Genomic DNA, 143,012 nt, shown 5'->3' on the forward strand with positions numbered 1-143,012 from the left:
CTTCCCCATGTTGTACTTTACATCCCCATGACTAGTTTGTAACTACCAATCTGTACTTCTTAATCCCTTTACCTTTTTCACCCACCCCCCCAACCTCAGATAACTTTTTAAAATCAGAAAAGCATATAATTAAGGCAATTTAAGTTACTAAAATGACTCAATATTGTCTTCAAAATTAAAAATAAAAATTGTATCATTCTTTACACTAAAATCACAAGTGCAAATAACTCAAAACACACTTTAAACTGTAATCACAAGACTCGTTATTTAGATTCTTCTCCAGGGCAAATTATCTTTATCCCTACAAGTATAGTAAATTCCAAGTAAACACAGATTATCCTGAAATGCAATATGATAGTATTAATAATGAGTTTGATTTACATATGAATTCAAACCTCCTGGTCTTAAAAAAACATGTACCCTATAAACTGTTAATGTCAACCCAGCCCAAGCCCATCTCTATATTGATGCTTGAGGGTAGTCATCAGCCCACGGGGACCACAGTACTGATCCTTGCAATGACATTGGCGGGACACAGGGGGCTAACCTAGAGCCACCATTCCAGAACTCCAGGGCCTCCGCACGGTCTGGCGAGGAGTCCACACCTCGGGGTTGGAGATATTTGGGACTTTTTCCTCCTTGGTCCCCATGAAGCTGGTAGCCTACTTCCTTCGGCTGCAGCTAGATTTTCATTTCTTGGGCTCCTTGTGCACCATTGCCGACTAGAGTAGTGGTTCTCAACCTGTGGGTCGCGACCCCTTTGGGGGGTCGAACAACCCTTTCACAGGGGTCGCCTAAGACCATCGGAAAACACAGATATTCACATTACGATTCATAACAGTAGCAAAATCACAGTTATGAAGTAGCAACGAAAATAATTTTATGGTTGGGGGTCACCACAACATGAGGAACTGTATTATTAGAGGTTCATGGCATTAGGAAGGTTGAGAACCACTGGAATAGAGGATGATCCTGTCACTTAGGGTTTTTATTTAAATGGACTGAAGGTTCTCTCTTGCACTTAATTATATTTTTAACATTAATCACCTTTTGCAGGACCTAAAAACAAAGTAAGTCGGCGAAGGCCTTTCCAAAACGCCTTCACACTCCGAGTCTAACTCGTTTCAATCATGTTTCCACTCAGTCATTAACGTGTAAGCTTTTCAAAAAGCCTAACACGATTCACGTGCGGGTGTAGAATGAACACATGTCCCAGCCTCAGGCGGGACCAGCGGAGGCTGCAGGAGCGGGTGTGCGCACTGAGAGGAGACGGTGGAGGCGGATTGCGAGGTCAGAAACAAACCGGTTTATAAGCGGCTTATGCCCTACAGGGCAACGGAACACTGTGGTTGCTTTTCTGATAGACAGAGATCATTTGCATTTCAACCGGACAAACATCTCCAAGTTAACATGTGACTTCACACACCGTGACCCTCTCCCCAGTCCCACGTCACACATGAAACAGAAGTACATTCCACTATCCAAGTGCGTGATGGCGTGACACACTGAAACGTATGCCACTCCCCCTTATTTCCAAGTTTTGGGTAGTTTTTTTTTTTATTATCTCTCCCAAAACACATTGGTGATGCCACCTTTCTTGAAACGATCCATTGAGGAACCACCACCGCTGGCCTGGCTCTCGGCTGGACGGACAATTGTGCAGCATCAGCCACCGTCCGCCGCCTCCTCCTGCAGAAATGTCGCTGAGCACATCTGCTCACCACTCCTCCTCCCAGTCCGCGGAGCCTGTGCTTGAAAGCGTGTTACACTGTTATTTCTAGAACTTCCCTTCCAGCCACGCTACGCTCTGCTGCTGGCGCTTTTGTGTCCAGCATTTTTAAGCGATGATGCCTGCTTCACGGCTGCTGCTTGGCAAACACTGACTGGGAGAGGCTGGGATTCGAAGGGGCTCTCCGCTCCAGAGATGTGCACGTGTCGGGGGAACGCACATGCATAGAATTGAGGAAATGCAGCAAGTCACGGGGAGCGGAAAGGTTCGACTGGAAGCCTAGTCTTGTGTGTGGCATGTATGGCGCACGCTGTGTGTTTTGGGGTCTCCATCACTCCGTGACAGAGGTCTCCCTGTCCCTGAGACCTAAGTGGTTTATCCTCGCTACCTCTCTCCCCTGCCATGAGCGCAGTGCCCGAGGAGAGTGTCTATCTGCAGGGGTTCCCCAGCCGCCACCTTCTGCAGCCCTTGGCTCCCCCTTTAGGGCCTTCGACGGCAGGAGGAGGGTCCCGGCTCTGCCTGCTGCCCTGGGATCCTGAACATGTGCTCGCAGGCCCACGCGGAGGGCGGCGTCTGTCACAATGCGCTGGACGCTGGGGCGATGGCGGTTTCTCCTGACACCACAACCCGTCACGAGGTCTCATGTGCTGTGACATAGTGGCCGGGATGCTCCCCAGTCTGTCATGTCCTGGCACACGGAGAGGTGCGAGCCTTTACCCAGCCACTGGGTCCACGGGGAGGCTTCTCCGGACTGGGAGGGATTGCCCCGGGGCTGCCGCTGACCCTGCCGGACCTCCCCAGGCTGCGGGGACCCGGGCCGTACCTGGAACCCATGTGAGCGCAGGGGGTCCCTGTCTGTACCCTGGAACCCACGTGAGCGCAGGGGGCCCTGTCTGTACCCTGGAACCCATGTGAGCACAGGGAGAACCTGTCTGTACCCTGGAACCCACGTGAGCGCAGGGGGGCCCTGTGTGTACCCTGGAACCCACGTGAGCGCAGGGGGGCCCTGTCTGTGACCCCCTGGAACCACGTGAGCGCAGGGGGGCCCTGTCTGTACCCTGGAACCACGTGAGCGCAGGGGGCCCGGCAGTGGTTGTGGGCCCAAAGGAACCTTCAATGAGAGAGAAAGCAGGTCCCCCTCTCACAGAAGAGTGGCATCCTCCTGCCTGTTGGAGGAAGTGAGTGACCAAACTTTCAAACCAGGAGTCAGATTTCGGCTGTGGCCACAGGAGTCCTCCCTGTACCGGCCGGACAAGGAGGGAGCGCCATGAATAATTGCGCCAGGACGCGGGCGGGCGGGGCTCGTGCAACCTCGTGGCCCGGGAGACGCCTGGTCCCTTTGTGTCCCTTTGTGTCCGCTAGTAGCAGCTAGCTGGCCGGGGCAGCTGCTTCCTGCCCCGGTCCCTCTGAGGGCCGCCGGCTGCCTGGCCTGCGCGGGGTCCGGGGACCCGGCCGTGTCCCCTGGTCTTGGTGTCTGCATTCACCAAGGCTCTGCCGAAGCCGTCCGTGATCTTGGCCGGCTGAGGCCTTCTCAGCACGGCTGTGTCCCCGGGGCACCTGGGATGCTGGGACCCAGTCCCACCTGCAGGCCCCGGGCCCCCAGAAGCGTGTCCCCCATTTTAGATGCTGCGCTGAGATGCAGGCAGGCATTCTCTGAGGACCCAACACTTCCGTCCTGGGGCTCCAGCTCCCTCGTGGATGGGGAGTTCCTAAAGCTCCTCTCTTCCTGCTCAAGAGTTGGTCCTGAGAGGGGGTAACCAGAGCCCCAGAGTTTCTCCTAAGCCGACCCCTCCCCTTCCTCCTGTGGCCCCTTCTCTACAGGGCCCGGCTCTCAGCCTTCACTCCCTCCGTGTCTCGTCCTCTGTGTGAGGCTTTCAGCCGGACCAGCTTAGTGGCCGCTGCAGGCCTGGGGGGTGGGGGGGGGGTGGGGGGGGTGGGGGAGGGGAGAGTGTGTGTGTGTGTGTTGTGGGGGTGGGGGGCGGGGGATGGCGGATTTTCTTTATCTATGTGGACAGTGACCTGGGAAAAGATGGAGGAAAATCTCTCTCCCGGCAGAAATCTGCTTCACACTGACCACCTCACTGCAGACCCAACAAAACCCCAGCGTGGTGGTCGGTGCTGAGCAAAGATGCGCTGGTTACGGCAGAGGCCCGCCTTCCCCCCAGGCACCAGCCGTGTGAGGACGGGCAGGAAGCCTGGCGGACTGGCTGCGTGGACGCGGCCGCACAGCCTGGGTGCCGCCCACACCTGCTATACGCGTGGGCCGTTTCACGGGTGACTTGTGGCCCCCGGGGTGAGGACAGGAAAGAAGGAAGCAAAGGTGAGAAAGGGGGCTCCCGCCACCCACACAAGCGCTACTGTTCCAGCTCATCAAAACAGGAGGCCAGAGCAGCTGCTGGAAAGTACCTCGAACGATCCCTTCCTAGAAACAGGCGCAGAGAGGAAGCACTGTGCCCTGCGTGTGGGCCCGGGCAAACCATCTCCCAGGGAGGTCCTGCTTTGTCCTCCCGGGTCCTTGGTTCTCCGGCGAGCCGAGCTTCTGGGCCCACGTCCCTGCACTCTCTTCCTCCTCCCCGGGTTTTAGGAAAAGCGGTCCTGTTCCCAGAGCCCCTGGACAGTGCTCCGGGCACACTCAAGGGTGAGGGACAGGCAGGGGTGGGGAGAAGCACAGGATCCGGGAGAAGGCAGGCCCGGGGCCGGATCCCAGGCCAGCAGGTCTCTGACCCACAGTGATTGACCCAATCTCAGACTTTGTCTCCCCATCTGTGAAATGGGAATGATGCCCTCCCCTGACTGTGGGAGTGAAATATGCTCATGGGGCTGACAGTCCAAGCATGCCTCTAACAGGTGCCACAGCGGAGCCGGGGGCCTTGGTGATGCCCTTTCTGCCGGGTGTTCTCCTGGTCACAGGACAGTTGCAGAAACATGCTTTAAATGAATTCCTGGGAACCATTTTTATTTGTGATTTCGTGTGTCAGCGCTAACGCATGTGAGGAACAGCATGGTCAACAGCGAAGCGCTCAGGACCATGAGCTCAGAGCCGGCTCCAAGCCCCAGCTCATATTAAGACCTTGAGCAAGTCATCCGACTTCCTGGCTGTTAGCTTCTCTGCCTGCACAGGGAGGGTAAGGTCAGGTGGTCTCTGAGGGCTCTTCCCGAGTGACCTCCCCTGATTTGATAGCGTTAAGAAAGCAGCTGGCCCATGTTTCCCCTTTGTAAGGCCAGCAGTCCAATCACCAACTCGTGTTCTTCATGGGACATCAGACTCCTAGTCCTCAGCCTTCAGCCCCCAGGTCCCATAATCTCTCCCACAGGCCGAATTCGCCAAGCTCCCTTTCCAGTTCACAGCTCTAAGGAGGATGGGGAAGGGCATGCTAACGAGGGCTGGGCAGGTTCAGAGGAAAGAGCAGCTCAGTGGGTCCCTATTAGTTCAAGGCTCTTGCCTTTTCTCTTTTTACTGAAAAAAGTCATCCAGGCTGCCCCTGCCTCATGTTACAAGGACATCTGACCACTGTCCTAAACGGATGCTCCTTCTCTCCCCATAAACCCACGCAAGACGTTGTTTCCCACAGCAGTCAGCTCCTTGGCTCATTAAAGATCCCCACAGACATGCCCGCAACTCCCTGTCAGCGTGCCCCTGTCTGTCTCAGGGCCTCACGTGGCACCGTCTCCCGCAGACCGTCCCTGGGTCAGAGAACCCCAGCTCTGGCTCAGAGCTGTGAAGAGGTGTGGTCACAGGCCAAGCCAATACTTTGGTGGCCTCGTTGCAAAATGAGAAACGCAGCACGGGGATCGTTCCAGGTGACGTGCAGGGGTAGCCATGGGTTAGTCTAAACCCCGTCACACAAAGCGAGGTCTCAGGACTGGCCATCACCTGGGAGCTTATTAGAAATGCAGAATCCGCCCTGACCAGTGTGGCTCAGTGGATAGAGCGTCGGCCTGCGGACTGAAGGGTCCCAGGTTCGATTCCGGTCAAGGGCATGTACCTTGGTTGCGGGCACATCCCCAGTAGGGAGTGTGCAGGAGGCAGCTGATCGATGTTTCTCTCATCGATGTTTCTAACTCTCTATCCCTCTCGCTTCCTCTCTGTAAAAAAAAAACTCCCAATAAAATATTTTAAAAAAGATAAAAAGAAAGAAATGCAGAATCCCAGGCCGACCCCAGAACTACTGAACCAGAGCCTGCATGTTAGCAGGACCCACGGGTTTCCAATGCTCATTATCGCTTGGAAAGCACTGCTCTAATGCCTCGAGAAGGTAGAGGAACTGTGTTGAAAGGTCAAGGACTTACGCTGCTATTTTTTTTTTTTTTTTTAAGTAAAACAGTATCTTCTGGGAAGATATGGTTACACGTGCATTCGGACTCACATATGACAGACACAAGAGCATGGAGACTTCCCCTCGCCCTCCTCCCCTCTCGTGGCAACGTGTAGAGCTGCAGAAACGTACGCTTGGTGCAGGCAAAGGGACGCACCGGCGGCGCCCTTGGGTGGAAAAGAAAGCTCACAAACTTGGGAAGTGGGGAGGGAGCGAGTAAGAGGAGACATTCAAGCAGAGCAGCTTCTGGGATTAGTGGAACTTCATGAAGTTTCACTGCTTTTGGAAATGAGTTTATATTTCTTTTGGACGCAATTCTACATGAAGACGGGTCAGGAGGGGTACCAGAACTCTCCAGGACTCATATGTCACCTGCCCATAATTCAACGTCGTATTCTACGACTGTTTGCCCAGCATGGTACTAAGAAAACTTAAGAATGTGACACGTTCAAGTATTGTTTTAAAGTTTAAAGATACTTTGGTTGTCGTAACTCAAACAACCTCACATCACAGAGGAACCTCCTCTGGTCTAGAGACTGAGAGCGCGTGCCCGAATTCACAAGGGAGAGCCTGGCTCAGGTGTTGGGCTCTGCCCTCAACACTCACCGCAAAACTAATGCCGCGGCAACACCTAGGGTGCCCGCCTCTTCTTCTGAAAACGTGAGAGCGTGGATGTCTCAGGCCTTGTGCACGGCTGGGAGGAAACCCTGAGCCATCTGGAAATCACCCCACTCCATGGAAACTCCCAGCTGACACCCCACCTGCAGATTCATGAAGTGGCTCTGAAGATCAGGCCCTACGTCTGACTTGAAGAAGCCAGCCTTGAACTCCTCCCCCGCAAGGTGGCCAGGAGCCCAGGACCCCTGCGTCCCTGCCCACGGAGTCCTCTCCCCCCCCCCAGTGGGGGGGGTGCTGGCCCTGCAGAGGCGGCTCTGGCCGCATGAGGCAGGGTGGCCAGAGCGCCCAGCAGCTTCTTTCTCTGCAGCTCCCCGTTCTTGGGCTCTGAGCAGGGTGCTGCTTTCTCCCAATGCCCTGGACAAACTCTGTAAGATTTGAAAGAGGAAGGCAGGGTGGCGGGGGTAGGGGGGTGAGGCGGGGGCTGGGGGAGAGGGCTGTTTCAGCGACTGGAACAAACATCCAACCCAAACACTTGACTATGTCATGCCACAGCCTAGCTCAGGCGACTTCTACTTTTCTTCCCAGAAAGGAGAAGTGGAAGCCCAGGAAGGGGTGAGGAAGAGGCAGGAGGCAGGAGGACGGGGGAGTGCAGGCAGGTGATGGTTGCTAGGACTGGTGTTGGGGTTGGGCAGTGGGGGCAGCAGCCAGGGCGGGGTCCGTGGAGCATTGAGCGACAGGCAATGGGGCGGGGGACAGTTCTGTCTGCCCCAGCTGGCTGGTGTCAAAGGCAAACGAAGCTGGACGCTGAGGTGGTCAGGATGAGTTTTCATGAGTAAGACGCCATTGTAATAGGGAAAAGAACCAGCGTGAATGGACTCCACTTTGTACAAAAGTAACTGAGTGTGTTAAAGGGAGAATGAGGGGCTAGGGAGGAGGCTCATGTGAGACCATCTGGGCTGGTTAAGTGGCAGCTATCAGCAAGGCTCCCACCCCCCTCAGAGGCTGGGAGGCAAAGGGCCTGCTCCAGGTGTCGGCTGGAACTAACAGGCAGATCCTTTGGCCTTGAGTTCTCGGACCTTTTAAGGAGGACGTACAGTCACCCTAGGAATGCGGCCTTGAGCTCTTAGACACAACATTGATGTTTTGTTCAAGTCTTTAGAGGCCAAGCTGGAGGCTTAGCTGAGAAGAGGGCTCAGAGGGGCCTGGCTGGAGTTGAGGCAAGTTGAGGATCTTTTTACAAAATATATATATTTGCATTGATGTAATAGAGGAAGGAAGAGGGAGAGAGATAGAAACATCAGTGATGAGAGAGAATCATTGATGGGCTGCCTCCTGCATGCCCCACACCGGGGATCCAGCCCACAACCCAGGCATGTGGCCTGATAGGGAATCGAACCGTGACCTCCTGGTTCATAGGTCGATGCTTAACCACCGAGCCACGCCTGCCGGGCGCGACGAGAATCTTTGTCACTGGCCAGCGGTGGTCCCTTCATGCTGAAGGTCGTCAGCGGTGGTCTCTTAAGCCGCCTCAGGCTTCTGTGGGCAGCCTCACTGAACACGCAACAGCCGCTACCAGGGATGTGCTGGGCACCCTGACCACACGGTCACTCCTCGCCTGGGGAGGGTTTGGGGTGGTGCCCACTCTCAGCCCTGCCCCAGGGTGCTCAGGGGGGCCATCGCCAGCTGTGTGAGCGGAGCCACGGAGACAGTCAGGCTGTGGTGATGGGACTTGGTCCAGATCCCGGTTCTGCCACTCATTGTGCCTAAACTTCCATTTCTCACCGAGAGAATGGGGGAAGGGCCTCTCCCCGTGGCCTAGTGGGCCAGATGGGATTGTTCTGTAGGGTCGGTGGCATCTAATGAACATTATGTACATGTTCATTCCTTCTCTCCTCTCTTAGCAGAAAGTCCAGAAAGTGCCTGATTTAACAAACAGGCAAAAGACCAAAATTCTCCTTGTAAGATGGTTGTTTGTAACTTAGAAACAAGATGAATTCTATTTAGATTCCCAAGACCACGCACAAACACTCAGCTATGCTAAATATAGACGGTTCCTACATGCGTACAACAGAAAGCACAGGAGCAAAAATCACATGTGGGCAGCAGTGTCAACACGCAAGATGTTTACAAGTAAGGCGTCTGTTCTCGGAAGGGCAACCATGGTGTAGACTCTGACAGAACCCAAGCGCCCGTGCTTAATTCTTGTCCCCTCGCCTGGAACTTTCTCTGAAAGTTAAGAGAGCAAGCTTCAGTGCCAGGCTTGAACTCATGCCCTGACTCCTCTACTTAATAATTCTGTGGGGCGGGGCAAGTCATTTAACCTGGCCAGGCCTCCGTTCCCTCGTCTGTGAAATGGGCTAAGGACAGTGCGTGTCTCAGAGGATTCGGATGTGGTTCAAATGAGAAATCACACAGAAAGTGCTTGGTGGAGTGTCTGGATTAGACCAAGCTCCCCTCGGGTGTTCAGCCTGTGCTGCAGCAGCCTGTACACAGCCGCGTGGAGGGAATGTTCTCCAACTGGTCTACGGTTTGAGGGAGAGAGGAGGGACTCACCTTGCCCTTGGAGGACAGCTGCACTTGATACAGCTGCAGTTTATGACACCTGCACTTTACGGCAGCCACAGGTAAGCGCAGATTGCGGGCTCTCGCATATGGCCCCAAGGTCTCCAAGCTGAGACCCGGGAGTCAAAGCTCTAAGATCCTGGCAGTGACTGAGAAGTGAACGGAACCCGGAAATATAGATTCACAAGGAAATTTTTAAAAAATATATATTTTATTGATTTTTTACAGAGAGGAAGGGAGAGAGATAGAGAGTTAGAAACATCGATGAGAGAGAAACATAGATCAGTTGCCTCCTGCACACCTCTTACTGGGGATGTGCCCGCAACCAAGGTACATGCCCTTGACCGAAATCAAACCTGGGACCCCTCAGTCCTCAGGCCAATGCTCTATCCACTGAGCAAAACGGGGTTCGGCCACAAGGAAATTTTTATTTCATATCAATGAATGCTCACTAGATGGGTGATGATGGTGACAATATTCCAGGCTGTTAGCTTCCCCATCCATCCATCCATCCATCCACCCACCCACCAAGCAATGCTCCTACTGTGTGCACGGTACTGTTCTAGGTACCGCAGGCACAGCAGGGAACAAAGCAAAGAAACCCCTACCTGCCCTCATGGGGCCGACATTCCAGCACGTGGCGGGCAGGAAGGAATAGAGAAAAAGAGGCAAGAGTAGAGAAAAGAAGGAGGGAGAGCAAGAGAAGAAGTCCCTGTGAGGGCTGGGAGGAACCCACCACACTTGTTCAGGGCACCTCTGGTTGTTACCGTGGCTCCTGGTTCCCGATGGCCTCCTGAGGTTGAAAGTGCATGTCTGTTATTTTGGTGACATTCCTGTGTGACAGCCACAAAGCTTCTCTGTGGGGTGACTACAACCCACAAGTGAACATCTAATATGGAGGAAATGACCCAGAAGTTCTCAGCATTTAATTTTCTCCTCAAGACCAGGCGTATCTACAAAGAACTCAAATATTTTATACAAAAGGTGGTAGGGACTTCGTTGGACCCTGTTGTGAAAATCTCAGAATATGGTTGCAAATCTAGAGAGCAGGCCCTGTATACATGGAAAACAGGGAACTGAAGGTGGAGGGAGGGCTGGGGGTCTAGGAGAATCAGAAACACGGGATGACTAGGGCAGGCCTAGGCAGGGTGCCACAAGAAGATACCCTTGAGTCTGTGGGCATGGCATGCTCCAAGTTCTGGGCATGGCATGGCTACCTGCGACAGTGGTTAACTTGCCCACTTTGCTGATTCCCAGGGGCCAGCTGTAGCCAGCTGACATCCCAGAGGACTCATGCCCTGCTCAGGGCATCCAGTGACCTCTCACCTCCTCTCCCCCAACCTGTAAATCCACTCCTGGTATTCTGGGGGAGGATGGAGAGGCCCTCCCCCTCCGAGTGGGGGAGAGCCAAGCCAGTGGGAAGGAGCTCAACCCCAGCTTCTGCCCTTCCCTCCCCCTTCTCCTGCCCCACCTGCGTGTCTACCCCACTCCCGATGCTCTCCCAGATCCTGCCGCCTCCACACCTGGTCCCTCTGAGCCCGGCATCTGAGCTGTCACGGGGCAAATGCTGGAAAAGTATCCTTTTCCACTGATCTCAGTCAAGACAATTGAGAAATTCCTATAAAGACTGTTCAACAGGACAAGAAGGAAAAGGGCGGCGATGGAAAGCTTGGAAGCGAGTGACCAGCACCTACAATGTCTGCACAGGCTCAGGGCACAGGCCAGGCTGCTGGAAACCCGGCAAATCCTTTCTTCGCCTTTCCCGTTAAATGTAGCTGCACCCAGTGGAGCTCTCCCTTCAGAACCTGCCTGAAAAATTGGAGGCATGGGGGTGGGGCAGTCTTGGGGCCATACTCTGCCCTGGTTTTGCCCACTGGATGAGAGCAGCCTTACTCGACCTGACCAGCTAGCTCTTCCTCCTCCAGGCAGGGGCTCCCGCCACACCCTCACCTGGCCTGACCCAGATGATTGGGAGATGGATAGAGACAGATGGGTGGTAGGAGAAAGAGCAGCTGTTTGAATGCTCTCAGTAATGATTCAGGAGAGATCCTGGATGGAGCGGGGAGGGGATTGCTGAGTGGTGTCCCTGAGTGGGTAAGATCATGGGATCTAACGCACAGGTGTGGCGGCTGCCTTGGGTACAGGGAAGAAGGAAGGGCGAGGCTGGTCCGCATGTGTTTACAGAACTTTTATCAGCTCCTGGAGGTGAGCTTTGTCCTGGGCTGGGAGTGATGGTGGTGGAGTGAGCGTAGAACCTTGTGCCCCTTACCTCTTCTCCTAGCCCATCAACAGGAACACTTGTTTCCAGCTCCAAAGTATTTCTTTGGACTGTCAGTTCGTCTCCAACTTCACTGCCATCTCTTCCGCTCAAGGCACCATCATCTACACTAAGATCGTCTGTCTTTTTCTTCCTCTATTTTTCTTCTAGTCCATTCTCTATACAGTAGCATCTAATGTATGTGTATATAGTCAAATATGTATGTATATAGGCATACATCTACACAAATAGCTGCGTATAAATGCATGCTACATACTAGTCTAGTCACACTCAATCACTTCCTTTTGCACTTAAAACCCACAGGCTGTGCAGTCCTGCGTGAGCTGGCGTGCTTGTGTTTCCGAACTCGCCTGCACCGCTCGCCAGGCGCGCTGGTCTTTCTTCGGTTCCTCAAGCTGCAGACCGTTTGCCCTGAAGGCACCGTGGCCACTGATGCTCCCAGCTGCCCTGTCAGCTGGCGCAGGTGAAATGCCACCCCTTTACACACGCTTCCCTGACGCCTCTGTCGCAGTCGGTCCCCCCTCTGCTCCCCGAGTCAGCACCCTCTGCCTTTTCTGAATAGCCATGGCCACATGCCAAGCATTTGGTTTGTGCTTTTATCGACTCTGAGCCCACCCAAGTATAAGTGGCATCAAAATGGCATTGTGTCCATCTCACTCCCCTCTGCGTGCTCGCCTCTAGCACAGGGCTCGGCTCATGGAGGGTTCCGAATGAATATTGGTTGAACGCATTAGTTTTATCTCTATTTCTCAGTTTCCATCTCTACTTATTCTTTCTATATGTGGGTTTTTTGTTGTTGGTTTTTTTTTTGCTTTTGTTTTTAAAGGCTATATCTTCTTATATCCTACAGAGCATGCCTGTTTATTGAATCTTCTGGATCCTGCTGGAGAATGTTTTTGAAGATACAATTCTTCTGGGTCATCAAGATGACATTCCTTCCCTGTTTTCTGTAGCTGTTAAAAAATATGGTTGACACTATTACAGATGTCCCCCATCCCCTCTCTCTTTTGCCACAAAAGGAGCTCCCCCTACAAGGCTTTCCCCTGACTTACTCATCCTTGAATGAAGTGACATCTGTATGGAGCTAGTCTTCGATGAGAGGTAGGATGAGCTGCTTGTCCGTGGTCATGTCCTCCGTGTGGAGTCCTATTCTCAGAACAATAGTGAGAGAGCGCCTGGGAAGGCACATGGGCATTTCTTTAGTTATTGTCAGCTGAATCCAGTGGCGTTGGCAAAGCCACGTCCTGGAAACACACTTTGCCAGAGGCAGGAGTGTTGTCAGCTTGCCCTTCAGCCCAGGTGCCAGGGCGTGGGTTTTGTTATTTAAATCCAGCCAAGCACCAGGAATGAATACAACTCGGGCCCACCCAAGAATGTGCATAATCTCCTTTGTCTTGACTTTTAGTAAAACTTCCTGGTTTTTGCTGTATAAAATAAACACCTTGTATTGGCTCTGAGTCCCTGTCCCTGTCCCTGTCCCTGTCTCTCTATCAGAGGACAGTGGTCCCACCGTGCGGGGGCCTGAAGCGGCGGGGGCCAGACATGGCGGGGATCTCCCTTTTCCGCGTCCCGCACGGAAAGAGAGATGAACGAACCGGTTCTAAGTGGAGGCGGCCAGGGATTGAGAAATAATAGAAATAAAGAAAACAAGACGCAAAAATAGATTCATGAAGCTGGGAGCTGGGTGGGACGCCATCTTTCCTCTCTGATGAAGAGGCTGCATGACGACGACCCTGAGCCACGCAGCAGGTTTATTTTATATCCCCTAAATCCAGGAAGTAACACCAAAACTTAGGATCAAAGGAGCTTATTTGCATTCTTAACTAGGCCCCAGCATTACTGGATTTACATATCTAGACCCGCCCCTGCGGACACCTGGGCTGCTATGAAGTCAGAACTGATTAACATGTCCAGCCTCATTGGGGAAGCATGTTCCCAGGGCGTGACTCGGCCTACACCCTGAGTTCAGCTGACGATAATTAAAGAAATGCCCAGGTGCCTCCCAGGCGGCCCTCTACACCACCGGGCCCCAGCTTTTTCCTTCTATCTCTGTGTCTGTCTCTTTCTTTCATTTTCTCAATCCCCAACCACCCCTACTCAGGAATCGGATCGCTCTCTAAACACGGTGGATGGGGGAAAGAGAGAAATATTTACACAATAGCGTGGGCAGGTGGACAATCCAAGTTCCTGTCCCCAGTTCTTGGCCGACATTCACCTATAGGATCTCTATCTTACCAACGGCCAACGTCTCCTACCTTGTCTCTTGGTTCTCTGACACTGTGCCCTGAGTCCAGGGAGTACACAAAACACTTAGGCTCTAACACACCGCCCAACAGGTTTCTTTCCTGCTCTCCTGTTACTCAGAGACCTGTCCTTGTAGGCGCTGTTGTTCCTAAAATGCAATGAGCTACCGCCAGTTCCTTCTATTTCCGGCACATATTTTTTGAAAAGCTCCTGTCTCTGAATGAACATAGATCGAAACGGGAGTTGAATGAGTGGGTATCACAAGGGTGCTGTTCTCAGAACATCCACAAAGGGGCACTATTGCCACGAACCCCTTTCTAGGGTGCTGTTCTCAGAACGTCCCAAAGAGAAGAGAGACCGTATCACAGGGAGGAACTGTGGGGTCACTTTACGGTTGTTTTAGTGTTTGGATCCCAGTCCTGAGATGAGGGGCATGCAGGGATGTACGGAATATCTTCCAAGCTTCTCGAGGTCTCAGTTTCCCGAGTGAAAGCCGGGGATGTGGAGGAGAAGTCTGCTGGCAGGTGCGCCTCCCCCCAGCTCTGTGGGGAGGTCGTTGATGGAGTCTGTGCCTATTTTCCGTTAGGTTAGGCACTGAGCCCCGTTCTGGTCATGGGGCACATTCCTGCTTTTTCCTGGAAGGCTGAGAAAAGTTGCATTTTAGGGTTAATGATCGGATCTCACTAAAAACCAAAAATGTATTTTTCTATGTTTGACACTAACTTGATTTTCCTCAAAGCAGCGTAAATATTGACTATTGAATATGCGCTCTCCCCACTCAGCTGTCTGTTAGGGACTAGCGCGAAGGGAGCTCAGAGGAGGACGTCTGTGTGTTCATGTTTGTGGCGACGTGTAAACCCTCCTCCTCTGAGCGACAGCAGCCTCTCTTCTCCTCCGAGCTGTCTCTTTTAGTCAAGTGAGGAACAATCGTGAATGCCCATTCTCTTTAATTTTACTCATTCTCATTTTTTTCTATTTTCAACTGTATATGAACAGATATGGACTAGAGAAACATAGAGTTAAATACTTGAATGGGTCAATAAAAATGCTATTCTGGCCCTAGCCAGCTTGGCTCAGTGGATAGAGTGTCGACCTGCGGACCAAAGGGTTCCGGGTTCGATTCCAGTCAAGGGTACGTACTTCAGTTGTAGACTCCTCCCCAGCCCGTGCACGTGCAGGAGGCAACCCATCGATGTGTTTCTCTCTGTCTTTTTTTCTCTTTTCCACTCTTTCTAAAAGATCAACAGAAAAATATCCTCAGGTGAGGATAAACAAAATAAACAAATAAAAGTTTCTTTAAAACAAAACACATAAAAAAAACCACTATTCTGTTCTTTCAGGGGTTTTGGTGATTATTATGGGAAAACAGAACCAGAAGAGTTAGAAAACACACATTTATCACTCAGCAATGGAGATAATTTTAAATACCGGTATATGTTATTAATATTTTACATATAAAATATATTACATGTAAACGTAACAGAATATTTAATATATAATGGGAGTTACAAAGCATGTATTTATCACTCAATAGCAGAAAGAATTTTAAATATCCTCCTATATAATAAAGAGGTAATATGCAAATTGACCGTCATGCCCTCACAAGATGGCTGCCTATGACCAGGCCAGCTGGGGGGTTAGTGAGGGACAACCAAACGACTGAACAGCAAGCTGTGTGGGGCAACCAGGCTGGTGGGGGGGCAGTGAGGGGCGACCAGGCCAGCAGGGGGGGGGGAGTTGGGGGCAACCAGGCCAGCAGGGGGCGCAGTTGGGAGCAGTTAGGCTGGCAGGGGGGCAGTGAGGGGTGACTAGGCCAGCAGGGGGACAGTTGGGGGTAATTAAGGCTGGCAGGGGGGGCAGTTAGGGGTGACCAGGCTGGCAGGGGGGGCAGTTAGGGGTGACCAGGCTGGCAGGGGGGGGAGGGGGGCAGTTAAGGGTGACCAGGCAGGCAGGCAGGTGAGTGATTAGGAGCCACCGGTCCAGGATTGTGAGAGGGATATCCGACTGCCAGTTTAGGCCTGACTCCCGGGATTGGGCCTAAACCGGCAGTTAGATATCCCCCGAGGGGTCCTGGATTGGAGAGGGTGCAGGCTGGGCTGAGGGGACCCCCCACCCCCACCCACCCCACCCCCGTGCACAAATTTTGTGCACTGGGCCTCTAGTATAGTATATACAATTGTATATAAAATATAGCAAATCTATATTTTACATGTTAAAACATATTTTAAAATATACTATGTGTAATTGTACATACTATATCAAGTATATTTTACATCTTACTATAGAATATATATTAAATATGTAGTTTATAAGTTGGAATATATCTTAAACATATACTATAAATACTCTGTTGCTGAGATAAATACATATTTTGCAACTTCTTTGGTTTAGTTTTGTTTGTTTTTTAAATCCTCACCTGAGGATATTTTCCCATTGATTTTTAGAGAGAAAGAGAGAGGGAAAGACAGAGAAATATCGATATGAGAGAAACACATCGATTGATTGCCTCCTGCACGAGCCCTGACTAGGGTCCGGGCTGGGGAGGAGCCTGCAACTGAGGTACGTGTCCTTGACTGGAATGGAACCCAGGACGCTTCAGTCCACAGGCTGACGCTCTGCCCACCGAGCCACACCGGCTAGGGCTTGGTTTAGTTTTAAATGCACACACACATTCACACCTGCGTTGTATTTACTTTGAACACAGTAATCTAGGGACCGAAGTGGAAACATTGAGCTCATAGACTGTAGACTGTAGGTTGGCATACAATGTGAATGGGAGCCAGCGGGTTTGCTGAGCAAGTCCTGGCAATAAGCCTTTGATGTTGCCAAGATGAAGCCATTTGAGCTGAGCCGCCTAAGCCCGGTCAGAGCTGAGGGATGGACTCTATTTTGAACATAGGGCTCCGCCTAGCGGCCGCTCACGGGCTGCCTTCTGCAGTTGAGTTCTCAGAGCTCGCCAGTTTCTGGGAGCATCTCTCCCAGCTCGCTTTCTTCCTGCTTCTCTTTGCTGCTCCTGGGCGTGAGCTGGATTTCAGCGTCCGCTCGCCCCCTGTCAGGAACCTGTGTGTTGTTCTTAGGACTGGACGATGATGACGGGCCCTCCCTGGCGTGTGATCAGACAGAAGGCGGAAGGGCCGGGCCCACCTGGGCCGCTGTTCCATGGTCCTCAGAGGCAGCTGGAGGCCGGTGGAGGGAAAAACACCGGGCTAAGACTCTTGGGACCCCCAGGCCTTGCTCCTGGCTGTGCCTAAACGAATTCAAAGCCGGCTTCCTTCACTTGCAGCAGCAACAACATCCTAATGAATCCTCCTGGAGCCCCAGGTCCAGGAAGGGGAAATCGGATGCTCTCTGCCCTGCTCCGTGCAGGGCAGTCCCCCAGGTAAGGGCAGGGCTGACTCCTAATGCTGTGCATCACGTGCTCAGGACAGACACGGAGCTTGACCGGATAAAAGCAACGGGCCGCCAGTGCCCAGGCCCCGAGGAACCCGAGTCTGGAAGGCTGGCGCGCCCCAGGTGGGCCCGAGTTGACTCCTGTGACCTTCTGGCTTGACCTCTGACTCTGCGCTCCTAGGAGCCCCTGGGACTTCAGACTGGAGAGGCTGCTTTGCCCTGAAGTGAGCACACCGTGTTCCATTCAGGGAGGATCCGTGCCGCCATGGCCTCCCCAAGGCCGTGGCAGGAGTCACCCCTCCATCGCAGCACCTCACGGCGGAGCCTGACGGCAGTCTCCGACTCCTCCGGCCGCAGGTGTGCTGGAGCCTTCTTGGAGGAATCACCAGGTTCGTCTTCACGGCTGGGCGGGCCCCCGTGTTGAGAACACACATAACATACATGGCTATTTGGGATTTGGTTCTCCGTGGAGTTCTTTGCCTGTGGACAGTCTGCACTCCACAAAGCGACTCCAGCCTCTAAAAGGCAAAGGGCAGCTTACGCTCAGGGAAGGTGAAAATGCCGAGTTGCTAGTGGAAGGCTGGCCGGGCCGGGGGACTACGGGATGGCGCTTATGGAGCAGGCTGGGTTTCCATAGAAACAAGATGTGGTCCGATCAAAGCCGGGCTTCAACTTCTCCACGCTGGTTCCAAGGCTGGAATGAGGTGGGAAGGGGGCTTGACAGGCAGAGTGAGAATTTCAGCTGCAGAGCCGTCCAAAGACTCAGCCAAGGCCAACGGAGCGGCTCCCCACACACACTGGGCTGGGACCCCGGCCACGGTCACGTCCCACCAGCCTGGCACGCCGGGGAGCCCAGCTGGGGGGGATGAAATTCCTGGGACTCCTTCTGGGAACGTACCGCCTTCAGAACCCTTGGCCAGCACCACGGGAGCGACTTGGGGTCTTGGGGTTTAATGAACGACAGCACCCACTTCTCAGGCCCCAGTCCCCTGGTTTATCGAAGGCTTAGTCAAGAGAGCCGAAGGCGTGACGCCCCACCGTGGAGCTGTGGGCTCTGTGCCGGCCGCCTCCCGCTGGGGCAGAAGGAGCTGAGGGAAAGGGTGGCCCTGTGGGCAGCCGGGTGCGACGCGGCTGGAAACGCCTTCTAGAAGCCGGCAGCCCTGGGTCTTGCTGTGATGGAACCCGTCGGGGAACAGAGAGAATTGCAGAAGCAAAAGGATCGTTGTTACTTTATCAACTGCTTGAAAGGCTGAAGGACTCACAGATTCATAGAATTTGTGGAGCTGGAGGGGACCAGCGAGGTTGTTAAAGAAGCCTACGTGACCGTGACCGTGACCGGCTACTGTGCTGACTGACAGCCGGGCTTCAGGAGGAAGGCGGGCCCTCCCCTCTCAGGGTGGGAAGGAGCACAAAACAGCTACGCCGCGGGGCGCCTGGTCTTCTGTCCGAGCCTCTCGCGCTCAGATCGGAGCCTCCTGAGCCCTCAGCCCCAGGCTTATGGCAGGTCACTTCTGGGTAGGAAGTAACTTCAGGGTCTCACAGTGTCTCGCATTGCCCCCCGGAGAGCAATGAGGGCCGGAGCAGTTTCCTATCCCCGCTGTCACAGGGGCTTACAACAACACAAATGCTTCACCTCATGGTCCTGGGTATCAGAAATGCGAAGCAGGTCTCCAGGGGCGGACACCAAGGTGCTGGCTGGGCTGCTTCCATTTGGGAGACTCTGGGGAAAGAGAACCTGTTTCCTGGACCCTTCCAGCTTCCAGAGGCTGCCCACACCCCTGGCTCCTGCTCTCGCCCTCCCTCCTCACACCTCGCCACCTCGTCCTCATAGCACACCCCTCTGACCTCCTCTCCCGCCTTTAAGGACCCCTGTGATTCCATTGGATGCTCCCTGGTCATCCAGGATAACCTCCCTTCCGACTGTACGTCCATCTGCTACGTTCTCTTCCCGTTGGGAGAGCCATGGTGCTGCCTCCCACAGGGCATGCCCGGGGACAGTCCGCACAGCATGCCTTTGCCACCCATAGTCTTGACCTTTGAAGATTTGAATGCTCTTGGTTTCAACAATTTGGAGGTGACAATCCATGACGAACAATTGTTTGCCTTTTTACATCGTTGCTGCTGTGCATAGCCAGTACCTTAGCAGGGAGGGAGCCTGGCCGACCTCCCAGCTTTGATGTCCCAACCCAGCTTGGTTGCTCTCATTTAAGGATGCTCAGAACAGATCTCACAAAATCCTTTGAAACTGGTATTATCATTCCAGGATTTATGGTGAGGAAACTTATAAAATCGTATGCTAGCCCTAGCTGGTTTGGCTCAGTGGATAGAGCGTTGGCCTGTGGACCAACGGGTCCCAGGTTTGATTCCGGCCCAGGGCACATGCTGGGGTTGCAGGCTCGATCCCCCCAGTAGGGGGTGTGCAGGAGGCAGCCGGTCAATGACTCTCTCTCATCGATGTCTCTGTCACTCTATCTCTCTCTCTTCCTCTCTGAAATCAATAAAAATATATTTTAAAAAATCATATGCTATAATTATATTGTCAAGTTCAAGGATTATGCACATATTCCCCACAAAAATATGAAGGTTTTCTCAGTGACTCATGCTTTCTTGCAGGCTTAAATCTTTTTTTTTTTTAATATGTTTTATTGATTTCTTTACAGAGAGGAAGGGAGAGGATAGAGAGTTAGAAACATCAATGAGAGAGAAACATCGATCAGCTGCCTCCTGCACACCTCCCACTGGGGATGTGCCCGCAACCAAGGTACAGGGCCTTGACCGGAATCGAACCTGGGACCTTTCAGTCTGCAGGCCGATGCTCTATCCACTGAGCCACACCGGTCAGGGCCAGGCTTGAATCTTAAAAAATAAAATAAAATAAAAAATAATCTTTGACCACTAGAGGGAGACAACTCTTTGAGGAACTGAGGCCCTTTCTCCTGTCTGTGGGTACAGACAGAGGAAAACGCTGTTACTGTTTATGAATGGTATCCAGGGCTGACCTAACAGGTGGACAATGAAGGGACAATTCCCACACTCACCCTCAATGCTGACCTCAGTGAACCTCTTTCCCCACCTCCCCACGCTCCCTCTTCCATAGTCACCTAGGCCATTCAAAGCAAGAGCCTCTTAACCTAGCCATCGGCAGCTTAACGTTCAACCAGAATTCTTTGTGGAAAGAAAGCCCACTAAACCGTCAGAACTGATGCCATGTAAAAACACAGAATCACATTGATTTCAAGTCTGCAAGTGCTGTTGCGTGGGGTCTGACCAGTGGCCACTGGCTGTCCAGACAAGACCTGTTGTGGCACGTGTCCTCTGACAACATTGCTCTGAAGTAGAAGTCAGGGTGCATGTTCTCCCTTAGAAGGCTCTGGGCTCCCTGACACAGATTTGCTGCTGACATCTCACAGTTTAAAAATAGAGCTCAGCCATATTTTTGGCTGAGTGGTTGAGCATGGCTGAGCGGTTGAGTGTCAACACCCATGAACCAGGAGATCACGGTTTGATTCCTGGTCAGGGCACATGCCCGGGTTGTGGGCTCGATCCCCAATGTGGGGTGTGCAGGAAGCAGCCAATCAATGATTCTCTCTCATCATTGATGTTTCTCCTTCTCTCCATCTCCTTTCCTCTCTGAAATCAAAATATATATATATATATATATATATATATATATATATATATTTTTTTTTTTTAAACAAAAGCCAAGTTTATTTGTTCATTTCTTGCATTTGAAGTACTCCTCGATGACATCCTTTGCCTGAGACTCTTTGCCATAGTCCTTAACCACCACGCAACTGCAGCCAACCACTTTACGGGGTTTTCCCTCTCTGTCGATTTTACAGAGGCCTACCCATTCCCCTAGTTTCTTGTTGTCGTCAACCTTAATTAGGTTGATTTGGTGTTCAGCACAAAGAGCCTCCACCAACTTGACGTACATAGGCTCATCACAGTTGGATGCAAGTACACAAAGGTGGGCTTGGCGCTTGTCTAAGGCTTTGGCAGCTTCGCGAATTCCGCGCGCGAGGCCGTCGTGGATGAGGGCGGTCTTCAGCACCTCTTGCAAAGCAGTATTAACGTCCATTACACCTCCAGCAGCAATGCCTTCCTCGGCCATGGCGGTGGGTTATGGGTAGAGCCGAATCTTGAACGCACCCAAGCCTCCGCCTCCACGCAACTCCGCGGCGGCAGGGAAAGAGAATAAATAAAAAATATATATTAAAAAAATATGCAACTTCCGCAGTAGAGGTTGCTTCCCGTGGGGGAGGGCATCCAATATGGTAATCACCTGTGCCCACTGGAGGTGCCATGGAGAAAACCCACCACAGGTGCCAAATAGCCCATCAGGAAGACAGTGACTGCGGTCAGGGCCCCATAGGCGTGATGCCCAGTGACGGTAGCCTGATGCTCTATGTGATGCGTCTCAGACGCTGGGGCTTCGCTAGGTAACAACACACACCCTCCCCTTCTCCCCCTCACACTTATGCAGAGATTCTGACTCACCCCTGGGGCTCATCACCACACACGGACAGCGGGTGAGTGGAGTGGAGGAGCTGCTGTGTTGCTTATGTATTTTGAGGAGGTAAAGGGGTCTAACTCTGATTTATCATGCACCTTGGAAAAACCAGCCAGCTTATTTTTCAGCCATGACTTAGGAAAAGAAAATAAGATCACTAAGTGTAAAAATATGTGGGGATCAAAGCCATTGCCAATCCTCTCTAATAAAAGAGTAATATGCAAATTAACCATCACTCTGCTACATAAGACACGGCCACCAGCCAAGCCATGCCCACCAGCCAATCAGGGTGAGTATGCAAATTAATCCCAACCAAGATGGCTACCAGAAGGGAGGCTTGGGTTTCCCTAGCAACAGAGGAAGCCAAGCTTTCCACACACTCTGGCAGGCCCAGGCCTCCACTCAGGGATACAAAGTTTCAATTATAGAAGGTAAACAAATCCAAACAGAAATGGCGGCAGCCACGGATCGAGCAGGAGGCTTGGCTCCGCTCCAGGCTACAAAGTTTCAATTGTAGAACGTAAATAAATTCCAGATACCAGGGCCTCTGCTTGGGTCACCAGGGGCGTGGCTGGCCTGAAAACCACCACAGGCCCCTCGCCCAGGCCTCTCCACGCCCCAAGGGATCCCCACCCTGATCCAGGACACCCTTCAGGGCAAACCAGCTGGCCCCCACCCCTGTACCAGGCCTCTATCCTATCTAATAAAAGAGTAATATGCAGATTGACCATCACTCCAACACAAAAGATCAAGATAGCTGCCCCTATGTGGTCAAAGATCCTGCCCCCATGTGGACACAAGATGGCCATCACAAGATGGCCAGTAGGGGAGGGCAGTTGGGAAGGACCAGGCCTGCAAGGGAGGGCAGTTGGAGGCGATCAACCCTGTAGAGGAGGGCAGTTAGGGGCAATCAGGCCGGCAGGGAGGGAAGTTGGGGGCAAACAGGCTGGCAGGGGAGAAGTTAAACATCAATCAGGCTGGCATGGGAGTGGTTAGGGGGTGATCAGGCTGGCAGGCAGAAGCGGATAGGGGAAATCAGGAAGGCAGGCAGGCGAGCAGTTGGGAGCCAGCAGTCCTGGATTGTCAGAAGGATGTCCGGTGGGATCGGGCCTAAACGGGCAGTCGGACAATCCCTCAAGGGGTCCCAGATTGGAGAAGGTGCAAGCTGGGCTGAGGACCCCCCCCCCCGCCCCCGTGCATGATTTCGTGCACTGGGCCTCTAGTAAAACATATATGCTCTTAAAACATAGATGGATCTGTGGAGGCAGTCCCTAAGGGCTAGGCACATCTCTTCGCTGTAACAAAAGGATGCCATCATGGAATGGCTTAACTGAAATAGAAATTTATTTGTCTTTTTCTCATGTAAGCTTTCAAAAGCCGGGAGGTGGTTTGGGATGGCAGGCCCGCCTTGCTCCCCGAGATCATTTGGGAGCTCAGGCTGGTGGGACCCTTTGCTGTCGAGCTCCTGTCTCCGACCCACGGTGGCTGTCCTGTCACCCCCTTTCCCCACGACCCGGGCGTGGGAAAGAGGAGTGCGGTGCGGAGTGAACAGCTTTGCCTTTAAGCAGATGTAACTTCCACTTGTGAAGTCCCACGTCCCGCGTGGTTCAGGGTTCGGGCTCTGGAAGAGGGGCCGCACGCAAATGAAAGAGACGAGACAAGAAATAATTTGGAAATATTGGGGGACCAGTCGGAGCCCAGCTCAAGAGGAAGGACTCCTGCCTTGTGATCCTTTTATTCAATTTGGGATCCACCTATAGCCCTTAGGCAGGCAATTTCCAGGAACAGGCAGACTATCTTATCAGTAAGGATTTACATGACTGTCTGGTCGGGAAGTTGCTTCAGCTGCCATTGTCTGGACTAAACAGTGGGTGTACAGCCCTGACCTTTGCCAGAGCTCAAGGGTCACCAGCCTTCCGGGATCCCTGTCCACACTTCTCCGATAGTGAAGACAATGGGTGGCTTTCTGCATCCACTCACATCCCAAATCTAGTCACATGGCCTCTCTTGCCTGCATGGGAGACTGGGAAATAGGGTCTCTAGTTAGGAGGCTCTACGCCAGCTAAACCTCAGAAGGAGAGGAGATAACAGGGGACAGTTCAGTAGCTCCGGCCACAGTCAGCCTTCCTGCACTAGCTCCCTCATGCACAGCCTCTTCGTGGAGAATGCGTGCGCCTGTCCCGAGGGAAACAAGGCAGAGCCCCATCCGGTTCGTTGCCCAGGAACTCTGGGCAGTGGAGAGTCCTTTAAGCAGGTCCAGTGGGGTCTCTGGGGTCCAACAAGCTACACCAGGGAAGAAGAGTTGCCCATCCCACCATCCCGCCTCCCTCCACGACCCCACGGAGGAGTGGAAACAAGATCTCCGCGTCACAAACTCCCGATCAGGGAAAGGCAGGAGGGGAGCTCCTGCAGCCACTGTCCAGGCACGGCGTCCCCTCCCCATGGTGGTGTGCGTGCGGCGAGTTCCGTGGGCACCCACCCGGCATCCCCAGCTACCCTCTGGCAGGGCCCTCGTGGCCCTTGCCCTCCCTGGCCCGATTCTTCCTCTTGTCCGGTTTCCCCTTTGGCCCCCTGGGAAGCAGGTGCGACGCCTGCCCTTCACCAGGCTGTGCGGGGGGGTCGGGGCGGGGGCCTGGGGTATGACTTATGGGTTTGCACCATCACAGGGTCTTGCAGACCAGGGTTGTGGTTTCTCTGGAAATTTAATTCTCTTAAAAACATAAAAAGATGTTGCTCTATTTTATTCTGTCAATTTCATGACCAAGTAACGACAGTCAGACATCTTGACTGACATGTAATTATTTTACTTGCAGACTGTGGTCTTCTAATTATTGCCCTTAGAGCTCAGCTCTTTTTTATTGTTGTTGTTAATCATCACCCAAGGATATTTTTCCATTGATTTTTAGGGAGGGTGGAAGAGAGAGGGAAAGACAGAGGGAAGCATCGATGTGAGAGAAACACACCGATTGGTTGCCTCCTACACAGGCCCTGACCAGGGCCTGGCCAGGGAGGCACCAGGTATGTGCCCTTGACTGGAATCGAACCCGGGACCCTTTGGTCTGCAGGCTGGTGCTCTATCCACTGAGCCACACTGGCTAGTGCAGAGCTCAGCTCATTTATCTCTCCAGCTCCCAAAGGCACTTACCTTGTGACCATCGGAAACAATGAGCTTGAGTGGGGACAAGCCTCTTGGTTGTCTCTCCCACAGCGAGCCCATTTCTACTAAGATGTCATTGCTTCTAGGCCTGTGTGGTGAGCAGAGCTATTTTTAAAAATTATATATAAGGATTCTATTGGCATTTTCTTTTCCATTTTTATATGGCATGCTTTTGTCTTTTTTTTTTTTTTTTTTCCGGCTTCACCTGGTTTTATTTATTTATTTATTTTTTATTTTTTTAAAATTTCTTTATTGATTAAGGTGTCACATATTTGTTCTCATCCCCCCATTCCCATCCCACCCCCTCCCCACGCATGCCCCAACCCCCTGTTGAACTTAACCGTTGGATAGGCTCATATGCATGCACACAAGTCCTTTGGTTGAACTCTCCCCCTCCCCTCACCCTCCCCTATCCTCCCTCTGAGGCCCGACAGTCTGATCGATGCCTCCTTGTTTCTGGTTCTGTTCTTGTTCATCAGTCTATGTTGTTCATCATTTCCCCTAGATGAGCGAGATCATATGTCACTAGATATATACTTATAAGAACTGAATGTGAGACGAGCAATAATAGTTATGCTGACAGGCAAATTAATCAGTCTGTAGTGAGTTTCTTTCTGGACCAACAGTTCTTTTGAGACCCAATTTCAATGTCCACCAGTTCCTTATGTGTACATGTCAGCACTGACCCCTCAGCTCTGGATGGTGGACAAATGGTGGCAACGGAGGTCCGACTCCCTCTGGTTTGGTCTCGGCCGGACCCAGGGGCACGGCTTCACCTGACTCATACCCAAGGGGCACGTGGCCTCACCCGGGTTCGGGACCCAGCCTCACCCGGATGGATCCAGGGGCACACGGCCTCACCCGGACCCAGGATCCGACTTCACCCATACCCAGGGGCGCAAGACCTCACCCGGACCCAGGGGCACATGGCCTCACCCGGTCCCAGGGGCACATGGCCTCACCCGGTCCCAGGGACCCAGCCTCACCCGGACCCAGGGGCGCGTGGCCTCACCTGGATCCAGGGACACATGGCCTCACCCGGACCCAGGGGCGCATGGCCTCTCCCAAACCCAGGGGCACGTGGCCTCACCCGGACCTAGGCGCGCGAGGCCTCACCCGGATCCAGGGACACATGGCCTCACCCGGACCCGGGGGCGCGTGGCCTCTCCCAGACCCAGGGGCACGTGGCCTCAACCGGGCCTAGGTGCGCGAGGCCTCACCCGGATCCAGGGACACACGGCCTCACCCAGACCCAGGGGCGCGCGGCCTCTCCCAGACCCAGGGGCACGTGGCCTCACCCGGACTTAGGTGTGCGAGGCCTCACCCGGATCCAGGGACATATGGCCTCACCCGGCCCTGGCGGCGCGTGGCCTCTCCCAGACCCAGGGGCATGTGGCCTCACCCGGACCTAGGTGCGCGAGGCCTCACCCGGATCCAGGGACACATGGCCTCACCCGGACGCGGGGGCGCGTGGCCTCTCCCAGACCCAGGGGCACGTGGCCTCACCGGGACCTAGGCGCGCGAGGCCTCACCCGGATCCAGGGACACATGGCCTCACCCGGACCCAGGGGCGCGTGGCCTCTCCCAGACCCAGGGGCACGCGGCCTCACCCGGGACTAGGCGCGCGAGGCCTCAACTGCCTCTAGGGACACATGGCCTCACACGGACCCAGGGGCGCGCGGCCTCCCCTAGACCCAGGGGCGCGTGGCCTCACCCGGGCATGGGACCCAGCGTCATCCGGGTCCAGGGGCACATGGCCTCACCCGGACCTGGAATCCGGCCTCATCCGGACCCAGGGGCACGCGGCCTCACCCAGACCCAGGGACGTGAGGCCTCACCTAGACCCAGAGGCGTGCGACCACACCCGAGCCCAGAGGCGCGCAACCCCGCCCACACCCGGGTCCCAGCGGGGCCCCGTCCTCCCGATCCCAACCCCCGCCGGTCAACCCCCCCTCAGCAACTCCCTCAGCCATCCTCCCAGAGCTCCAGAACGGCCGCCGCAGAACTCGCTGGGCGGCGGCCCGGTGAAGCTCCGGTGTGCCCGGTGCACGGCGGCGGGCCGGCCCGGCGTCGCTGCACCAGCCCCCGGGTCCGCAGCGGTGGCCGGTCGCCGAGCATGCGCATCCGGCCGCCTCCGGGGCACCGAGACTCCCGAAGGATTCGGCGGTCAGCAAGCGCGGAGTCTCCCACCCCATGTCTCATAGGGGCTCGTCTGTCCGTGCTCGGCAGCCAGTGGAGCTGTCCCCTCAGCCGGAGACCGCCGGGGGAACTGCGCCGAGCACGTTCCAGGCCGCCATTGTGTCGCCTGAGCCGTAGTTCTTAAAGTGTGGTCTTTGGGTCACCGGCATCAGCATCATCCCGCATACCCCTCTTTTATTCTAGTTGTAGAGCATCCACTCAGCCAGCCCTCTGGTGGTCCTGGATGGTGTCTGCTCTGCTCTCCTGTCGCAGTCTCAAAGTTGTTGTGGTAGGCAACAATCAGGCTTCCGCCCTATGCCTCCATCTTGGTCCTCCTTTGTATAGTTAAGTCTTGATTGTTGTTGGTGTCACTGGGAGGGCCCTCTTTGTCTATAAAGGAAGAGTTGCTGTGCAGGAGACACGTTTATGGGCCGGGTCTTGGCGCAGCAAGGCTTTGGCGCTCACTGAATCTGCCTGTTGAATGTGTCCCTTATGCGCGTGGTTGAAATCTGGTGTCATCTCCCACAGACCACTAGATGCCCTCGTTTCTGGGTCTCCAATGGGGTGTAGATCAGCTACTGCCTTAGGCACTCAGCAGGGATTACTGCAAAAACTGTAGTTTCCTCCTCCTGTCTGAGTGGCCCTGGAGCAGTCCGACTAGAACAGCAGTTCATCTGGTTAAGCTGCCAGAGGGCAGGCCACCCACATGCATAAGCCGTTGCTTGGAGCGCAGGTGCGCCTGCAAGACTTGCAGGGCGGGTCTTCAAAATGTGTAGGGCGGGTCCCAGGGCAGGGCGGGGTCTTAGGGCGGGGCGGGGTCTCAGGGCGGGGCGGGGTATCAGGGTGCCAACAGGCCATGGCGCGGCGAACCGCAATGGCTGTGAGTCTGCTCCTTCTGCCTTCCACGTTTCTAAGCCCCCTCATTCCGCACTCCAGCGCAGCAAACACTGATTGCTGGGCGCACCTCCACAAGAGTCCCGCCTCTCCCCGCAGGCGTCTGGGTCTCCCGCGCGTCCCCAGAAGCTGGATTTCAGGGTGATGGGGAGCTAATCTCCCCTAGGTTTGGAACAAAAGTCCCCTTCCCCTGCCACCAGCCCGACCCACGCGCCTCCGCACCTCATCCCCTCCGATTTCGCTGGTTTCCTCTTCCCTCTTAGCTGTAAATCTACCATTCAGCCATCTCTTCTGTAGTTCTGGGTGGCAGACGCTCTGTCTGGCATGCTTTTGTACTTAGCATCGTTGCTTCTATTATAGTATCTCTGTTGTGGCAGAATGCACGGGAGAACCATCAGCCAGCACTCTGAGGGAGGAAAGGTTAACCTTTATTTCGCAGATCTGCTAGTCCAGGGGAATTCCGGATCCAAAGCCTGAACGGAACTCATGGGGAGGCCCTGACCTATATGTCTCCTGCGGTGGCAGCCCCTGAGGGTCCCCACAGCTCTGCCCAAGTCAGCTGGGGCGGGGTCCTGGGTTAGGCTCAGCAGCTCCGCCCAAGTCAGTCAGAGTGGGGAAGTAAGACTACAGTTTTCACCAGATACTGAAGTAGGTTGCAAGCCCCTCCACCCCCACTTTTCCTTTCACCCTAATGATTAGTAACATTGAGCATCTTTTCATATACCTGTTGGCTATTTGTATGTCTTCTTTGGAAAAAAAATATCTATTCAAGTCCTTTCCCCATTTTCAAATGATATTATTCTTTTGTTATTGCATTGTTGAGTTCCTTCTATATTTTGGATATTACCCTCTTATCAGACAGATGATTTACAAATATTTTCTCCCATTCTGTAGGTTGCCTTTTCATTTTGTTGATTGTTTCTCCTGCTGTGCAGAAGCTTCTTAGTTTGATTTAGTTCACTTGTTTATTTTTGTTGTTTGTGCTTTTGGTGTCATATATATAAAAAAAAATCATTGCCAAGGCCAATGTCAAGGAGCTCTGTCTCTATGTGTGTTTTTTTCTTGGAGTTTTATGGTTTTGAGTCCTAAATTTAAGTCTTTAATCCATTTCAAGTTAATTGTTGTGAGCGGTGTAAGATAGGGGTTCAATTTCAGTCTTCTGCATGAGGTTATCCAGTTTTCCAACACCATTAATTAAAGAGACGATCCTTTCTCCATTGAGTATACGTGGCTCTCTTGTTAAATATTAGTTAACTGTATGTGTGTGGGTTTATTTCTGGGCTCCTAATTCAATCCATTGGTGTATGTGTGTGTTTTATGCTAATACTGTTGTGGAGCGGATGCGAGTGAATGACCACTGGAGCTCAGACCAAATTAAAATTTAGGGAGCCTTTATTAGCCGGGTGGCCGGACGACCCAGCGACTGCTCTGCCATTCTCCACGCAGGGAGACCAGAGAGCAGCAGCGACCCTTTGTGTAGGACCACTTTTAAGCACATTAACCACATCTGGTTTTTGCAGAACAAGTAACCCAAGACAAAACAGTTTTTCCCAAGCAACGTCAGGATCATGCCAATGACGACCATGTTATTCACAGGGTCATCCTGTTCTTCAGAAAGCTGACAGTTGTGAAGGAAAGGAGCCACATGCTAACCTGACAAGCTCAGGGGAGGCCTGCGTGGCCGTCTTGCAAACTCAGAGACCTGAAATAACCACAAAGGATGGTTTGAAAATTAAATATTTAACTACAAACAGGTTATAGTGGGCAGTCATGTCCTAGGCCGATATCTTCCCTGACAAAGGTCAACTTAGATCTTCTTTACTGAGCCCATTTGCCTTTTTGCCTCTAAGATAACATATCTGTGAGATGTCTGTGAGATGTCTGGGTAACTTGTAACTTCCTTCTTTTGCTGGAGCCCCTGGGGCACAACCAAATGTGGTGGGAGCCAGGACAGATACTTCAAATTCCTTCATTATCATGTTAATTGTTCCTGTACCCACCTAAGTATGTGTCCATCATTTTACTTTTTATCCAATCCCAGGGGTTTCCCACCATTTGACTTTATCCCACCTCCTTAATCCGTCACCAATGAATTTCATGTAGCTCACCTATGTCCCTCCTCTGATGGCAATGTATAAATACAGATGTAACCCACCATTTCCTCGGAGCATTATCTCAATTCATTGAGGTTCTGCTTCCCGGCATATGTCGACATTTTGGCTCAAATAAACTCACTAAAATTCTTTACAGGTTTCAATGGTTTTTTTTCGTTAACACAGTGTTCTATGAAAGAAGGCTACATGCTGGGAAGGGGCCATGAGACCATATCTCAAGGCCTGGCCTGGTGTCAGCAGTGACATCTCTATCTGGGGCATAGTCCACGGCCTCAGTAGTGCTCAAAAATTCCCACTCTCCAACAATACCATACGGTTTAGATCACTATGCTTTGAAATAAAGTTTGAAATCAAGAACTGTAATGCTTCCAGCTTTGTTCTTTTTTTCTCAGGATTGCTTTGGCCATTCAGAGTCTTTAATACTTCCATATGCATTTTAGGATTTGTTCTATTTCTGTGAAAAATGTCATTGGAATTTCAATAGGGATTGCATTGGATCTATAGATGGCTTTGGCTAGTATGGACCTTTTAACAATATTAATTCTTCTAATCATGAGGGTTGAATACCTTCCCTTGTATTTGTGTTTTCTTCAATTTCTTCCATCAATGTCTTTCAATGTTCATTCTACAGATCTTTCACTTCTTTAGTTAAATTATTCCTAAATAGTTTATTATTTTTGATGAACATAAATGAGATTGCTTTATTTATTTCTTTTTCAGATAATTGATTGCTAATACATATAAATGCAATTGGCTTTTGTATGTTAATTTTTTATCCTGCAACTTTCCTGAATTTATTTGTTATTAATTCTAATAACTTTCTAAAAACTTTTTTTGAGTCTTTAGGATTTTCTATATATAGAATCATATATCTACAAACAAAGGAAATTAAACTTTTCCTTTTGGATTTGGATGCCTCCCCCCCGCCCTTGACTTATTGCTCTGGGCTGGGTAAGAATTACAGTGTTGTGTTGAATAGGAGGATCCTTGACTTGTTCCTGTACTAGAGGGAAAGATTTTGACCTTGCACCATTGAGTATTGTGGACGAAAGGGGCCACATGCTAACCTGACCAGCTCAGGGGAGGCCTGCATGGCCATGGTCTTGCAAACTCAGAGACCTAAAGTAACCACAAAGGATGGTCTGAAATCAAACTTTAACTAAAAGCAGTGATGGTGGGTAGTTATATCCTAGGCCGGTATCTTCACTGACAAGTCAACCTTCACCTTAACTGAGCCTATCTGTCTTTTTGCATCTATAATAACATACCCTTGAAATGTCTGGGTAACTTGTAACTTCCCTTTTTCTGGAGCCCCTGGGGCACAACCTAATGTGCCTGGGTTCCAGGACAGATACCACTAATTCCTTCATTGTCATGTTAATTGTTCCTGCACCACCTAAGTATGTGTCTATCATTTTACTTTTTATACAATCCCAGGGGTTTCCCTGCTTTGCCTTCTCCTGCCTCTCTAGTCTATCACCAATGGATTTCATGTAACCCACCAATGTCCCTTTCCTTTGATTACAATGTATAAATACAGATGTAACCCGCCATTCTCCAGAGCATTATCTCAATTCATTGAGGTTATGCTACTTCCACAGTTTGGCTCAAATAAACTCACAAAAATTCTTTACAGGTTTCAGTGGTTTTTTTCATTAATAGTATGATGTTAGCTGTGGGTTTTTCATGTATGGCCTTTACTATATTGATAAAGTTTAATTCTCCATCTGCTTTTTAGCTATGCCTCTTTGTATTATTGTTAGTGGTTGCTCTTTGCATTAACATATGCATCCTTATTATAATCTACTTAAAATTAATATCTGATCACTTTACATTTTATTCTTTTTTTTTAAGTTGGCATCTCTCTTTTTTTTTTAATTTCTTTATTGATTAAGATGTCGCATATTTGTCCTCATCCCCCCATTCCCATCCCACACCCCTCCCCACGGATGCCCCAACCCCCTGTTGAACTTAACCGTTGGATAGGCTCATATGCATGCACACAAATCCTTTGGTTGATCTCTCCTCCCTCCCCCCAATCTCCTCTATCCTCCCTCTGAGGCCCGATAGTCCGATCGATGCCTCCTTGTTTTTGGTTCTGTTCTTGTTCCTCAGTCTATGTTGTTCATCATTTCCCCTAGATGAGCGAGATCATGTGTCACTAGAGATATACTTATAAGAACTGAATGTGAGACGAGCAATAATAGTTATGCTGACAGGCAGATGAATCAGTCTATAGTGTGTTTCTTTCTGGACCAACAGTTCTTTTGAGACCCAATTTCAATGTCCACCAGTTCCTTATGTGTACATGTCGGCACTGACTTTTCAGCTCTGGATGGTGGACAAATGGTGGTAATGCATGTCCAACTCCCTCTGGTTTGGTCTCGGCTGGACCCAGGGGCACGGCTTCACCCGGACTCAGGTGCACGTGGCCTCACCCGGACCTAGGTGCGTGAGACCTCACCCGGATCCAGGGACACATGGCCTCACCCGGACCTGGGGGCGTGTGTCCTCTCCCAGACCCAGGGGCACGTGGCCTCACCCGGAGCTAGGTGCGCGCGGCCTCACCCGGACCCGGGACCCAGCCTCACCCGGATCCAGGGACACATGGCCCCACCCGGACCCGGGGTCGCGTGGCCTCTCCCAGACCCAGGGGCGCGTGGCCTCACCCGGACCTAGGAGCGTGAGGCCTCACCTGGACCCGGGACCCAGCCTCACCCGGATCCAGGGACACATGGCCGCACCTGGACCCGGGGTCGTGTGGCCTCTCCCAGACCCAGGGGCATGTGGCCTCACCCGGAGCTAGGTGTGCGAGGCCTCACTTGGACCCGGGACCCAGCCGCACCTGGATCGGGGGCGCGTGGCCTCTCCCAGACCCAGGGGTGCGTGGCCTCACTCGGATCCGGGACCCAGCCTCACTCGGACCCGGGGACACATGGCCTCACCTGGACCCTGTGGTGCGTGGCCTCTCCCAGACCCAGGGGCGCGTGGCCTCACCCGGACCTAGGTGCGCGAGGCCTCACCCGGATCCAGGGACACATGGCCTCACCCGGACCCGGGGGCGTGTGGCCTCTCCCAGATCCAGGGGTGCATGGCCTCAACTGGAGCCAGGTGCGCGAGGCCTCACCTGGACCCGGGACCCAGCCTCACCCGGATCCAGGGACACATGGCCTCACCTGGACCCAGGGGTGCGTGGCCTCACCCGGATCCAGGGACACATGGCCTCACCCGGACCCAGGGGTGCGTGGCCTCACCCGGACCCGGGACCCAGCCTCACCCGGACCCAGGGACACATGGCCTCACCGGACCCAGGGGTGCGTGGCCTCTCCCAGACCCAGGGGTGCGTGGCCTCACCCGGACCTAGGTGCGAGAGGCCTTACCTGGATCCAGGGACACGTGGCCTCACCCGGACCCAGGGGCGCGTGGCCTCTCCCAGACCCAGGGGCACGTGGCCTCACCCGGACCTAGGTGCGCGAGGCCTCACCCGGACCCGGGGGCACGTGGCCTCTCCCAGACCCAGGGGCGCGTGGCCTCACCCGGACCTAGGTGCGCGAGGCCTCACCCGGATCCAGGGACACATGACCTCACCTGGACCCAGGGGCGCGAGGCCTCTCCCAGACCCAGGGGCACGTGGCCTCACCTGGACCCAGGGGCGCGAGGCCTCTCCCAGACCCAGGGGCACGTGGCCTCACCCGGAGCCAGGTGCGCGAGGCCTCACCCGGACCTGGGCTCCAGCCTCACCCAGACCCAGGGGCACGTGGCCTCACCCGGACCCAGGGGCGCGAGGCCTCTCCCAGACCCAGGGGCACGTGGCCTCACCCGGACCCAGACCCAGGGGCACGTGGCCTCACCCGGAGCCAGGTGCGCGAGGCCTCCCCCGGGCCCGGGGGGCGCGTGGCCTCACCCGGACCCAGCCTCACCCGGATCCAGGGGCACGTGGCCTCACCCGGACCCAGGGGCGCGTGACCTCTCCCAGACCCCTGGTCGCGTGGTCTCACCCGGATCCAGGGGTGCACGGCCTCACCCGGACCCGGGACTACATTTTATTCTTTATATCTGACTTTCCCCACTTTGTAAATGAAAATGTCACAACAGTTTAATTCCACTTAAACATCCTACCCCTGTATTTTAAGCTACTGTTTTTGTCTTCTAATTCTTCATAAATTATAAATAATAAGTCCCAGCATGGTGTTATTATTTTGACTTTAAACTGTTATTTTTTTGTTTAAAAGCAATTTTTGAAATATATACTTTTTATTGATTTCAGAGAGGAAAAGAGAGGGAGAGATAGAAACATCAATGATGAGAGAGAATCATTGATCAGCTGCCTCCTGCATGCCCCACACTGGGGATCAAGCCCATGTTCCCTTGACCAGAATTGAACCTGGGACTCTTCAGTCTGCAGGCCAATGCTCTATCCACAGAGCCAAACTGGCTAGGGCTAAACTGTTATTTTTAAAGGACATTTAAAAAAGAAAAATATATAGTCATTTATATTTATCCACATATTTACCATTTCTGATAACTTTTTTCTCTTCCTGTAGGACTTAATTTTTTTTTTTATCTTGTATTATTTCCCTTAAACCTGAAGGACATTCTTTCCTATTTTTTATAGTACAAGTGTGTTGGTGACTAATTCTCTTAGCTTTCATTTTTCTGAAAATGTCTTTATTTCATCTTAATTTTAGAAGAATATGTTCATGGCTCTAGAACATATTCTGTAGTGTGTCAGCCCTTTAAAATGTACTAAGATTCTAGTTCCTACGCCTTACCAGAGAGAGGGCCGATGGGACACTTGCCCTGGTCTGGGATTGGGGCAGGCACTTTGAGGAGCTAAGACTGCTGATTTCTAGGAAATGAAAGTGTCGACATGAGCCAAACAAGGGCCAACATGGGTGGGCAAAACAGATGCATTAACAGGACCAGAGAAGGCTGATGTTGGCCAACATGGCTGACTTGGATCACAACTTCTGAATCTCATCGATTCTACAGCTGGAAAGGACCTTTAGCCTTCCTTTGGCCACCTTTCAGAGGTGAAAACCGAGTGTGGGAAGGTGGCTTTCTCAGAATCACACAGTTGTCCAATGCTAGACTCCCAGGCCCTGGGACCCCGTCTTTTCTCTCCTAGGACCCGTTCCTCCCATCTCAGTGCCTCCCGTGGAGACCAGGCGCCACAGAGCTGACGGATCTGATCTGCGCAGCACATTCCCGAGCGCTCATGCGTGTCCCAGGGCAAAGGTGGTCCCACGTTCTACGGAAAGTTCTCCTTCTTCTGCACTATCTAGGTTACACCCCCACGGGCAACGACCTCAGGGCATTGCCAATCCTTGAAAAACAAGTGGCAAGAAGCACTTTTACAGGGTAGGTGCTGATAATTGCCCCCAGCCACGGGCCTCCCCTAACAGACAAACAAGGCCTTGGGCCGCAAGGCTCGGGGCACTTAATATGAACCACGTTTCCTGATGGAGCGCCTTTGCTTATTGCGGCTTAGCTTTTACTTCCCACCTCTTCTGGGTCACACGTACACGGCCAGGAGTCTGACTGGAATCCCATCTCAAACGTTCCTTTCTTCGTATGCTGGCATCTATGATAAAGATGTTTATGGACAATAACTTTGACCCAAAACCTTAGAGAAACGACCTAAACATGATCGTATAACGATACGATCATCATCAAACAATACAGGGCACATCAGCAACGCCGCCACCCAGACCCGGCCCAGCGTGGGGGGGGGGGCGTTGGGGACTTCGGGGCCTGTGGACTCTGAGGAGAGCGAGTCCGTGAAGGGCTGGCCCCCTCACAGCTGGATCAGGCGCTCAGGGGGCTGTATGTTGGGTTGCACCCCCAGCTAGCAGCAGAGGAAAGTGGGTGCCCCCTTTTATAGTCATCTTTAGGGTTTAGAATCCCTCACCTCTCCCCAAGTGAGCCCCAAGGTCATCCAAGGCAGACTACAAGGCCTCCCTCGCACTGTTATCTTCACCCTTCACAGCTGGGAAGCTTCAGAACCCCTCGGGCCTGTCGGCTGCCTCCCGGGACCCTCCCTCCCTCCCTCCCTCCCTCCCTCCCTCCCTCCCTCCCTCCCTCCCTCCCTCCCTCCCTCCCTCCCTCCCTCCCTTCCTCCCTTCAGGAGGAAGTCCTTCTTTAGGGTGTGTGACAATGACAGGCACACCACTCCTCAGCGCCTTCCCCTTCCTTTTCCCTCCCTGCCTCCCCGCCCCCCACCTCTGTCCCTCTTCCACCCCTTTTACTTTTTCTGTTTAGAGTAACAACAGTCTCCCACAACGCACGGAAAGAGAAATAACAGCATGCTCTCCAAGTAACACACGTTACGAATAAGCTCCCCTCTTTTTCTTACTTTTCAATTGTGAAAGGCGTTACTTTCATTGGGAAAATGAAGTCTGGTGTCTAAGTCAGCGGAGAGGGGGATGGGAATTTGGCCGGTGTGTTTTCTTGTTTGTCACACAATTTAGAAAGTGGCCGGTGGTCTCGGGTGAGGGCTAGACCCCCAAGACGGGAGGACAGGAGGAGGGAGGGCAGGGGCAGCGGGCGGGGGTGAGAGAGGCATTCAGAGTTGGTCGGGGTCAGGTGGCTGGTGTCCTCCGGCCTTCGGTCCCCGTGGACGTGGCCCTGAGCCCTGCAGCTCTCACCAGGACCCAAGCAACGCTGTGATGGGAAGCTTAGCCAGCATGTGGGAAGCGCCGGCTGTGGGCCCCCGCATTTTATAAGCCTTTTCCGCTGTCTGCCACCCCGGGCACCCTGAGGATCTGGACTGAGCGCTCAGGCTGTCCCCCTCTGCCTGGCTGTACTTCACTGAGCCCTGGTCAGCCTCCACCTCCCGCCCCCGGCCTGTCCTGGGGTGGAGCCTGCATCCTTCCCAACTCCGCCTTCCCATCCCAAAGGCTCACCCTCCAGCCTCCACCGCTGCCTCCGAGCACTCTGCCAGCAGTGACCCCTGCTGGCCCAGTGGGGAACTTCCTCTCTGGCACTACAGCTCTGCTGAGAACCACTCCTCCCACGGGTGGGTTTGGACCCCAGCAACTTGAAAAATAAAAGCACGAGACAAACAATGGGTTTGCGAGAGCTATGGCCAGGGACTTGCCGAACAATTCACAAACATGCCCACCGAGCTCAGCTTATACACGGAGTGCAGAGGTTTGCATTTCTAAACTGAAAGCGACCAAGTGTAAGAGAGTTTAAGTCGAGCAAAGAGGTGGGATGGCGGCAAATTAAAAGAGGGCCCTTTTCCTGGGCGCCTCCCTTGGGTGAGCCCAAGTGCACAGTCAGTGTGGCCGTCTCTCATCTTCTGCGCTCCCGCCTCTCTGTGGGGCCCGTATTCCTGGAACATGCACCCAACATGATAAGGCTGCACCGTCCCCATTAATGCCGGGTTGTTTGGGGATCCAGCTTCTCCAAAGGAGTCAGCTCCCTGATTTTTCCAGGAAAGGGTGAGCACGGATGTCTTTTGGAAAAAATGGGTGCTGTACCGGGAGGGAGGCCTTGTGCCTTAGGATGCCTGGCCAGCTCGGAGCCCCAGAGACACCACAGGGCCGTCGCACCGACTGCGGTGACAGGCCCACCTGCGGAGCCCTGCCGGAGGCCTTCCTGGGACCATGCTGGGACTGGCAGGCTCCCGTCACGCAGAAGTGACCCAAGGTCAGAGCCCTGGATGCCACCTCCAGGGCCATCCACGGGACACATCAAGAGCGGAGCCAGGTGGGGGAGGCCGGCCTAGAGAACCGGGCAGCCGGGGAGCGTTGGCTGTTTGGGGCCTAACCGTGGCTGGGAGGAATGTAAAGGAATGTGCTGTTTTCATCTCCCTGACAATCCCCCGTTGATGGAAAACATGTCCAGGGTCCTGCATTTGGTGTACGCCATCCCTGGGAGCTGCTTTCGAGGCAGAGGCAGATGCGGTCCAGCAGGATGAGACTTTTCACCTAAAACTAATCTCACAGATATGAGATGATAGAAATGGCAGCGGGGAAATGTTAGGGGCAAAAAAAAAAAAAAATAAAATAAAAATAGAATATTGGGGACTAGCTGTGGTTATGGGAAATATTAATCCTGTTCCGTTAACCATGATCGCCTGGATTAAAGAAAGGGCATTCTGACCTGGCTGGGAGTGGTGTGCCCCGGGGACCTGGGAGGGGGGATCATCCTTGGAATGCGTTCCATTCCATTCAAGAGCTGCCTGTTATCATGGAAAGAGGAACAACTTTGTTGCCCAAACAAATGGGCTCCCACCCGAGCCTCCTCCTTCCCCGCGCCTGTCAGGCCTGTGTAATCCGTGCCCTACCCTATATAAGCAGCTGGCTTCTGGGGGGGGGGGGGGGGGGCTGCAGAGCAGATTTTTGTGGATGACCTGCTGCTTCTTGGAATAAATGCTCATATAGGACTCAAAGAAGAAAAGGGTGCTGTACCTTTAAATTCTGAAAGTGAACTTGGCTCAGGAAGGCCAGCAGTCAAGGTCCAGCCCCTGGAAGAGAGAAGAGCTACAGATTCTCCATCCTCGGTCTTTGCAAGGGGACGACCGTGCCAGCCGGCTCGGCAGGCTCCTGGCAGCATGGCAGTGCCGCTCCGGGCCCTCCTGCTGGTCCTCGCCCTGGGCCTGGCCCAGCCAGCCTCTGCCCCCCGGAAGCTGCTGGTGTTCCTGCTGGATGGTTTCCGCTCAGACTACATCAGCGACGAGGCCCTGGAGTCCCTGCCCGGTTTGAAAGAGATTGTGAGCCGGGGGGTGAAAGCGGACTACCTGACCCCAGACTTCCCCACGCTCTCTTATCCCAACTACTACACCCTGATGACTGGTGAGTACCTGGTCCTCTGCTGGGGGTGGGGGTGGGGGGAGAGGAGGGTGCTGGAGCCCAACAGGGGTCCACTAGCGCCTGGCCTCGGAGTCTCATGTACGTGTTCAGGTACCCCTAGTCCCTTGGGACGCCAGAGACAGACAGAAGGTCTGTGTTCTCGGCCGAGATTGTTGTTTTCATGGTTGTGCTCTCGGGAAGTTATCCCGAGGACCTGCTGTGGATTCTCAGAGAGTGGAGAACGGAGAGAGCTGCATGGATGGGTGATTTAAAAAGGGGGTTATTTGGTTTACAACTCAAAATTCCAGCTAACTCCATCACGTTTTCCAAGTTCAACTTTAAAAGAGTCCATTTGTCCTCCTGAGTCTGTAGCACATTCCTTCCGTCCCCTCGCTCTGCAGTCATCTGTCATCCGGGAGGCATTCGGCGTGTTTTTATCAACGTGCTGGGCTGTGCGAGTTCCACGTGCATTCCTGGGTCGCGCGGAGGGAATGGCTCAGGCAAATCGTGAAGTATCCCTTAGCAACGCCACCTGGCCCTCCTTTGGCCGTTTTGGGGCAGGCGAAACAGCACAGAGAAGAAAAGATGTGCGGTGTGCTTCAGATTCCCACTGTTAACTTGTGGCATCTGTTATGAAAACAAAACAGAACGAGCCTGGCCGGCGTGGCTCAGGGGTTGAGTGTCGACCTATGAACCAGGAGGTCACGGTTCCATTCCCCGTCAGGGCACATGCCTGGGTTGTGGGCTTAATCCCTAATCCCTATCATCCTTGATGTTTCTGTCTCTCTCTTCCTCTCCCTTCTTCTCTGAAATAAAAAAAATAGAGCAAGAATGCCAGCTAACCCAGACTGTGCCAGGGTGCGAGGAAACTGGGCTGGGCCTGAGGGGGAACTTCATTTAGGGTTGCAGAGGGTCAATGTGATTCCACAGCAGGGACTTTCTGGCTTCCAGCTGGCTTTCCAGTAACCTGTGTGAGGGCCAGCGAGGCGCTCCCAGGAAGAATTCAGCCAGCTGCCAGGGCGGCTGTGAAGAATGCACGGTTATTGCTGCGATTGCTGAACTTTGCCACGTGCTCTGAGCACAGGGGACACTCTGTCGGTTATGTGAGTGCGAAGGGGATGAGAACTCCATATCTCATCATGGATCCCCACAGAATAGCACAGCCATAGGCGTCTGCAAAGACAATGGACACACCGACTTCATGCGTGGGTCCTCTATGTGGATGCACATAAAAATGCCATAGAATGAAAGGGGAAAGAGACTTCGGAGAACTAGAAATGAAGGCACAGAGACGGGAGGGGGGGGGGGGGGATCCAGGCTGTGTGCTTAAGCGAACAATGCATTTGTTGATTTTAACACATTTCCCCGGCAGACAAACAGCAGCCTCTCTGAGATGAGGAGTCGGGGACAGAGCCCTCTGGCCACCCCCCGGGCGTGCGGCCCCCCTTGTCGGGAAGCCGTGTGCAGGCCGCGGGTCACACATAGATGCCATTGTGTGTCACAGCCCGACGGCAGCTCCGTCCTGGGAGGTCCACACGCGCAGCCCACCCTCTCCAGCCGTTCTCAGAGCCGCGCGGGGAGACCCCATTCATAGCCGCCACGTGCAGTTCCCCCGGTCTCCGTGGAGAACGAACAAGATCCATTTCAGAAAGCCAGGCTCCAGGGAGTCAAAGGGGCCATTGCCATCTGCACAGAGGCCAGTGACACGGGCTTTTGTTGGTGGGACCCCCGTCCCTGACATTGGCACCAGGAGTGCTTGGCACCGAGCCCCCTGCCACGCAGAGACACGCCTCAGGTTCAGGTTTGGCTCTTGTCACGCGTCCTTTCTATGGTGGACCGGGCAGCACCCCAAAGTGCTTGGCAAAGATCTCACCTTCACTTTCTTCTTCTTTTTTAAAGAAATAATTCTTTATTGTTGAGAGTGTTGCATATGTCCCCCTTCCCCCCATGAACCCCCTCCAGCCAGCCCCATCCCCCCACCCCGGCCCAGGCCTCAGCACCCCATTGTCTGTCCATGGGTTATGCACCTATGCATTCAAGGTCTTTGGTTGATTACCTCCCACCTACCCTCCCCTGCCTTCCCTCTAAGATTCTGCTTTCTGTTCCATGATTCCATGTCTCAGGATCCACCCCGTTCAGCAGTTTATTTGGTTACTTAGATTCTGCATATGAGTGTGATCATGTGATATTTGTCTTCCTCTGACTGACTTATTTCACTGAGCATGATACTCTCCAGGTCCCTCCATGCTGTCTCAAAGGGTAAGAGATTCTTCTTTTTTTACTGCTGCACAGTATTCCATGGTGTAAATGTGCCACAGCTTTTTTATCCACTGGTCTACTGATGGGCACTTGGGCTGTTTCCAGATCTTAGCTATTGTAAATTGTGCTGCTATGAATATAGGGGTGCATACATTCTTTCTGATTGGTGTTTCTAGTTTCTTGGAATCTATTCCTAGAAGTGGGATCATTGAGTCAAATGGCAGTTCCGTATTTAATTTTTTTGAGGAAACTCCATACTGTTCTCCACAGTGGCTGCACCATCTGCATTCCCACCAGCAGTGCACAAGGGTTCCCTTTTCTCCGTATCCTCGCCAGCACTTGTCATTTGTTGATTTGTTGATGGTAGCCATTCTGACAGGTGTGAGATGGTACCTCATTGTCATTTTTATTTGCATCTCTCTGATGATCAGTGACTTTGAGCATTTTTTCATATCTCTTGGCCATCTGTATGTTTTCTTTGGAGAATTGTCTACTTAGGTCCTTTGCTCATTTTTATATTGAATTGTTTATCTTCCTTTTGTTAAGTTGTATGAGTTCCTTATATATTTTGGATATCAACCCTTTATCAGATGTATCATTGCCAAATATGTTCTCCCATGCAGTGGGCTCCCTTTTCGTTTTGTTGATGGTTTCTTTTGCTGTGCAGAAGCTTTTTATTTTGATGTAGTCCCATTTGTTTATTTTCTCCTCAGTTTCCTTTGCTTTAGGACATGTATCTGTAAACATTGCTATGAGAGATGTCTGAGATTTTGCTGCCTATGTTTTCTTCTAGGATTTTTATGGTTTCACGACTTACATTTAAGTCTTTTATCCATTTTGAGTTTATTCTTGTTTATGGTGTAAGTTGGTCTAGTTTCTCTTTTTTTGCATGTATCTGTCCAATTTTCCCAAGCCCATTTATTGAAGAGACTCTCTTGACTCTGTTGTATGCTCTCGCCTTCTTTGTCAAATGTTAATTGAGCTTGGGTTGATTTCTGGGTTTCACCTTCACTTTCAAACTGACGTTAGCCCCAGGAAGCTCCGTGTTATGTCTATATCTCTTTAGATTGTAACATGTATACTCTCATGGGAAAGATTGCTCAATACCTAGGTCAGCTTCCCCCCTTTCCTAGAAGCAGTATTAACACAGGATGTGTCTAGCAAGGCTCGCGTTCATGTGCGGATGGTTCTGGGCAGGGCTTTGTGGTACCTACTGAGGAGGCAAAGGCCGGAGAGGCCAGGCTGTGAAGCTGGTGTCAGCTCTGCTGTCCTGGAACCGACTCAGGGCTAAGTGCAGACTATTTCCCCCAACATTCATGCTTATTTTCCTATCCGATGTTGAAAAATTCCTCTTTTTTTATGTAAGGAAGAATATAACCACGGGGAATTACACTTGAACATATGGTTTGAGCATTTGAGCATTTTATGAACCAACAAAAGAGTCATGCTAGATGCTTTGGGTACTGAAAGGGAGGCTGTTTCAGGGTTCCCCAGGATTCGTAGGCGAGACGACGACCTCACTTCATTAGTGAATGATTGCCCATAAGACACAAGGCCCTGGTGTTCTTCTCTTAGTGGGAGGAGGAAGCCTGGGTTCTTGGAAAGAGCCTTGGCCTTGGAGCTGGAAGACCTTGGATTGAGTCCTCTCAGCATCCAGGTGACGCAGGAAGACTTGGGGCAAAAGGCATTACGCTTCCTCAGTTTCCCCAGATCTCAGGTTGCCACCAGATGCAGACGTGAACACGAGCCATACAGAGGGAACTAGAACAAGTTAGGATGGCACATCTTGGGAGGCCTACATATGAGAAGGAAGCGAATGTCTGAAACTCCTGGGGAAGAGAATTTCACGGGAAGGAAGCCACGTGGCCGGTGATGGGAAACGAACAGTCACAGGATGTGGAAGGAAGCTCGGAAATCGAGCCCAGTCATTGACATGATGCCCCTGCAGCTGATTTTATGTTCTCCTTCAAGTTATATGTGTATCGGGACACATGTGAACAAAACTTCCCATTAGTGATCGGGAAATAGTGATCTGAAAAATCCATCAAACCATTGACTCCTGGGGACACAGGATTCTAAAATAGGGCCTTTTACCCAGGAAGGCTACCCTCAGGTTGAGGATGGGAAACACATCAAGTACCTAGTAATATTCTAATGTGAATGACAAGGACTGATGTGTGAATTCCCAATCCCCGGTACCTCTGAGTGTCACCATATTTAAAGGTAAGGTCTTTAGCCCAGCAGGCACGGCTCAGTGGTTGAATATTGACCTATGAGCCAGAAGGTCATGGTTCAATTCCCCGTAGGGCACATGCCTGGGTTGCAGGCTTGATCCCCAATTTGGGGTGTGCAGGAGGCAGCCAAAGGGGTGGTGAGTAAGTTAAAACGAGGTCCTCAGAGTGGAGCCCTATTAGGAAGAGGAGAGAACAGGCCACCTGAGGACACCGTGAGAGGCTCTCCGTCCGTAAGCCACGGAGTGAGGTCTCGGCAGGAACCAAACCTGCCGACACTTTGGTCTTGGACTTCCAGCCTCCAGAACTGAGAAGTAAATTCCTGTTGTTTTGCCACCCAGTCTGTGGCAACTCTAGCAAACAAATGCATGAAGACCAACGGGTAGTTTCCTAACATGCTACTGAGGACCAGAGGAGAGGGATTTCCTTCCTTTTGGAGGAACAGGTGAGAGCATTTTGAGGGAGGTGGGCTCTGTGCTGGGAGGATCGGCCACAAGCATTGTGTGGATCAGTCTACCTTACTGCACGCATAAGCTCTCTTCGGGAAGAGCTGTGTGTGGCTCAACTTCATTGTGGTTAAAAATGCAACCACGGAGGAACTGCTATTGGGGTGCTGTCTATTTAGTATGACTGTGGATCTTTCTGTAAGGTTATTCTCTTTTTGAATTAAATCCACAATTGATTTAAGTAAAGTTTCACATGAAATCCATGGAAGAAAAACAGTGGTGTGTTCAATCCAGATCATGCGTTAGAGAGAATGTTGAGTATGTTTTCAAGTGGCATAACACGGTTTTGCCGAGGCCAATGGCAACATTTGTTTGTAATTCTTTGAACACTTCTTTTTTTTTTATTAAAATATAGTTGACACACAATATTTTATTAGTTTCAGATGTACACCACAGTGATTCTACCTTTCTATACCTTACAGTGTGATCACTAGGATACGTCTAGTGACCGCATATCACTGTGCAAAGTTATTGTGATATTATTGACTATATTCCTGTGCTGTACACTCTACCCAGTGGCTTAATTATTTTTTAAATAGAAGTTTGTACCTCTTATTCCCCTTTACCTTTTTCACCCATCTCCCACCCCCTCCCCTCTGGCAACCATCAGTTTGTTCTCTGTATGAGTCTGTTTCTATTTTCTTTCATTAGTTCTTTTGTGTTGTTTTTTAGAGTTCACATATAAGTAAGTGATTTTTTAGATATTCCTAAATTAATAAGGAGAAGAAGAAGAAGGTTGGAATTATGCTTTGTTTTATTTAAGCAATTAGCAGTCATTGAGGTGAACTGGTTACCATTTATGTCTAATGATCCTATGTCTCAAACTGTGTCTATCAATTTTGTTTCAAATTTTGATGATAACGTTGGGGGCAGCAAGAGGGTTGAAAGGAGAAGGGAGCTGTGCCAAGTAAGGGATCAAAGCCCCGCTGTTGGGAATTTAACCAGAATGCTTGCCATCGGCATAGCCTGAGAGAGAGCCCAACTCCAGCCAAGGTGGCTGAAGCTATGAAAGCTGAGGGCACAGCAAAGCGTGAGAAAGGCAAGCGGTTCCGAACCTCACACACAACCGTGAGGGGACAGCCAAGGCCAAGTTGTGTGTGGTCCTGGCTGTCGGGCCAGGGCCAGGGCTGGGTCTGGCAGGGCCACCCTGTGTTCTCAGATTGCTCAAGCGGCCAGGCTGTCAACATTGTGAGAGGCTACTTCGATATTTGAAACATGGTGCTATGGACTGAATTGTGTGTGCCCCCTGCCCCCTCAGTTGTCAGTTGAAGTCCCAATCCCCAATGTTTAGATTGTGACTATATTTGGAGATAGGGTCCTTCGAAAGGTAATTAAGTTAAAATGGGGTCTGTAAGCAGGGTGTGTGTGTGTGGGGGGTGACTCAATAGGACTGGTGTCCGTGTAAAAAGGGGAGATCAGGACACAGGTGGGAACAGGGGGAAGACAAGGGAATTCACAGGGAGAAGATGATAAAGCCAAGGAGAGAGGCTTTAGGAAAGACCCACCCTGACGACACCTTGACTTTGGACTTGTAGCCTCCAAAATTGTGAGAAATCTGATGTTTGCTGTGGAAGCCACCAGCTGTGGCACATGGTTATGTTAGCTCTTGGGAACTAGTAAGGTGGGATGGTGACTACGCTGCCAAGAGAAGAATGAATGTTCTCCTAGACAGACTACTGCCATCCCCAAACCTAGGTGCTGCGGCTCTCTGGTGGTTTCTGCCCTGAGACTGAGGTAGTCCTGGTGTGTTGGTGTCCTAGGGATGCTGTAACCAGTTCCCACAAGCTGGGTGGCTTACTTACCACAACAGAAACGATTTCTTCACAGATCTGGAGGCCAGGAACCTAGAATCCAGGTGTAGGCAGGGCCACCCTCTCTCTGAAGGCTCCTGGGAGAACTGTCCCATGCCTCCTCTTAGCTTCTCGTGCTTATCTTCCTTGGTCTGTAGATATATCACTGCATCCCTCCAGTCTCTGCCTCCTCTGTCACATGGAATTCTCCCCGTGTGTCTCTGTATGTGTCTCTTCTCTTTCAAGGACACCAGTCATACTAATGGCTTCATCTTACCTCGATGACACGTGTGAAGACCTTGTTTCTCAATCAGGTCACACTCCTAGACACTGAGGGATAGAACTTAAATTGGGGGACACAATTCGAACCATGGCACCTGATGTCGCGAAAAGAGCTGTGGGTTTGCTGCAGAAGACCTAAGCTCATCTATTATGTGACTTTCTGACTTTTGGAATTGAAGCAGTTCTTTTGCGTTTTGATATTATTTTTCAGTAGAATGGAGAAAATAGACTTGGCCAAATAGGCTTGTGGTGAGGCCAGAATGAGAAACATGTAAAGTCAACATTCTGAAAACTCCACATTACACACACTGTATCAGTAAGATCAGGCTAACCCCTTGCTGCAATCACAAGCTATACCAGAGGCTTACAACAACTCAGGTGTGCTTCTCACTCATGTATATGAGGATGAACGCGGCCCCATTTCCTCTTCGTTTTGAGACCCAGGCTGAAGAAGCAGTTTCTAAATAACACAGGCTGGTCACACGGCCAAGGGAAAACGGAAAATGGCTAAACGATGTGATAATGCTTAAAACTTCTGCCTAGTGAGCGGTGTCACAAGGCACACCCACTAACATTTCACTGGCCACAGCAAATCCTATTGCTCACTCCATACCAGTAAGTCAGGGGTGTACACCACCCCCACCCCCTGGCAATGGGTGCAGGAATCATCTTTAACATCACAGCGCTGTGTCACAGACACGGAATGGGTTGCATTTTGGAAGAACCTTGTGGGTCTTAATGAAAATGAATGGATTAGAGATATACGTATCTGCCGCTCAGGGAGGGTTACCATGGTCTTGACCATTTCCATGAGAAGGTGGAACTAGAACTAGACACTGAAGGATGAGTGGAAAGATTGGTATAAGAGATGAATTTTGAGCCAGGTCTTAAGAAAACATCTATACAGACTGATCTGAGGGACATAACATAAGCCAAGTCAGAGACACATTCACAAGAGGGGAGGTGCTCAAACCATTCACCGCTCAGGTGTGGGATAGAGGGTTAGAGAGGGATGCGTTTGTTTTCCTTAAAGACATTCAGTTGGTGGAAGGCTTTGAAAGCTAAATTGAGCTTGGCCAGTGTGGCTGAGTGTTGAGTGTGACCCATGAACCAAGAGGCCAGGGTTCAATTCCAGGTCAGGGTACATGCCTGGGTTGTGAGCTTGATCCCCAGTAGGGGGCGTGCAGGAAGCAGACGATCTATGATTTTCTCTCATCAGTGATGTTTCTCTCTTTCCCTCTCCCTTCATCTCTGAAATCAATAAAAACATTTTTTTTTAAAAAGAAAGCTGAATGGAAGATAATCCAATGAGCTCATTCTTTTCTCCTTTCCCACTTGAAACATTTGAGCATCTTTCCTTTTTGATGGCTGTGAGTGAGGAGTTGAATTGGAAGAGTGCCCTTGAGGCAGAACTTGCTGGTCGGATAATGAGTGAATATGGAAGAATTAAAAGTAAGGGGTCCTGCATCAGGAGTCTGGGACTCTTATGAGCAGAGATGAGAAAGTTTGGGGGGACTGTTTATTGGGGAAGTAACGTTTCATCAGAATAAATTTCAAGTTGGAGTAGGATATCCACCTGGAGTTGAGACTTGAGGCGATCAGAGACAACCTCTTAAAGGAGAGTCCAGAAAAGTGTAGAATACCCACAGGGGGAAAGAATTTGCTCCTGTGGGTCCCAGGGGACCCCAGGCAATGGGCTTCTTATCTCTCTGCCTGCCACTCGGCTGGTGAGGACACTTCTCCAGAAGCACAGTCAAGTCTGCCGTCTCATCTGCATGATTTCCCCCCTAAATGTTGTCACTTACTTCCTAGGGACACCTAACAACAGGTTTCTACTGAAAACGGAGGTCTTACGGGGTCCTGGTTAAGCTGCCTAAAGAGGCGGGCTGGGTCAGGGAGGCGTCGGCCAACGGCAGCCTCGGAGAGTGCTAACCGGCTCATGCCCTGAGAAAAAATGTGTTCCAAGAATTCGCAAGCTAATTTCTCCCGCACGTCATTATTTCAGCGCCCTTCCGCAGACCTCTTGGCACTGAAGGGCCACTTCTCAGAGGCATGTTTCTCTTGGCTTCCATGGTGACGAGAGGGACCTCTTGCTACATGGCCTTCAGCTGCTGGGAACCCGGGCCCCGAAGAGGGAGTGGTTAGGGTGGTGGGTACAGTTTCCGAATGTGGTGAAAGCTTTTGATTATAAGAAGAGCAAGCCCCTTAAGAAGGCCCACCCACCGGAGCCACCGAGGCTGCGAACCAGGGCTGACCTCCCACCCCATGGTTGAGTGACAGGCCTGTGCCCTACCCACCCAGGCTGCGGGGAGCAGGGTGAGCCCTGCCTCTCTCAGTGCCGGCTTCATCCAGAGTGCCATGTGCCAAAAACAGGAAAAAGGGCATTGAGAGCGCATTCCGAGGGAGCCTGAGTCAGCATGTGAGCGTTTATTCCGGAGACTTGAAGCAGCACCTCCTCAGGTTGCAGAGCCCCCTTCGTGAATGGGGCCATTGTCTCCCGTCTCCCCGGCGGGCGGGCAGCTGGGGGGTTCCTCTGGGTCCCGCCTGGAGCATTTGGCTCTTGGTGGATGTGGTGCTTGATCACAACGATCTCCAGCCCTCAGCCCTTTTCAGAGGGAGGAGAAGGGGCCGGGGAAGGGCTGGCTCTTTGGGACCGAGGGCTGCCAGGCGGACAGCGCACACAGACGTGGCGGGGGCACTGCGGGTACTTTGCACCTGAGGAAGTAGCTCCCCGACCCCAGGCCCATGCCCCTCAGAGGACGCACTCCTGAGGTGGCGGGGTCTGAGGGGGACCAGCGGGTGGTTGTGAGAATGTGTGTGAGCACCTGCATCGGGGCACCCGGCCTGCGTTGCGGGGTGAATGCGCCAGGTGTGTGGGGAGCCCAGGCCCCCTGCCCCGTCCCCTGGGGTCTGCGCAGCCCTGTCTGCTCACCCAGGTTGTCCCACCAGAATGACTGATGGGGAGCAGGTTGGAAAGCCGACGGGGTGAGCACGGGGGAGTCAGTCGGCCCGGTTCCTTCTGGAGTCTGTGCGACTCCCTGGGACTTGGGATGAGCCACACCCTCTTCTGTCCTGAGTTCTCACTGCTCCCCTCAGAGAGGCCTCGGCAGACGGCGCCTCGGGGTTAGCTGTGTGCTCAGTGAGTGCAGAGTGTGGGGTGGTCTAGGCCAGCGGTCCCCAACCAGTGGTCTGTGGCCCACTGGTGGTCTGTGAGGTCCGAAAGGTTGGCGACCGCTGGTCTGGGCACTCTGCTCCAGGACTGGGGGTGCTGGGGAGGGCCCAAGGAGGTTAGGGCGGAGGGAGAGGGTGACTGGAAGGGGTGCTCAGTGACAGCCTGCACCTCTTCCCCGATGGTCACAAGCCCCCCTCCCTGTACCTTTGGAGAGCGGGGTCTGCGGTTGCCGCTGGCAGGGCGGGAGGCAGCAGAGGGAGGTCCCGTGCCTGTGGATAAAGTGGGCAAGACACCCACAGCGCTTTCCTAGGGGGGCCCTGGGCGTGGACTCTGCTTCCAGATTATGCTCACAAATCAAATGAACGAGGCCACCCGCCGTGCAGCGCGTCCCGTTCCCTGAGCAGGCGGGCTTGGCTCTCTCAGGTGGACCCGAGAACACTCTGATTTACTGGTGGAAGGAGAAACCTTAAGCAAACATAGGAATTTGGGGAGGAAACCTCAAATATTGGTCTTTCAGTCCCTCATTAGGAGACCACAGGTCCCGCCTGGAGCATGCTGCCCATCCCACCCCACTCCTTGGCCCAGAACAATGAAAAGCCACGAGAGCCCTCCCCGGCCACGTGGACGCCCTCCAGGGCGCCGCCAGAGCTGTCTCTGGTGAAGGAGGCAGGCCCTCTCGAGGCTACACCCCTGGCCTGCAACACAGCCCACCAGGAGTCCACCAGAGAGGCAAGGGCACCCCAGGACACGCTGGCACCTCAGAGAACTCACCAGGGTCCTCACGCTTGGTTCCAGCAGTCCCTGGAGAATGCCACGAAGCCGCTCAGCTGAGATGTTCCCGGAAGCCAGGCCACAGCCAGTTATTTTAAGGTTTTCACACCCGTCCCCCCAGTCTGTGGTCAGGAATGCTCCGTGCGTGGAGGCAGCAGCCCCTGCCCTTGGTCCAGCCAGACTCCCCAGGGAGGGAAGAGGCAGCGGGCACCCGAGGCACCACCATCTGGGGCCACCAGGAGGGAAAACCTCTCTAAAGGTACAGAGGGACCAGGCACTGGCTTCTTACTGGAGGGACCCCTGGATAGATGAGAAGCAAATGTATGGGACAGCTGTCTCTTTTTGAACAATATGATTTATCTGTTCAAAATATCAAATTGAAAGGGTTATCTGGATCCAGCGGAACTTGCTCATCTTTGGTTGACTAGCAGACGTGTTAACTTAGCATTGGCTAAGCCCCTGTTTGAGTCCAGGCTGCTGTGCGATCGCGGCGCTGGCAGGGCCGGTGCTGGTGCGGCCCTCTTCCAGGCAGCAGATGGCCATCTTCTCATTGAGTTCTCACATGGCCGGAAGACGGCAGGAGCTCTCCGGGGTCCCTTTCATAAGGGCACTAATCCCACTCATGGGGGCACCACCCTCATGACCTAATCCCCTCCCAGAGGCTCAGCCTTAGCCTGATGCCCTCACGTTAGGGATTAGATTTGATCGATGAGGTTTGAGCGGACACACACATTCTGTCCACTGCACTCTCCTTGGGACTTAGGGAAACAGAATCACATTAAAAGGGTTGTTTACATGGGTCCCCAGCCCAGTGGGCCTAAAGCAATGTTTGGTTTGCTCGGTCTGTGTTGCCGGCTTACAAACCACAGCCAGCCAGGGCTCAGGAGGCCCCGGTGTAGGCGCTGTCACTGCCTTTTGAAGACTCTCACCTCCGGAAGCTGCCCCTCTTGAGGAGCAGGACGAGGGCAACCTACCAGGTCCCACCTCCCATTCAGCCCTGAAGCTCCCACTCCCCAGGTGGCTCCCTGAGGCTCCCCCTGCAGGCCAGCCTGCACCCCACCCTGCGTTTGGTCTACACTTGCTCAAGGGCAGGGGAATGTGGGCAGTGTCAGCGTCAGGGCCCCGGGCCCGCTCGGAGGAGACACTTGATGGGTGCTCATTGGACCGCGCTGGGTCAGTGCCAGGCGCTGACTTCTGTCGGACCCCACGGTGGAAGGCTCGTGTCCTCTGTCTGTCTTCTGGCCTCCAGAGTTTTGTTGTTGCGCCTCATCTGCTGAGGGTCCGCTATTTGCTAACGAAGCCCCGGCCATACTCCAGAGCCTCAACGCTCCCTCCTTCCTCTTCACACTGAACATGCTTCTCCTGGCGGGGCCCCGAGCAACGCCACGCCACATTCCTCCTGTCATCACGGCCTCCCAGCACCCAGGGATGTCCCCGGTGTGGCTGGGATCTGTGGTGGATCTCATTCCAGGTTCCGGTTACTCCCCGTCTGGCCCATTCCCCTGCAGCCTGGCCAGCTGGCCTTGTCCCAGACCGGGCCAGCCCTCCCTGTCCGTGTCTGCCTGTGACTTTTCAGAGTTCGTTTCAGCGTGCATTTGTCGGTAAAATATAACACGGAAACCATGCGGAGGAGCTCGGGAATATGTAACCAAACCCACAGTATCCTGATCCAGAATTTTCCCCGAAGGCATTCAGAGTTACAAAATGTAAAAAGCAGAAGACGCCTTGGAAATCTGAATGCGTTTGTTCGTCTCACTGCGCAGCACAGGAGACCGAGCCCTAAGACGCAGGTCCTACAGCCAGGTCAGGGCAGGAGCACCAAGCACAGGTCTCCGAGTCCGGGCAGGTCCGACCTCCCTCAGGTGACCAGGCAGGGAAGCCCAGGTGTCCTTTCCGACCCTGCCTGCCCCGTGACCCAGGTCACCTCCTTGCCCGAGCTCTCAGCTGGGCTCTGAGCTCTCCACTCCACTCTTCCATGGGTGGGCTCCCCGCATGGGTTGCTTTTGGTTCTTCTCTCACCCTCATTAACACCGCCAGGATGGGTGAGCTGCAGTGGAGATGAGACTCAAGGAAGCTTTCTTGTAGATTTTATCAAAGATCTGGTCAGAGAGGAGATAGAACCACCTAGAATGCTGGGGTGGTGCTTGGACTCCGCTCAGCCGTCCTCCCTACTTCCCAGGGCTATGGGTGTCACTGGAAGGCCGGCTGCTATGCTTTAAACTCCGGACAGGATCTCGCCAAGTTCTGATGAAACAGATAAGGGAATCTTGTTCCAAAGAATTCACTCTCAGACTGTGTCAACATGCATTTTTCCACATGAAGCTGAAAGCCAAGATAATCGGATGAAAACAAAAAACGGTGTTGTTTACCCAATTCCCAACCACCTGTTGGACTGTGTGGGGGTCGCCTCGAGATTCCATCAGCAGACATCGGCCTGATTCTTAACCTTCTGACAAAGGGGTCACCAGGGTCCACGTGGCCAGTGGTGACCCCCGTGGTGGCCTGGCGTGTTGGAAGCTGATCTCTCCGCCTCTGCTCGGCCACCTCTGTTTCTGTTGGAGGCCTGTCTGGGAACCTGCAGTCCTCCCCTTTTCTTTGCTGCAGCCCGGGCCCAGCTCCCCTCCACCCAGCTTTCTCTTCCACAAGACGTCCCTCCTCTGAAAGGCCTTGACCTTCGGGGAGTAACATTTCAGAGCTGGGTGCGGCTTGGAGATTGTGTTCTAATCTATCTATTCGTGGACTCCTTTACCACGGACTGTCAGAACTACAGAAACTGGCAATTATCACAACATATAATGTTGGCGTATATTCACACAGTACATTTGTATATGAACAGTCTCCAAGGAGGGATATATTGAACGTTTACTTTGTGGGAGGGGCTGGTCTAAAGACGGCTGGGACATGGCCTCTGTCTGTCTTGAAAGAGCTTGTAATTAAGACGGAGCAACTAAATAAACACATGTTGAAATAAATATAAGCACAGGACGGAATAGAATAGGCACAGGGGATGCATGACCCATTTCTGAGGCTGCGAGGTGAGGAGGGAAGGTTCGCTGAAGTGATGGTGTCTGGGTAAAGCCTGCAGGATTCGGACAGGTGGCAATAATGAGAGTTTGGGGACCAGACCTGTGGTTAGAGACAATTACTCTGACATTTCTTTTTATTTATTTATTCTTTTTACTCTGACATCTCTGAGCATGTGGGTTTAAGGGAGGCCATCCGAGTCTAAGGCGAGAATGTGGGAACCTGGAGTCAAGTCCTTGGGCCCCAGGGCCAGAATGAACCTGGGGTGAAGGATTTGATAGACTCTGTGGAGAGGGCAAGACTGTGTGGAGCAGTGGTCGGCAAACTGCGAGCCGCGGTTTGCCGCTCTGTTGACTAATGAGTTTGCCGACCACTGGTGTGGAGGATCAGAGAGAGAGAAAAAAAAATCTGAGGGTCAGACAAGAATTCAATCGACTCTTAGGGTATAATTCATGAATTAATGACTCAATCTGTGTTCAGAAAGTTGAGTGCATAAGAAATAGTACGTGCTTTGATTTTCTTAATAAAATCTAAACCCATGGGTGAACCTTGAAGACATTCTAAGTCAAACATGCTGCATAGAAGGACACACATTGTGTGAGTCCACTTCCATGAGGTAGGTAGACTAGTCAAGGTCACAGAACCAGGAAGTGGAATGGTGGATACTGTGAGCTGGGGAAATGGAGTGTTTAATGGGACAGGGTTTCAGTTTGGGATAATAATTCTGAGGATGGATGGTGGTGATGGGTGTACAACAATGTGAATGTACTCAATGCCACTGAACTGTACATTTAAAAATGGTTACAATGGTAAATTTTGTATTTATTTTACCACAGTAAAAAAACAAATAAACCCAAATCTGGTCTTGACCCCCATCCCACTGGGCTCAGTAGAAATTCAGTCTCAGGCCCGACCAGTGTGGTTCAGTGGTTGAGTGTCAACTACTCAGCCAAGAGGTCACAGTTCTATTCCAGGTCAGGGCACATGCCTGGGTTGCAGGTTCAATCCCCAGTAGGGGGCATGCAAGGGGCAGCCGATCAATGATTCTCTCTCATCATTGATGTTTCTATCTCTCTCTCCCTCTTCCTTCCTCTCTGAAATCAATAATAATAATAATATATATATGTAATTTAAAGGGTAAAATTTAAAAAAAATCAGTCTCAGACACTACTGGTGGGTAACGGGGTGACTTTTCCTCCTCCAGGGTTACACAAAGGTCCTGGGTCATATATAATCCCAAGGCACTGGGCAGCAGCCTGGTCACTGGTCCATCCTGGTTCCCCCAATGCCCACATGTTGGTCCCTACAGATCCAAGACGGGGCTCTGCTGTTCTGAGCTGGAAACCTCGTGTTTGGATTCCGGCCATCCCTGTTGTGTCTCTCATCTGTCAGTGCTCCCCCCAAGCAGTACTCCCCATTTCCTGCTCTCCCTGGCCCAGCGGACTCCCTCATACCTTTCCATCAGGACCAGCTTCGTGGCGTGTGACCTGGGCACTCCCAGGGAGCCCCATGCTTGCTTTTCTGCTCCGCTGTCAACCTTTTGCAATTCTTAATAGTTTACGGACAAGGGATTCCACATCTCCATTTTGCACCAGGTCCTGCCAATCCTGCGGCCCGTGCCCCTTCCTCTCTTCCTCGCTTCTCCCAAAGGCAGATGTCCTTTCTTGCTCCCCCTCCCCTCCAGAGACACTCACAGTGAGTTCCGACGGGCTCAGTTTGAGATGATAAAACGTGGCGTGTGTCCAGCAGGCAGTATCAGTGGTTGTTTCAGAAACACGGACCTCCCCACAGACAATTCAGTGATTTTCAGCATGTTTACAGAGATATACCACTATCACCAATATACTTTTAGGATATTTCCACCACGCCAAAGAAACCTTGTGTCCTGTAGGTGCTCAACATTCCCACCTTCAGCCCTAATCTAGTTCCTTTTTTTTTTTTTAAATGTTTTTATTGATCTAGGGAGAGGGAGGGAGAGGGAGAGGGAGAGACAGAAACATCAATAATGAGAGAGAAACATCATCCATTGGCTGCCTCCTGCATGCCCCCTACTCAGAATCGAGCCTGCAACCTAGGCATGTGTCCTGATGACCTCCTGGTTCATGGGTCACTGCTCAACCACTGAACCACACTGGCCGGGCAAGCCCTAATCTACTTTATTTGTCTAGAGAGTTGCCTTCACAGTTCCTGTAAATGGAACCCCAGAATCCGTGTCCTTTTGTGTCCGGCTTCTTTCGCTTAGCATGATGCTTTTGAGGTTCATCCGTGTTGTATCAGTACCTCATTCCTTTGATTGGCAAGAAGCATTCCACTGCATGGACAGACCACATCGTGTTGCTGTTGGGTGTTTCCACTTTTCGGCTGTTGTGAAAAATGCTGCTGTGAACATTCACGTACAAGTCTTTGTGTGGAGACATGTTGTCATTTCTCCTGGGCACACACCTGGAAGTGGAATTGCTGGATCATATGCTAATTCTATGTTTAACATTTGAGAAATTGCTAATGCTTTTTGGCTGCAGTGTTTTTTCATTCCCATTAGCAATGCATGATGGTTCTCATCTCTCTATATCCTTGATAACATTTGTCACTTTTTTTTTTATATGATAGCCACTCTATTGGGTGTAAGTGGTATTTTGTTGTGGTTTTCATTTGAATTTCCCTAATGACTGAATGCACTTAACATAATGAGCTTATTAGCTATTTTATAACCTCTTTGCAGAAATGTCTTCCAATTCTATTATCTATTTTTAAAAATTGGGTTATTTGTCTTTTTATTATTAGTTGTAGGAGTTCTTTATATATTTTGGATATATGTCAGGGAATATAATTTGCAAATGTTTTTCTCTGGGTAGTGGTTGTCTTCACTTTCTTGATAGAGTGTCTTAAAGTACAAAACCATTTGATGTTGATGAAATCATATATATATATATATATATTAATTAATGACTGTACTTTTGGTGTCATATCTAGGAAATAATTGCCTAACCCAACATCATGAAGAGTTTTATACTTTTAGTGCTTACATTTAGGTTTGTGATCCATTTTGAGTTAATTTTTTGTGTATAACGAGAGGCAGTTGCCCCAGCACCATTTGTTGAAAAGTCTATTCCTTTCCCACTGCATTTTTTTTTTGAAACTTTTGTTAGAAACCAACTGATCATAGTTTATTCCTGGGCCCTCAATTGTATTCCATCCTTATGCTGGGACCACACTGTCCTGATTACTTGACTTTGTAGGAAATTTGAAATTGGAGTAATTCTTCCCATTTTGTACTTCTTTCTGAAGATTGTTTTAGCTATTTTGAGTTGCTTGAATTTCCAAATCATTTTTAGGATGAGCTTGTCAACTTCTGAAAACAAAGCAAAAAATCCAGTTAGGATTTTGACAGGAATTGTGTTGAATCTATAGAACAATTTGGCAAGTATTGCCTTCTTAATAATACTGTCTTCTGATGCACAAACACGGGATGTCTTTCCACTTAGTCAGGTTCCAAGTTCTTTCGGCAATGCCTTAAGATTTTCAGAGCACAAGTCTCACACTTTTGTGAAATATTTCTAAGCACTTTATTCTTTATGATGTCATTGTGAATAGAATTCTTAATTTCCTTTTTCAGCATATGAAAACACAATTGGTTTTTGGGTGTTAATCTTGTATCTGGCTACTTTGATGAATTTAAAAAAAAATTAATCCTAATAGTATTTTATGGATTCCTTAGGATTCTCTGATATACGAATATATAAGGTCACGATTCCTGCAGTTAACATAAAAACATTAAAACCTGTAAATAATTTTTGTGTGTTTATTTGAGCCAAACTGTCAACAATTGCCGGGAAGCAGAATCTCCACAGATTGGGGATAATGCTCAAAGAAAGGCAGTTTTTCATCTTTTTTTTTTTTTTTTTTACATTGCAATCAAAGGAGGAGACATAGGTGGGTCACATGAAATCCACTGGTGATAGATTAGAGAGGTGGGAGAAAGCAAAGCCTCTGGGACTGGATAAAGAGTAAAATGATAGACACATACTTTAAAAAATATATATTTTTTTTATTGATTTCAGAGAGGAAGGGATAGGGAGAGAGATAGAAGCATCAATGATGAGAGAGAATCGTTGATCAGCTGCCTCCTGCATGCCCCCTACTGGGGATCGAGCCCATGACCTTGTCTCATAGGTTGACGCTCTACCACTGAGCCATGACGGGTGGGTGACACATACTTCTTTTACTTGGGTGCAGGGTAGTTAACAGTCAACAATTAACATGACAACAATGACAATGAAGGAATGTGTGGTATCTGTCCTGGCACCCAGGACATTTGGTTGTGCCCTGAGGAGTCCGAAAAAAGGGAAGTTACAAGTTACCCTGACATTTCCATGATACATTATCATAGCTGCAAAAAAGCAATAAGCTCGGTTAAGATAAAAGTTGACCTTGTCAGGGAAGGTACAGGTCTAGGAGATGACCTACAACTGCTTTTAGTGAAAGTGTAATTTCAGACCATCCTTTGTGGTGACTTTAGGTCTTTTGAGTTTGCAAGACTCTGCCATGCAGGCCTCCCCTGAGCCAGTCAGGTTAGCTGTGGCCCCTTTCGTCCACTCTGCCAATAAGACAGCTGCGTCTTCCTTTCTAATCTTGATACCTTTGCTTGGGAGTTATGGGAGGGCATTTTTGCAAACAAAAGATGTCAAGTCTAGACAGAGTAAGTAAGGAGTTTGAGGTCACGCAGCCAGGAAGTGAGTAAGTCAGGACCCAACAGAAGACTGCTGTCCCCAGGCATCACTCAGCTTTCATCCCACGGCCTCCGGTTGGGAGACTGGGAGCCTGAGGAGACAGCAGGTGGCCTCTGTCCCTGCAGCACGCCTGTAGCCTTCCTTGGTGACCTACAAGCAGCCAGACTCAGTCCAGCCGGGAGCAGAATGTGCATTTCTTAGGCATCTGAGTATGTGTATGTCTATATGTCTGTAGCGCTCAGTGCTAGGCGCTTTATATGTCTGTAGCGCTCGATGCTAGGTGCTTTCAAATACTATTTCAATCCATCCTCATAAAACCCTGTACGGTGGGCACAGTTATCCCCGTTTTACAAGCGAGGAAGCCAAGGCTGGGCCATAGGAAATTACTGTTCAGATCACAGAGCCCATGAAGAGCAGGCTGTGAGGTCAAACTCCCGTGTGATCCCATGACCTCACGCTGCCTCTCCCCTCCCGCTTTTAGGGAAGTGGCTCTGGCCCTCAGACAGCCAGGAGGTGGTTGTGTTATGCACACGGCACATGCCCGCACATGCAGACACCTGTAGGAGGGCATGCATCTCCGTCCTCGGGCTTCCTCCAGACGGAGCCACCTCATGGGCAACCAACTGTCTTAATCCCCGCTTTGTGGTTCTCAATGGACAATGCAAACAATTAGCGCTTCTGGGTTTGAGTATAAAAGAGAGGATTCAACCCCAGACACTCAGCTGCTTATCTCCAACGGCCCAGGCTGACCAGTTGGGGAAAAGGGCTTAAACAGGCCTCCTTTGATGAGCCACATCTGGGAGCTGACCTCCCCTTACTGAGCTGCAACCCCCCACCCCGCCTAGTCCCTCCTGATTGCCCCTGGTTCTGGAGCCTGGGAGCCTGGGGGTCCCGCCCGGGCAGGGCCCAGTCGCCTACCTCCCACTCAGGTGTCTCATGGCCCCTGACACTGCGTAGGAGCTCAATAAATGCCTCTTTGTATTTGTTTAAGGTTACTCGGAATTGGCGTTATCCTAAATCTCAACCAGTGTCCTTGTAAGCCTTTCTCTTCCGATCCCACCCCCACTCTTGACGGAAAGGGTTTCTGCTGCCCGTCTGTCCAGGGGGACACTTTTGTCCCCCAGCAGATGACAAAGCCAACGGAAGTGGCCAGGGTCGCCTCCGACACAGCTCCACGACCCTCTGCCTCTTCTCCCCAGGCCCGTCCACACCCAGCCCAAGATATAAGAGTACAAAGCAGAAATGGGTATAATTAAGTCTTTTGCAAACTCGAATATTTTAAGAGGCAAGTAGACACCCAACTTAAAATTATGATGGTTTGCCTTTTCACTGAATTCCAAATTGGTGAGTGGCCCAGGGCTCCGGTGGTTTAAAACAATGGCTCTCATGTTCCCAGGAGACATAGGGTTGGGAGCTTAGGCCATTTAGAACGAGTCTGGAAAAGTCCTCAGAAGCGACGCCGCTCAGGCCTGTGGGCGGGAGAGGCCTCCTGCTCTGGCCCAGCCTCCATGGCCAGGTGGTTTCGTGGGCGGCGGGAGAATATGGGTTTCTTAACGATCAGAAATAAAAAGGCATTGCTTCTGCCAAACACCACTTCCCTGGATTTCACTCAGCCATAGTGAATATATTGTTTTCAGCTCATTGCCAAGCCCAACCACGTCTCCCCTCATGTGGCCCCTTCCTGGGCTCTGGTCTGGTCACTTCTGCGCTGTCCCTTGAAGATACCTGGGTGAGGTCAGTGACGGGCCGGAAGCAAGAGACTGGGTTCTAGTCCGGGCTATGGTGGTACCAACTTCGTGGCCTGGGTTTAGGATTTGTTTTCCTGACAAAATGAGGCGGATGAGGGCTCCAAGGAGTGAATTTGAACGTTACCATCTTCTTCTTCTTTTTTTTAAAAATATCTTTATTGATTTCAGAGAGGAAGGGAAAGAGAGAGAGAGAAACATCAATGATCAGAGAGAACCATCAATTGGCTGTCTTCTGCACCCCCCACACTGGGGAATGAGCCCACAACCCAGGCGTGTGCCCTGACCGGGAATTGAACCGTGACCTCCTGGTTCATAGACCGACACTCAACCACTGAACCGTGCCGGCCCGGCCATCTTCTTTGTTTTTAATCTATTGTTGTGACCACCTCTGATCTGCTTCCTGACCTTGGCTCATGTCCTTGACCTTGCCTCATGTCCATGAAAGGCAAGGTGGGTATGTGATGTTAATGTAAAAAAACCACTGAAACCTGTAAAGAATTTTTGTGAGTTTATTTAGCCAAACTGTTGACATATGCCGGGAAGCAGAACCTCAATGAATTGAGGAATGCTCTGGAGAATGGCGGGTTACATCTGTATTTGTACATTGCAATCAAAGGAAAGGGACATAGGGACATAGGTGGGTTACATGAAATCCATTGGTGATAGACTAGAGAGGCGGGAGAAAGCAAAGTAAATGATAGACACATACTTAGGTGGGTGCAGGAACAATTAACATAACAATGAAGGACTTTGTGGTGTTTGTCCTGGTGCCCAGCACATGAGGTTGTGCCCCAAGGGGTCCAGAAAAAGGGAAGTTACAGGTTACCCAGACATTTCAAGGGTATGTTATTATAGATGCAAAAAGACAGATAGGCCCTGACCGGTTGGGCTCAGTGGGTAGAGCATCGGCCTGCGGACTGAGGGGTCCCAGGTTTGATTCCGGTCAAGGGCATGTACCTTGGTTGTGGGCACATCCCCAGTAGGAGGCGTGCAGGATAATGTTTCTCGCTCTCTATCCTTCTCCCTTCTTCTCTGTAAAAAAAAAAATCAATGAAATACATTAAAAAAAAAAAAAAAAGACAGATAGGCTTAGTTGAGGTGAAGGTTGACCTTGTCAGTGAAGATACCGGCCTAGGCTATAACCACCCACCATCACTGCTTTTTTTTTTTTTTTTTTTTTAATATATTTTATTGATTTTTTTACAGAGAGGAAGAGAGAGGGATAGAGAGTTAGAAATGTTGATGAGAGAGAAACATCGATCAGCTGCCTCTTACACACCCCCTAATGGGGATGTGCCCGCAACCAAGGTACATGCCCCTGACCGGAATCGAACCTGGGACCCTTGAGTCCGCAGGCCGACGCTCTATCCACTGAGCCAAACCGGTTTCGGCCACCATCACTGCTTTTAGTTAAAGTTTGATTTCAGACCATCCTTTGTGGTGACTTTAGGTCTCTGAGTTTGCAAGACCATGGCCACGCAGGCCTCCCCTGAGCTGGTCAGGTTAGCTGTGGCCCCTTTCGTCCATGTGACCTCATGCCCCTCTTCACGGCATGTCCTCCAAATGAAGCTTATCAGCATTTCCCTTTACTCCCAAAGCCACGCGAGAGGGTTTTGCACATATTCCTCACTCTGGTAACACTCAGGGCTCTGATTTAAAAAAGGGGGGAAACAGCCTGGCTTGAGGTAGGATTTTTGGGATTAGAAACCTGGGCCAGAAATTATTTTATTTAAAATCACACCCTTCCCTACCCATTTCCCCGAAGAACAGCGTCTCAGTCTTTTTAACAAAATATCTAATGGGATGCATCCCCCTCCCGCTCACTGGAGCAACCCGCACAGAGTCACGGAAGGAGGGCAGCCTTGGGGAGAAATCCTCGGCATGACCGTGAAGGGTGATTTATTACATCAACTCCAATCCACTTTCCAGCCGGGCCGAGGGCCGCTCAGCACGCAGAGCCGTGGGCTCCAAGCCTCAGCCTGGGAAACAGCCCAGCGGGTGGGCTCCGGGCCATCCCCGAGGGGCACAGATGGGAAATCCAGGAGGTTAAGTTGTAAAAGAACAGCGAGGACATTTGCTCGCTTAGTCACCCTATCTGTCACGTCGATTCCGATCAATCTTTCTAGATCTCATGGGTGTCAAGTCCGAGTATTCACAAGGTCAGGGGTTGGCTTCTTCAGGCAAACCTCTCTCTGATCACACGAGGAAGCACGTGAGATACAAGAGTGGCCTCGCCCACAGCCCAGGGGATTTACAGTGAATCCAACGTCTGTATTTTCAGATGTCTCCGCCATTTATTTATCTATTAATTTACTTTACACTTGTGAAAAATTGAATTTATTGGAGTGACATTGGTTATGAAATAGGTTTCGGATGTACAGTTCTACAATACATCATCTGTGTATTGGATTATGTGTTCAGCACCCCAAGTCAAGTCTCCTTCCGTCACCATTAATGCCCCCTCTGCCTCTTCTACCTCCCGCCACCCCTTCCCCTCTGGTACTCACCATGCTGTTGTCTGTGTCTGTGAGTTTTGTTTTTGTTTGTTTGTTTTTGCTCAATCTTTTCACCTTTCCACCCAGCCCTGCAGCCCCCCTCCCTCCCCTCTGATTGCTGTCAGTCCGTTTGTTCTCTGTATCTATGAGTCTGTTTCTATTTGTTTGTTAGTTTATTTTGTTCAGAACTGTCTCCACCATTTAATTGGCAACACATTTTCTTCATCTTTGGCCCTCAGAATTGCGTCTTTTTGAGGGTAAATTGTTCTTAAATTTTCAGACTCTGGAGCTACTTGGGGTCAGTTTCCTTTTCCACCTTACAGGAGATGCCCGCGGGTGGCGCCGAGGCGGGGACTCCTGGTGACTTCCAGCAATCAGAGTGGCCAGGTGCCCACCAGCGACAGGAAGGAGCGTGGTCTCCCAGGCGTCAGGCGGCATTGGGAGGACTGAAAGGGGCAGTTGGGGAGGAGGTGACTTTCTTTACTGGGAGCAAAAGCCTCGGACAATGTTTGACTTTGTTAAATAGAATTGGGTTGGCATTTTAAGAAAATGTTTGCTTTCTAAGTCTCAAAATTTAGCCCACAGAAGCCGAGCTCGGATAACGTTTGCGTAAGGACACAGCACTGGGGAGGGCTTCAGGCACAGCGCTTGGCCTCTGGAATTGAAGCGTTAACCCTAGACTAAAAACAGACCGCTGGGCTAGTTCGGCCCCCGGGCCATGCTACACCCTGTCCTGGGATTGGCTCCTACAGGAGCATGCTCCCTTGACGTTACCTTGAAGGGACTCATACCCGCTTTCACAAATGACTGGCTAGACCCTAGCGCCCTATACACAGTTGTTTATTTTATTAAAGAGCGTATGCCCCATGACAGCAGGACTTTGTCTTGCTCGGTCCTTATCCCCAGCTCACAGACTGTGCCTGACTCATTCATTCTTTACATGAACACGCTCAGGGCTTGCGGCAGGTGTCCATCATTCACACACCGTCCATTCAGACAGCCTTCCACCAGCCCAGAGCTTCACTCTTCACGCCCTGGAGACACAGGCACCAAACAGGGCAACGTTTCGACCTCATGGAGCTGCGTTCCCTGGGCAGGGCCACAGAAAGAAGCAAACATGTATACTACCGTCTGTCCCAGATTTCTCAAAGGTTCTTTCTCAACTGCAAAGGTCCTTTCTGCCCAAACCCTTACTTCTCCATCTTCCTCCACCAGTGTCAGACCTTCACCAATGAGGGGTTTTCCTTAGTTCTGCTTCCTCCCCGTCCTCCGGAACCTCCGTCAGTAAATTTCAGGTGTGTCTACTCTCATCTCCATCTCCGTCTTTCTTTTAAAAATATATATTTTATTGATTTTTTTTACAGAGAGGAAGGGAGAGGGAGAGAGAGTTAGAGACATAGATGAGAGAGAAACATCAATCAGCTGCTTCCTGCACACCCACTACTGGGGATGTGCCCGCAACCAAGGTACATGCCCTTGACCGGAATCGAACCCGGGACCCTTGAGTCCGCAGGCCGATGCTCTATCCACTGAGCCACACCGGTTAGGGCTCCATCTCTGTCTTGAAGGCCACAGGCCACACCAGGTCCCTGTGGGTCGTGGTGCAGACTTTGGGTTTTGTTCGTAGTGCAGGGAATGCCTTAGGGGAGGTGGGTTTGAGCAGGGGCGTGGTGTGACCTAACTTTCACTTGAGAAAGGTCATGCTGGCCACGAGGACGTGGGAACACAGACCAACTCGGGTGAGGGCGGAAGTGGGGGAGGCCTCCAGGAGGCTTCGCTCCGACCAGAGCCGGGCAAATGTAGGAACTGCAACTTGACTTTCGATGGCATCCTTCTACCATAACTGCTTTTCCCGAATTCACCCAAGACCTTCGGATAGCCAGATCCAATGACGTCTTTCAACCTTTCCACGTGGCATTTTACCTTTGGACAGTCAAGTTTTCTAGAGACCATCTCTTTATTGGGCTCTGAGCTTCCTCCCTCCCCTCAACTTCACGTCCAGAAACTTCCACTGATTTCTCTTACGTCAGCCCCATCACCTTGGGGCGGCTCAGAGTTTGGTCCTTGATCTTCTTTTCTCATTCTCTCCTCACCTCCGAGGTCTCGTCCCTTGAGAGGTCTGATCCCTCGCAATTATTGGCAATTCCCATTTGTCACTGCCTCGGCCCCAGACAGCCACTCAGGTACTTGCACGTGTTCTTACCTCTGCCTTTTATGGATATTTCACACAAATGGAGTCATTCGATATGGGATTTGCTTCTTTTACTGAGCATAATGTTTCTGAGGTTCACCCACATGTAGCCACAGGCTGTTCCTTCGTAGTGCTGAGTAGCATTTCATCACATGGATATCAGCCATTTCTTATAAAAAACCTCCAAGCTACAGGAGCACTGACATAGAGTTATGAATATCCGTGCGCCCTTCCTGTGATTCCCTAATCATTAACATTTGGCACATCCATTTATTCTCACCTGAGAAATATACGTTTCCGTTTTGGTTTTTTTTTTTTTTTTTTTGCAGAACCAGTTGAAAGTAAATTACTAACATCATGACCCTTCACCCCTAAACAGTTCAGCATGTGGGGCATAGTCGCCTGTCACCACATGTCCTCAACTGGCCAAAAAGGATCCTTCATAGCTTTTTAAAGAATAAAACCGAAAGGTCCAAGCAGTGCGTTTGGTTGCCACGTTTCTTTGCTCTCCGCGAAGAGGGAACGTCTTGCCTTGTGTGTTGTTTGTTTTCAGGAGGGATGTTGGCATTCTTGAAAAGCCCAGCCCGTTGTCCTGTGAACAGGCTGACTTTTGGATTCGTCTGATTTTTCTCTCTGGTTAGATCCGAGTAAAGCCTTATTTTGGCAAGAATATGACATTTTGAAAATCCAAATGAGGACACGGTTTCGTGTGAGCTGGGAGCGGGCGAGGCGAGGGCATTGTCCTGCAGAGGGTCTCTGCCCCCCCCCGCCCCCCGCACCCCCCCCCCCCCCCCCGCAGTGCCATGCACAGGGAGAGAGCCTGCGGCTTCGCTTGGGCTGCTTCACAGGCTTCCTAACGTCACACTCACAGTGACCCTTGGCCACTCAGTGTTGTGGGAGGGGCTGTCCTTGGGATGTGGGTTTGGCTCTATTGGTCTTTGGGGGGCGGGGGGGTGACTTTGAGAGTGAGGAAGGACAAGGGGCCGAATCCAAGCTGCTGCTCCTGGCAGAGGTCTCGGTGGCTCCTGCACCCGGAGGCCCAGGTGGAGCCGGGGCGGAGCTAAGACTCCTCCTCCTGCCTCTGCTGCTCCTTCCTGCGGCCCGTGATGTGATGATGCTCCCCGGTTCACCTTTCCTGGGCCTGCGTCTCTCCACTGGGGCCTTTCCTCCCAGCAGAGGAGCGAGGGGCAGGGTCTGACCCACCCAGCCTGGATCCTGGAGCCACTGTCATGGGTGTGTGTGTGTGTGTGTGTGTGTGTGCATGTGTGTTTGGGGAAGGGGGCGAGGGGGCAGAGTCTTAGGGAAGTTAAGTGTCCATGGAGCACTACTGCCGATTGGAGTAAAAAGTCACTGACCTTAACCGAAAGGGAAAAGAGGAGGGTGATGCAGGGCTTGGTGGGGTGCGGGGGCGGAGAGAAGGGTATAATAAAATACCAAACAGAGCAAATCTGGAAAAGGGGAGTGTAACTACACAGGGAGCCGGTGGATGAGGACAGGGGAAGGCAACAGGAGACGCAGAGAGAGGAGAGTCAGATGGCGATCCCTCATTTCCCAGGTTGTGGGGACCCTGGGACTTCCTGGGTGCGGGGCTGCCTGGGTGCGCGGCCGCCCAGCCTCGCTGGCCTCGCCGTCTGCCTCGGTCTGGATTTTTGGCGGGTTTAGCATCTCCACAAGCAGCTCTAAGAATCCCGGGGCTCCTTCCCACAGTGAGATGTGAAAACAAAATGACAGGCGGCCCTGGGCAGCGCCCCGAGGTTGCGGGCAGTGGAGAGCATTGTGGCCGCCAGCAGAGGGCAGTGTCGGGCCAGGCATGTCCCAGGCGCGGGGCGGCGCTTTCTCCCCAGGCGAGCCAGGATTAGTTTCTGAATTTGGGACTCACCTGTGGCAAACTTTCCGGAGCAAAATGTGATAAGGCTTCTTTTCTTCTCCGTCAAGAATTTTGAGAGTCTTCCCCACACTGTGATGTATAAATACAAAGTAAGAAATAGGCTTCCCAGCCTCATCCCTCCCTAGAAACCACTGATCGCTGCATGCTAGTTGATAACATCGCCCTTCAAAGAGGCGGGGGGGGGGGGGGTGTTTAGGTGGTGTTTATCAAATGTCTACTGTGTTCCAGACACTGTGCAAAATTTTACCTGCCCCAAATTACTTACCCCGGCAAGGAAGTATGTTATTTCCATTTCCCACCGAAGTGAAGCGACACGGGTGGGGTCCCACAGCAGGGCAGGCATAGGATTCACACTTCAGTGCTTTCTGCTGGGCCCCAGGCTTCTCGTAGGCCCTCCGTTCCTGCCTGTTCCCACCCTGTCCGAGGCTTCTGATTCTCACTCACAACCTCCTGTATGCCAGTGGTGCCTACTGTTTGGACAGGGAAACTCGGAACTCGGCAGAAGGGCGCTCCTCACACCCAGCCAGGGGGGGTGAGTTGCACATTTGAGTTACGCTTTCATCCCGAAGGCAAATTGTCTGTCACCGTGTTTTACATATGCCAAGAGCACCCACAGGGACTGCTGTCCACAAATCATTAGGTGAGGCACTTTGTCAGTTCCAAACACCGCTTGTGTACGTGTTGGCCGTGGATCAGAACAGATGCGCTGTGGCTGCCGCGATGACCTAAATTCTCTTCACCCCATGACTTCGGGGGTCTGGTCTCACTTCTCTGTGGCCACACCTGGCCCAAGGCAGTGAACATGGATTGGTCCCTCACACCTTCTCGCAAAGACAAACAAGGCGGACCAGGCTGAAGACGCGAGTTCTCTTCCACTTGCTTCCTGTGGCTTGGTTGGCTCACACTAGATAGAGCCGCTGGTATTGCTGATGACCTCACACTCCCCAACAGCTGGAGTCGATCATTCCGTATCAACTCTTGGCCTTAGCGGTTGTTCCAATAATATGTTGATGTCTGGTCCGTGTTGCCGGAGATCACCCATCGGTCATCCCAGGTTCTGCACCGATGGAAAAGCTAGATTGGAGGACGTGGCTTGGATCCAAACCTAAGTGACCCCCCCCTTTTTTTTTTTTTAATGAATTGAACTCCCCATTCTTACCCCCCACCCTGCCTCAGTCATGGGGATGGGGAGGGCAGCTGGAAAACTAGAGCAAGCTGTGTGGCGCCCCCAACCCCCCCCCCCCCGGCACCAGATAAGAGAATGCAAAAAGGCCTCTGCTCGCCCACAGCAGACAGGATGGGAAGGCGCTGGAGACTGTTTTCACCAAAGTCACTGCCAGTAGCATGAGGCCTGGAGCCAGAACGATGTCCCGGGGGACAGGAGGGAGCTGGTGGGTGGGGAAGGTGGGCACTTGATCACCAGGGAGAAGGGAGGCGGTTCAGGACAGAGACACTGCTGGCTTCCCTTGTGTGTGAGGACCTATAGGCCACGCGCTTCCCCTCCAAGGACCTCCCATCCCCAGAGGCGGCCGGAAGGACTCAGTGCAGAGGAAGTGTGCCTCTAAAGAGCATCGTGCTAAGTGAAATAAGCCAGGCAATGAAAGGAAAATACCACATGATCCCACTCATTTATGGAAAATAAAGAACATTATAACCTGATGAACAAAAAGATAGATACAGAGGCAGTAAAGCATCGAACAGACTGTCAAATTACAGCGGGAAGGCTGGGGAGGTATGGGAGAGGGGGAAAGAGATCAACCGCAGGACTTGTAAGCATGCATATAAGCACAACAATGGACACAAGACACTGGGGGGTGGGGGGAGATGAGGGCATGTGACAGGGGTTAGGGGAAGCAGGGGGGGAAGGTCAATGGGGAAAAAAGGAGATATATGTGCTACTATGTGTAATACTTTAAACAATAAAATTAAATTAAAAAAAATAAAGAAAAAAGAAATAAAGAGATCCCATCTCAAAAGCAGTAAGTAATTCAAGCTCGTCTCTAAGTCCTCACAGAGGGGAGCATGGACTCAGTTACCTGGAAATTTCTTTGAGCTTTGCTAAAAATTCACTTTCCCAAACCAAAAAGTGTTTACATAAAAACTCCCAATCTTACATGTTTGTCCTGATGTGGGAAAATCATTTTTGCCTCCTTTCCTGCATTCTAGTCTTTAAATAATGGCTCCAAGCCAGCGCCGGCCAGAAAAACAAAGCAGCGCGTTTCTTTGAGTCCAGTGACCTCAAAAGTAGGAGCATGAATGTCAAGCCTCCTCCCCCCGCTTTAACATTTCGGGTTATTTTTGCCTCTGCACCTCCCGCAATAATCAAAGCCTGCTATCTCGGTCTTGCAATCTCTGTGATTCCGACTCGAATCCCGTCTGTGTCTGGCACATCCCGCAGGAGCTGCAGGTAAAGGTGAGCTAGCTGTGAGCTGCTCTCAACGGGCAGGTCCCATTCGAAGCCGCGTCTTTAACGCACCACGTTCTGCCTTCGGACAAGTTAAGAAATAAGATGGATTCCCCGGCAGAGGCGATCTGGGAAGCACATTTCCTTTTGTGAGCCAGGGGCTTTGAGCAATGCATCCGAGTCCCTTGGATAGCAAGTATTTATTTGAAAATGTACTAGACAGGGTCTCCACCAGTCTTCAGACCCTCCAAAGACTCAGGGGAAAGTGCTCAGAGGAGTCTGGTCATGGGAAGCCTGCCTTCTATGACGCACCCAGGCCGCCGGCTGGGAATCGGGGTATGATTGCTTCCTGGGGCCGTGTCAGTTTGAGGTGATGTTTATACATTTGATCTCCAAAATGCACTCATTAGCGTGAGACCCGAAGGGTTCAGGGCTTTGGACGACTCTTTCCACGGCTGGACTCTTTCCAGAGGGAGAGGGGACGGAAGAGTCTTGCTTGCTTAGTGCCCTGGGCTGGCAGCATCCTCCTTTAGGATATTGATGGTAACGGCGCATGGACAGGCGTGCATCTGGCTTTCTGAGACGCGGGAAACTCCATGTGGCTACTTTCCTGAGAGTCTCGGAAGCAGACCTGGATTTTGAGGCCATTTCTGTGAAAACGTCCTGGCCCTGGTGGGCGGTGAGAACCCAGGGGCTGCAGGGTCTCAGGTACCAGAAGGTGTAGACTGGGGCAGAGAGGCCTGGGTTGGGCCAGGATCTGCCCTTCTGCCCGCTGCCTGGACCGGGCCTGGTCACCCAGCCACTCTGAGCCCCAGTTCTCCCACGGCATAGAGGGTGATATTGCCTGTCTCTTAGACTGCTGGGAGGCCCAATTAGATGGGAGCTGGGAGCTCTAGTTCCCACCACATGGAGGTGGCCAGATGCTGCTAGCTCGTCTTTTCACTGGGCCGATCAGCAAGCACCTGTCCAATTGGCTCAGGCCTTTGCCTTCAGAGAGGACCCTCCTGCGCCTCCCTGGGCCCCCAGTGCCTCCAGGCATTGCCCCAGGTGAGGCGCTGCCTGAGGAGGCGGAGCCCTGGACCCTCACCCCTGGACCCAGCCGGTCCCCAGTCGTCCTGTCTGGAGGGTGGAGCTGGCTGATGGCGTGTGGGCACCAGCTCCCTTCCCGTGGGCTTGCAAAGGGCCGGGACCTGTACCGAGCGCCAGTTCCCACACTGATTCATGCAGGAGGTCGCAGCCGTGGAGAGCCAGGGCTCCGGGCCAGGCTGCCTGCGGAAGGAAGCCCAAGTCCACCACCCCTCCTGGTGCGAGACTCTCTGGGCCTCAGTGGCTTCACCTGTGAAGTGGGCTAGCAATGGTCTCTCTGACCACTTGGCTGGCATCTTCCCACTCTACCCATCACCTTCCTGAGCTGGACAGACAGCCCTCAGCCTGGTTCATTTGTAACCCAGACTTCCAGGGAGGGGCGGGGGGCGGGCCGGGCCGGGGCAGTGGGCAGAGGCCTGCCTACAATTTGAAACTCAACTCCTGAGGGCCGCCTCTGTGAAAACGTATCTGTCCTAAAAGAATCGTCTCCAGCTCCTCATTAGTATGTGTAAACTGTATTTATGTTGCCATGTTTGGAATAAATTGATGTGCCTAAAATATAAGTTTATTTTTCACGTTTCAACCAGCTGTTTTCTTAAAAATTGATTTCAGAGAGAGGAACAGAGAGGGAGAGAGAGAGAGAGAAAACATCAATGATGAGAGAGACACTGGGGATTGTGCCGCAACCTAGGCATGTGCCCCGACCGGGAATCAATCGTGACCTCCTGGTTCATGGGTTGACGTTCAACCATGGAGCCACACCAGCGGGCTCAGCCAGCTGTTTGGATATCTAGTAGACACAGCCACATTCAACCAATGGAGGCGCACAGGGACCCAGGAAAACGCAGTGCATGGATTTGGAAATGAAAGATGAGTATTACTTTGTAAAAGCGATTATACACCAGGAATTAGGAAAGCTTTTGTATAATAAAAAAATTACTTATAGGCTGTGGAACCTGTGTTCGCAAACTCTTGTGTCTTAGGGATAAGGGAGAAAAAAGGAGAAAAACGTGTAACTGTGGGAATTTCCAGAGCAGGAGCTGGCCCCTGTTTCACAGTGAGCACTGCGTCTCCTGGCACAGATTTTAAAGCCCCACAGTGTTGTCCTTGGGAGGAGAAGCAGAAGTCCACCTTCTCCGCACCACACCCGAGAACCCCGAGAGGCGTGGTGTGTGGGCGTCAGGAAGTTCTCCGCCGAAGCCTTGAGCAAAGGGTTTCTCTGTCTATTGAGCGCAAGCATAGAAAAATCAGGAAGAGTTGCAGATGGCCCAGCCAGTGTGGCTCAATGGTTGGGCAACGACCTATGAACCAGGAGATCATGGTTCAATTCCCGGTCAGGGGCACATGCCCGGGGTGTGGGCTCGATCCCCAGTGTGGAGCATGCAGGAGGCAGCAGATCAATGATTCTCATCATTGATGTTTCTCTCTCCCTCTCCCTCTCCCTTCCCCTCTGAAACCAATAAATACATATATTTTTTGAGGAAGAGTTGCAGATGTATAAAAAGAGGTGGGTCAGGTGGAAATATTGAGATCAGAGCTTGTGGGCTGCTGAAGCCAGCACCCTTTGCTTTGCTCTGTTCTCTCCCACCACGTTCACCCTGGCAATACACACGAAAGAGCGAGAGAGACGGGGTCGGTGAGAAACCAGCTCGAGCAAGTGCAGACTCTGACACAGGCCCAGCTGCCCGTCTTCACCCGCTCGCGGGAAGCATAGTCCGCGCAGCAGAAGCCACAGAGCCGCCGATGAGGTTGGGGCACCACTGCCTGCTGGCCTCCGCGAAGGCAAGCCTCCCAGCCCAGAGGCATGCGCCTGGGACCCGCACCGCATCTGTGATGCGATTAAGCCCTTGACGAGCACAGCCTCCCCAGGCCCAAGCCACCGGCAGAGTGAAACCCACTTTCTAAACAGGGTGCGAGAGGGTCTTGGTTGGAAGAACTCCCCTCTACACGTGGGAACCCTTTAACTCCCAAAAGGACAAAGCACTGGTTCCGGGAAAGCTCTGGGTAAAACACCCACCCTGTGTGGCTCTCCGGGCTTTAAAGTCAAAGCGTGACTTGCGCAATGCCTGGGCTTCTGTGATGCAGTAAAAGGTTTCCCTCTATGAGATGTGGGGTTTCCAAATTTCCAAATTTTATGTTATGGTTTTTCCTTAAAAATTGTGTGTGTGTGTGTGTGTGTGTGTGTGTGTTGGGGTGGGGACAGTCAGGAAGGAACAGCAAACAAACAAAAGCCCACGTCCGTGAAGCGTCGTCAGCTCAAGGAAGCAGGCTTTATCCGGTGCCAAGTGGCGCTCTCTACAATTGCAGCAACTTCTGATGCACTTGCCAATGTTTGTGTTATTTTCACTTTAAAGATGTAACAGATTGCCGCCACATAAATAATTTAAGCCTCGCATTTTTCAGAAGCGTCCAAGCGCGTGTGTCTTTCGCTTCTGGCTTCTCTTCTGGGACGAAGCCGTGCCCAACAGAAGCAGCCGCCGTGTCTCTAACACTCCATTTGGGCTGTTGTGTTTTTTTTGTGTTGAGTCTATTTTTCGCCGTTCTGTTCCAAATGCCACAGGTTCTGTCACTGTTCGGCGCGGAAGCGGTAACCCCGCATCTACAGGAAGAAAGGGAGTGAGCTCCATAGCTGGTACTTGTGATCTCGCAGGAAGATCACCAGCTTGGGAGGGGTGCGGGAGTGCTCGGGGAGAGACCCTAACCCAAGCCCCACAGGGGTCTGCCATTTCCATTCAGATTCATACTCAGACTTCCAGCCAGGAACAATGGGCCACATTTTGCACACAGCGTCCTCAGTTTAACTTAAAATAGCTTTAGACTTGGCAGATTGACTTCACACAAAATGATCCCATCCTCGATCATTTATTGGACTTCTCACTTTGTTATGTGCCATTATGGTACAACTAAGAGAGAAGAAACATCTACGTTAAAAAAAAATCAAGTGCCAATCTTTATGCTGCTCTATACTTCCTAAGTGTGGTTGAACAGCTTTTATAAACCAAACAAAGATCTATATATATAAAAGGCTAATATGCTAAGTGTCCCTCCACCTGTCTGACTGGTTGCTATGATGCACACTAACCACCAGGGGGCAGACGCTCAACACAGGAGCTGCCGAGCTGCAGTGACTTGGCAGCGGTGGTTCTCGGGTGACGCACCTTGGGTGATTCCACCTTCGGCCGCGGGCTATGTTGTTGCTGGGGCACTATCGGCTCCGAATCTGGTTTACTGCATGCATACTTGTGTTTGCATTCTACACCCTGTATGATAACAACTTTACAGAGTGCACTCTGGGACCTCTCAGGGGATGAGCCAGTTTCGGCCCAATCCCTGCAGGCCAGGCAGAGAGGACCCCACCTGCCAGAGGGACCCTGCTCACTCTGCAGACGCTGGGGAGAGGCCATGGGAGGTTGGCTCCAGGGCATTTTCAGCCGGTCTCGCCCACTACTGCCCCACTGGTCACCTTCTAATTAATTTCCATTCAATGTGCACAAATCCATGCACCGGGTCACTAATACAATATAAAAATCCCAGAACAGTAACGACAGCTTTCTGTTCTATTTACTGCAGGCAGACATTCTGAGGTCCACCAGATGATTGGGAACTACATGTGGGACTCCAACACCAACAAGTCATTTGACATTGGTGTCAACAAAGACAGCCTGATGCCGCTCTGGTGGAATGGGTCAGAACCTCTGTGGGTCACCCTGACCAAAGCCAAAAGGAAGGTCCACATGTACTACTGGCCAGGTGAGTACATCCACCCAAATCTCAAAACACCGTGGAGTCTCCAAAGACAAAGGATGCGGATGACAAGGGTGAGGACCAAGCCAGGGTTTGGAAAATGAGATCTTTATTCAAGAAAGATTGCTTTTGAACGTGTTTGTAAAAATTTGTTTTGAACTGTCTAACACCAGAGCAGGCACAATTGCCATTTCCAGATTGCTGCTGTAGTCTATCCTGCTTTTTCCTGTGCAAAATCTTAGATATACACGAGAGATAGTTACAGTGTGCTTATTTGCCTGGCAAGAGAATTTGGCATACCATTTCTTTAGATTTGGAGCTCCTCTACTTGCATTGAAAAGATGATTCAAAGCACTTAAACTGTCAGTAGTGTATTTGGTGAAGCCCCTTGAAATAATATTCAATGAAAAACGAAATTACTTCACTTACTGCAATGAGGTAAGTAACCATGCAAGCTGCCCTGGCTGCTCCGAGGTGTCTTCAGGACACTCTCGTCTCAAAGTCGAAAATCGTTCATTAAGGATGAGAGGACTCAGTGATAACGAAACAACTAACTTCGCATTGTCTGTCCCGTGGTGGGATTTGTTCTCGGGTAAGGGCGCAATTTGACTTTTCCATGGGCATGGCTACAGACACTTTCTCCCTAATTCTTAATGGTGCAGCTCCGATGATTACCATGTGGAAGAAGGTCTCAGGGAAGGTCTAGAAGAAATGAAGGGATAACTAGATGAGAGCATGGCGGGTTGTGGGGGATGGTGGCAGAGAGTGGAGAGAAGGACGAGTAAGCCAAGGCTGAATCCTAGATGGCCCACACTGAGGCCGTTTCCTTCAGTAGGAGTTGGGAAGATGCTGGATGGAGGTGGTCACGTGGAGAGTTGCTCAGGGCACTCCAGGCTAAGCCTGCTCTCAGAGGAGCATAGAATACAAACAGAGCCATGGAGAGCCATGCTGTGGCGAGTGCCCTGGAAGTGCCACAGAGCAGAGCCTGGCATGTACAGGGGAGCTGTGAAGGCAGAAGAACAGGCAGACACAGGCTGGCCTGCTGGCAGATGCAGTTTCAGGGGGAATGCTAGAGTTTCCTCAGAAGACACCTGGGATCGTGTCCATCGCAGATACCTTGGCTGGTATGGTAAGAAGCTTTCGGGCAAGGGAGGGGCTTCAGAGAGCTCCATTACCTTTAAAGGAGACTCGGCTTTTTCACGGAGTTGGATGTGAGATCGAGGAGACAAGATAGTGCATCAGCCAAGCTGATCAGACTTGCTGGAGGAGCCAAGCTCGTGGTTCAGCCCAATGCGGGGCGGTCTGAAGCCAAAAGCTTGTGCTGCGGTTTGAGGTCATTCTCAGAAATCATTATTTAAAAAAAAAACCAACAAGGGTCCACATGCAGACACAGGAGAGTGCAGGTTGCGTGCGCTGCCTCAGGGACCACCTTAGAACAAACCCAAGGGCCCTCAAGACGAACACTGCCCGAGGCCGAGGGCCCTCTTCCCCGGTATCTGGTTAACCTAACACTCTAGGTCTTGGAACTTGAGCTCTTCCTGAGCAGTCACAGAGCATTATTCTTGATCTCATCCTGGAGAATCTGGCTCCTTCGTTATAATAAATAACTTGAATTTCTATATCACTGAGTATCTAAAAAAACCTCAAAGCTAATTTGCGTGTAAAATATCTTGTTGATCCTCCAAAACAGCTCCTCAAAGGGCAAGATTCAATAGCTAATGTGGTGTGATGCCTTAAGATCAGCTCATGGTGTTAACTATCAGGAGGAAAGAAGCTAAAAGGATAGCCTCCTAGAATTTCCCCAGTGACCTACAAGAGAATTCGCTAAAGACCTGGCTGGGGTGATGTCTTGATAGAAATTGGATGAAAAGTCTCTGGTTTCCTACACACTGTCCAGTCCTACTGGACTGGAGACACAGATAGTGGCCTCCCAGCCTGCCAGGATGGCCTGGCACCCTGGCTGACAGCTGACGGATGAGGGTCACTGCTCTCCTCTCCCCCTTCCCCTTGGTCCCCTCCAGCCACAGCTAATAGCACGGCGAGTGTTCATTTGTCTCAGGAAGATGAAGCGAAGTGCGGTGGCATTTCTTCTCAGTATGGCTGAATTTTGTTTTTCTTCTGAATCCTCCTCTTCCTTCCCTAGTCCCACAGGACATTGCACAGACCCCTCGATGAGGCCTGGAAAATCTTCATTGCTCCAGTGAGCTGTGTTATGACACTTTGAGTCTCGCCATTAAGTCAATATTTAGAAGAGCAATTTAGAAATGGCAGGAGTTCAAGTCTTCCTGTCAGGTAGATAAAGCAGCAGACTGAAAAATTGATCAGTGGTGAGGAGTCCAAAACACCGCACCTCCAGTCCTGAGAAAGAGAATATTGTAAACAGACCCTTTATTTCCCCACCCAACGGTGCCAGGGAGCTGTGCAGGGAGAACTGTGCCTCGGGACAGGATCCCAGGCCCGAAATGGAATATTTCTTTGGGAAGGCCCAACGAAACAGGCCAGGAACTGCATGACTAGGACCCAGTAATGTTTTGCAAAGGATAAGAGCTGACGCTGTGTCCCTCACTGATTTTATTTTTATTATTTTTAATATATTTCAGAGAGAAAGGGAGAGGGAGAGAGAGATAGAAACATCAATGATGAGAGAGAATCATTGATCAGCTGCCTCCTGCACACCCCACACTGGGAATCAGGCCCGCAACCCAGGCATGTGCCCTGACTGGGAATCGAACTGTGACGTCCTGGTTCATAGGTTGAAGCTCAACTACTGAGCCACGCCAGCCGGGCTCCCTCACTGATTTTATTCCCCTGCCCTGTCCTTGTGCTCTGAGGTCCAAGGAATTTTATTGAGGGGAGAAGGAAGAGGCTCCCGTATTCACTTCAGATGGAGAGTAACCCAAAGCAGAGAAGGGCGCCTTTTTTTTGGATCACCAGTGCTACCTTACACAGTGGTAGTAGTTTTTAAGTTCATTCTTGTGGCTATCATGAAGTACAAAAAAGGAACAGAAAAATAGAAAGCTTTTAGGAGCCTGTGGTCCAGACTCTTTGGAGCGAGTGCCTGAAGAATCTAAGTTCCGAGTGGTTCTGCATGCGTTTTGCAGTGCTAACTCCCTACAGGCAAGCAATAAGGAGGACTTGAGGGCAATCCTTCGTGTGGCTCTGGGGTGGCGCTGGGTGTGGGGCTGGGCTCTTCTGTTGGCCTCTTCCTGTCCCGAGCTGATGTTCAGATGAATAAGACACCTTCTATGTGGGCGAAAGACACACTTCCACCTGGCTTCCCCTCGCCTACTTGCCGGAGGTGAGCTGGGTAGGGAGTTAACCACGGTAATCTGACTCAGCTTCTATCAAATTTTAGTTGTTCAAAGCAAGGTGGTTTCATCAGGACACGTAAGGAGGCATATATTGGCTATCGATCAGGAATTGTGGATTGTTCACAGCATCCTCTCCTTGTCTGCTGTGGTGGGTCCCTGACAACATCCAACTGGGCTGTACTTAGATGCAGACCCTTAGGTTCAGGGAAAATTAGGAGCCCAGCGTTAACATTATGGCCAAGCTCTTTAACACTATGTATGTGACTTCAAACATTTGAATAACAAGTGAATTTTTTTTTCAGGCAATATTAGACATTGCAAATACCAGGGATCCAAATTTTCACGAAATGTTCCAATAACATCCCCAGTTTGTTATTATAGAGTTTAAGATGTATGTAATTTTAGAACCGGGAGAGGCTTTAGGGCAGCAGTTCTCAACCTATGGGTCGAGACCCCTTTGGGGGTCGAACAACCCTTTCACAGGGGTCGCCTAAGACCATCGGAAAACACAGATATTTACATTATGATTCATAACCGTAGCAAAATTACAGTTATGAAGTAGCAATGAAAATAATTTTATGGTTGGGGGTCACCACAACGTGAGGAACTGTATTAAAGAAAGGGTCGTGGCATTAGGAAAGTTGAGAACCACTGCCTTAGTGTGTAGTTTGTTGGTTCCTGCACTCTTTAGGAAACTGATCAAAACTATGGATTCCCTTTCCAGACCAACACACCCGTGCATACTACACTCACAATTTTGTGCTCATGGGATACAAGACACCACAAGGATGAGGAATCCAAATGGTTTTCCATGGCAACATATGTCTCTCTAATATCTCATTGATTTGATATTTTAAAGGCGATGCAACCATGTGTTAACGCTACCAGACCTAAGGCCCTGAACCTAACTGTCCCCTATACCTGGGCTCCTGAGCATTAAAGATAAAAAAATCAACATGATATAGAAAAAGGTTAGTTACATGCAAACAAGTGGTTAGAATAAGATGGAACTTGGAGACATTGTAGAAAATAGGTACTAGGCAAAGTACAGAAAATTAGGTAAAGCAGTATAGCGGCAGATTTGGAAATTACCGAAAAATCGGTACAGCAGTCTGGTAGCCTTAAAAACTCACCAAAGTATCCAATGAAACACAAGCTCTTGTAATGAATGATGTATGGCAAGAGTAGGCATGGGTCAAAGTTCTCTAAGACTCTTCGGGTGGAATTCACCTTGGGTCACTTCTTTTGTGTGTGGGTAACTTTGGTAAAACTTCATCACTAACGTTGTCTGTCTGTGTCAGCAAGAAAAAGATTACAAACGTGCATGTCAAGTTGAGGTCTTCCCAAAGAAGTGATTTTCAGAAGCAGGATTTCTAGGCATCAACCATTTAATAGTCTTGTTTTTTATTGATGTTCCCCTTTCCACCCCCTCCACTTTCCCCCTCCACCCAATCCCCCCTTCCCCAAGCCTTTGCTACATTATGGTCTGTGTCCATAGGCTAAGCATATATGCATATATGTTCTTTGGTTAATCTTTTCCTGCCCTTTCCTCCCTCTGAGATCTGCTATCAGTCTGTTCCATGCATGCATGTCTTTGGTCCTATTTTGTCAGTTTATTTTGTTAGATTTCACATATAAGTGAGATCATGTGATGTCTGTCTTTTCTGACTGGCTTATTTCACTTAACATGATAATCTCCAGGTCCATACATGCTGTTGCAAAGGTAAGAGATCCTTCCTTTTTTACAGCTGCGTAGTAGTCCATTGTGTAAATGTACCACATCTTTTTTATTCACTCATCTACTGATGGGCACGTGGGCTGTTTCCAGATCTTGGCTATTGTAAATAATGCTGTTATGAACATCCAACCATTTCTGCTGCAGGGAAACTGAGAAGGCATTGCCTCTCTGCACTGCCGACTGCAGAAGCAATTCCTCCAGTGTTGGAAAGTTCTCATAGCTACCCAGCCACATCCAATCCTCTTGTAGGACAATGGTATGTTGGCCAATAGAGCTCAGAGTTTCTCAGCACCATCCATATGGAATTAGAAAACCTTAAAGAGAAACCCAGGGATGAACTTTCCTTCTTCACAAATCATGGAAAATGTGTTTCTTCATAAAAATTTTACAAGGGTGTGACTCAAGGCCCGGGAATAGGCTCTGAGGAGACAACGATGAGCAAAACCAGATACAGGCTTTTCTCACCCCCTGGGAATTTATCATCCAGTCAAGGAGACAGATGATAGTCTCGCATTAGCCCACGTAAATGTAAAAGTGCATTTGTAAAGGTATGATAACGAAAAGCATATTGCATCACTGTATCATCTATAAGGGATCTGGTTTCATCTGGGAGCGTGACTCAACACCTCAGAGGGTGGCCAAGGTGGGGGAGCGAGAGTGAGGGTGCTGGTGGGACAGCACACAGCCTGGGAGGAATGGCTTCAGGTAACGGCCCTCAGCCACAAAAAGCCAAGACTCCAGCATCCCTTCTCTACGGAGGACTGATTTACTCCGGGAAGTACCAACTTGGGGCCCTTTTCTCCACTCTGTCAGGACCTCTCCCTCTGGATCCCCCTCCCATGCTCTGGGGAGTTGCTGGCAAATCTGGGGAGGCCATTGGTGCAACAGGAGCACAAGACCCTCCTGGGCCTTGGCTCAATCTCTTAATCTCAAATCCAATCCATCAGCAGGTCCTGGAGATCCTCCGATTTCTCACCACTTTTGTTGTCCTGGTCCTAGCTAACCTCCCCTCTTTCCTGGGTCATGCAATAACATCCTAACGCGTTGGTCACCCCTTGTCCATCCATGGTGGATGCCTACATTCCATTCTCCATGCTGCAGCCAGAGCAGTCTTGTCAAAATGCCAGTGTGATGCTGTCACCTTCCTTCCCGAAACCTTCCAATGACTTCTCATTCCTCTTCTGATGATAAGAAATTCTTCAGCTTGAACCATAGAGCGTGGCCTGGCCTCAGCTTCTCTCCACCTCACCCATACCCCAACCTCCCTCCCCTCTAAGTTCCCGCCCTGTGTCTCCCTTCCCATCCAGGATCTTAGCACATGCTGTTCCCTCCATCGTGGTCGGCTCCCTCTGCTATGCCTTTCCTAGCCGGGTCAGTGGGCCGGGCGGCTGCCTGATTCAGGGGTGTTGGGGCAGAGGAGGCACTTCCCCGACCAGAGCCCTTTGTGTGCAGAGAGCCCTGCCCCCTCCTGTGTTTCTACAGCAGGGCAGCTAGGGCACGGAGGGAACCGCGGGGAAATTTAAAGAGCCAGAACGTGCCTTCTGGACCCATACAGCCACTTCCTCACCGGGCACAGTCACTTACCTTACCTGTGCTCCAGTTTCATTATTTGTCCGACAGGGATGACCATATGTACCTCGCAGGCTTGCTGGGCATGTGAAATGAGACTAGAGATGTAGAGTACTTGACTAGAGGAGATGCTCAATCCATCCTCTGCCCCCAGATCCCAGAACGAGAGCTTAGCCTATGTCCGTTTTCATGAGACGCAGGGGAGTGCTCCCCCCCAGCTCACCCTTAGCCCCAAAGAAAAAATTTTGAATTCACATCAGGAATTCAAATCTACCCTTCAGCTAAGAGCACAGAGTGAGCGCAAGCCCTGTTTTAACTCGCCAAGAGGATTCAGGGCAAGTAGGGCCAGAAAAGGGGCGGGCAGCTGGAGCTGGCCACTTTGTCATTGGAGAAGGAAAGGACAAAGCCTGGCTTTTTCATGCACAGGACAAGTCATACACATGACCACACGCAGAGGTGGCACTCACCACCGGGCAGTGTGGCCACTGGACTGGCCTCTGGCTATTGGCCCAAGGGTGGCAGAGAGGTGAGGTTGCCAGGCCCACACACACAGCACTCACTCCTGGTCCCAGTGTCCCTGGAAGTAACCCAGAACCACCTCACAGGTCAGGGTCCAAGGTCCCTTCAGACACATGGGGAAAGGGCCATTTGTCTGACTTGGAGATCACAGGCTCAGATTTGAGGGGCTGGGGCGTGGGGAGTCCCTGGGCAGGTGCCAGAGCTCAGCAGCCAGCTGCAGGGCTCAGCATCCTGAGTTGGCCCGGTCTGTTGTGGTCCAAATCTCAGCAAAGCACCTGTTCTGAGAAGGAGGCTTTGGTTGGGAATACCATGTGGGGCAGAGGTCAAGATGGCTTCCCGTGGGCCAGCATGAGCTCACTGCAATCATGTGGTCATTTGTAAGATTTGGATGATCTGGAAGCACACCACCTGCCTCAACCCTGATAGCCTATCTGAGAGGCCCCCGGGGACATCAGTCCAGCAGTGGTCATTCATTCCTCACCTGGTTCCACCTGGGAGGAGGGCAGGCCCGACCCTGGCCCGGAGACTTTCCCGCCTAAAGGCAACCAGCAGGTGCAGAGACGAAACTCCACGTTTGCCCTCATCATGCTTTGCTGTGGCTTCACCACCGACTTCCTAAGCGGAGACTCTGCAGGGGTGAGGTACATGCTTCTTCTCACCCTGGCCCCCTATTAATCCCTTCTGGTGCCACTGAGGCATTTTCATTGAGGTTTTGGAATCTGCTCTAATGGATGAGTTGCTTCTCATCTCCTTTGTCGCCCGGGCTTGCTCTCTGCCCCTGCACACGAGGCCCACCCACCACCCTCTTCTCCATCAGAAGAGCGAGGACGCCAACAGAGGTCTCCCAGCCCCGTGGGCCCTCCTGACCCTGGGGATCAAAGGCCCTGCTGTCCCCCAGGACCTGTTCCCACAAGCTCCTGTGGCTCCGATGCGTTTTCCTGGAAAAGGTTCCATGTTTCTGAGTGAGTTAATTGGCTTCGCTGATTTAATAAGGTCTCTTGAGACATGTAATCAACAATTGTACACCTGCCTTCGATCACAGGAAATGCAGCTCTCAGGACTTATTGTTACAAGATGTGTCAAAGCTGGTGAGCGCTTGCAAGGTGAGCCCTGTGCTCTAGGAAGTGGGGGGAATGTGAGTTTTATGGGATCCCCTTGGTGGTCCTTGGAGAGAGTTGCCAGGAAGCCAGGCTCCTGCGGGGAAGCTGTGGGCATGGCGAGAATGTCCCAGAGCCAGCTACCAGCTGGCCATTGGGACATTCACGTCTCCCATTCGTGGCTTTTCCCTCCTCACCTGTAAAATGAAAAGATTTGATGGAAGGCTGCCATGAAGGCATCCATGGGACATCGCTTGCCTTGTAGACATCATTGATTTGCATGTTTATTTGGACAGTTGTGGCCCATGGCAGTCAAGTGGTGTTGTGATAAAATGGGTATATTAAAATAATTTTCTGATGATGGAAGTTAAGTATTTTGAAGAAATGTCTCTTTATAAAAATATTTTTTATTGATTTCAGGGAGGAAGGGAGAGGAAGAGAGAGATAGAAACATCAATGATGAGCCCTAGCCTGTTTGGCTCAGTGGATAGAGCGTTGGCCTGTGGACTGAAGGGTCCCAGGTTTGATTCTGGTCAAGGGCACATGCCTGGGTTGCAGGCTTGGTCCCCAGTATGGGGCATGTGGGAGGCAGCCAATCAATGACTCTCTCTCATCATTGCTGTTTCTGTCTCTCTCTCCCTCTCCCTCTCTGAAATCAATAAGAATATATTAAAAAGAGAAACAAAAAAAAAAGAAAGAAAGAAAGAAAGAAAGAAAGAAAGATCAATGATGAGAGAGAATCATTGATTGGCTGCCTCCCACATGACCCCTACTGGGAATCAAGCTGGCAATCCAGGCATGTGCCCTGACCAGGAATCAAACCATGACCACCTGGTTCATAGGTCAATGCTCAACCACTGAGCCACACTGGCCGGGTTGAAGAAATGTCTTTTTAATTCATTCATTCCTTCATGTATTTTGCACCAAGGTGCCTGTGCTTAGTGGTGGCCCTCTGGTTGTCTGTAAGTTCCCTGTAACTCTGTTTTCTCCTCAGGGCCTCTGTATGAGGTTGTAGGAGAGGATATTCGCCCAGCCTCAGGTGGGAATATCAGTGGGAAGGTGGACTCTAGACAGAGATGAGACGATGTCCTAAAAATGAACCCTAATTAAGGGTAATTCCCATCCAATTTCCCTGGGAGCCATGAGCAAACAAACAGGTGGTGCAAAGTCAAACCTGCCCTGGGAGTGGCTGTGAAACCAGAATCTCACTCCAAAGCTCCTATTTGTGCTGTGAAACCGAGAGGCCCGGGCCATCGCCTCTGCTTCCCCCCAGATCCCCGTGCAGAGAGGCAGGCACCTTGGAGTGACCTGCAATGACCTCATCTACCCAGACTCCATGCTCCTGGGGAAGCCCCGAAATGGCCTGGAGGCAGCAGCCCCGAGGCTGAGCAATGGGCCCACGCCCACAGATTACACCTGCGGTAGATCCAGAAAGGGGCCCACGGACTCCCGGGCAGAGAACTATCTTGTGGGATCCATACAACACCCCCTCCAGTCTGCTGATTTCCGTCAGATAAACACCAAGGAAAACAAAGCCAAGCACCCGCACTAATTCACGACGCAAAATGAGCCTTGCTCTCTCTAAAACCGCCAGTTCACTTAGCTCATGTCCCATCACACCATGGCTGTCACTTCTTCCTGGCTGCTTTCCAGGTCATTTATTCATTCTGGGTTGGGAGATTAGAGGTAAGGAAAATGCTTCTTTTAAAAAAATATATATTTTTATTGATTTCAGAAAGAGAGGGAGAGGGAGAGAGAGCTAGAAACATCAATGATGAGGGAGAATCATTGATTGGCTGCCTCCTGCACGCCCCCTACTGGGGATCAAGCCCACAACCCGGGCAGGTGCCCTTGACTGGGATCGAACCCGGGACCCTTCAGTCCACAGGCCTATCCACTGAGCCAAACTGGCTCGGGCTGCTTCTCCTCTTGAGACTCCACCAAGGAGAGGCCATTGGACAAGGGAGCAGAGAGATCCCATTTCTCCCATTTCTGTGCACGTGGGTAGGAGTCTAGTCCTGTCTCAGGGCACATGGAGGTATAGCTTCTATTCAAAATAACCGTGTCTGCAGGACTTGCATTCAGCTTATTGATACTAACAGCCCAATCCTCCATGTCTTCCTATAACTATGTTTTATATTTTATATAGATACATCTTCTATATCTATCATTCTTTATATCTTTCTACTGACAACGTTTGTATTAGGTCGGCAGCAGCCTCATACATTTTGTGTTCATTGAGTCTCTTGACTGCATTATTTTCTCTTGTGCTTGATTTAATCTCATGTTTTTAAATTTATCACGGCCCCTATGTACAAAAACCACTGCTAAAGTTGCCAGTAAGAGGCCATGCTGAGCGATTGGCCCGGAAATGAAGTAAAAGTGACGAAGGACGACAAAGGTGGAAAATCAGCGATGGTTATTGCTCTCCAGCCACGCACGTCCCTCCCACCATCGCTCCGAGCTTGAAGAACAAGAACAGAGTGACGGAAGCTGTTAAAGGGCCTGCTTCATTGGAGGGTCTGGAGGCAATGAGGCCACGTTGAGAAGGGCACAGAGCAGACACGGAGAAACCTCTAAGGACCTGGATCGAAGACCAGCCACAGGACCACTCTCCTCTCAGCACCGTGGCGATCACGGCCAAGGCAAAGCGCCTGCAGTGCTGAGAGAAAAGGCTGGACCCACCTACTGTGTTGAATTGACTGCTAGGTCTGGGTGGTTATAATGACGCAAGAATCGTTGTTAATTACGTCAGGTGAAAGCGAGGGGTTAGTCTGGGAGTGCTGATGTGAAGGAATTTTTGGAAACTCCAGATAAGCTGACCGGGGAGGAAAACTACTTGCCAAAGCAAATATTCAAGTTGATAAAAACCTCCCTAATCTGGAAATGAGCGCCTGAAAGGACTTTCATCCATACGGAGGCCAAGTTAATATCAGGTTTCCAGGCTCTTAAGGACAGGAGAGCCGTCTTGCTTGGGGCAATGTTGCAGGATGCAAATTGGAACCCTTGGTGATCCGGCACGGTGGGGACCCCAGGGCCTTCACGCACATGTGTGAGTACACATGCCAATAAGCTGCCGGGGCCCTGAGAAGGCACGCGTGACCCCGCTCCTCTTCCAGGCTGCCCTGCTGGCTTGTTATGCCAGTGAAATGGAGAGAAGGACGTTTGGAGAATAACATACTTATTGCTGATCCTGCTCCTGAACACCTTCCTTTTACTGGTTATCTTCTTCCTAATATCAGAGTGGACATTCTCCCTCGAGCCACCACCTCTTTGAATCAACCAATGGATCAAGGAGTTATAGCAGCTTCACAAGCCTATTATCTGAGGGGACGTTTGCTCAGGCCACCATGCAACCGAGGAAGATGCGAAGACATGGATGTAATGCTGGAAGGATGCTGCCATGATTCTTAAATTAAAATTCATTGTAATTTCTAAAAATTAAAAAAAAACACTCCATAACAGTGTTACAACAGGTCTGCGTTGCCGCACCTTGTGTGTAACGTTACAATACTACGTGTAATTAATCAATAAAAATGTTTTACATCATCTTTTAACCTAGGCAAGTATACATTTCTCAGGCAAACTATGTAACTATGCCAATATTAAATCCAGATTCATTTTAATCCAACAAAGCTTTAAAAGAATATATGATTGATAATATTAACAAACATAATTATTATTAATGCAAAATACTTATGGTTTGATATTAATGTACAAACAAAAAAGGGTGCAGCTTTTTACTTAACGCAATGTGTTAATTGAGTACTTTTGGTCAGCATGCTTGTATAGGTTTCGGGTGTGGGTTTCCATCTTAGAAGATCTGAATATTGCACAGTGTGCCCACCACCCAACGTTAGAACTTCTCAATGCAGTTCGCTTTATCTGCAAAAGCATGGTCAAAATTCCATTGCTTGCAGACTCACATAACCACGTGTGAGATGTGCCAGAAGCAGACACCTGGCCGCGCTGTGTGAGGCTGGTGATCTTTTGCAGGATAGGCGGTGTCTTGCTTGCATTTGGGTTGTTGACCCTGAGCACAGAGCAGACACAAAGTGTGGGCCCACTCCTACCTGGCTGACTCGATATCTTCGAGAGAACAATAAACATTCACAAATTAACCTTCAACTGATGAAACGCAGATATCTTAGGTGCTATAACTGGCCAAGATCCCACTGGCATTTCTTCCAATGATGAGTATTTTCTAAGAACCCATGGGCAGGATTTACTCTTGGGGCCTCTAGCCTGTTCATCCTTCTCAACAAACAAATCTTGGGAAGGCAGCTTCCTGCCTTCTGGGCCTCTCTTAGATACGCTTGCTCTCCCCGCACCCATGATATCAGCCAGAGAGGGATGGCGTGTCCGCGGAGCACTCAGAGCTTGCTCTGGAATGCCGGATAAAGGAATTCTTCTCGGAGGCTGCCCCACCTTCTAATAAATCAGCTGTAACCAGCTATAGACCAGATGGCTACCAGCTGTAACCAGATGTGCCCAGGAGTGGGGTTAATGTGATTCTTGACAGAGACGCTCCTTTCTCTCCACATTCCCAACTTGTCCCACTTTTTACTCACGTCCACCTTGGAAATCATTTTCCCGGGGCTACAGGAAAGCTCGCCATCTGGTCTCCTGACACCCCTTGTCTGGAGCTGCGTTGTGTGGACAGTTCTCCACACGCACCTTATTGCTTCTCACTTTGAACTTTTGCTTCTGCTGCCCTCTTTGCTTGGGATGTCCTTTTCTTTCCCACCTTCACTCCCATACCCCGAGATGTTGGCTAGAGGCAGTCTGTAAGACTGAGCCCAACACGGGCATTCAAGAAGGGCTTCCAGGAGGAAGTGCCCCTTACCACCTCGCCCAGGCTTCACGCAGTACACTGTTTTCCTGTATGTCTCCTCCCCGTGGACTCCTCTCCGGGATGCTCCAGGTGGGAGACCCCGGCTAATAAAGGTCTCTTCCCGCCTGGTCTGAACATGGCTACTAGTTCATAGTAGGTGCTCAATGAATGCACCCAACTAACTCAAACTGAAACGGGCTCAACCGTCTCCTGCCTTAGATCCTGAGAAGGTTGGGTGTCTCTTCCTCAGGGCAACTGCTTCTACCTTCCAGGCGACTGGGGCAGAGGAGCTAAGGCTATAGCAGCCCCTAACATCTGAGTGCCTTTTATTCTACTTCATTTGGGGAGAGGCAAGGTCACGGCTCAGAGTCCTTGCGTTCACTCGGTGATTTTTAGGCTTGCTAGTTTAGTGCAGTCCCTCTACGTCCAGCCAGACTAGTGAAATGCTTACTTATTTTATGATTCCTGGACTAATCAGATAGTACCTAACACCCGATTCTAGAATAGGCAGTGGTACAAGAGAAGAATCAGTGGTTATGAAAAAGTCTACAGGAAAAATGTTTTAATTGAGACATTTCTATGTACTAATTAATTTTTTTGTTTCAAATGTGGGAATTGAGAGAGACAGTCATTAACCAATTTCTGCTAGTCCCTGTTAGGGGTCACTGATGTTGAATAGGAATGACATTTGAGAATTTCTGCTCCAGTTAAACAAAATTACAGTTAAATATGCCACTTATCAGCAGTAAGTTCTTTTATTTCTTGAAAATGAACAACACCAATTTTTTTTTTTTTTTAACTAATGGAGCTTACATCCTGAAATAGGCTCGCCACCCTACCTCAGTCACTGAAGAGACTAACCATTTACCATCTCTTTCCTTCTTAGGCTGCGAGGTTGAGATTCTTGGTGTCAGACCCACTTACTGCCTGGAATATAAAACTTCCCCGACGGATATCAATTTTGCCAACGCCGTCAGCGATGCTCTCGACTCCTTCAAGTAAGTGCCCCAGGTTCTTAGCCATACCGTCGTTCTTCCTTGTTTCCAGGAGCAAAGATAAATGCTAACGTGAATGTAGAAGGCTTGGTGTAGGTGGAAGGTAGGCCGTGATTTGGTGAATGCTTGTATCTCAGAAGATATCAACAAGTATGTGGCCAAAAGGGAGGATCTGTGGTGAAATAGGTCTGGGAAATGGCTCTACCCTCTTCTTGGAAATGTACAAAGCAATGAGCATATCAGAACATAGAACTTTAGCTTCTTCTCTCCCGTGAAACCATAACACGCAGTTTGGAAAATGCAGTAATTAGTAATAGCACATGCAAGTCTGTCAGGGAATGTGACCAACAAGACAAGTCAGGACAAAGCCTCAAGATCGTCTCAGAAATCACTGGACGTGGAAGAAAAGATGGCTAACCAGTGGGGTGGTCTCCATGAAAAATCAGCCACCAAGAGGCTGAGGATATTGGGGCTCTCATGTTTCCAGGGCTGGACATGGGGTCACCATGGCTACTGAAGGGGCCTCTTGGGCGGGGTCAAGGCAGAAGACCCGTCATATTCAGAGTGTAGATGGGTCTTCCATGGAAGGACTTTCATGCAGGGCAGCTCCGTAGAGCCATCACGCCATAGGCACTGGCCACGGGACTGTACCTCGGGTAGCATCGGCCAAGTATGAATCCCATTCTTGCCACCAGCACCGCAGGCGTCATGGGGAGCAGCAGTGACCCCCTCAGAGCCGACAGGAGGAGACAACAGGCTTGCCTTTGCTGTCTCTTAGAGTGATTCCACCTCCACGAACGTCTATCAAGAGGGCGTTCTGGGCACGTAAGGGTTCAGGCTCTGATCGACAGATTGGGGAGAAAATAGGTTTAAACTTCTTAAAAGTTGAGAAGGAACAAAGTGAAATTTTAGGGTATTTGCGGGTGGTGGTGGTTGGGGGGACATGGAGGCAAAGGGAGAGGGATTGGAGAAAGTCACCTGTAAGTCAATATTCTCCACATGAGTTGTAACTCGGATGTGCCATGTGATCTGTCTCCTGCCTACTCTGCTGTCTTTCTTGCCCACAAATGCTGGAAGACCACCCACATGACGAACTGGAATGTTGTGTGGGCAGCCTCGTTTGTGCAAACAAAGCAGAGTGGCGCGGCAGGCATAGCAGAGGAGCTGGAACTTTCGATGGGTCTCTGTCTGCATGAGGCTGTTTCCAGCATGCACAAATGCTAGCGCTCCCTACAGCCCACCGCCTTGCCAAATAGGAAAATGTGGAACACAGTTGTCACACAAACACCTCCCAATAATGCAACACTGTTTGGCATGGGATCTTTTTTGCATCCATCTTGTCGTGACAGCTGAGTGGTCTCCCACTGTGCACTGCCCAGGGAGAGAAGCACTGTACACACAGCCACGGGGATCCCAGCTCAGCGCTGGCCTGCACGCTGGCCAACCAGGCAGCCCTCCCTGACCCGAGGCCCACCTGATGCTGGAGGGACAGTGCTCTGTGTCCTGGAGAAGTGTGTTTCCGCTTCCTGTTTCTAGGGAAGTTTTTCTTTTTTCATTTTCAAGCAACATGGCGCAGCTATGGCACCTGGGAGGCACAGCTTTACCGTGGAGCACAACGTTCGGAGACGGGGAGGATGGTGTTTTGTTGTTGTCGTGGGTAGTGGTGGTGCTGGCGGTGGTAGTGATGTGCGTACACGTGTGTGCGTGTGTGTAGAAAGGCACTGGGCTCCTGTAGAGAGCAAACATTATAAAGACCCGGAGGCCCAGGAAAGTGGCCCCAAGCTCGGCCTCCACGTGGGGATTCTGGGCTAACACATCACCCAGCATTGCAGGCGTCTCTGTAGGCGGCCTTGGCCTCCAGGGCATGGCGTTCACATGGCCCGCCACGTGAAGGATGGCCTGGCGCCTGGTGGCGAAGGCCTGAGCAGGATGGAACCAGGCCAGTGCAGCCCCATGGGGGCTCCTCATACTGCAGAAGCTAACAGGGCCACAGAAACGGCCCCTGGGATAGGCGTAGAGAGAGGGATCTACTGTCCCCAAACCAGTCAGGACTTAACCTGAGAGAGGGGAAGCAAAAGCAGGGGGAGGGGGAGAGATAATCGGCCAGGTGATGCTTACTGCCCTCGGAGGACAGTAGGATGACTTAGTCTCACCCCAAAGAAGAAGGGGAAACCTCTTTCAACCGGTCTCCGCACTACTAGAACACATCTCGTTTCCTTCTCACAGAGCAGAATAAAGGACCGGCAGTGGTGAGCCAACATTTGTCCCATTTAGAACAGTCTGCAGGCCAATGTGCAGCGGCTGAAGGAGTACCGCTCCAAGCTCATCCTTTTCCCCAGGAAGCCTTCGGCCCCCAAGAAGGGAGACAGTTCTGCTGAAAGAACTCAAATTGGCCACACAGCTGACTGGAACAGTCATGCCCATACGGAATGTCTACAAGAAGGAGAAAGCCAGGGTCATCACAGAGGAGGAGAAGAACTTCAAGGCTTTTGCCAGTCTTCGAATGGCCCGTGCCAATGCCCGGCTCTTTGGCATCCGGGCAAAAAGAGCCAAAGAAGCTGCAGAACAGGATGTTGAAAAGAAAAAATAAAGTGCTGTTGGCAACTTGTGATAAAAAAAAAAAAAGCATGTCAGCGAAGGGCCCACGTCAGCCAAGATACTGTGCGACTGTGCAGAAGCACTGACCCGCTTCCTGTTCTGACCTGGGCATCGCCTCCAGTGCTCATCACGCTTTACCGACCCGAGTCATACTCTTGTCCGTTCTACCTTTGCGCGTGGACAGCTTCAGCGTGGAGGGAGGGGAGGAGAACTGATGCCATCAATGTCCACCTGCTAGGATTGTGTCAAAGCTCAATTGCCAGCGACCCATTTTGCTCTACGCGTGGGCACTCCACAGGTGTTCCCCCTCACCCCACCCCTTACAAGAGAGCCCTCTGACTGACAGCTGAACGCGTGCCTCCCACGACTCAGTGGGACCAGAGCCCAGTCCTCTCCATGGGGTGTGGGACCCTGTCTTTCGGGGCCTCTCCTGAGTGTGAAGGGAGTGACATCTGCTTCTGAGGCAGTGCTCAGCCCTCCCGTCCACACGCACAGCTGCTGGAGTGGGAGCAGGCGGGGAGGGCCATGCTGGGCCTGGGCTCGTGCGGGTGGCGGTGGCACGGAGGCCTTGGAGGTCTGCTCGCTGTCTCCTGTGCTCAGCGACACGCAGCCCTGCTCGCCAGTACTTTGGTGCCTTGACACCCCTCAAGGGGACACCCCGGCACCCCTGCCCATAACATCCCTGTCTAAAAAGAGCAGGTGAGATCCACATTGCTTAATGCATCCCCTAGAGGTCCTGTTTGCAGGATGTTTGTGCTTTAGTGGCAGGGGAAGGTGCGTGATGTGGAGCCCAGCAGCCCCAGGAGCTGGGTGGGTGTGGGTGGGGGAAGGTGCGTGATGTGGAGCCCAGCAGCCCCAGGAGCTGGGTGGGTGTGGGTGGGGGAAGATGCGTGATGCAGAGACCAGCAAGCCCCAGGAGCTGGGTGGGGTGCGGGCGGGCAGCAGCCAGGAGAGCGGGCAGACCAGCCTGGATGCCCGCAGGGGCCTGGACGCTCCCACTGGGCCGGGAAGACTGACCACGCTGACCTCTCAAAAGGTCGGCCAATAACGCGGGGCCATGGGTGCGGTGAGGCCAGGCTGTGGCGACAGCTTCCGTGTCCTGGTCATTGTCCCTCCTCCCCATGGGCCCCAGGAAGAGGGGCAGGAACACAGGCTCAGCAGACACTGGTGTCCCCTCCCTGCCCGACACACGGCAACGCCAACGCGACGCATGTCTGCGTGGAACAGAGACATGGGTGCCTCCCTTTTGCTGTGTGGCAAGCACGTTCCAAACACCAGCTCACTCAGGGCCCAGGTGGGAGGCTCTGAGGAGGCTTTTCAGACGGGAAACTGAGGCGTAGAGCTGTTAGACCTCCGGGTTAGTAAGAGAGAAGCTAGAATTTGAACTCAGATGTGTCTAGTTCTGGGTGCCCATCCAGCATAATTTCCCTGATGAAAACTTCGTCATGTGCTCACTGCATGAGTATCTGAGAATTACGCAACAGTTCAGGTTAGTTCCTTTCCGAGGGACTCGGGAGACGACAAGACGGGGTGAAAGGAGACTAGAAGAAACACGGACGAAGAAAAGGATGGTCGAGAATTACGGGATACAATTATTGTAAGATGCAGAAATGCTTAATAACGTAGAGGACCATCACACCATAATCGCTATCAGAGAAAAGCAGTTCCATCCTGTAAGTCTCCAGCAGGTTAGCAGCTGCGCTTCTGGCGTCTGGGCGCTAATCCGTAGTTCAGTCTGGGAGCGTAAGCAAGATTACTAGGCGCCGCCTTGTACCACACTGCAAGGAAGGGGGGGGGGGGGGTTACTTTTCTGGCCTTATCTCTAAGTTTTGGATTGCTTTTGTTAACCGTCAGTAATGTCCACCATTCCTTGAAATTGCCTCCACTTCTCTCGCCCTAATTCTCTTTCCAACCCTCGTCAGCAAGGAAAATGAATGTGGCATTATGAACTTTTTACATTGAAAAGAAATCTGGACAGAATCCTGAGGTGATGGGGGACCGGAGTGTCCCTGAAACCCCGGGACGAGGGGCCCCTTGCAGCTCTCAGGTAACTGGGCTGATGGCCACATGTCCTGGCACTGTTCCTGGACCTTCAAGCCATAAATAGCCAATAACAGACCTGCAGACATTCCCACCCATCGCTCCTCACCCGAGCACTCCGTGACAAATGAGCTGACCTGTGATGGAGACCAGGCCCAGGTGGAAAACAGCTGGCGACCAAGAATTTGTCAGCTCGACTCCAAACAGGCGAGAGCTCTCAGCCTGGAAGACGTGGGTCCCTAATGAATCAGGGAGACCCCAGCATCGAAGCCTTTCACGCAAGGCACGTGCATAAATCCCGGACGCGCAAGCACCCCGAAGCCGGTGTTGCCGGCATCTGGAGTTGACAGCTTCCTGACACGAAGCCATCAGGTACCTCTGCGAGAAGCCCCGGCTGTCTGATCACACGGAGATTTGTGGATGTGGCAAATAGTCTAAGAGAAACCAGCCCAGTGGCTGCGGCGGTGAAGCGAGGTGTCTAAGACGAAATGACCTAGAAGCATTTCATTGAACTTGATTGCAATCCCGGTTGGGAACTGTTCCCCACATACAAGCCCCACCCTGGAAGGGTGCACACCAAAATACAGGACACACAGTGCAAGCCGCACATCTGGGATGCTGCCTACACAAGGGCACAACACAGCTACGTGCTGAGGCTTACCTGAGGGAATGACCTTTCTGGAAGGTTCTGTACATTCAAACGTAGCGGTGGAGGAAGCACCATCACCCTTCACTGTCATGAGCTTGGGCCTCCAAGAGATTTAGGAATAAGTGAAAATGCATCAGGGCCAGCAAGAGGTCCACCCGCCACCGACACACTTGGAGATCTCAGTGACTTGTTCTCTGCTGTCTTAGACCGAGGGAGTGAGGGTTGGCCGCTCACACGTGAGTGTGACGTGTGATAACACCATTTGTGTGAAACACATAAATAACCTGACCCAACCCCCGTTGTGTAGGACGGTGGTCATGGCATCTGTAAAGAAGGGCCAATTTATTTTTGTTCTAAAAAGAGAAAAGTGGCCCCGGCTGGGTAGCCCAGTCGGTTAGAGCATCGCCCCAATGTGCTAAGGTTGCGGGTTCGATCCTTGGTCAGGGCACATACAAGAATCAACCAATAAATGCATAAATGAGTGGAACAACAAATCGATGTTTCTCTCTCTCAAATCAACAACAAAAAATTTTTTTAACATATTTTATTGACTTTTTACAGAGAGTAAGGGAGAAGGAGAGAGAGTTAGAAACATCGATGAGAGAGAAACATCGATCAGCTGCCTCCTGCACACCCCCTACTGGGGATGTGCCCGCAACCAAGGTACATGCCCTTGACTGGAATCGAACCTGGGACCCTTCAGTCCGCAGGCTGACGCTCTATCCACTGAGCCAAACCGGTTTCGACTCACCAAATTTTTGATAAAGTAAAAATAAAAAGAGAAAAAAAAAAATTTTCACTTACCTTGAAAGCAAAACCGTGACGCCCACCTCAGGGCCGGTAGTAGATCAACAACACGGCGTCAGTAAGCGGTGGGCCCCGTGGCAAGTCCGACCACAAGGAAGAGAGACTGTTACCAACCGAAAGGGGTCCACTCACTTGTGTGTCACCAAGGTGCTCAGGACCGGCGTGTCCTATTGCTCAATTCCTGCTTCTCCCCACAGATCCCACCCTGTTCATTTTTCAACATAGATTCTGCATCCTTTTGTTTATTTTTTACGTTGCATATTATTCTGTACCCGTTTCAGAGGCACAGCGTAGTGGTTAGACCATCATGTCCTTTAGAGAGTGCCCTTCCCCCCCCCCCCCGATATTCCAAGGACCCCCATGTCCATATCGCCTTGTCATTTAGAGCTGTCAGCCTTGCCGGCCCTCAGGGCGGGTTTGGGGACGCCGATGCCTGCCTGGGGCCTGGGAGCGGGGTGAGAGTGGAGACATGGGGCTGTTCTCAGCGCTAACTCTCCCCCTGCTGCCCCCAGGAGTGGCCGCGCCGACCTGGCTGCCATATACCACGAGCGCATCGACGTGGAGGGCCACCACTACGGGCCCTCGTCGCCGCAGAGGAAAGATGCCCTGAAGGCCGTGGACACCGTCTTCAAGTACATGGCCCAGTGGATCCAGGTGACCCAGAGCAAGGCCCCGGCTGCCCTCCCTCCTGTCACTCTCTGTCTGTCTCCTTGACGGTCACACCCTCAGCATCATCTCTCCTGCTGTGTCACACCCCTCAGCACCGTCTCTCCTGCTGTGGAAGCTGACAGGCCAGCCCCAGGCCGTGATGGGTCTCTCTTCCTCTTCCTCACACGCCCCTCCTCGGGGGACCAAGAGACCCCTTGTTTTACAGCCAGGCCCCGGGGGCGGGAAATAACGCAGACGCATGGTCAGCCCGCTCAGCCCTCAGCGAGATGGCTGAGATGGCCGGTTCTGCACCAAAGCCAATGCCTGGGAGCCAGGCTGGGCTCTGTCTCTCCTTTGCCACGGCCTGGCTGAATGACTTCAGACATTCTGCACATCCGTGATGGGAGGGGCAGTTCTATTACCATGCGAGTTGGCTGAAAGAGCCAAAGATGACAACAGTGAGGTCACTTTGCTGGGTGAAAGGCCCGTATGTGATGTCTCTAGCACCGTTGGAACGGGGATCAGTGTCCGCACCCTCCCCAGAGTGCTTCTGCCAAGTGTGAACTGTACCTTCAGGAGGGGAGCAGACGATTGAATTCAGACTTGGTTACGTGTCCTTTCTTCTATAGAGTGTAGCTTAAAATACCTCCCCTCCCCCTCCTCCTCTCCCTTCCCTCCTCCTCCCCCTCCCCCTCCCTCTCCCCCTCCCTCTCTCTCTGCCTCCCCCTCCCTCTCCCCCTCCTCTCCCTGCTGTGATGACCGCCTTTGTCCACCCACAGGAGCGGGAGCTGCAGGACCAGCTCAATGTCATCATCTTCTCCGACCACGGGATGACTGACATCTTCTGGAAGGACAAAGTGATTGAGCTGAAGCAGCACATCAGCCTGGGCGACCTGCAGCAAGTGAAGGACCGAGGGCCCGTTGTGAGCCTCTGGCCGGCCCCGGGGAAACACGCGGAGGCAAGCGGCACACGGCGGGGAAGGGAGGTGGGCGGGGGAGGGGGGGGGAATGGAGCCCGGCCACCACTCTGTGCTTGACCTTTGTCCTGCCACAGCTGGTGACCTCCATCACGGTTTCAGCCTCCCCTGCCTCTGTTTTCCCTTCTCTAAAATGGGTGTGCTGGGACCCAGCGCACTGAGCGTCAGCGGCAACTGGAGGAGAGAAAGCGTGGACAGTGCTTCGCAGGCTGAGTGCTTAGCGCAGGGGTCCTCAAACTATGGCCCGCGGGCCACATGCGGCCCGCCGAGGACATGTATCCGGCCCGCCGGGTGTTTTTGCCGCCGCTGCCTGTCCTGCTTAGCAGCCGACTTAGCAGTGTGCATAGGAATTTGTTCATAGTTTTATTTTTAAACTATAGTCCGGCCCTCCAACGGTCTGAGGGACAGTGAACTGGCCCCTGTTTAAAAAGTCTGAGGACCCCTGGTAGCCCTTCCCGGGCCTGGTGCTGGCCCCGGGCGGCACCTGCCGGGCAGTATCGGGTGCAGATGCTCTTTCTCGGGAGCAGCCCCGTCTGACTGTCCGCCAGGGGCCTGGAGACAAGCAGGTGGATGCCCTGCTGAGGCCGCGTGCGCTGTGGTCAGCTTCAGCTCAGGACCCACTCTGCAGGGGTCCCATCCCGCTCCCCATAACCCGGCATCTTCCTACCCAGGCCCCCCTGTCCACGCAGAGCAGCTTCCGCTGGGGCTGCTGGAAAGCACAGGCGCGTGCTGGCCGCTGCACGGACGACGCACGTGTCACATATGATCATCACCATCAAAGCGGGGTGCTCCCAAGGGGAGTGGCTGAGTTCCCACACGTGCAGATGTGGCATCACGCCCGCTCCCCGCATCGCTGCCCTCCGGGGACCCAGCACCCTGAGATCACAGGCCTCTACCCACCCTTCTCCCCAAACACCAATTACATCTGGAGAACTTGGTGCTGAGTCACCCGGGGAAAATGAGGAGGAGCAGGGGGTACCGTTGGGTGACCGCTCGGCCCCACATGGCCTGGTCGCCTCCCAGTGTAGGCTTTGGGGCTCCTGCCGGCTCCCAGAGAAACTGCTCTGGGCCAGGACGAGTGGCTGCGGCCTGTGGAGGAGCCAGCCGTGGGTGCCAGGAGTAGGCCTCGGCGGGTCTGGTGCCTCCCCCATGCTCACAGCTGCGAAACACTGGCCGACCGGTGCTGGGAGGTTGCTGGTGTGGATGGAGCGCAGGGGTGGACTGGAGAGCTCCTCTCCCCTCCCCACCCCCACCCCATCGAAGAGCCTGAGAGCTGTCAGTGTGGGGCTGAGGGACCCAGTGGCCCACAGCCCACCCTCCCCAGCTCTGCCCCGTCCCCCGGCGGACATCCCTTTTTCTCAGGAAGGGACGGCGTGTTTGCACAATGTCCCATGAGCTCCCCCTACACGAAGTGGGAAGACTATCTCACACAGGGGAGGCGCCACCGTAAATGCTTCTTGCAGAGATGGAGATGGTCTGTTTCCCTGGCAGGGAAGCTCTCCGCACCTCCAATTTGGCGCTTAGGCGACCGCAGCTCGCGAGCTGGGAAGCGCTCCTCCCGACCAGGCGGCTGCCAGCTGCCTAAAGCAGTTGGTAGATTATCCACAAGTGGGGGCCGTGTTTGGGTGACAGTCTGTCACGTGATGGACACAACCGTGTGTGAGACCCGCGCTGTGTCATTGGACTTTCTCCCCTTCTCCCCAAAGCTTCCTGCAAAGGCACCCCACTTCCCTAGAGTGTGGACTATCGGAAACTCACTGCCAAACAGCCTGAGGGCTAATTAATTTCAGAGTCGAGTGGATAAACTCCAATTTACAGTCAGTTCCTCGGCGTCAGCCAGTGGGTTTTCATTTTGGCCAGAAACATGTGAGCTGCTGCTAAATAGGGGAGACGGGTGCCGAGTTTACATGTCAGGTCATCAGGAAACCAGTAGTGTAGTTAGTGGCAAACTACTGGTACTTTTTTTTTTTTAAAAATATATTTTTTTATTGATTTTTTTACAGAGAGGAAGGGAGAGAGAGAGAAAGTTAGAAACATCGATCAGCTGCCTCCAGCACGCCCCCTACTGGGGATGTGCCCGCAACCAAGGTACATGCCCTTGACCGGAATCGAACCTGGGACCTTCCAGTCCGCAGGCCGACGCTCCATCCACTGAGCCAAACCGGTTTCGGCACTACTGGTACTTTTAAGATTCGAGTGTAGGTAGGACATGCTCTAGGTCCGTGGTCGGCAAACTGCGGCTCTTTGGCCCCTTGAGTGTGGCTCTTCCACAAAATACCACAGCCTGGGCGAGTCTATTTTGAAGAAGTGGCGTTAGAAGAAGTTTAAGTTTTAAAAATTTGGCTCTCAAAAGAAATTTCAATCGTTGTACTGTTGATCTTTGGCTCTGTTGACTAATGAGTTTGCCGACCACTGGTCTAAGTCAAGTCAGAGAACAAATCTTCTTTCTTTGGTTGTGGTGGTATCCAATTTCTCATTCTCTCTTTAATTTTACTTTAGCATTTTTGACATACATAAGCTTTTGTAATTTGTTCATTTGTTATTTAGTAGTTACCAAAAATTATTATAAAATGTGTGTAAGGTATAAAGGATAATATTAGGACAGCACCTTACACTGAGTGGCCAGATTATTATGATCTCTGAACGAATAATAATCTGGCCACTCAGTGTATATCCTATATAATAAAAAGGCTAATATGCAAATTTGTCCCCTCGACCAGGAGTTCTACCAGCAGGCAGGCCAGCCAACCGCCCATGTCCCCTCCCCCTGGCCAGGCTCACCGGACCCCACCCATGCACAAATTCATGCACCAGGCCTCTAATATATATATATATATATATATATATATATATATATATATATATATACACACACACACACACACACACATATATACCGAGTGGCCAGATTATTATGCGTTCAGAGGTCATAATAATCTGGCCACTCAGTGTATATTCAATATACTGAGAAATAGCACAGTATCGTTACCTGTAGGAACTCCTGTGTGCCCTTCTCAGACCCCATCACCTGTGCAGCCTCCTCAGAGAAAGCCACTATCCTAAATTTCAAGTGATCATTTCCCTAATTCTCTTTATAGTTTTACCAAATACGGTCATTAGGTTTTGTAGTTATTTGAACCTTCTAAAATAGGAAAACTCTTGTCTGTATTCTTCTGCAACTTGCTTGTGTGTGTGTGTGTGTGTGTGTGTGTGTGCGCGTGCATGTGTGTCTCAGACTGAAATTCAGGTGTTCTGTGTTGCTATAATCCATTTCCTCTTCATTGCTGTATAATATTCCACTGCCATTACCCCCTCGACCCAGGTATCCCTTCCACTGTTGCTAGACTTTGGGGCTGCTCCAGTTTGCAGTACGTGTCCCTCTACAGACCTGCAGGCGCACATGTACCGGGGTTCTCACGATACCCCTAGGTCATGGGCATGCGGATCTCCAGCCTTACTAGATGAACCCCCTTGTTTTCTGAGACATATAGAAGTTTCTCTTTCTTACGTAGTCAAGTCTATCAGCTGTTGGAGTAATTTCTTTTTTTCCTTTCTTTTTAGTCTTATAAAGTCTCCCTCTCCTCCAGGTGCATTAAATATTCACATCCATGTGACAAAGAGACTGCAGCCCCAGTCACCCCCGGTTTTCTTTGCAGATATACAGCAAGCTGCGAACAGTGGAACACATGACCGTCTACGAGAAGGATGCGATACCGAGCAGGTTCTACTACAAGAAAGGGAAGTTTGTCGCTCCACTGACCTTACTGGCGGATGAAGGATGGTTCATAACGGAGGTAATTATAAAACAGACGACAATTTATGCATTAGACCCCTGGTCGATAAACTGTGGCTCGCGAGCCACATGCGGCTCTTTGGCCCCTTGAGTGTGGCTCTTCCACAAAATACCACGGCCTGTGTGAGTCTATTTTGAAAAAGTGGCGTTAGAAGAAATTTAAGTTTAAAAAATTTGGCTCTCAAAAGAAATTTCAATCGTTGTACTGTTGATATTTGGCTCTGTTGACTAATGAGTTTGCCGACCACTGCATTAGACAAATTCTACCAAACAACCAGAGATACTAGCTCTTCAGCCTTCCCAGGGAAGAGATTTTGTTTTCACTTAGGTGTCGTTCATTACACGACTTCCTTCTTTAGAGAATCAAGAGGCTTGGTCAGGTGACTTCTATTTGTTCATTTATTTTTGTTAATCCTCACCTGAGGATGTTTTTCCTATTGATTTTTAGAGGGAGTGGAAGGGAGGCCACCGAAGGAGCCGGCCTACGATGGTATTTTAGCTCCAGAAAGACCTCAGGGGGCGATCAGAAATACTGGTCACGCTAATGAGTGGACGTGGGGCCTGGGTGTGGAGCAGTGGGGTTCCCGGACATGGAACTGTCCCCCAGGAGGACGGAGTCATCCCTGTGTGCCCGCGGACAGAAAGCACCTGGTCACCAGGAAACGAAGCAGACCTGGTCCCAAATGCCAGCGGTGCGGTCCCCGGGCCAAGCTGGGCCCTCCACAGGCTTGCCTTCCCACGCCTTGTCATTTCAAATGTCGCCAAGGGGGTCCCGCTGCCCCTACCGCTCTCTCCTCTGAGAACCAAGTGCTTCTCTCGGCTCGATCACAGTTTGGAGTCCCCCTGGAGCGGGATTGCCCGAGGCCCACAGCAGCTTCCCCCGGAGTGGGTTCCACCGAACACACATGCGGTCTAGTAGGTGCCTATCCCATTGACCCCATAGAGCCAACTTTCCGAGCCATGCAGAAGGCCTTACGCTGGACACGTTCCAAGGCAGAAAGCTCTAGAATTTCTTTTGAGTGTTTAAAAGCAAATAAACAAGGAGGGTTAAGTCACCGTCCCCCCGCCCCCACCTCGCCCCCCCGTTCTCATTCCTTAGCCCGGGTCTCAGGCCTGCGAGGGCTCCCTGTGGGTCCAGCATCCGTGGCAGCGGAATCTTCTTGCTGGTTTAGCCATAATCGGGAAAATAGCCGAGTCAGGACAAATCGATGCTGGTTGGGGGCCAATAAAACAGAATCCCTCTCCCTTTCTCCCGGCAGCCGCCATGCCATAAGCATGCATGATTTTGCTTCCTTGGCACAAACGCCTTCCCTGTAAGCTTTTTGCCACCAGTCTAAGTTTTGCAGACTCTAAGCAGCCGGCTGCTCTAACAGGAAGACAGTTAATGGAGTCAGGTTTTTTTAATGGTCACGTAGAGCAGCGGTCGCCAACTGGTGGTCTGTGGACCACTGGTGGCCCGTGAGGTCCGAAAGGTAGGCGACTGCTGGCTTAGAGTGCTGTCACTGGCAAAGATAAAGATGGGGAAGCAGATTTCATTTGTCCTCAGCACCACACAGCTCCCCGGGGCGACTGCTGACCCAGTTCCCCCACACAGCCCCCACAGCTTGCTTCCTGCCCCACCCCCCACGCCCAGGCCTGCCCTCCGAGGTCCTGGTAACATCAGTTACCCCAATAAACAGTCAGTACAGTCCCTGGAGGGCCCCCTCCTGAATCCCACCTGTCCTTTAGCCCAACTCAAATACCATCTCTCCTAGGAAGCTCGCAGCTCGTCCCTAATGCCCTCCACCTGGAGTTCCCGGGAAGCCCTGGCCAGGCCCCGGCTGCTACATGGGTTCGTCTGCTTTTGTTCTCTGGCTTCCTGGAGTGGAAGCTCCTTGAGGTCAGGTCTGTGGCACCTTGACCTTCCATTTTCCTCCACGGGAATGAGACCATGGCCAGGGCTGAGGACTTGTTGAATTCGAATGAAATGAATTGAATGTGGAGACGGTTGATTCTTGGATCGACAGGGTGTTCACTTGGTGGGCTTGTAAATCAGAAACCAAGTAAACAGAGGAGTTAAGTCAGGCCTGTGACTTAGGTAACTATTAGTAGCCCAACGAGATCGAGATCGCAGTGGGAAGAAGGCGTTGAAAGCGCCATGGCAATTCTGCTCCCGTTAGCCCGGGGCAGGAGCTGAGCGCAGGGCGCCTGCTCTCTCCAGTCCCTCCCAGCTCCCCAGCTGATTCCTGTGGCCTCTTCATGCGCTCCCCCCACCTGCACCCCCACCCGCCCCGGGCAGAACCTGGTGAAAGGCCGTGAAACACAGCGTCTCATGGTTGACCTTCGGAGCCGAGGGAAATGCAGTGAATTCAGGCCGAGCGTCTCCAGAGGAAAGATTTACTTTGAAAATTGGCAAAGGGTATGAAATGCCAGGTTCAATTCTAAGGCCCGAGGATGAAGGGCAGTTAGGCCCGGCCCAGAACACAGGCGATCTGGGAGACGCGGCTCCCGTTCCGCAGCGCAGCCGGAGTGGCAGTGGCGTTGTCCAGGCCTGGCTAACTGAGCTCTCGGGAGCGGGTGTTGAGTGCTGGGAGCTGCTGGCTTTCTGGTGGTGATGAGGGTCGTCTGTGCCAGCGTCTGAGCACACAAGCCTGCCCTCTGCACCCCTGGCACATGTCAATAAACATGACGGGGGGTGGGGGCACGGAGAGAAACCCCATCCACACGGTGCCGTCCTCCCCCCTCCCTCCGCCCTCCCCCAGGGAGCTCGGCTCCTCTCCACCCGCAGGATTCCCTGTTGGGCATTTCTCACTTCCAGGACCAGGGCCAGAGCCTGTGCAATCCCGTTCTGCTTTAGAAAGAGGGCGCCATCTCAGACAGGGCAGAGAGACGGGTAGGACATCTCCTTGCAGCGGCCTGTGGCACACACATCTGCAGGCTCTCAGCCACCACCCACAGGGCCCCGGGGAGCCTCGCAATGGGGCCTCTCAGGAGAGCACTTAGAATGGCAATGCCACAGACTCTGAGCGGCAGGGGTCTGTAAGGAAACCATACCCCCAGGCCCGGCACACACCCAGGTCAGCGCTCACCTTTTGTTTATTCTAACCTGACCGATTCCGGTCACCGGATTTGATTGGCATGGCTTCAGGCAGGCACCGAGAGCAGAAGACTCTCCGTTGCCCTCGCTCCTTCCAGCAGCCCGGTCTGCCGGCTGCCTTCGTCTGTGGCTTTTCCCAGGCGAGCTCACACAGTCCTCCCTGCCTCGCGGGGCCTCTCGGTGCCTCCCTTCCCACCAACCCAACAGTTCCCAAGGGTCCTGATGCTGGGGGACCTCCGTACCCAACCATTATTTTTTGTAAGAGCTTCCCGTGTGGCCTCTGCGTTCCCCATGACTACACACACACACACACACACACACACACACACACACACACACACCAGTTCTACCCCATCTCACCTTTGGCCAAACCTGGAGAGTCTGGGCACCTCCCTAGGGTGTCCCCAGATGGGGGTCAGGCTCCTCAACCGGCAGCTGGAGGATGGGCAGCCCGGGGGTTCGCTCTCTGAAGCAGGTCTGTGAGCCACACCTCGTCAGCGCTGCCTCCGACGCGAGCACCGGGAGGGGGATGTAGGAACCGTGTGCCGCTGGGGAAAGCCGCTCGGGGGAAAGGAGGAGCAACAATCATTCATTCAGTGCTCCACACGTAGCATATCCCATCCAGTCACTCACAGGAATTGGCCAGCTTCTCGCACACGCAGCCGGGTGACCACTGCTTTTGAAAACCAGTGAGAACAGTGGTCCCTGGAGCAGGTTGTCCCTGTCATAGAAACTCGTGGGTCTCCCTGTGAGCACAGGTTTTCATGGTGGTGTGTGTGTATTTGTGGAAATTTGACTGGAGTTTTCAATCGGGTAATTGGTCTCCATCTCCCTTCCCCCTGTGCCTCTGTCTCGGGGGACTCGTGTCCTGTGGGGCTCGTAATCAGGGAAGTCGCTAGCAACCCAGGGTCCTACCTGGCGTCCAGGCGTCGCGGCCCCCCCGGACTGCGACAAAGCTAAGCTGGGACGCGTCCTGATCATCAGCTCAGGATCAGACAGATAAGGAACAGACGCAGCCTAGCAAGTCAGAAATGCAATACGTGAATGAAAGCATGCCCGTGGAAAAACACGAGCTACAGCTGGAGGAGGAGGGACCGGGGTGACGGAGACTCAGGAAACGGAGAGGCAGTGAAATAGTGCCATTTAGCAAGCAGTCATGCCAGGGGCGATGTATGGGCTGAGAGGGGATGGTGTGCAATGCGACCTGACAGCTACATACGCAGAGGCGAGTTCAGGCCTCACCACCACCCCTGCCCGTGCATCTGGGACCGGCGGCAGCCATTCAGCGAGCAGCACCTACTGTGTGTCAGGCACTGAGCACGCAGTCATGTCATCCTCCAAACCCTCTCCAGGCAGGTGTGATGGCTCCGCAGGGAACCTGAGCCTCAGGTGGATCACGGGGCTAGGAAGTGGCAAGGTGAGACTTAACCCATCCAGTTCCAAAGTCCCTCTCTCTATTTTATAACTGGCCGCCACTCTGGTGAGTGAGGAGGCAAGGGACAGGAGGGTCTCACGTGCAGGGCCCGCAGGAGTGCTCGGGGACCTCTGGCCGTGGTCAGTGGAAGGTGCGTAAGGACGGGAGACAGGTGGCCTGGGTTTCGGTCCCAGCCTGCCTCTTAGCAGCTGTAAGAGCAGCGGTTCACCTCGGGTGTGCTTTCTTCAACTACAAAGTAGGGACACACCACCCGTGCTGGGATGCTGTGGTGATTTGGTGAAGGGCGGTGTCGACTCTCGGTGAACCGCATGGCACGCTGACTACACGGGACTCTTACCATCTTGTGAGCCGGCCTGTGCACTGCTGGTACTTGAGCTGTTTGGCTTCTACTCCTTCACCACGACCCGCCACCTCTACCTCCTGCGTTTGAACTTTTGGGGATGTTGGACCCTGCTTAGTAAGAGGATAGCTGGGCTTCCAGGAATGAAGGCTCAGCGGGCACGAAGGGCTCGGGGCGTCCGCCTGGCTCCGGCCTCCTCAGGACTCCCCTTCACGCCTTTTGTGCCACAAGGAGGCATCTGCAGGGGAAGAAGATGTAGTTCTGGAGGGAAGAAGGGCTTCGGGGAAGGGGTGGCCCTGGAACCCATGCCCAGCGGAGGAAATGAAGATTGCGATGCCTGGGTCAGGGGAGCTGGGGTGCCCTCTTCACACGCGTCACTCCACGGAGAGGACAGGCTGCTATGATGAGCTGCTCCGGAGGGCGGAGCCGGAAGGAAGGCAGGACAGGGCAGTACAGACGGCGGAAGGAGCACCAGATGGTCAGAGTGGACCACCTCTGGGCCCCAAGGGCTTTGCGAGAAAAATGAGATGATTAGGTTAGATGCCTTGTTTCCCAGTAATTCTGACAGCAGCTGGGTGCCCTACAATTCAGTTCAGTGCTGGTACTAACTGTCCCGTGAAGGGCTCGGTCCCACAAGCCTGTCCCCCTTCAGATGGCAGCCGGAGTCCGGGGTCCCCAGCCTACACATCCTTGTATTGGACTTGGCTACAATGTGCGGGTTCTCACAACCCCCTTCCGGTTTGATAAGTCGCTGGAGTGAATCTCAGAGCTCAGAAAGGTGCTGTACTTAGGATTACAGTTTTGTTCTAAAGGATGCAGCTCAGGACCAGCCCTGCGGAAGAGACGCCTGGGGGAGGGGCGCAGAGCATGCTCGTTCCTGTTGGGGGAACCCTCCCAGCACACCAATGAGTTCGTTAGTCAGAAGCTCCGGGGCCATGTGGTACCCGGGGTTTCATACGGGGTGTTGCTGCGTTGCCAGGGGTGATGAAAGCAGTGGCCACGTGGCTGACCTCCACCTGAGAGGTCAGAGAAAGGCTGACAGGTCTAACCTTTCATCACGTAGCTGGTCCCTCCTGGGACCGGCCTCCATCCTGAAGCAACTAGTCCCTCCCGCAAGGTCACGCCATTAGCCCAAACTCAGGTGAGGGAGAAAGGGGCTCCCTATGAATAACACACAGGCTCCTGTCACTCAGGAAGTTCCAAGGGTGTTGGGAGCTCTGTGCCAGGGACCTGGGGTAAGGGCCAAATGTATTTTTTATTCTACCGCAGGAACACTTGATCACCCTCCCCCCTCCCCCCGGTCGCAAACATGCTGTATTTGGTGATTCTAAAACTGATGATGGCCCTAGCCAGTTTGGCTCAGGGGATGGAGCGTCGGCCCCGCAGACGGAAGGGTCCCGGGTTCTATTCTGGTCAAGGGCATGTACCTCGGTTGCAGGCTGGATCCCGGCCCTGGTCAGGGCTCCTGTGGGAGGCAGCCAATCGATGTACCTCTCTCTGTGTGTCTCCCCCTCCCTTCCACTCTCTCTAAAAATCAATGGAAAAATATCCCTGGGAGAGGATGAACAACAACAACAAAAACCCCAAAAAACATCTGATTATGAGCTGCAGGGTACAGTTCAGCTCCGAGGAAGAGAACGCCTGCATGCCGAGAAGGAAGTCCCCGCTTCTGCTGGGTGGTGGTCGGGGCCAGGTGCCCACTGGCCACGGTGCTGGGACCGGGGAAAGTAACTGCCTTGTTGGTTTCAGAGCCGAGAGACGCTTCCGTTCTGGATGAACAGCACTGGCAAGAGGGCGGGCTGGCAGCACGGATGGCACGGATACGACAACGAGCTCATGGACATGAGGGGCATCTTCCTGGCCTTCGGACCCGGTAGGTGGGGCAATGACAGGGTTCTGTCAGTCATCCGTCCCCAAGGACGCGTCCCCAGGGGCTCGTGGCGGAGGGAAGGCTGGCGTGATTGCTTTATGAGCAACGCTGAGCAGACCCAGCCGGTCTCCGTGAAACATCGCTCGCTGGCTGGCGTTCAAATGCTCCTTGGGTTTGGCAAATGTGGCTGAATAGTTTTCCTTGTAAATGTTAAACCTTGAGTGCAGCGCGGAAAATGTGTTCCACATGTTTGCGATTCATTTTTCACTTAATTCATCAGAATGTGACTTCACAGCCATCCCATGTCCAGGAACGCTTACCGGACACCGGCGTGCTGACAGCTGCGAGTTTCAGCGCTGGTGTGGCTGCTCCCCGGGCCTGGCTCCCCCACACTCCTTGTCTGGAGCACCCAGCTCTGGGGGGGCCATTCGGTTCAGGGCAACCAGAAGCTGGTCTGTGCTGCAGGGCAGGCTGGGAAATGACCCGGAGGCTGACTCTGAGAGTCAGCCAGGAGGACGAGGGGGGGTCTTGGATGAAAGCAAGTGGCTTCCTTGACCAGATGAATTCTAGGGCGGGCAGAGAGCAGGGGTGAAGAGGGCCTGTTTGGTCATTTGCTTTCATTATTTAGAGCACCGAAAATTCACATTTTGCAAAAGTTTATCAAATACTCTGAGGATCATACTACTACCTGACACCCCCTTCTTTAAAAAACAACCAAACAATTAGGATAGCCCTAGCCTAGTGGCCGGCAAACTGCGGCTCACGAGCCACATGCGGCTCTTTGGCCCCTTGAGTGTGGCTCATCCACAAAATAACACGGCCTGGGCGAGTCTATTTTGAAGAAGTGGCGTTAGAAGAAGTTTAAGTTTAAAAAATTTGGCTCTCAAAAAAAATTTCAATCGTTGTACTGTTGATAGTTGGCTCTGTTGACTAATGAGTTTGCCGACCACTGGCCTAGCCGGTTTGGCTCAGTGGATAGAGCATCAAGCCTGCAGACTGAAGGGTCCCTGGTTCGATTCTGGTCAAGGGCATGTGCCATGGTTGCCAGCTCCTCCCCCCAGCCCAGGCCCTGCCGTGCAGGAGGCAACCAATCAATGTGTTTCTCTCACATCAATGTTTCTCTGTCTTTCCCTCTCTCTTCCACTCTCTCTAAAAATTAATGGAAAAATATCCTCGGGGAGGATTAAAAAAATAATAATAATAATAATAATAATAATAATTAGGATAAAGAGCATTCAACAGCCATCACCAGTCAGTTGACTGGCTCATGAGCTACTCTCTTTCCCGATACTGTCCACTCTCCCGGTTAAATAGACCCAGCCGACCCTGATACCCACATTCCAAATGCCCTTTTCTGGATGCTGATCAAAATGCTTCCATCCATGAAAGCCACAATTTCCTTTCAAAGCATAAGCTAGAGATTACCCCGGGAAGCCATGCTCTTCTTCCCGATACAGCAAGCAAAGGCATGTATCCCCCCCTGCCTTGGCCCACTCCCCTTATCCCAGCACAGTTGCTGAGAACCCGAGGTGTCTGTGTCCGCACCCTCCGTGGGGCCTCTGGCAACCTGAGCTTGGGGAACTCATGGGTCCGAATCCTTTCCCACATGTGATCCAAGTTCCCGATGCTGAAGGAAGAATCAGAAACAGTAGCAGCAAACATCTATAGAGCCCTGACCGGGTCAGGGCCTGGGCCTGGGGTTGGGGCGCGGGGCGGGCGTGCAGAGGGTGTCCAGCATGTGGCCATCAACCAGTAATAGCTATCAGGTGCTCCCCGTCAGCCCAGGCCCTGCCAGATCCATGCAGCTGAGAGCTGAATGAATGAGTGATGAGACCCCGAGGACTCCGTGGAGGTCAACTGCGAGGTTAGGCTGGAGACACTCCCGGGCCACAGCCTTTATCCGGAGAGCACCAGACAGCCGGGCTTTCCTTCAAAACCATCACCTCCCCCTTCCCCAGGGAGAAAAAAGGATCATGAATGCAAAACAGTTGTCAGTTGAAGGAGGGTTTATGAGCAAGGCCCGGGTGCACTTTAAAGCAGAAGCAATCCAAAAACGTTAAACAAAATACCCAAAGCTGCATTAGCTCCGGGTTGCGTTCGGTGGGGGAGATTCTGTCCATTAGCAAAGGCCTCCATCCCGGGCTCCTTGACTACTAAAAGCCCGAGTCTTTTATAGACCGAAAGACGACCCCTGATGCAAACCGACGGGGCTCATTGCAAACATGTTCCCAGGCAGATAGAGCCGGGAGAGCCCCCGCCAACCGTCCCGTCTCCGATTCTTATGAAAGATTGAACAGCTTTCCACTCAGGCTGTTTACTCAGAAGACAATTTAAGAGCAAGGCCACTAATGGCTCTCTAGCTGCACTTTGAGATAGAGGCCCACCCCTCCTGATTAATTGTCGGCGCCTCTCGCTTAGGGAGGAGGCCGGGCATCCTCGTGGCTGCCCACATGCAGTTGTGGAAGTCAGGGGGTCTGGCCCAGCTGAGGGAGAGAGAAACCATTCTGGAAGGTAGCCTGTCTCTGGTTAATCCCCGCTTCTAATCGGAACAACCTAAATCCAGCCCCAAAAAACTCCATATTTCCGACGAGACAGCAGGACTATGACGGAGTGAGCTGTGTGCGGACTCAGAGAACAGCCCTAGGTTGCAGGCACCTCGGGAGCCTGCAGAACCTTCTCGCTTTGAGAGAAACAGTCTTTATATCCACAAGATGTCAACCCCTGGGGATGCCTCAGATTCCCAGTCCCGGTTCAGAATGCCACGTGGAGCTGGCAGAGCTTTGGCGGAGTCCTCACCAATTGGATGGGGGTGTGGTTTTGCTCTTTGGGAATTTTCCAGAAGCTCTCATTCCAGCCTGAATCATGTCTGCGTTGGGCCCCAGGTCCCAGCCCTGCAGAACAGGAAGCCATGACCCAGGTGGAACGGGAAAGGAAACCGGTTCTCCTTCCTGCTTACGGGCACAGGAGTTGATTTTGTACTTGGAACGGAAAACGATGCTCTATCTCCAACACTTCCGTCCGCAGAGTTTATCTCACTATTTCCGTTAAGAGTCAAAGAAGTGGGTGCTTGAAAGGCCCACTTTGGATTTACCGCCATCTGCCACCGCCCACCCACACGGCAAGGGCATGGCCACCACGTGATGGGGCAGTGGGATCATCACACCCAGGTTCTTGGCGGGTCAGCAGGAGGGAGAGGACCTGCTCTCCTATCACGGGGGCGACCTTTCCATTGAGTTTCCTGGCTGCAGAGGGAGCATCTCTGGGGAAGTACAACCACCACCTTCGTTTCAGTGTACGACTTGCCTTAACCGTAAGAAGGGGTGGCATCCCGGGGTAGCCCTTACGCTCACCTCTCCTGGGAGGTTCTGGATTTTTTTTAAAAACTATTTGTCCCCGAGATGATGCTAACTTTTAGCCTCCCCGCCCAAAAGTAAAGTGAGGCCTCCAGAGAATGGATGGGCTGTTTTCTATCCATTGTTTGCCCTTGCTGGGCACCTATTCCACTCGCCTGTCAATCACACCAGCTGCCTCGTATTGAGCACGTACAACGTGCCTGGAGCTACGATGAGGTACCATTTCCCTGTCCGTTCCCTGAGGTCGCCCAGCTAGGAAGTGGGTGCAGGCTGTGCCCAGCCCATCCTTGCTCTGGATCTGACTGCTCTATGGCGGAGTTTTCTGTGTGTAACTTTCTCCTACATTTGTAATCTCAGGGCGGACACAAGAGCCGGAAGTTGCTGTTGGGTCTGTTTGCTCTTTAAATCAAGCATCTGTGCCCATGTTAGCAAAGCAGTTATACAGGGAACAGCCGTCCAGCCCCCCATTTCCTTAAACACTCTGAAAGGCCATGCCCAGGCTGATTCGATGGATAAAATCTCCCTTCTCAATTCAACCCCAGTGTAGCTTTGGGTATTTTGTTGGAAGCTCTGTTTTGGGGCCTAAACGCGATACTGCTTGTGGACATTTATTGCCAAACTCTTCCATTCGCTCTTAAGCAGACAAGCACTTGGCAGTCAGCAGCTTATGTGCCCCCCGGGGGGGAAGGAGGAGGTGCGCTCTGGATTGAAATCCCTCCGGCCCCCTGACCTAGGATGCTGTGAAGGGCCAGCCCCACCCTTCCCAGGCCTGTGTCCCCGCTGGAGTTTGGGGCAGCCTCTGGGTTTCCGGAGCACACCCCTCCATCAGGCCTCCCAGCACCTTCCTGGCTCTGTAACCCCAACCCCAGGTCGCTTTTCCTCACGAGGCCGAGCTATTTTATCCGCCAAGGAAAGGCTCCCAGGGAAGGCTCAAGCGGTCCTCTGGACGCCTTCAGGAAGCCATCGCTGTTGCTGAGTTCCAGCTCCAGGAGGCTGTACGGTCCATGTTCTATCCAGCCCTGGGCCTTCTGGGAAGAGGAGAAACATTCTTTTCTTTTTTAAATCCTCACCCAAGGATATTTTTTCCACTGATTTTCAGACAGAGTGGAAAGGAGGGATGAGGGGGAGAGAGGGAGAGAAATATTGACATGAGAGAGACACATTAATTGGTTGCCTCCCCCGTGTGCCCTGACTGGGACTGGGGGTCAAACCCCAACTAAGGTATGTGCCCTTGACCGGGAATTGAAGCCATGACCCTTTGGTCCGTGGCCCGATGCTGAAACCACTGAGCAACCCAGCCAGGGCGAGAAACATCGTGGAGTTGCCGTGGGATCTCTGCAGTAGAAATTGGCGCCCTGGCCAACCAGTCCCTGCTAGATAGGTGTCCGGAAACTGGGTTTGGCAAGCCCAGCAGGACAGGTGAACTTCTGGCCACATCTGTGCCCAGCGCTCTCTAGGAGGAGCAGCTGCAGGTGGCCCTCTGCCTCCCAGGAAGACAGAGCTCAGCGGGTACAGTTACACTCAAGGTCAGCCTGGGCGGGGATTTGTCTCTTAAAGGAACTCTGCTCCAGGAGCCATAGAAAGTTACTGCCTTTCACAACCTGTGGCCTTCAGCATATGCTACGCTCCACTGACAGAGCTGGTTTTGCAATCCCAAAGCCCCGTGGAGCCTGAGCGTGATTCCTCCACACTGGGACTCGCCCCTCTCTGCCTGGTCACTGACTGTGAAAACTTACTTACATGCCTTTGTCTTTCAGATTTCAAATCCGACTTCAGAGCCGCCCCGATCCGCTCCGTGGACGTCTACAACGTCATGTGCCGCGCGGCAGGCATCGCCCCGCTGCCCAATAACGGGTCCTGGTCCCGGGTGATGTGCATGCTGAGGAGTCCGCCCAGCACGGCGCCGCGGCATCTGCCCGGCGGCTTGGCCCTGGCCTTGACTCTGCTCTTGCTCCTTCAGTAGCTGCTCCTCTGTGTCCCAAACACTCAGCCAAGGGGGCCTTCACGGGGGAACAGTTTTATGTCCTATTTGAGTAATAGCTTCTTTAACACAATCAGGGCCACACAAATTGCCAATATTTTATTCTTGGATGATTCTATACATAAAAATCCCTACTTCTTAAAAACAAATAAGGAAAATCTTGCTCTTAATCTGCTCAGCTGTATGTCAGTTTGTCCTTTCTTTTTCATTTGGAAATTCAGATGAACCGTCTGAGCAAGGGCCTGTCCCTAGCAAGCAGCCTTTGAGAGAATATTGCGTGAGAGTCCGGGACCCCACTCCGTCCCGTTCCGCACAGAGCAGCCCCTCGCCTGTGCCCTGTGCACACCCAGGAGCCCTCCTCGGGATCTGTGGCCACAGTCCTGGACTGCACCTTCCTTCCCAGAGAGAGGAGGCTCCCCCTGACAGCCGTGGCGCCATCTGTTCCTGCCCCAGCTCATGGAGTTTTCCATCTTCTACAAACACCCAAAAAGGGTGTTATCTTAGCGTGGGCCACCCATCAATCAAAATCACGAAGGATCGGAGAACTCAGCATAAGGCGGCAGGCATGACTTCCCTCCCAAAGTCGGGATGCACAAAAATGTCCCCCTCGCCTTGAGGAGCAGAAAGGCTTAGCGTAGATCAGGGCTCCTGTGTGACGTCTCGCGGGGTATCCCGGCCTGAAGCCCCACCGGTAGCAGCCCCCACGTGCTGTGGGGGAGTTGATGGATTGCCTGCCGCCTGCCACCATGAAGGTCTTTTCAGAGACTGCACTCTTTGGATCACCACACACAACGCGGACTGTAGCAACTTCCGGCGCACATTACAGCCGGGAAGGGTACCTGGCTGACGAGCGAGGGGACACATTTGCAGAAATGTCAGGTCACTGCTTGGAAAGGTGATGCATTAAGCATAAGTCTTATGCGTCGGTGTCTTGGAGCTTTGCCTGTTAAACAACAGCAGCAAAGTGGATCCCTGTGTGACCCAGAATTCCAAGGAAAACCAGGGCGGGGTGGGGGCAGAGAACCTGATGGCGTCATATCCCCATCGCTGACCAACAAGCCATTTGATCAGGAAAGGGGTGCAGCCGCCACCTGCGAGACTTGAGGTCTCCGGGCCCCCGAGACGAGCCGTGGAGCCTGGCCGAAGTGTTTTCAGTTCATCACCAAGTTGGGTGCAGGGGATCTTGCACAAACAAGGGACAATTGCAGGTTTAAGTGATCCGACTCATGGACACGCATCGTTGCTTTAAAAATGACTTTGCACGAAGCGAGGCGGGATCTGCCAGTGAGACTGTTGTGTCGGGAAAACAACCTCCGGTCTCCTCGGGACGATGAAGCCCTTCCAGGGTGTGGACCTTGAAAAACGGATATTAGCACTCACCCTGACTCCAGGAGGCGAAGCAAGCCACCTCTGTGCCTTGAATCATGGGAGCAAAGGGTCCCTGCTTCAAAACATCCACTTCATCTCCACACAGACTTCCTAAGGGCTTATGTAACGTGCCTTTAGAATGCAGCATCGGATCCAAGGGACAGAAGGCCAACCAGCCTTTGGTTGAAAGCAAATCAGTGTTCTCAACATCGGCAGCGGTTGTGAAGTGTGCACCCATTGTTCCAGCCTCCTCTCTCCTTCAAGGACGGAGCTCTGATGAATGCCGCCCGGCCCGCCTTCCTGTGAAGCAAGGATCCTGAAATCATACACAAGCGATTCGGTTAAAAGTGGATCATCAAATGAAGAGGGGTCTAAACATGTATACTGTCTTGCATTTGTCTTTCCTGCTCTGTTCTACCCACACCCTCCCCCTCACACACACACACACACACACACACACACACACACACACACACTCATGCCTAAAACCTTCAAGTTACATAATCAAATTTCAGATAGTTGTCTGACAAAGTGAAGCTACTCAATAATGCTCTCGAAACAATGAATGAAAATAAAGAACTTTAGGAATCATGACTATTGGTAACTAATTAAGAAAATTCAGCCCCTAAATGGAGAAAACACTTTGTGCCTAAAAGAATGCATGCATTTTAGTGGCTAGATTCTTCGGCTAAAGTCCTCCCCTCGTCACCCTTTGATTTTTGTTTTAAAGGTACATTCTTTCCCCCAGGAAAATTTTACTTTCTCTAGATGGTTTTGTTTCACAGAAGTAAAATCTGTGAGGAATACATATAGACAACTTTTTTCTGGATTATTTTACTACTTCGTGGCTAATTCCAGGAGGATGATAATGATCATTGGGTTGACCTGCCAACAACAAAGATAAAGGGAAGGAAGATCCTTAAATCGAAGAGATGAACGGCCGCTTTCCCTGTCTCTGCATACTCTCCAGAACCCAATCCGATTACGTCCTGAAGATGTAAGCATAAGTTAGAACAGGCCCAGAGGATTCTTTCTCACCTTGAGTTCTGAATAACTTCCAGCTCTCTTTCCTCTTAAAGTGACCTTGGGAATCCATTCTGAGTTCAGACCCGGACACCAATTTGCATGTGTCCTGGGAGTGTAAGCATCCCCTGACCCACCTTCAGAGACGCAGGCTGGCAGGACCTGGGTGGGGCCCCACGCGACGCTGCAGTCATACTGATGGGAGGTTTGGGTTTGCTCTAAGGAGAAATGGTGCCGAAATGACCCTGGTAGACCTGAGTCTCCCGACAGTCATTTCATAGCCCACCAGTTTCTCCTGGGGCCTCCAGCCCTCCTTAAACCAAAGCTGATGGGTTCACCCCGGTGATGAGAGGAGCCAGAAAGGCATCGTAGGCTTCCCCACACCCCGCTCCTCCCTGGGGTCTGCGATTCCCAGCGGTGCTATCAGACAAACTCTTGTTCAAGACGCTACTATTTTATGGATTTTTCTAAGTGGTTTGCATTTCTGTAAATATCAAGGGATTTCCAAATATGATTGCATGTTTACTCTTTTTAAGCAATTCGTGATAGACCAAAGTCAGCGCGCATCCACTACTGGCGAGAAGGAAGGGAGGGTGTGCGTGGTCGTGGCGGACTGGTCATAAATGTGGGAAACTTGGTCTCGGGCACATGCCATGAAAATACACTTCTGTGTTGCTTTGAAATAAAATCGCACTGAGTGCAGGTGCCTCAAATGTTTAATGAATGTCCCATAAATATGTGTTGAATGAGAAAAAGAATAAATGTCATTAAAACGATTTGCTTACACCTCAGATATTCTCTGTCTTTAGTACCTCAAATTAAATAAACTTCACTTTTGGCTTGCTTCCTTATCACCCAACCGGTGATTATACTTCATTCCATAAACTAGACATATTCCATCCCATCCTTATACATTTGACAGAAAGAAGGAAGGGAAAGAGAATGGAAGGAAAGAAAAGGGGAGGGAGATGAAGGAAAGAAGGAAGAAAATTGGGTTTTAAATATTCTGAGCATATTTACTTTTTAAAATGTGACAGCTTTATCAAGGTTTAATTCACGTGCCATAAAAAACTCCCCGTTAGCAAGTTCATAGAATTCTGCAGCCATCACCACCATCAGTTCCAGAACCTTTTTATCAGCCCTCAAAGCAACGCCATGCCCATTAGCTGTCACTCCCATGTCCTCCCACCACCACCCTGGGCAACCATTCAACTCTGCTCTGTGTCTACAGATTTGCCTCTTCGGGATATTTCATAAAAATGGAACCATGAAATCTGGTCTTTTGTGGCTGGCATCTTTCACATAGCATAATGTCTTCAAGGTTTTAGCATGAATCAGTGTATTTTTTATTTCCAAACTAGGGGCCCAGTGCACAAATTCGTGTACCTTGAAAGGAACTGTGGGCCGAGAGGCTGCGGTGGGCACAGGGGTAGGTCTCAGCCCATCCATGCTCCCACCTGACCCCTCCTGCCATGGCCCCTGGTCCCCTTCTGCTGGTAGGCCCGCTCCCACAGCCACCACTCCCCCGCACTGACAGCGCCGGCTCGGTTCATGGCGCAGAGGGATTGGGGCTAGCGCCGTCAGTGGGTGCGAGCAGAGTCAGCGGGTGCAAACAGTAGCTGCTGCCCTGATTGCCCCTCAGGAGCAGGGGAAAGTGGAGAAGCCCTCAGGGATGATTGGGGCCAGCAGCCACCGCTCACACCCGTTGATGGTGCCAAGCAATTGGGACCAGTGCCAGGCACTGGCAGCAGGTGCGAGTGGCGGCTCTGATGCCGGCTGTGGGTGCGAGCAAGGCTGGCACTGGCACGGTGGCTCCAGCGACAGCAGAGAGTGTGAGCGGGGCCATCACTGGCAATGGGTGTGAGAGGCAGCTGCTGGCCCCAATCACCCTCAGGAGCAGGGGGAGGTGGAGAAGCCCTAAAGTGTGATCAAGGCCAGCAGCCGCTGCTCGCACCCACTGATGGCGCCAAGTTATTGGGGCCAGCACCAGGCAATGGCAATGGGTGCGAGCAGGGGCTCCGGCATTGGGCGCTGGCAGCAGGTACGAGTGGGGCTGGTACCGGCAGCAGGTGTGAGTGCTGGGTGGGACCATGGTGTGCAGGAGCAAAGAATTTTCAATAACCACCAGAGGCTTGCCCTGATGACAGCGACTGGCACCGAGCCTTAGTCTGGCATCCCCGTTCACCTGCTCCACCATCCCGCTGCAGCCAATGCCCGCCATGTTCTGCGCTCTGCCAACCACCATGTTCTGCACTCTGCCGCCTGCTGCCGAAGCCTGCCATGTTCCGTGCGCACCCCCTGGTGGCCAGTGCACATCATAGTGACCGGTTGTTCAGTTGTTCGGTTGTTCTGCAGTTTGGTCTATGTGCATATTAGGGTTTTATATACATAGATACTATTCCATTGTGCAGATATCCTACATTTTATTTATCTATTCATTAGTTGATAGACACACCTTTTTGGGTATTGTGAATACTGCTGCTCAGAATGTTCATGGGTGGGTTTTGGGGGTATACACTTTCGTTTCTCTTGGGAATGTGCCTGGAGTGGAATCGCTGGGTCTCATGGTAACTCGATGCTAAACTTTTGAGGAACTTGTCAGACTGTTTTCCAAATTGGCTGCCCCACTTTGGAATTTACCAGCAGGCTTCCAGATTTTGCGCATCCTCACCAACACCTGGGTTTTACATGACAGCCACCCTGGTAGGTGTGATGCGATCTCTCGCTGTAGCTTTCTTTTGCGTTTCCCTCATGACCAATGACGCTGAGAATCTTTCCATGTGCCTGTTGGCCACGTGTCTATCTTTGCTGGAGAAATGTCTATTCAAGTCCTTTGTCCACATTTTTTACTTGAAGGTCTTTTTTATTGAGTTGTAACCGTTCTTTGTATGTTCTGTACACACGTCCTTCAGAGACATGGTTTGCCGATGCTTCTCTTCTCATCACAGGTCCTGCACCTGGAAGGGCTCCGCAGCCGACAGGAAGGGAGGCCACTGGTGCGAAGGGAGGCCACTGGTGCGCCACGTGGGAGGCTCAAAGATGAACCCCCAGGAGTTTCTGATGCTGCATGCTGAATACCTGCGAGGGCGTTTCTTTCCTGAGCTACCCAGCACACCCCCAGGGCCAGGACAAACTCTTGAGGCGCATCACTGTGCTGGTTCCAGGGTCCCTAAGGTGACTTAGGAGGACCCGGCATGGCTTGGTCCACATGAGGACACATGGGACCACCTATCATCTGGTCCTTGGAAAGGAGCCCCACACAGCTCCCTTCCCTGTGCCCCTCCTCCGCCCCCCTCCCCCCGGCACCCCCCTCCCCCCTCCAGCCCTGCTGGCTGCCCTGGTCTCCCTGCTGAGCTCAGGTGCAGGGCACTCTAAATTGGGTTTCACATGTTTTGCCAGAAGCCCTCATAAATAAGGCGTAATCCCGTGAACTAACGTTCTCCTAATTATGAGTCTTATTTAACTCTAAGCAAAAGAATGACTCGTTTTCTTTCCTCTTAAAGGAAAGACATTTGTCAAGTAATTGCCAACAGTTTGTTATAGTCTCGTCAAGTTGAAAACACAGTCAAACAAATTTAATTGGATCAGGTCAGAGCCCAGGTCTGGCTTATTCATCTCTGTATACCCAGATGGTTCCTCCCAAAAAGATGTGTCCAGGTCCTGGTCCCTGGTCCCTAGGAATGTGACCTTGTTTGGAAACAGAGTTTTGCAGCTGTGATCAAGGTAAGATGAGGTCATGCTGTACTCGAGTAGACCCTACGCCAATGACTGGTGTTCTTATAAGGAGAGGGAAATTTGACCCGGAGACACAGGGAGGCAGGCCCCAGGGCGATGGGGGCAGAGCTTGGAGTGATGCATCTGTAAGGACCGGGGGCAACCACCAGGAGCTGAAGAGGCAAGGAGGAGCCTCCCCACAGCCTTCGGACACCTTGACTTCAGAATCCTAGCTTCCGGGACGTTGAGAAAGCACCTTTCTGTTGCTTCAAGCTACCCGGTCTGTGGGAATTTGCTAGAGCAGCCACAGGACACTAACGCACCTTTCCCATTGCTTTCGCAGTCCGTCTCGTTCAGCCATGATTGCTTGAGCTCCTCCTTCACACCAGGTGCTGCACTGTGTTCGGGGAACATAGAGAAAGGAAGACCCTGCACCCCCTCACAGAACGTGCTCATTCCATTTCTTCCATTTATGAGCAGAAGTGAATTCTCCTTTCTGTGCCATGAAATGTTCTGGTTGCTCCAGGCAACGCCTGGAGAGAGTTTCAGAAAACCGGAGTCACACAATGAGAGAGGGCGCCCCCTAGAGCAGAGGAGCTGGAGGCAGAAGCTCACCCGCTTGTGCTTCTGATGGCACCTCGTCCACCGCCCACCACCCACTGCCCACCGCCTCCTCTGGGATCTTGCTCGTGGCCATTGGATGCCCGCCCTTCGCTCTCTGCTTTGTATAATTATCTCACAGTAAAAGCAAAAGTGGTCACGTTACTCTCCTGATTAAAAACCACCCTTGTCTCTCGTTCCTATAGAATTCAATTCTAATCCTGCCAAGGCCCCTCCATGTGCCGTTCTCTGCTCTCACGTGATCCCCACGTCGGGGAGTCCTCCCCCAACCCACTCTGTCTAGCACACTTTTACTTTCCTGCACAGCCTGGATTCTCTGCGAACCCCTTCATATTCTTTTATTGTTTTGTTTATTGCAATAATTTGTTTTCAAGGATCTCCAACTAGGCTATCAGCAAAACAAGATGCTGCGAGTGTGTCTTCTCATTTTTGGAGTCTCCCAACAAAGTCTGGAACAGCAATGACATCTGCCACAAAACAGTTGATAATTATCTGGTGAACAAATGAATGAATGATTGAATGAATGAATGGATGGATGAGTAGATGAATGGATGAATAAAGTGAAAAGATCAGGACACTCTGATCAGAAGAGCTTCCCATGCTAGCGATGGGTTGGAAAACGCTGAGGCAGGAAGCGTTTTTGTAGAAAGTAGCAGGATTTGACAAATGACTAGCTGTGTGACACGGGATTCAGGGGGCAAGGGTTTCTCTTCCAGAATTTCAGCAGGCGCCCTCTCCAGCCACGAACCAGGGGAAGTGGAGCAGATGGGCAGACAGGAAGAACAGATAAACGGGCTCTGTCTTCACCATGTTTAACGTGACTTCCAACAGGCCTCCGCCACCAGCTCGCGCTGTCATTTCCCTGTGGCTTGGAGGAGTTTGGAATCACAGCCGCTGAGTCCGATTGGCCGTTGACCCGGAGAGTTGGTGGCAGGGGGAGGTGGAGAGGAACTTTCAGCGGGAGGAGTCCCCATCCTGGAAAAGTCTTGTCTAGCCTCTCCTCTCTCCTCTGCCTTCCTACTGCTTCAGAACGTCTGGCCTCAGTGGTGTTGGGGGGACAAGCAGGAACAAATTTACCAAAGCCATGCCCCTCCACAGGGCCATAGGGATGGGACTGGGGGGGAGGGGCCAGAAGCAGGAGACAGGAGGTGGTTCTGCCTGCTCTTAGAGAAAACGAGCAGAAGGAATTCTGGCAGCTCAGCACTGTCCAGACCAGGCGTCCTCAAACTACAGCCCGCGGGCCACATGCGGGTGTTTTTGCCGTTTTGATTTTTTACTTCAAAATAAGATATGTGCAGTGTGCATAGGAATTTGTTCATAGTTTTTTTTTTAAACTATAGTCCGGCCCTCCAACGGTCTGAGGGACAGTGAACTGGCCCCCTGTTTAAAAAGTTTGCTGACCACTGGTCCAGACCATAGTTCAGCTCAACACAGCTAAGAGGGGCTTGGGGTCAATGAGCCACAAACATTCTTTCCCTGGGCACCTCTGGGAGCCTGCGTGGAGGGTAGGTGGCTTGTGGAGGCGTTGGCATCCCGGATCCAGGCTGCTCTCTGTGCCTGAGGCCCAAAATTAGCACCGGCCTGGTGCCTGGTATCAGGAAATGCATTGGACACCAAGCGTCTCTTGTTGGTCTCGGGCAACTGAGCAGCCAGTAAATTAAATGACTTTCCCAAGATCACACAGCAAGGAACGAGAGGTCCTGGCGGGTGTGACCCTGGGCGTGAAGAGAGGGGTCACAGCCCTGGCTCAACCTGCCGAACCCACCAACCTCCATCAGCACTGCCTCACGCCCCCACCTCCAAAAACGAGCGAGCAAAGTCAAAGCAGGATCTTGCTTTGTGAACGGCTTCGGACATTCTCTTAGCACCCACCCTCCCAACCTGTCACTCACGCCATTTCTGGAGCTGCCGGTGATGACCAGCACGTGATCTCTGTCAGCCGCTAACAAGAAGAAACACGCGTATCTATGCACATTGTGTAATAATCTCAACAAATTCCGTTTTAGTTTGGGGCGCTGGCTTCCACACCTGGCTGCCCCGAACTGAGTGAGGAAACTAATAGTACTGGTGCCCCGGCTCCAACCCTGGGGATTCCTATTCTAATGGTCTGGAGAGGGCCCGGGTGTTGGTATTTAAAAAAAAATCTTCCCAGGTTATTCTAATGTTCAACCAGGAATGAAAAAAAAAATTAGTCAAAGAAGGAAAATCTTAGTAGAACCTGGGCCCTTGGAAGAATGCTCAGGGAGCATGCATGGCTTGCACAATTTTAATGTTAGAATTTGTCCAGATTAGGAAATGCGTTGTATTCTGCCATGTTGTGGAAAATACATCTGTCAGGCTGCGGGAAGGTCTTTAGTGCTTTATAATAAACAGCAAAGTAATAAAAAACCAGCCAGAAAAATGGTTTCTCTTCCAAATGGACCGCATTGGAGATACACTCACTGCGGTGAGTCACAGCAACTTCCAGCCGCCGCGGACCGCGCGCACGGAACCCCGCCCAGAAACATCTAGCGCCAGCCAGGCCCAGCTCCCTCACTGTGGCCGCAGCAAGCTGTGGGAGATACAGTCAGGAACGTGGCACACCTTGCTCTGGGCCTCCGACGGGAGAGGTCGTGGAGGATGGAATTTAATTTGTCTTTGTGGGAAGTGCTCTCACCTGGTTAACCGTCAGTTTGGACTGAGAAAACCAATCTAGCAATGACATGAACACGGATGGACAAGGTTAAGGCCGGCAGGGACCAGACAAGGTCCCACCGGGAGAGCCACTGAGAGTCAACAAACGCTGAGCAAAGGCCCAGTAGACGGCTTTGCATCCGGACCGGTCAGCCCCACCCCCGTACTTACTAAGGAAAGGCCATTCTGGGAGCAGCCCCACCGGTTCAGCACCCACACGCAGCAGCAGGGACCCCGAGGGGGGGGGGAGGGCCAGTGGAGCAGAGGACAGAGGTGTCAGATTGAGGAGATTCATTCACTTCCGAGGCTCACCTCACCCGCGTGCCTGCCCTGATGGGACGTAAGCATCGCGGTTTCTTTCCCGGCTGCACCATCCCAGCCCCAGGCTGCTACCCACGTGAGTGCAGTAATGAAACCTGAGTCATTAAACCCTGGGATTCTGATGTGGGTGGTGGGAGGGGAAAGGGGAACCTTTAAAGCTGAAGGACCGTGACGGCAACTATAAAGGAAGCTTACAGTATTTAAACGTCTGTGTCCAAAGCTAAGCAAAACCAAGCTCCTTCCCAATCAACAAAAGAACACACTGAAAAGAATTAGAGTAAATACGATAAATGGTGAATATCCTCAATCTTTAAAAAACCCATAGGACTCAATAACAAAATCATTTAGACTCCAATAAGCAAATGGTAAAAGGCACAGATTGCTATATACTGTACAAATACTTCATGAACAGGTGAGCTAATTCTGTAACTTCACAACAGCCGGGACTCTAAGTAGGTTAGGAAGACTGCTTGACCCCCACCGCCTTCCACAGCTTAGAAAAACTACTTTCAAAGAAAAATGTGAAAAGTACCGAAGTCAAATCCTCCACTAAGACACTGTTTTAAAGTGAAAATAAGGAGCAGAGTAACAGTCGGACAATCGATGAAAACCTGCCAGAAATACACAGTCATGGAACTAATCAAAACCACAGCCGTTTCAAGACGACCTCAAGTACATTAGAGACAATATAAGAATGGAAAAAACATGAATCAAATGATAAAAATCTCAGAAAGGGTTAAACTCAAGAAAGAATTAGAAATGAAGGAACAGTTCCAGAAATGAGATCTCAACTAGATGGAATAGAGTTACTAATCACAACTGATAATGCTTTAGAGGAAATAGGAAGTAAAGTAAAAATCAAAAATCAATTAAGAGAAAGTGACGAATAGTGAAGAGAGGCTAAGAACATCTAACATAAAGTAACAGGAATCCAAGAAGAAGAAAACCAAAGCAAAGAAAGAGGACCCATGTGAAAACTAGAATGCAAAGAAACTTTCCCGAAACGGAAAGGAAAAAAGCTGACCCGATGGGCTGAAGGAACACTTCACATACCTGGGAATGCAAACCAGAACCGCTAATATCAAAGCGAAAATTTATTGGGTTTCATGACAAAGAAAACATCCTTCAGGCATAAGCAAAAAAAGAAGTGATTTATCATGAAAAAGACTTTTCAAACACAGCACTTTATGGCAGAAGAAAATGTACTAACATATTTGAGGTCCTAATGGAAAGAAAATGTGAGCCAAGGATTTAATATCCAGCAAAACGGATTTTCAAGTATGAACAGTCCAAACTGTCATCGACATGAAAGAATTTAGGAAATATTGTGCCCAGAAAATATTCCTCTTTTCTGATGAATCTATTAGAGAACAAGCTTCAGACAACCAAACTGACCAGAGAAACACTGGCACACGGCCTAGCGCTGAACAGGAAATAAACAGCTTCGCAGAGCGAGGAGAGAGCGCAGCACGCAGGGGCCGTAAGCATTGACAACAAACACCTGACATGGCTGGTTTTAAATGGGGGGCAGGGAAGTGGGGAGGGAATGTACCCCAAAATGAACTGTTGTGAGCAATCTGATCAGTGGTGGGAATATTTGTGATGCTATCACATAACTAATGTGGAAGAAAGCGGATGAGCCGATATGAGCTATCCTATATAATAAAAGGCTAATATGCAAATCAACTGAATGGCAGAATGACCAATTGCTATGATGTGCACTGACCACCAGGGGGCAGACGCTCAATGCAGGAGCTACCCCTTAGTGGTCAGTGCACTTCCATAGGGGGAGCACCACTCAGCCAGAAGCCCTGAGCCGGGCTCATGGTTGGTGAGCGCAGCAGCTATGGCGGGAGCCTCTCCTGCCTCCATAGCAGCATTAAAGATGTCCAACTGGATATCTCCTGAGGGCTCCTGGACTGTGAGAGGGCACAAGTGGGCTGAGGGATCCCCCCCCCCAGGTGCATGAATTTCGTGCACTGGGCCTCTAGTTTTAATTATATAACTCCTGTGCTATAGAGAGCCAGAGTTTCCAGTGTGGAAGAAAGGATATAGACTAGAAGAGGGTCAAAAAGACCTCAGGGTCCTGAATTAGAATTACAAGTATCAGTAAAAACTCCTAGGAATTTTATCTTTAAACTAGAGGCCCGGTACATGAATCCATGCATGGGTGGGGTCCCTCAGCCTGGCCAGCGATTGGGGCCATCGGGGCTATCCTGGGGGGAGGGACCACGGGAGGTTGGCTGTGGGAGCACACTGACCACCAAGGGGAAGCTCCTGCATTGAGTGTTTGCCCCCTGGTGGTCAGTGCACGTCAGAGCAACCAGTCAACCAGTCATTTGGTCAACCTCTCGTAACAGTTGCTTAGGCTTTTATATGCTAGTGTATAGAATAGACATATACTTTCTAGTTCTGTCCAGTAAAAAAGACTTAGAAATATCACATTCCCAGTAGCATTTCTAGTATCTAGGCTGTGGTTTTTTAAACAGCAGTTCCCACTGAATGAAACCAGTACTTCTTAAAGAAAATGTTGATTTCATGTCATCTCCAATACGTACAAAAAAAAAAAAAAAAAAAAAAGGGCAAGAAAAAACTTAAGGAAATACACCAAAATATTAGCAGGTGTTTCTGGGAAATGTAGGTGTGACTTCAATTTTCTTCTTTATGCATTCAGTATTTTATAAGTTTTCTCTATTGAACCTATACATAAAAAAATTGACCTTTAAAATAAAAAACAGCAAACAAATTATGTTATGAAAACACACCTATAAAATAAATATATTTTTAAAGATTGTTATTGATTTCAGAGAGGAAGGGAGAGGGAGAGATAGAATCACCAGTGATGAGGGAGCATCACTGATGGGCTGCCTCCTGTGCGCCCCACACTGGGGATGGAGCCTGCAAACCAGGCTTGTGCCCTGACCGGGAACGGTGACCTCCTAGTTCCTAGGTCCATGCTCAACCACTGAGCCACACCAGCTGGGCTAAAGTAAATACATTAAAGTATATCTTTTGAAAGAGCATTACCAGCCAGTCAGAAGATAGGGACTGAAAATGGTTTTCAAAGGAGCCCGCCTCTGAGGTCCTTCACACCCGTTTGTCTTTCTTGACAGAAAGGTTCACGTCCGTGGGAAGGAAGGGCCGTGGGAGCAGTTACGACACGTGCAGCCAGAGCTGCCTGTGTGAGTGTCAAGGCTCCCCCAGGTGCCGCACCCCTGAATCCACAACGCTCTCAGCTGTCCTGGGGAGCAAGAGCGTGTGGACAGGGCAGGCTGCCAGCTTTCTTTTCAGATGCTTATCGGTTGGTTCCCGGGAATCGGGGTCCCTGGAGAACTTCTTTCCCGAGACACAGTATTCCAAATAAATATGGAGCGGAAGGACGTACCGCCCACCTGAAGCTCCGAGCAGAGGTACAAATACCCCATCTCTTCAGCCGGCAGGGCAGGGCGTGGGCACACAGCGGCTTCGGTAAAATGTCCTACAGGAGTATGCCCGGGTGAGTTCCCTTTTCAGCGGCCCGAGGGTGGAGGCCCGAGGGTGATGGCCAAAGGAGGAGGGATTTAACCGTGCATTTAGACCCGACTGTCTTCACAAACCAATCACCAAACGCCTCGATTTCCGTCCTGCAGAACGAAGGCCAGCTCAGGTGTCCTGCATTTTGCTGGGTGCGGGGACGATGAACGAGAGGCTGTGGGCAAAGGCCCGACCGGCCGCTGGGGAAAGTGGTTGTAGAGGCAGAAGGTGCCCCACATGCCGGGCAATCTCGGCGCCCACGAAAGGAGAGGGAGAAGTCTGAAAGGAGAGTGTGAGTCTTGAACAGACACCACAGAGCGGTGTCTCGGTGGTGGGGTCCGAGCAGCCGCCTCTGAGCCCGCTCCGTGCGCCCAGGGGAGGAGAGGTCTATGTGGCAGGAAGCCGAGCAAAGGCCCGAGGCAGTGAACCCAGGGTCCCTAGAGAAACCTCTGTGCGCTGCTGGAGGGCCTGTGGTTGTGTTCTCAGGCTTAGGGTGGTGAGAATCACCGGGTGATCCTGATAAAAGGCCGGTTTTCCGGCCTCACCTCCGGAAACTACCATCGGCTCAGCTGGAGCGCTGCCTGGGAATCCGCATTTTATTGGCTGATGCTTATGTGTCGCAAGCTTGGAGAATCCGAGTTCGAAACTTTACAATCTGAGCCGACACGTCCCTCTCCGAAGGAAGGCATGGGCTGAGCGTATCCGCAGTCCAACCCCAGTTCCCAATGTGCTTCCGAGTGACAGTGGGGAGTCGGGGAAGCAACCCTTTCTGGGACAGAGTCCGCACGGGTCCCGATACAGTCGCTCGTGTGCCCAGAGCAGCTGACTTCCCGGCTAGGTAGTAGCTGGAATAGGTAGCTAGCCCGTATTGTGCTGGCTGATATGTCACCCACGAGCCACACATGGCTGCTGAACACTTAAAATGTGGCTGGTGGGAACTGAGATTTAATGTGGGTGCAAACTAGATATCAGATCTCAAAGACTCAGTACGAAACAGAACATAGAATAATTAATTCATACCTTTATGGTGATTGCATGTTGACATGATAGTATATAAATAGTTAAATAAAATACATTATGAAAATTAATGTCACTGGCTTCTTTTTCCTTTCCTAGACGAAGTTACTGGAAAATCTTAAGTTGCTTACGTCCCTCACGTTATATTTCTATTGGACGGTGTTGTTCTAGATCGATTCCCTGCCCGGGTCTTCGTTTACAGGATTCCCTGGGCTTGGCGTCTCTCCTTCCGGATCACACTGGCGTGCCCAGAGCCGCTTCCCCATTTCCGTCTGAGCGGGAGGGCCACGCTGTACTGGCCCCTCAAGAGAGAGAAGACGGGCCTGACCCAGCTCATTTGTTAGCCCCCAAAGCCTGGCAGACATAAATGCCCCCCAATACAGAGAGTCAAAGGGTTTCCATAGATGAGTAATGTAAAAGATAATAAAAAACCACAACAGTGTCCAATGCTGGTGGCCACTTGAGTGATCTAGAGTAACTCTATCTCCCGGTGGCCGGGGCCTACCTGTTCCCACGGGGAAGGGGGAACTGGGGTGAGGGAGCAGGGTCCCCAGCTCCAGAGAGGGCAAGAGCGAACATGGGCCGTGTCACTTCCTCCGGGAGTCGGCCCTGTAAACGCCCAGCCAGTCCTCTCTGCAGTGACTTTCACATAGACATTTGAAGAGCGTTTCTTTAGTCCAAAGCCAGCCATTGCGCTCCTGTCCAGGCCCCTTCATCCCTGGCCCAGATGCCAAGAAAGATACGATTCGAGCGCCGGCAACATTCTTTGCCAACGGCAGGACAAGCGGAGATACCTTTGTAGGTTATTCGGGAGCAGGACAAGTTTTACGCGCAGAGGAAAGTGTAAGAACAGGAGATCCTCACCGTGTTCACTAAACCAGACGTGCTCCGGGGGCGGAGGCACCCTCACATTCTAAAAGCCTCACCTCTCCCAGCCTCCGCCTTTCGGGAGAGCTCGGACGAGTCGCTCTAGTACCTGTGCCTTCTGTCCCGAGCCGTGGGAGGCGCCCGCCTCGGCCTGGCCCTCTCTCTGCTTGAGTCCCAAGGTGGTGTGGCCCTTCATCCCGGGTCTGGAGTCAGGGGCCCCCGCCGCTTCGCTGAGCTGCCCAAACCGTAGCTTCTTTATGGACAGGCAAGCGCTGCAATTCACGAGGGAAAACACAACCACAAAACAAAACAAAAAACCCATGTTTCCAAATGCAAAGCGGATTGCATCTCGCCAGGCCGTGGGGTCAGGTGGGCTCTCATTGGCCCAGTAGCAGGAGCTGGACCAGGCTAGAAATCACATTAAATCGCAGAGAGGGAGATGGTACCTTTCCTGCCTGAGGCCGCCGCATGGCGGGATGGTGCGGGGGGTGGGGGGTGGCCCTCGGCGTCTTAGCCTGTTTGCCCACATTATACCTTAGCCCAGTGGTGGGCAAACTCATTAGTCAACAGAGCCAAATATCAACAGTACAACGATTGAAATTTCTTCTGAGAGCCAAATTTTTTAAACTTAAACTTCTTCTAACGCCACTTCTTCAAAATAGACTCGCCCAGGCCGAGATATTTTGTGGAAAAGCCACACTCAAGGGGCCAAAGAGCTGCATGTGGCTTTCGAGCTGCAGTTTGCCGACCACGGTCTCAGCCTGCTTGCCCACGTTATATCTTAGCCTGTTTGCCCACCTTATACCTTAGCCTGCTTGCCCGCCTTATACCTTAGCCTGCTTGCCCGCGTTGCCCTAAATTGAAGGTGGCAACATGCCCCGAGTGGCAATGCATTACTCTTCAGCCACAGGGGTCAGAGGTCAAAGGCTCTCCCAACTCCACCATTTGTGTTTGACTTGTGGATTTTCTGACAGGAAATGGGAATTTGGTTGATAATTACCAGGCGTACAGATAAGGTTTCCTCATTAAAGTCTCATAAAACCATGAAAATAAATCATTGCAAGTGGAAAGAGAAAGAAAATCTTCTGTTTAGACTTTTCCGTGACCATGGAGGCCAATTATTCCTCCTCTCCCAGCCCAGTGACTTGGTTTTCGGCTAGCGCGGGGCCTGCTAATCAGAGGAAAGAATTTCGTCCAGACCTCACAGAACTTGCCTGATTTTAAGTTAATGGCTTGGTATGTCAAGGACAGGCCAAGCCTGGCAGAATAAATTATGAGAGTGCAGCTGAGGAAACACAGTTGAGGAAACCCACGTAATATATGTCTGCAGATAGGATAGAAACATAAATAAATACTACCATTTCAAGAAAATCGAAGGGTTCATTTGGCCCGTCTGGGAGATGGAAGCTGTCAGGAGTCACGGGAGCGGGGACAGTCCCAGAGGAGACGCCAGGAGAAATGAGAACAGAACCCCCCCCCCACCACCACCCCTTCCGAGGGCGTTTCTTCCTTTTCTGAGCTTCAACGCCAGGCATGAGGGGCCCTGATGCGGCTGAGTTTCTCTCAGGAACTCCGCTTCAGGAATGTCCCCACTCAGCCATAAGCCCAGGAGTTTTCCTTTTTCTGCCATCATCGCTCAGGTCCCAAGACCCAGCTTTCCCGGCATTTTGCGTTCTCCTGACTTAGACCGGCCAGCCAGTCAGGACAAGGGCATCACTGGAGCCGTGGGAGCCAGCCAGGGCCTCCAAGGTTTCACCAGGGTCCCTGAGAGACTCGGACCCTGGCATGGGCGGAGCTGGTGGCCTACAAGAGCGGGGAAAGAAACACCCTTTTAAAGTCAGTTAATCATTCCAGACTAAAAGTTATCCAGATTGTTTAGGCGTAAGTTACAGTAAAATGAAGCTATTCAGGGCCCATGGCTGGGTGGTGGGGTGACTGACCGTCTGGTTTGACGGGGACTGAGGTGGACATCCAGTGCTAGAACCGGACAAAGCTGGAGGCGCTGGTCACCCCACAGGGTGGACCAGAGGCAGAAATTGAACCCCCACACAGTGCTCATGCCGCCCTTCCCTAAGAGACTGCAACATTTCCTAGGCAGTGACGGCAAAGCGCCCCGATATGGGAAGGTTTTGATTGAAGTCGACGAGCCCATTTCCTCGCCTTCGGTGACAGGTACAGCACAGCATGAAGCCCCAGCCGGAGGCTCCATCTGCTCCATCAGTGATGGGAGTTATTGTCTCAGTCTGCTCAGCTGCCAGAAGAAAATACCAGGTTGGGGGAACTTAACCAAGATATTTATTTTCTCACCGTTCTGGAGGCTGAAAGCCCAAGACCCAGGTCCCAGCTAATTCTGTTTCTGGTGAGAGCTCTCTTCCTGGCTTGCAGACAGCCACCTTCTTATTGTGTCCTCATAGGGCTTTTCCTTGGTGAAAGATAAAGAGAGAGAGAGATAAAGGAAGCTCTCTGTGTCTCTTATTATAAGGACGCTAATCCTATCAGTTCAGGGCCCCACCCATATGATCTTGCTTGACTTTACTTCCTTAGAGATGACTTCTCCAAATACAGCCACCTTAGGGAACACAGGAATTTGGGAGAGACATAAGCATGCAGTCCGTAACAGTTAGGTCACTCCGTCGTAGCTGACCAATTTTAAATCCCCATTTTGTAAAGATCCATTGAGAACATGGACTTGGCAGCCCGTGGTGGACCAGAATGCCCTGTATGAGTTGATCATACTGTGACGGCCAGGGTGCCAATTGGCCATCTGGATGGTGTTCTCTGTCTCCAACTGAAAACACCCACTTCTTCTGGCCCGCCTTTCTAAGTGTATTAACTGTTCAACGGCTTTTGTCTGCTGCTTGTCATTGGTGCCTTCAGATGAGCCCTAAAACTGCCTCCCACAGACCCATTGCCACAGACACCCTCCCCCCGCCCCCACCGCCGCTGCCCTCCCTCTCCCCTCTGGTGCTTTACCCAGAGGCATGGGTCAATGGAGAGAGAAAAGGCAACACTCTGGAGTCCAAAGTCATGACCACACTTCCCTGCTGCTACGTGGCAACACTGCCGGATGCTCTGTCCTGCACATTCGAAGTCCCCAGCCTTCTCGTGGTTACTTCCCGTATCATTGTATAAAGTCTCCAAATGGTCAGCTAACTTGACCCAATTCCCGCCCTGTCTTATCTGATAAGGAGGGGTGCCCATGTTCCTCTCTTTTCAGACGTTTGTATCAATGGCAAGTTCTATGCTCAAGGAGTTGTCACTGAAGATTCTGGAAGAACCACCGAGTATGGTGAAGGCGGCTGGGCACCGTCTCGCCATCATCTGAATCATTTTTGTGACCTTTTATCTTAAATTGAAAACATCTAAGCAAAAATTTATTCCTAAGTGTAAGTGCCAGGAGCCCAAAGTTAATCCCTCACTTACCCGGATTTTCACGGAGGTCCCAGTGTGATTATGTTCCTAGGTTTTGCAGCTGTTCCTTCTGGGCTTCCGTCACCCGCCGTGTATCGCAGAGGTTCCCTCCCTTGGTTGGGGGCCGTGTGCGACAGGCCGGAGGAGCCATGCTGAGTGTCACCGGCGCCTCATGATCCAGGTGGAGTGCCCTTTCGGAACTTCATCTGCCTGGGGTCGGGGATGTTTGTTGAATGGCTGCATGACGACTGGATCCTGCTCCCTGCTCCTGCATTCCTGCTCATGTTCAATACGGGCTGTGATTTCATGGCGGATAAATCTGGGCATTTTTCGATAAGAATTCAGAGAAGAACTGGTGACTGTCCCCAGGAACGCATCTGTCGTTCCAGCAGAACTTTGCTTCTCCTGTTGGGGGGTGGGGGGGTGCCCATTTCTGAGTACACACAGCCCCTGAATGTGTTCGCCTCTGTTTGGGTGCCACACTTCGGAACAAACAACAAGGCCATTCAGACCCTCAAGGCCGTGTCTGCACAAAGCATCCACTTGGTTACATAAGCGGCTCACGTTAGTCATGGGAACAAGATTTTTTTTTGGAAATTTACAAAAGCGTAACTCGGCAGTGGAGAACCCTGACAAACGCTGCTTAAGTGGGGTGACCAAGGTCAAGATCAACAGTCATAAATTATGTTGAAATGTGCCCTTGATATGACGTGATGAAATGGCACTTTACTTCAGTGACCTTCCTTTCAAATGCCCATAACCCCCCGTTGGATCTTGAGAAAAACATCAGACAGATTCCATCCTGCAAAAAACCGGCCAGTTCTCCTCAAAACGTCAAGGTCATCGCAAACAAGGGCAGTCTGAAACTCAGCCACAGCCCAGGGTTAGTCCAAGGTCAAGGCATCTAAATGCAACGTGGACCCTGGATGGGCCCCTGGGACAGAAAAAGGACACGAGGGAAAACCAAGGAATCTGAATAAACCACGGACTTTAGTTAATAAGACTGTATCGACATGGGTTCATTAACTGTGACAAAGGTACCATACTAATGTAAGAAGTCAATAAGTGAGAAAAATGTGTGAAGGCATTGGGAGTAGTATATTCCTATATACTCCCTCTCCTAATCTCTGTACTATCTGCTTAATTTTCCAGTAAATCTAAAACTGTTCTACAAGTAAAGCCTATTAATAATACTAATAAAACACATACAAGGCAATGGTACTTACTAGGTTGCCGAGGTGAAGGGATGTGTCAAGAATAAATAACATGTTGCCCTGGCCTGACGTTTTTCTCAGTGGTTAGAGCGTCGACCCACGGACTGAAGGGTTGTGGGTTCCATTCCCAGACAAAGGGTACATCCCTCGGTTGCAGGCTCGATGCCTGGCTCCAGTCCGGGTGGGAACCAGAAGCAACCACTGGATGAGTCTCTCGCACATCGATGTTTTTCTCTCTCCCACCCTCTCCCTCTACCCTCTCTAAAAAAGTCAATGGAAAAAAAATCCTCAAGTGAGGATTTCTTAAAAGAAGAATAAATAAAAATGTTTATTTTTAAATTTATTGAACCACATTGGACCTTCAGGACATGATGCTAAGAGAAATAAGTCAGACAGAGAAAGACAAATACCATATGATCTCACTTATATGTGGAAACTAAAGTCACACACAAACTCATAGGTCCAGAGAGGAGTTGGGTGGCTGCCAGAGGCAGGTGTTGGGGGGAGGGGTGGGCAAAATGGGGGGAGGGAGTCAAAAGGTACAAACTTTCAGTTATAAAATGATGCATATGTTCTGGGTTTTTGTTGTTGTTGTCTTTTAAGAAGAAGAAATAAAATCTCACCACACCCTTGAACATGGAAGTCAGCTAAGGAGAGAACACATAATAATCTTACTAAGTTTTAAGTTTTCTACTTTATCGCCTTCTTAATGGACAAAACATGCTTTGAAACCGTTAATGAAGAAATCAGACACAAAGCTCACATGTTATGTGATTCCAGTCATGGGAAATATCCAAAGTAGGGAAATCTATTGACACAGAAAGCAGGTTAGTGGCTGCCAGGGGCTGGAGGGAGGGAGGAAGGGGGGTGACTGACAGTGGGGATGGGGTTTCCTTGGGGGTGATGAGAAGACTTTGGAACTAGACAGAAGTGATGATTGCACAACATGTGAATGTACTAAGTGCCACTGAATTGTTCCCTTTAAAAATGGCTCATTTTGTGTTAAGCAAATTTTACCTCCATCAAAAAGAATTAATGATATTAAAATAATTTAAAAATAAAATAATCCTATATAATAAAGGGCTAATATGCAAATCGACCAAATGGCAAACGACCAGTCACTATGACGTGCACTGACCACCAGGGGGCAGACGCTCACCACAAGAGTTGCCCCTTGGAGGTCAGTGGGCTCCCACAGGGGGAGCGCCACTCAGCCAGAAGCTGAGCTCATGGCTGGCGAGCACAGTGGTGGTGGTGGGAGCGGGCCTAAGCTGGCAGTCAGACATCCCCTGAGGGCTCCCAGACTGCAAGAGGGCACAGGCCGGGCTGAGAAACTCTTCCCTCCAGTGCACGAATTTTCATGCACCGGGCCTCTAGTAATGATAATAAAATAGTGATAATAAAAATAAGTAATACTATAAGTACCATGCTTTTGTCTGCCATTTTTTCTTCGTCAGACTCTGAATGTTAACGTAGTGTTATTATAAAACTGTAAATGACCAAATAAAATAAAAGTCACTTTCATTTGGGAAAAGAAAAAAGTCAGGAAGCAGTTATAAGTCGATAGGGGATCTGACCACAGGACAGCATTTATGTGGCGGACGGCGTGGGCATAAAGGTGGGCGCAGTGGGGAGCCAGTCGGGCCAGAGTTCCCTGGTGTGGGGCTCTCAACTTGAACTCCGTGGTCCTCACTGTCTTTGTTCATAAACCGAGAGGCGGGGGCCAGGGTAAACATGAAAAGACCCTGCCAGGGAGAAATAGCCAAGGGTTTTCAGACAAACCATTAGAGATTGGCGTGTGTGTGAGCAGCGGGGAGAGTGGGAACGGCCTTGCGCCCACAGCGGGATAACTGGTGGCAGCGCTGATTGCCTTGACGGAACTGGCCAACCAGTGGCCTAGGCCTCCTGTGACCCAGCAGGGGAGCCGGGCGGCAGTGTGCGAGCCTGGAGCTCTGTTTCACCAATTGCTTGAGGCACTTGGGCCATGACAGCAGGGCCCGCGGATGTGGCAGACTTCAAAAGGGCGAGCTGGGAGCAGATCTCATCTCGTGCCTGGTTTGGGGGCTGCCTTCCCCCTCCCGCAGCCTCTCCAGACACTGGCAGAGATGAACGTGTGTGCCCTGGGGCTGGGGCCCCGCTCTGGCCTGGCCCACGCGTCCTGCCTCCGCACACCTGGAGACCAGTGCGCGAAAGGCCTAGGGGCAAGGTGCTGGACGCTCAGAGACGCTGCTGCACCTCTCTGCGTCTCAAGCCCGTTTCGGGGAGGGGATGCTGAGCGATGATGGCTCCACTTCCCCTCAGAAGGCAGCTTAGCCCTGGGGTGCTGGCTGTCGAATGCCGGCAGGAAGGAGCTGTGGGGTGCTGGTAAGGCCTCTTCACCACACCCAGGGCCATGCCAGGGGCAGGAGCTAAGTACTGATACCTGCTCCCTCCCGGGTCCTTGGTCATCTCTCCTTAGGGTTTAAAGTGAGGCCGAGCTTCCCCACCGATGGCTGGCTGTTCCCTAACTCAGAGCTCCCTCTTCTGTCACCCCAGCTAAGTACCAGATGTGGAATTGGGGTGAGAAAGCCAGCATGTTCAGGTTCAGGTCAAGAAGTTGACATGGAAAATCTTTACTGCCTTCAACAACAACTCAACATCACAGAAATCATGGCAGAAACCAGGTACATGTTTCCAAAACCGAGCAAAAGGTATTTATAATTCAGCTTCTGAAACGTGCCATCAGAAGGCTCCAAAAATAGGGCTAAACGAAACACTGCTGGATACTATTTCAGTAAGTTATGCTATCTTACCTTATAATAGACAAATATGCAAATTGACCGCACCTTTGCTACGCTCAAGCCACGCCCACCAACCAAGCCACGCCCATCAACCACGCCCACCAGGAAACCATTGCAGGGAAGCTGGGGTGCGGTGGAGCCCAAGGCCTGGAAAGCCGCCTGGGGCTTTCCGGGCCTTGGGCGCCAGCGGGGTGCCTGCTCAGATGGCAGGAGCGAGCCGACCTGGGGGGTCGGCTTGCTCCTGAGATCGGGTAGCAGGGACGCTGGGTGCAGCCAAGCCCAAGGCCACCGCCCAGGGCCAAGCCGGGACCCTGAAAGAAGGTAGAAGGCGGTGGCCACAGCCAAGGCCTGGGTCCCCGGTGCCGGCAGAAAACTGGTGCAGGCAGCCAGGTGAATGAAGGTCTATTGCACGAATCTTCGTGCAAATGGGCTACTAGTATAATAATATGCCCCAATATGCAAATTGACCAAACAGCGAAACGACTGATCACTATGATGCACACTGACCACCAGGGGGCAGACACTCAATGCGGGAGCTGCTCCCTGGTGGTCAGTGTGCTCCCACATGGGGAGCACTGCTCAGCCAGAAGCCAGGCTCATGGAAGTGCTAAGGAGCAGCGAGCTGAGTGGTAAGGAGCAGCAAGCAGGCAGGTGGTAAGGAGTGAGGGGTCCCAGACTGTGAGAGGGATCCCGGACTGCAGGAGGGATGTCCAACTGCTGGCTTAGGCAGACATCCCCCAAGGAGTCCCAGACTGCGAGAGGGTGCAGGCCGGGCTGAGGGACTCCCCTCCAGTGCACAATTTTTGTGCACCAGGCCTCTAGTAGTCAGATATAATGGAAATAAGAAAATGTCATCCCTTTAAGTTCACCATAAAAACAAACAAACCTCACTTAGCATACTTTTCTTCTAATGCAAGACAGTATTATAGGGTGGCATCTTTTAGATGTGACTGTTCAGACATTTGTTCATTCATTCATTCAACAAACATGTGTGAAAGGTTTCAGAGGTACAGGTTAGGGGGGTAGTGGGTCTCCTCACTGCCCAGGCTGATGGGGGCTCTACCATATTGTAGCTGCACCTTCATGAACCAGGAGGAGAAGACTGGAGAGCCACATAAAGGCTCTTATGGCCAAGCCTAGAAGTGACAAACCTTATTTCTACCCACATCTCTTTAGTCAGAACTCAGCCACCTAGGCTCAGTCTGACAGCGAGGAAGGCTGGGAAACACAGGGGAGCAATGGACTTTCAGGAACACTGAATGTTTCTGCCCTACCTGGGCCGTAATGTCGACAGGTACATAAGGGCAAATGGCAAAGCATTTCACGTCCAGGGGAAAGTGTTAGTACACTACCCAGAGGCATCAGACAGGTGTGTTGCTTTAGGAAATTTAAACTAATCCCTGTATGAAGGCTGGGTCAGAAGGGGAAGGCACTAGAGCCAGGGAGACCAGTTAAGAAGAGGTTGTAACAGTCTTGGCATTTGGCAGGAAGAGCGGCCTTCATGTGACAGAGGGGAGTGAAGAGTAGAGATGGACACTACATTTTCTGTAGAAGATTGATGGCATGCAACGTTGGAGTTGGAAATCCTGATTTTGGAGTCAAGAGGAGATACTTGAAACCATGAGAGCCTGCCAAGGGAGAGGGAAGGGAGGTCCACCTGGAGCTCTGCAGCCCCTTGGCCAGAGGGGGCGATGGAGAGCAGGAATCAGTGATCTTAGGATGGAAAATAAAAGGACTGAAAATGAAAGTTAAAGATGTTTTCTTTCTGTATCAGTTTGGGACTTTCTGTATTTCCCAATTTATCTAAAAGGAAGATGTGTTTCCTTTCTAATCTATAATAATAAAAGAATAATATGCTAATTAGACCAGACGTCATTCCGGACATCCTTCCAGACAACCTTCCGGACAAAGCCGGGGCTGTGAGGGAAGCCCAAGTCCTGGGGCCAGAGGGAAGCTGGTGCCAGCAGCCAGGGGGAAGGAAGGCCTACTCCTGCACAAATTTCATGCATCGGGCCTCTAATCTATATATATAAAAGCCTAAGCGACCAAACTACCAAACGACTGGCTGACTGGTTACTATGACACGCACTGACCACCAGGGGGCAGATGCTCAACACAGGAGCTTCCCCATGGTGGTCAGTGTGCTCCCACAGCCAACCTCCCGCAGCCAGCCAACCTCCTACGGTCCCTCCCCCCGGCCAGCCAGCCCCAATAACCCCAATCAGAATCTCCCACAGCCCTCCTCCCTCCCCCTGCCCAACCTCCCTCGGCCCTAATCAGCCCCAATTGCCAGCCAGGCCAAGGAACCCCACCTGTGCACGAATTTGTGCACCTGGCCTCTAGTAAGATTATAATGTTCTTAGTTTAAAAAAGAAGAAAAGAGAAATGTCAAATTAAAGGTAAGTTCCCTTCTCTACCAGCTCTAAAACCAACAATTCTTCCCTAAAAAGTGTATGTATTTTAGTCCTCCGACTCCTGTCCTGACACACATTTCCTAGGAAGCCAACCCCCACAGGAACTGGTGTGATGGTTCTGTACGGATGACACAGCACTCATACACAGACAACACACACAGTTGTTTCGGGCAACTCAGTGATTCTCAGTCAGTCTTTTTTAAATTGGATTTACTGAGGTAACTTTGGTTAATAATAGTACAGGCAGTCCTCGGGTTACGTCCGACTTGATGTGCCTTGTTTCGTGGTTACGTCGCCATCTCCCATTTATTTATAAAAAAAAAAGTTCCGTCATTTCGAAGTATGTACATATGTGCTTTATGTTTTTTATTATTTATTTACCACAAGTAAAGGCCAGGAATTGTTATCTTTCTTTTAATTTTTTTTTTTTACTGTTTCACTTCATTACTGCTGTGTATGTGCTCCATGTGAGTGACGTAGGTGCTTATGTAGGTGGGCTCCGACTCACGGCGAAAACCGCATTATGTCACGCCGTGGGAACAGATCTCCGACATACCTGAGGACCTACTGTGTATCAATTTCAGGTGTACAACATTCATTAGACTGTTATACCTGGTGCTCAATTGTGTGGTCACCACCAAAGGTCTAGTTTCCTCCCCTTACCATTCTCCGTCAGTCTTTATCAAATCATCCTGTGACCCATAAATGGATGAATAGAAAATATCAGTCACTTGACAGTATGAGAAATTTTCCCTTTCTAGTCTTTCCAAACTCTCCCCTCAGGCCACCACCACCCATCTTTATTTAATAAAGCTACTCTTTCAATGCCGAGTATTGCAAAGCGTGAGCAGTTGGGCACAAGTCTAACTCATTCAGAACATAGACGAATGAGCACAATTCTCCTAGTGTCATGAGACTGGCAGAGGTAAGGGACTTGTCTTCATGCACGAAGGATGACACCCGATTAAAAACAGCGTTTTGCCTTCATGTTGGACATTCTCAATCCATGGGTGACTTAGTTCGTCTCCTATATCAACACCCGGATATGCGTACGTGATAGAAGGAGACATCTGTAATACTTTCAACAATAAAGAGAACTTAAACACACACACACACACACACACACACACACAACATGCGTGATAGAAAAAGACACCAGAGTAGCCCAGCCAAGTGATAGAAACACTGGCTTTGGGGTTAGTCAGAGGGGATGCAGGCCTTGGCTCTGTCACTTTGGGCAAACCACTGAGCCCCCTGTGCCTCTGCTGCCTCACCTGTGACATGCCGGCGACGGCCTCCAGCACCCAGGGCTGCTGCAGCGACTGAAAGAGATACGCGTGGGAAGTGCTGTGCCTCCTACTCAGGGACCCCCCACGGCTGAGGACCCTCCACAGAAAGCTACCTTACAGATAAGACGGTGAGCCCGGGAGGTTCAGTGGCGGAACAGGCTCAGCACAGGCAAAGCCTCCCTTCTCCGGCCGCATCCCGAAGGTCCTGGCACTTGCTGGAAGATCAGTTGCTTCACGCTGTGAGGAGCGGAGCACCGCAGGTTCCCTGGGTCTCGGGAATTTGGGGTGCGGATGCACAGGGCATCAGACAGACCAGGACCCTGTCAGTGGCAGAGAGACAAGACAGCAGCACACGATGAGAGATGCCATCCTGGGTCCCCTGGTGGGTTTGACCACTGCTCCCTAGACGAGGGCTCTGTCATTTTGGAGACCCAGCCATTCCAAGGCCACAGCTGAATACCCAAACGCCTCCTCCCGCCTCTACTCACCCAAGGCCCCCACCGCCCGGAGGCTGGAGGCTCCGTCTCTGCGCCTGAAGCTCACTGGTTATCTGAGCATTGCCGTCGTATGTCTCTTTGTTTACTGGTGGTGGTGTGGGGGGTGGCGAGAATGTTTCTTTTATTTTCTTAAATTTATCTTTATTGTTGAAAGTATTACAGATGTTCCCATTGGTTTTTGTGTGTTTTGTTTTTCCCCCCATGGACCCCCTCCACCCCACACTGGCCCCTCCAGCGGGAATGTTTCTGAAGCTACTGACTTTGATGAAAGGCAGAGATATTCAGACCTGTACCACAGAAATGCAAAGGATTGTAAGAGACCACTATGAACAATTATATGGCAAAAAAAGCGGCCAACCTAGAAAAAAATAAATGAATTCCTAAAAACATACAAGACTGAATCCTAAAGAAAAACTGAACAGACCAATTCCTAGTGAGGAGATTGAAGAAGGAATCAAAACTCTCCCAACAAACAAAAGCTCAGGACCAGATTGCTTCACTGGCGAATTCCATGCCACTTTTAAAAAAATAATATCAATCCCTCTTAAACCCTTCAAAATATGTTAGAGGAGGGAACATTTGCAAACCCATTTCATATAAAAACCGGATAAGGACACTATGGAAAAAAAAATTATAGGCTAATATCCCTGATAAACACAGATGCAAAAATCCTCAAAAAAATATTTGCAAACTAAATTCAAAACTCATGGAAAAGGATCAGTCTAAATTCCAAATGGGAAAGGGCTGGGGTCATGACCATTCTGACCCGTGGAAAGGGACACATTTGGGAAGTCCTGGGAAATATTAACTGTGAAACAAGGCCAGATCAGGACCCAGAGATCCCCACCTCCCCATTGCCGCTTCTTCCCACACTCCATCCAGAACTGCTGCTGAGTCCGAAACCAGCTCTGAGCTTTGGGCAGCAATGTGTAGGACGACGAGCAACAACACAAAATCTGACTCCGCGTTCCAAACCCTTGTCCTTTGCGCATCCGAGTCCCCCCATAACACAATCTCCCTTAGTCCAATTTGAAAGCATGGTTTCCATTCCCGTCGCTAGAGCCGTGTGAAATAACCTTTTCTGCAGACGGGGCTGTGTATTCGCTCTGGCTTCCCGGCTTCTTGATAGAATTGCTCCGTTGCCTCCCACCGTGTGGCCGTCTAACCTGCGTATCCTTCGAGGGACCACCTTGGACAAATGCAGAGTCCCTGGGCGAAGGGTAACTCTTAGCAAGTCGCTGCTCTGGCCCTAAAACGAGAGAGCATGTTAACTACCTGCTCCTGGCACGGAAAACCACTACAATCATCCCCACACTGAGGATGTCAAACTGTCCTTTTCACCTGACACCTGCCCGGGAACCGCTCGGCATCCACCACGCTCACAATGAAATGCCTGAGATTGCTAAACTCAAGTTCAGACAGGGCGGATGCAGACATGACTGTCAAGATTCACCGAGGAACAGGCATAATTTGGGAGGGAAAAAAAGTTCAAAATAGCCAAAAGCCCCCCACAGGGACTATATATTGTACATGGTTTCCCCATTTAGAAACGAAACTGAGAGTCAGAGGCATTCGCTTTATTTGGACTAAAAGTCACAGAGGCGAAACCACGTGTGATTGAGAAGATTCTGTGGTTGCAAGCTCTTTCCAGAGAAGAGATGCCATTTCTAGGAAGGGAAAGGAGGGAAATCTGAATACCGGACAGCCCTTCTCCCCTATGTTTTCCTAAAGAACGAAGAGTTCACCTCCGACTCGCATTTTGTGTTCAAGTTGACTTTTTGCTTGACACTCATGATGACATCCCCTCCTCAGAGCGTAAAACCGAGAGGGAAGTAGTCAAAGACAAGAGTGTCCACCCCGAGAAACCAAGATCTACCCTCAGACATACTCAGACTCTCCAGTAGCCTCAAGTACATCCCGAGTTACCCTTAAAAAAAAAAAGAGCAAAGAAAAGAAATCAGAGAAGCACTTTTTCTATCTTACAAATTATGGGGCGGCATTTTCTCCTCCATACCTTACCTGGCCCCAGGAAAAACCTGTGCCCTCTTCCCAAGACATCGCCTGAGTCTATTTCCGATATGAGCGCCCAGAATAGAACCAGGGGGAGTATTTTTGAGCGAGGCGTAACCAGGGCGGGAGAAGGGAGACTAACGTGAGCACATGACGTGCAGTGAAATGACAGGCTCAAACCTGGCTGAGATCCCGTACAGATCCCCAGGGGAAAAAGGTAAAACAAACGCTGCGCATTAAATCACAAAGGCGAGCGTTCGGCTCCGCCGCTCCTGTGTGGACGGGGGCAGGCTCAGGCCCATTGGGAAGGTGGGCGCGGTGCCGAGGGAACACGGGCGGAGAGGGGATTAGAACGTGAAACCACTGGGCATCTGCCAGCTAGTGACAGCTCCATAAAGACCCAGGGGAGCCGGCCAGCAGGCCAGGGGGCCCGTGACGGGGGCGAGAGGCAGCCTCGTTTCCTGGAGTTTCACGCACAAAATCCCACCGCGAGAGAAGGGGGCCCTGACTCCGGACACAGGGACACACGAGGGTGGGGTCCCGGGAGCCAGGCTGCCTACTTCCTCCTGAAAAAACAAGAAACACCGTAAAACGGAGTTGCCACTTGTTTTCGACATTCCTGCGACCCCTTTAAAGACACCACCCCTCCGCTTCCAGTCCTCCGATTACCAGCTCGAATGTCGTGGATGCCGGCTGCCGGGCGCCCTGGGGCAGAATCGTCCGGCAGGTGGCCGGTTCTTGGGTGGCCCCAGCTGTCTCCGTCAGAGCTGTTTTCGTGATGTGTCTTTCCTGCCCACCGCCCAACGTGCTGGGGTCTGCACGGGACCCCGCCATGGGGTGGGTGATCGCCGATGCCGCTCTGCTCCGTGGTGCTGATGCTGCACCTGTCCGAGCCCAGGGCCCCTTCCTGCAGGTAAGGGCGGAGGGCCCGGCCATCCCGGAGGGAGCCCACCTCCCACATCGGAGCCCGGGATTTGCAAGGAGCGCCTCAGAGAGGACAGGAGAGGGACGCTGGCTCTCTGGGCTCCGCTGATGCCTGAGTATGCTCTCCGAAGACAATCAAGAGCTGGGACTCCAGAACCCGGCCAGGGGTCCTGCCGGCGCCCGGTCTGGGAGCTGGACAGCGGGGCACTCAGCCTTGGAGGCCAGGCTGCCGCGCTCACGTGGGCTCTGCTCTCTTTTCCATCGGCTTTGCGATCTGAAACCGTGTTGGCAGGGCCCAGCGGTGTTAAGGGAGCGCGGAGAAGGCAAGGGCGGCTAGGCTCGGGCAAGCACTTCCAAGTATGTTCCAGCCCCTCGGGGGCTAGGGAGAGACGCAGAGCTCCCAGGGGTAAGAGCACCCCCCGCGGAAGGTGGGGCCCCTGTGGAGGGAGCCCAGTGTGCCTGGAGGTTCTCCTTCTGGGCCTACACGTGGAGTCTGGGTTCTGATTCTTGGTCCTGGATTTTGTTCTGTCTGGATGTTACACGCCAGGCTCTTTGCTGCCCAGGAAAAGTCAGACCTTCTTAACCAGCAAACGTATCCAAGGCTCCCTGCGCACCGAGCTCCAGGAGGAGTTCCGGAGGCCGCAACACAGTCTGCGCCCCCACCCGGCCTCCCGCGCCTCAGCGCCACCTGCCCTCCCACCCAGCTCATCTCTGGCTGTGAATGGGAACATTTTACCTGCCATTGCTGGACTATCCGATGTCCCCAGCAGTGGGGGCCAGTGTTCTGGACCCTCCTCTCCTTGCTAGGCCGAGTGTGGGCACCGATCCCAGCTGACCGTGTTCTCTCTCATTATTCATGGCGGTTCGCTCCTCACCGAGTGACTCGGTCTGTCTGCCTGTGTAATTAACAGGCAGAAACTTGCTGTGCCCCGGCCGCCAGATTTGTAACTGCACTAAGTCAAGTTTCCTAACAACTGTTTTAACAATATCTCGTCCACTAACAGATGTACATGGACGCAGAGTACCCCGACGACAGACTCGGGGTAAGAAACCTTGTTCAGTGACCAGGACTTCCCTAGCCTTTGGTAAGAGAAATATGCTAATCAAGCCGTTTTCTGAAAGGCTTGAAGTTCAAAAGGAATTGTTCCCAGCACTCCCTGGGAAAGGCAATGCCCAGACAGGAAGAGAGCAAAGAGGCAGAACTGGAAAGGAAAGAACACACTAAGGTATCATCGCTGTGGGTACACTTCAGAGACCAGGATGCCCCATCCTCCGGTGAGGAAAGTCCAGACTCCCACGCCTTCTGTTGAGGTGTCTCCACCTGTATCACACCTCCACTTCAGCCTGAGGCTCAGCGCCCAGGCGCTATCTATTCTGGTATTTCAGTACTTCTAAAATGCTGAAAAACTCAAAGAAAAATTAACTGCCTTAGAAACAAAAAAATAATAATACACAATTGAAATACATTTGGGTTCAATTATATATCTACTAGAGGCCCGTTGCATGAAGATTCGTGCAAGAATAGGCCTTCCTTCCCATGGATTTGCTCCCAGCTGCCCGGAGCCTGCAAGTCTTTGCTCCCGGCTGGAGCGCTGCTCCTGTAGCTCCCTCCACCCCCTGCCCTCTCCCTCATAGCAGGCGTCCCACCCCACCTGGCTGCGCTGCAACTGTGTATGCAAATTAACCCGCCATCTTTGTTGGGTTAATTTGCATACTCACTCCTGATTGGCTGGTGGGGCGTTGTGGAGGTATGGTCAATTTGCATATTTCCTTTTTATTAGTGTAGACTAGAGGCCCGATGAACAAAATTCATGCAAGAGTAGGCCTTCCTTCCCCCGCTGCCAGCACTGGCTTCCCTCTGGCACTTGGGACCCGCTTCCCTCACAGCCCCAGCCTCATCCAGAAGGACATCGGTCTAATTAGCATATTACCCTTTTATTACTATAGATTGCACTAGTTGCTAACACAGCTGCGGGGAAGAGGGAACTTAAACAATAGAAATGCATGTTCTTACAGTTCTGGGGGCTGGAAGTCCAAGATCAAGGTGTCGGCAGGGGTGGTTTCTTCTGAGACCTCCCTCCTTGTGGAAGGCCATCTTCTCCCTGTGTCTTTCCTGCGTGTGTGTCTGTGTCCTAATACCTTCTTAGAAGGACAGCGGTTACACTGAATTAAGGCCTCCCATACACCCCCATTCCACCTTAATTACCTCCTTACAGGTTCTATCTCCAAAGAGTCACATTCAAGATACTGGGAATTAGCACTTCAACAGTGAGTTTTGGGGAGACACAAGTGAGCTCATGCTATCTATAAAATATATTATGTCCACGTGATTAGATTTAGAATTCACAAATGTTTACTTGAAATAGTTTGTAGGTTCAAAGTTCTCACTTTATAAGAATTCCTGGCTGTTCCCAATGATTATTTCAAAAGTTATTCCCAGTCGTAAATGAGATAAATTGCTTGTGGACAGGCATTCACAGAAGCAGTCTCCATTTCTGGCCCCACTTCTCTGCCCTGTGGAATCTAACTGCCTGTGTGACACTGGGTATGGAAGGGATTGAAGGAACAAACCTCAGACCTGCTTCACCTGCAGTTCCCTCATCGTCCTGGTGGCGGC

General features: G+C 51.5%; 2 protein-coding genes across 2 annotated transcripts; one reads left to right on the forward strand and one right to left on the reverse strand.

Annotated features, from left to right (window-relative positions):
* Positions 1 to 20,817: 20,817 nt before the first annotated feature.
* LOC129150126 (40S ribosomal protein S12) lies at positions 20,818 to 21,328 on the reverse strand. The gene has a single exon (XM_054720336.1). It carries the CDS (start codon positions 21,249 to 21,251, stop codon positions 20,853 to 20,855), a length of 399 nt encoding a protein of 132 aa, XP_054576311.1. The 5' UTR covers positions 21,252 to 21,328; the 3' UTR covers positions 20,818 to 20,852.
* A 17,216-nt stretch (positions 21,329 to 38,544) lies between these two features.
* ENPP6 (ectonucleotide pyrophosphatase/phosphodiesterase 6) lies at positions 38,545 to 110,721 on the forward strand. The gene is made up of 8 exons (XM_008151926.3): positions 38,545 to 38,794; positions 72,936 to 73,115; positions 87,064 to 87,175; positions 93,779 to 93,920; positions 94,694 to 94,873; positions 98,548 to 98,685; positions 105,285 to 105,408; positions 110,516 to 110,721. Exons 1-8 carry the CDS (start codon positions 38,554 to 38,556, stop codon positions 110,719 to 110,721), a joined length of 1,323 nt encoding a protein of 440 aa, XP_008150148.2. The 5' UTR covers positions 38,545 to 38,553.
* Positions 110,722 to 143,012: the final 32,291 nt, after the last annotated feature.

This window comes from Eptesicus fuscus, chromosome 8 (genome assembly GCF_027574615.1).
Source record: "Eptesicus fuscus isolate TK198812 chromosome 8, DD_ASM_mEF_20220401, whole genome shotgun sequence".
In the NCBI taxonomy this organism is placed as follows: Eukaryota; Metazoa; Chordata; class Mammalia; order Chiroptera; family Vespertilionidae; genus Eptesicus; species Eptesicus fuscus.

Bases quoted from the DNA above. Each gene is read 5' to 3' on its own strand.
- LOC129150126 (XM_054720336.1), bottom strand. From the start codon at position 21,251: ATGGCCGAGGAAGGCATTGCTGCTGGAGGTGTAATGGACGTTAATACT.
- ENPP6 (XM_008151926.3), top strand. From the start codon at position 38,554: ATGGCAGTGCCGCTCCGGGCCCTCCTGCTGGTCCTCGCCCTGGGCCTG. The intron at 87,176-93,778 runs GTAAGTGCCCCA...TGCTGCCCCCAG, and splicing joins GATGCTCTCGACTCCTTCAA to GAGTGGCCGCGCCGACCTGG. The intron at 93,921-94,693 runs GTGACCCAGAGC...GTCCACCCACAG, and splicing joins ACATGGCCCAGTGGATCCAG to GAGCGGGAGCTGCAGGACCA.